The sequence below is a fragment of the Protopterus annectens genome, chromosome 4.part0 (assembly GCF_019279795.1).
Source record: "Protopterus annectens isolate FY-2018-M chromosome 4.part0, PAN1.0, whole genome shotgun sequence".
In the NCBI taxonomy this organism is placed as follows: Eukaryota; Metazoa; Chordata; order Ceratodontiformes; family Protopteridae; genus Protopterus; species Protopterus annectens.
The window spans coordinates 1,936,522,910-1,936,667,088 of NC_056733.1; positions in this window are offsets into that span (position 1 = coordinate 1,936,522,910).

The following is a 144,179-nucleotide window of genomic DNA, read 5'->3' on the forward strand; positions in this document are numbered from 1 at the left end:
TTTTCTTGAATTTGCTTAATCTCAGAAATATACTCCATGACATTTTCCTTCGCTCACATGCTCAGAGACTTCTGTCTAGGAAAACCAGAACAACCTTGCCTATCAGTTCCAGTTTGTTGGTTTTTCTTTGTTTGTGTCTTTTGGCTTTTCCCGGTACCAGAGCAATCAAAGCCTAACTATTCAAAAAGCATTCATTCCAGAAGTCCAACTATGATAAAACAAGCAGATTTCTTTGTCCATTAGAAGTAGGAAAGATCGTGAGGATGCAAACAGCAAAAGGTTTTGATCAAATTGGTCAAGTGAGAGGTGTATGTGCTGAGCCAACATCTTACTTAGAAGAATCTGGGGGAATAGAATACAGAAGAAATCACAGGCATCTTCTTCCTATGTCTGAATTGATATTGCAGCATTGTACCTGTGGTACAGACTAGATCTCAGAGCAACCAAGACGATGCTCCTGTTGAAGGACATGTCTCAGTACTTATTCCCATTCCTGATGATGTCTCAGATGCCCCTGAAATTGAACATGCATTAAAGACAGTCCCTGTTGCTAAACCCAGTCCTAATTTTTATGTCACATGAACAGGTTGCATTTCCAGACCTAGTGTAAACTATGCAGCAACCAGGACATGATTGTTTCACTTGTAATTAATTCTGTATAATTGCATGTCAAATGACTATTTCTGTAAAATTGCATGTTAATGATTATTCTCATTATTACTGTGCATGACTTATTTCTCAGAGAAGGAGGATGTACATCACAGTGTGTGTTGTGACTTTAAGAAGAACTTCAAAGTGAGGGCACATGCGTATAAACAGAGAGCACGTGCAGGCTGCAGTCCCATTTTGAGTCAACAGCCAGAGTTTTAACATGCATGAGTGCAGTAGTCAGTCTGTTTATAAGTTTATTTAAGTTTAAGTTACTACGCCTCAATCCCGATGTGTTTGTATGCAATAAAGCTGTTTGAACTGAACTCACAACTTTTCATCTGTTTTATCCTGGCTGAACGAGTGACAAGGTAGATGCTTCAAATTATGGGGTGGTGGCTGTGCTCAGCCAAGTTTTCTCAGGAGTAAAACACTGAAGTGGGGTTAATAATGCCAGTGTAAATGAAATGCAGAAGAGAGGACTGAGTTGGTATTTCCAGACAGACCCATTTTTCTCAAGCTTTGGTTTTTAAGGGTCACTTGAAAATTGTACTTGAGTCATAAGGGGGAGGGGAGAAATGTGAAGAAACTAAAAACACTTATCTGTGTTAGCATGTCTGGCAGGAGATTTCTTTATATTCTCAGATTAACTTGTATTGTCTGCTGGCTAATTGTGAAAATGTAAATACATTTTTTAAATGTTGCTCTCTCTGCTCATACAAAATGTTCAAAAAATCAGCCACTGTTGTGATACATTTCTAATTGCACATGTTTGTGAGGGACATTCCAAAGTACTGTTGACAATCATCTAAACAGTAGGTGATGACATTAGAATGTTCCTGGTTGCTAGGTGATTATTTGAACAGCTGATTGACAGGAATAAGATTGTTTTTCAAACAGCTGACTGTTATTTTTAAAATAAGACAGCTGAGACTGTTAAGCTGTGCAGTTAGTCAAGTACTGATCTGTTTGTCAAGTGCTGGGCAGTTTGGGAAAAGCAGCTGTTTGTGAAGAGTTGCAGTGAGTTACAGTGCTGTGCAGTGATACCCAAAGAAAAGAGAACTCACCAAAGACTGTAAGCTTGTCTTTGTCTTGCTGTTAAGTTTTTAGATTAGGCCAGGGACAATATTCTCTAGTTAGATTAGGAAAGTTTAATTATTCAGATAGAGTTTTTTCTAGAATGATGGACTTCAATCCTACAGTTTAATTTTACATTTCTGGTGAGTGAATTATGTTGTTTATTGAAAGTTATTGATTTACATTCTTGTAATCAGTTTACTTATTAAACGATTTCATTACTTTACAGTGTGGCTAGAAATCAGTGTGCTTAAACCTGGTGGATACTCCCAGGTCACCTTGAAGGCCTGGTCACTTCTGTTTATAGCTATAATTTATTTTGATATTTTATTTTCATAAATGGACACCCCTTTAGAAGGGCATGAAGACACTCTGATTGGTGGCAGCATTACCATATTATTTTGGGGAAGGGTCACAACTGGAAATCTGTGTCAGGCTTTCCCAGAAGTGTTTGGAGGTGTGAGATTTAAATTTATTGAGTGGGAGTGCATCAGAGGTCTTAAACTAGGACACATTTGTCTGAAGTATGTAATATGGAGTTACATTAGGGTGAACAGAAGTATACGGTCCAGTCCTAGATTATTGAGCATTTTTTTGTTGTGGTCTTAAGGGAAAATTGTGAAATATTACTCCTGTTTAAGTGACAGTCTCACACTGGAGTCATTAGTGGGGATTGAAGCTCCCTAGTTACTGACCCAGGATAATTAGGGACATCACATTTAATTGATATGGTGGGATATTAACTGGATGTCACAAAGGGTAATTCAATATAATTAATTTCTGGAATGTTTATTTAAGCTTGTCCACTGGGGGCATATATTGTTCTAATGACAGCTACTTCTGTGGAGCACAGCGCATTTGCCAACATTGTAAATTTGATATTTAGAATTTCATGTACAGATTTTCATATATAACTCTTTTATGAGTATCCTTAAAGTCATTTTGAAAAAGAGACCACATAGAAATGGGAGATGGTGATGCATCAATGAGGATGGGGTCTTCCAAGTATATTATTTCTCTCATGGTAGAAAACTATATGAGTAATAGGAATGAAGGAAAATTTGTAGTAAAGAGAAGAGGCCGAAGTATCATGTTTTGGGAGTTATCGGATGTAGTATATACAGGAGAAATTGCAGGTGGTTGTCACATTTAGCTTTCATGTATTTGTTGTGTGGACTGTGGAGCAAAAAGCAAAACAGGTGGGGAAGAATCCCTGCTTTGTTCATCTCCTTAAAAAAGTAAAATGCCTGAGAACGATCAATGAACAGAGCTCCAGTAATGCTATGTGAGTGAAAACTTGTTTGACTGGAACTGAAAGCCAAGACACATGCAATTGTGGTAGTGTGTTCTTCCACAAAACCATGAGGCTGGGTGCAAAGTGAGAACAGACAATTCCGATTCAGTATGTTCAGTTCATCTGTGTATAATTAGGATGATGTCACAACAAAGATGATATCAATGCTTACTCCAGATGGGAGATACAAAGAGGGTATTACTCTTTCCTCCAAATGGAGACACCCTGGAGAAGTTTATATTAAGTAAGGAGAGTGAGTGATGCAGTCACATGCATGGGTGATGAGAAGATTAGGCGACCAAAAAGGTACACTTATTTTTCAGATGTTTATATTATCTTGATATACTGCCCATTTGATAACAGATATCTAAATTAAGTGGCCTAGGCATGAGTTAGCATTGTCAAAGGAGACCAAATTGTTGGTGCCAGATGAGAATTTTTGAAACAGGACAATCAAAGTGAATTTCAAAATGTGAAAAGAAAACTATGCTAAGAGAAAAATAAATGCACAGTAAATTATAATGAACTAAGAGGGTGAGACTTTTAGTTTCAGTACAGTTGTCATTATTGTTTTTAGCTGCAAAATAACTTCCCTGTATAATGGTTCTAAGTAAGAAATCTAAAGCCCATAACTGACAGTCCCACAACTATAAAACACAATGGAAATCTGCCAAAGAGAAAAAGCATATTTCAAAATTTGCTGTACTGCCATTACATCTATTTTGCAGAGGTAATTTGTCCACTTGAATCTCCCTACCTTAAGAGGCAACACTCCCATAGGTCCATAGGTGGGTATTAGGCTATCTGCCAGAAGGCATTTATAAGCCTTGCCAGAATTGTGTTGGCTTTTGCCACCCCCTTAGATTAGTTCCCTGTGCCTCTGTCCAGCAGAGACACTGAAGTGATCCCCAGGGTAAACTTTCTATTTCCCATCCACTCATCAAAGTTTCTCTTGAAGAGTGTTAGTGAGGAGCTCTGCCTAATGTAGATTGGAATCTTGTTCCAGAGCATGGGAAGTCTATGGGACAGGAATCTATCCCTCCAGCATGTCCTATTTATTGTTGCGGTGAGGTTTAGATCCCTAGAGCGTGTGGCTTGAGGGGATATGGTTTTCTTTAGGTGGAGCATGTCCATCAATTCTGGGTTGGACATGGCCTTGTATGTCAGGGATAGATCACCTCTGAGTAGGCGGTATGCAACTGACTACAGCTGGAGTTTCTTTAATCAAACTGCATAGGGTATCTGTTTGAGGCCAGCGATCCTCTTGGTGAGGTACTTCTGTGGTCTTTCCAGCTGTTGCAGGTGTCTTGTAAGGTACATCCCAAATGGGGAGTTGTATTCTATGATGGGTCTGATGAGTGATGCATAGAGAGACACAATGACCTCTTTTGATCTGGATACAAACCCTTTTGTGATTAGGTGGGCCACATAGAAGGATTTTTTAACCACTTTGGCAATGTGATTTTCAAAGGAGAGATTACTATCTACTTGGGTCCCCAGATCCCTTATTACTTCTTCCATATTTAGGGGGCTACCACCTATGTGGTAGTTTGTGGGTACTTTGTTTTTTCCACAGGGGATGACTATGCACTTTTTGGCATTTAGCTTGAGGCCATGGTTTTGACACCAGGTATCTGTCTCAGTGAGAGACTTTTGGAGGATGCCTGTGTCAGCCAGAGAGTTAATTATAGCCCCTAGTTTGCAGTCATCTGTGAACTTGGTCAGCCATAGACCTCCTGTGCTTGTCTGTACCTCTGAGAAGTGTATGACAAACAGGAGGGGTCCTAGGACTGAGCCGTGGGGAATGGCACTTGTAGCCAGTTTAGAGTCAGACCTAGCTCCCGCAACTCTTACCATGTGGGTTCTGTCCTTGAGCCAGTTAGCAACCCATCTTGTGATGTAGGGGTTTATGTTTAGGCTGGTGAGCTTGTCCATAATAACAGAATGGGGAATGGTGTCAAAAGCCTTTGCAAGGTTTAGGTAGGCTGTGTGGACCACCTTTCCCTCGTCTAAAGTCTTCTAACTGTCTCAAAGAAGTCCACCAGGTTTAGGAGGCATGATCTGCCCTAAACAATATCAAACAGGGTAGGGTCCAGTGTTTGGAGGTTCCCAATGTCTATTAATGAGATCCATGATGATGCCCTCCATAGCCTTGCAGACCAAGCTAGTCAGGCTTCTAGGGTGATAGTTCCCAGGGTATGTTGTGGCTCCACCTTTGTGGAGTGGAATAACCATTGCTGTGCACCACTCTATGGGCATGTAGCCTGTGGAGAGGCTGAGTCTGAACAGTGTGTTTAGGTGAGGGGTTAGTTAATCTTTGAGCTCATGTAGGAAGCAGCCAGGGATACCGTCCGGTCCCATTGATGCTGTGTTTTTGGCTTTGGAGAGGGCTGTTTTTACCTGAGTGTCTGTGATTTCAGGGGCACTATATTCTTCTGGTATGGTTATGGTCCCTTTTGGGGGTGAGAGGGGGGTGAAGTTTGCAATGAACCTGTCTGCCAGGATGTTGGCGATATTGGTCTGTTCAGGGTATTTTGTGCTACTCTGCACTAACTTCGAGCAGATCGGAGAATTGCCACTTAGATTCTTGTAATAGCTAAAGAATACCTTGTGGTTATATTTGGAGTCCATGGCAATTTTTCTTTCAAAGCTAGCCTTGGATGATTTTATGAGGGATCGTAGTTTCTTGCTGATACTGATCAGGGATGTCTTACCTTCTTGGGATTTTACTCTTTTCTGTACTAGTTTCCTCCTTCTATTGTATAGCTTGTTTATGGCAGGGGTCCACCAGACTGGTTTCCTTTTCTTGGAGGAGTGAGTCTTGGTTTTGCTTGGGATAGCACAATCCGTGCATTCTTGTAGGTGCCTGTAGAGTGCATTAGTAAAGGATTGTGTAGCTTGGGCAGCATTATCCTTTAGCATGGGGGCTTTGAAACTTTCCACCTCGGTCTTAAGTGAAGTGAAGTTTAATTTTAAAAAGTTTTTCATGGTGGTTTCTTTGACCGGGGGTGGGGGCAGACTGTGGATATCCAGAGTGATTAGTTTATGGTCAGATATAACCAGTGAGGGGTTGACCTCCGGTGTGGAACACCAGTCGCCCTTGTTGGTGATGACCAGGTCCAATACGTTGTCACCTCTGGTGGGGGTGTTGACCAGTTGATCCAGGGCATTTGAGTTTATAAATTCTAGGAAATGTTGGGCAAGGGAGTTAGTACTTGAGTAGTTATCCCAGTTAATGTTTGGGTAACTGAAATCACCCAATATCAGGGTGTTTGGTAGGACCTTTATGTTTCCCAGTGTTTCCAGAAATGTGGAATGCGGGTCCTGGGACAGGTGGGTGATCTGTAGCAAGCTACAATTTCAACTGCAGTTTTGCCCTTTGTTAGTTACACGTGGATGATCTCTGAAGTATCGTGCTGTGTCACTAACCTGGAGGTGTGGGTATCCTTAATGAATATGGATACACCCCCACCTTTTGTATTTTGGTCCGGGTTTTGTGGCCTAACTGTATGGTATGAGTTGTAGCCTGGTAGTGCTGGGGTACTCTCTGGAGCCATAAACCAGGTTGTTGTAACTGCACATATATCAATTTTCTACATACTGGGGAGTGCCTTGAGTGTGTGCATTCTGAGGTTTTATCCTTTTGGCATTGAGCAGCATTACCCTCATTTTTTTGTTACTTGTGCTATTTATGGTGGTGAGTATGTCTTTTGAGTCTTGCTTAAAAAAGGCACTATGGGAGTGGCAAGAGCCTTGTATTCAAAAGCCTAAGGGTGACAGGTGCAAGCCATCTCTAGCAAAGCAGTGTGGCTTGTTGAGCATGTCATCCCAGGCTGACAGACACTGGATCCTCTTTGAATGACACCAAAAGTTTAGCCAATTGTTGAAATTGATAATTTTTTCTTTATACCGTGATATCATTCTTGGTGAGGTACAATTCTTCTCAAGGTCAGGGTCATACCAGCCTGTGCTATGTGATCAGAGAGCTCTTCCATGTCTCTTTTCATGTAGTCCAGGGAGGTATGGCTCAGGTCATTCACACCAACACGGACAATGACAAAGTTGTATTTGTACTTGTTCTGGAGTGACCTGAGTGCTTGTGTTATGTGGCGGATCCTGGCACCTGACAGGCAGCTAACAGTAACCTTCTCCTTGTTCAGCCTAATGAGTGGGACTTCAGTGTGCCTGACTATAGAGTCACCTATTACTAGTGTGTTGGGTATGTTATTTTGCCTTAAGGGCTGTGATTGCGTGGCACACTGGTTTTGTGAAGTATATGATTCATGGTTTGTGTTGGGGGGTGGAGGTTGCTTGGGTGTCTGCTTTGGAGGCCTGTCACTTTTGCAGATTTTTATTTAGAGCCTCTGAATATGTTTTAGTCTATTTATGTGTGTTTTTTGCCACTGCTGGTTTCATAGGTCTATGAGAGACTGGTGGTGTGATGCAGGTAGTTCCCTTCTCCTCTTGACTGTCTTGTCCATTCTTGGGTTGAGAGAGCTTAGCCTCCAGTTTGGCTGTATAATTGCATCTCTTTCATGTAGTAGTGTTTGGTGGTAGGAGAAAAGGGTTGTATGTGTACATGAGGCAGTTGTAACATTGCCCCAAAACCAGATTCACCAGTTTGGACTGGAGAGTACACCTGAAACTGCCCTTTGGACATGCCTGGATAAGTACAGTGAACTGTTTTACTGATTGGCTGGTAAGGTCAAATAGAGAGCCTTACCCTTCTCTACAGTATAGGGGGATCTAGTGCTAAGGTTTATTAGTGCTTGCTATGACTTTAGAGCAAGTGCCGGTCTGAGAAGTGAATGGTTTGAGTGTTTAAGTTGAAAGTTTGTCTAGTTCAAAGGGAAAAGTTGAAGAGTAGACTTTGTGGAGCCGGGAATAGTTATAGCCTAGCTAACTGGTGCAACCCGACACGCAAAACTGCACAAATGCGGGTTTTATAGCAGGAAAATGAAAGAGATAGAAATTAGCCCCAAATGGCCAATAAATTACTAATTTCTGGGCAGAAGCCACTCCTCCAGAGACAGACAGGCTACTCAAAGCTCTTCACTCTCACAGGTGAACAGAGAAACTTCCATTTATCCAAGTAAGGTATGGGCAAACACAGAAACTTGTAACACAGCCCTGAATTCAGCACTAACCTGAAAACTGGAATATACTAGCTTAGAAAGGCGGGAAAACAAGTATTTTGTTTGTTTTTTTATAGAAAATAAAGCAGATACAATAAAAAACACTTTAAATGCACAGAAATGGCTATCACACTTGAATGTATAGTCTAATAGTTAAACTGGCAATTTAAACACAAAAATGACTTTGTTAAAATGCAGGCAGTAAAATAAGTACAATATGTAGCTGAAACAAGCTTTTTAAATCACAGAAACTCTAAAAAGTCAGTGTTTTAGGTGGAATTAGATAAAGGCAGCAAGAAAATGCAGAAAAATTATACTTAATCACTCCAAAGTCTCTCTTTTGTCTCTCTGCTGCTGTAGAATTCTGCAGGGCACCAGGCAGGAGCTTGCTGAGCTGTATACATGGGCAAAAACCTCACAAATGCGGGTTTTATAGCAGGGAAGTGAAAGAGATAGAAATTAGCCCAAAATGGCCAATAGACTACTAATTTCTGGGCAGAAACCACTCCTCCAGGAACAAATAGGCTGCTCAGAGCTCCCCTTTCTCACAAGTGAACAGGGAAACTTCCTTCTATCCAAGTAAGGTATGGGCAAACACAGAAATTTGTAACACAGTCCTGAATTCAGCACTAACCTTGAAACTGGACTATACTAACTTAGAAAGGTGGGAAAACAATTATAATTTGTAGTTTTTTATATTTTTTTTCAGAAAATAAAGCAGATACAATAAAAAAAACACTTTAAATGCACATAAATGGCTATCACACTTGAGTGTGTAGCCTACAACAGTCAAACAGGTAATTTAAACACAAAAATGACTTTGTTAAAGTGCAGGCAGTAAAATAAGTACAATATGTAGCTGAAACAATCTTTTTAAACCACAGAAACTCTAAAAAATGTCATTTTAGGCAGAATTAGCTAAGGGCAGCAAGAAAATGCAAGAAAATGATACTTAATCATGCTAAAGTCTCTCTTTTGTCCCTCTACTGCGGTAGAACTCTGCAGGGCACCAGGCAGGAGCTTGCTGAGCTGTATACTCCTGCTTAGTATATACTAACACTATAATCAATGTTTCTTGGAGTAAGGAGAATTCTCCAGAGTACCACATCTTGAAACTTATTATATGGTCTCATATTGGCATTATCCATCCATCATAGCTCATGCATTGTATACAACTCCTATGATAATTCCATGAATGGCCTCCACCATCCACAGCCCTTCCTATGCAAGTAGGAAAAGGAAGTAGGTTGCAAGACCTTTCTTCCTTATCTTACACACAGAGCATGCATATGGAGGGAAAACTTAGAGTTAGCAGTCATCACAATGCATGTCTTTGGGAGGTGGGAAAAAATAGACCATCCATAAAAAACACATGCAAACACAGGGAGGGCAAACAGACTCCACATTGAAGACACTACAGCAGAGAATGGAATCAGAGAACCTCTTTTTTTAGGTGAAAATGCAATTCTCTGTGCCACGTCATTTGCACTATAAGTCTTCCTACTGCAGTGACACACATATAGTCCTCAGAATTACAAAATTAACTCCTCTATGGAGTATTTATTAAGTTATGGAAGGTACAGTTTAAATGAGGGTGTAGTCTAGTTGGAAAAGGGTGTGGGTGATACGGCAGGTGTTTATGGTGGAATCTCACTGTTGACAGTGTATGTATGTATGTATGTATGTGTATATATAGTCACTAGTGGATCATGATTTCCTTTTCAAATAATTTTGCTGCTTCTCATGTCCCTGTATTTGTAAAGGATGTATGTCTGTATCAGAAGTATATTAATTGAATTATTCTGATCTCCCGTTAACATTCATTTCAAGTTTAATTGCATATCAGTTTTGCTCAGAGGAATGAAGGCCGTCAGCCTTGTGAACTAGTCAGTTAAGATCCCTTACTCTTCTTTTATGTTTACTGTCTTTCATAAGCAAGGTAAATAGCTTTTCCCTTTCCATTGTTCCAGAAAAATGTTTTGCTTACAACAGAAACCTGATATTAGAAAGATAGTTTATGAGTAGGTAGGAATGCCAGTGAGTGATACCAGTCAGCTCACCCATCCTGGATTGTACATTTTTCTAGCAAACCAACTTGGTATATAGAGGTTAACCCAGCAGCATATTGGTTGATGTGATAAAATGCTATAGAATAAGCTGAAGATTCTAGGCATGACTAGTAACATGTATAAGATGGTCCCCTTAGCAGGATCATTAATGATAAACTAATGAAAGCAAGTCCAAAAATCCAAGGTAGTACATGGTATTAAACGTAGAAAAGTTTACAACTTAAAATGCTTTTCCTCACCAAAGGTGTGGTAACGTCATCAGAAATGAATACCAAATTAGTGCAAACATTTTAAACTACACTCAATAGGTGAGCACCTTAAAAATGAACCAATCAGTTGAATGTTTCTTTTAAAGAAATAAACCTTATATCACATTAATAACAATGTAATACTCTGTGACACCCACTCAAGTACCTAAAATTAAAACACTTTAGTAAAATGAGTGAGCAAAAACACTACCATAACATATTATTTATATAATACTCCTCTATATATATATATATATATATATATATATATATATATATATATATATATATGTAAATATAAATACCAGCATATTATAATGAATTTAAAAATAAAAATATATATTTACATTTTTAACTAGTGAAATTTTTCACCTAGCTAAACTTTTTAATTTTAACAAACAAGAAATGTTGCAAGCTTCATTTAATCCAGGGTATGCAAAGGCATTTAACAACAATTGCCATTCTAGTTCTCATTCTTCCAATAGTAATGCTGAAGGACCACCTCTAATATCAGGCTGAATGTGGTTGATAGCCCTAAAGCAAAACTTATGACCACCACACAAATTAGAATGCTTAGCCGGTGCATTTTCACATTTATTCTTATCTATGGCATAAATGTGCTCATAGATTCTTTCCCGGAACTTACAATCTATTTTTCCTATGTAAAACGCCGGGCAGTTAATGCACATGGCAATATATATCACTGCCTTGGACTCACAGTAAAATTTATTGTTAAGATTGTATTTCCTATTATTACCTATACAAAAAGAATTACCTGTCTTAATATATCTACACATCCTGCATGCTCTACAGGTAAACATACCTACAAGTCTCCCGCTGACTCTGGGAACTCTGCTCTCAAGTATGTTTTTTAAATTAGACCCTCTTCTATACACTATTTTAGGCAAATTACCTAACTTATGAAGTACTGCGGTGGTGGTGCTGTGGTAGCATTGTCACCTCACAGTAAGACGTTGTCCTGTTCGATTCTCAGCTAGAGCGATTTCTGTGTGGAGACATGCACGAATGGGCATACCTTCGTTGAAGGTTGTGCGTCAGGGATGGCAACTCGACACGTAAAAATCTACTGCCAATCATTAGTGGACCAGAGTTCCGCTTTGGTGACCCCTGACAGGGAAAAGCCAAAAGACACAACAACCTAACTTATGAAGTAGAAAATTATCTCTACTAATAAAGTTCCAGTTTTTATATAAAATAAACCTAAGACTAGCACTATCTTTACTATACGTCATAATAAAGCTCACATTAAAATTCACTTGTAGGTCAACTACAGAGTTAAAGTTTGCACTTTGGTCAGTGCCCATATTTAAAATGTGAGTGTTACTATTGTTAAAGTGCAAGTCTTTACTGTTATTAGAATAGTGACCATTATTAGTGGCCATGCTAGACTCGCATAAATAGTGAGTCAGCTCCTCTCTCTTGTAAAGGAGAGGTCTAAAATGTCCATTAAAGCATTTACACTGGATTTCCTCTATTGAAGAATGAATCAAGTTTATCGGATAATCATGTTTTTGAAACATACTGCTCAAAAAATGGCATTCCTCTAAAAAATCATTGCCTAATGAAGTCATCCTAGCAGTCCTGATAAGTTTACTCTTCACTATAGATCTTTTTTGTGTAAATGGGTGAGCGCTCGTGAAATGCAGGAATGAGTTACAGTACGTAGTTTTCCTAAAGATTTTAGAAGTAATCTTTTATTTTCCAAATCCTTAGTCAGCTTAATATCCAAATAGTCAATAGTAACATTACTGTAATTATATGTAAATTTAAAGAAATCAAATAATTCAAATAATCAACAAATGTGTGGGCTTGTACGTCATTACCTCTAAAAATTATAAAAATATCATCTAGGAATAGAGTATAATATACTAGGTTTGCTTTGTATTCATGTATATTAAAAATAAATGTTCTCTCCCAGTAGGCCATAATTAAATTGGCCAAACTGGTACCACAAGGCGAACCCATGGCAACACCTTGTTTTTGGAGGCAGAAATCCCCATCAAACATAAAATAATTATTTGTAAGAATAATATCAATTAATTCTTCAACAAGACTAATTTTTGTAGTGGGGCATTCTTACTTTTAAGCATATAACTAACCCACTCTACAGCCTCTAAGTGAGGACTGGAAGTGTAGAGATCGACCACACCAATGGTTAGGAAATTATTTTCCTGACTGAACTCTAAATCATTCAGGTTTTGTAAAAAAGACCAAGAATCCTTACACAGTTGGGTCTCAGATTTCAAATATTTTTCTAATATGGTATAAACAACCCTTGCACAAGGGTAAGTTATAGAGGCTCCTCCATCAACGATAGCCTCATAGGTGGATTAAACGTCCTTGTGCACTTTAGGGGTACCAAACATTATTGGTGTTTTAGGAAGAGAAATAGACATGCAATTGTATGTTTCAAGGTCGATTTTAGCCTCAATAAATAAATCATTGAGGTACCCCTTGATACGACAGTAAGCAATATTCATCTCGTTTAGCGATGTCTTTAAATAAGCATTACTGTTCTGAACATCCTTCATTTTGTTATTATAGTCAATAATGTCAGCAAATCCACCACCTTTATCTGGTTTTACTACTCTCACCTGTGAGGAACTTAAGAATTTCAAAGCTTGTGCTTGTTCCTGACTGACATTACTTTTCCAAGATGTTCTACCACTAGTAGATACATACAATTGTGCCATATGTCTAAAATCAAGCTCACACACATTTTCAAACACACTAAGTACAGGGTGAAGTGGAGGATTAAAGGTGCTTGTTATCTAAATAGCCTGTGTGTATATGCAGAATTCCCTAATAAGAGTGTTAGGTTTAACTTCCTAAGAAAACATTTTAGATCAATAATTGTTTTATATAAATAGTATGTTATGGTAGTGTTTTTGCTCACTCATTTTACTAATGTGTTTTAATTTTAGGTACTTGAGTGGGTGTTACAGAGTATTACATTGTTATTAATATGATATAAGGTTTATTTCTTTAAATGCAACACTCCACTGATTGGTTTGTTTTTAACATGTGCTCACCTATTGAGTGTATTTTAAAATGTTTGCACTAATTTGGTATTCATTTCTGATGAAGTTACCACACCTTTGGTGACGAAAAGCGTTTTAAGTTGTAAATAAACTTTTCTACGTTTAATATCGTGTACTACCTTGGATTTTTGGACTTGCTTTCAATAGTTTGTTTTTCATTGTGTTTGCTTTTAACCAGCTCGTTTGTTATAGGATCATTAATGATGTCACAGCTTCAGTGGGGTGGCGTTAGGTTATGTGCAGACAACCAGAAACAATTAACAGGCAGCTTTGGCTTTTGACTCTTAACTATTGGGGAATAAATCGGCTGATTTCCAATTATCTGCAAATGAATGAGCAGGTTCTTAACCCAGGTGAACTTGTGGGTACTCAGGGGTCAGAAGACTGGCCCGAAGACAGTAAGTAATAGGAAAAAAGAGGTAGCTGATGACACAAGACTAGGATCCGATTATTGAGATCAGTGTACAAATATGGAGAACATTACACTCATGAAGTAGAAATGGAATTTAATTGCGGCTGTCAGCCATACATTAATCAAATGTACTGCATATGTTGTAGTAGCAGCAAGGGTTTCAATTAATGGAATACAAATTATTTATTTATTTTATTTTAGATTTGTTGACCAGGCTAGTCCATCTGGGTGTGAGCCTATTTTCAGCGGAGGCCTGGGGAAAAAAGCTCCAATACAAACAAGATTAACATTGACAGGTACAGTGTAGATTTTACATGATGACAAGGAAGTATAATATATATATATATATATATATATATATATATATATATATATATATATATATATTTCTTTTTTTTTTTTTTTTTTGAGGGCAGGAGTGCATCTTTAGTTGTTCATTTCAGTACACTTTTGTATGTATACACATGTATACCCTTACAAAAGAAAAAGCAGTTATCAAATTATCCTTTTATTGTAGGTAGTTGGTAGGTGCTGTTAACTCTTCTGATAAAAGTAAATGGAAACGTGGGAGTGGAGTCTACGTGCTGACTATAACATTTAGGGGATGAAATTTGATGTGAATTTATGTGAGCTTATGTGGTATTAGCCTGGCTTGGTGCAGGGGCAGAGACAGTTGTCAGTGAGGTTGTCTTTGAGCAGGGTTTTGAAATGGTGTAGGTTGATGGCATTTGGGATGCGTTGGGGGAATTGAGTTCCAAAGTTTAAAAATGTGGAGGGAGAAGAGGGCGTCCCGACCTTTGTTGTCACTTTTGGATACTTGGAGGAGAGTTTTGTGTGAGGATCGGAGTTGCCGAGTGTTGGCATATGGTTGGAGTGATTGTTGTAGAGCCGGGGTTCAGTTTGGTTGGTGGGTAAAGAAATGTTGGCTATAGGTTAGTTGCTGTGGGAGTTCTAGCCATTTTATTTGTTGTAGGGCAGAGCAGTGGTGGGACCTATATGGTGAGCCAATAGCTGTTGCAGGCTGATTCTCAAGGTCAGTTTTGTTAAGGTTTGTAAAGATGGGAGAAGTGGAGAGAAGAATAGATGAGAGATGAGTCCTGGCAACGTTCAGTCTAAATTGGGTAGTTAGGAAAGAATTAATTCAGTAGAGAGAGCCTAGTTTGATATGTGTGTTTTTTAATGGTTTGAGAGTGGTGTAGGTTGAATTTTAGTTTATCAGTTGTGACACTTAGTAATTTGGTATGTCAGCTGGTTGTTATGGTTGTGTTGTTGGAGGAGTGGATTTGAAAAGTGGTTGGGGGATTGGGTGTTTTGGTGGGGAGAAAGAGCATTAGTTTTGTCTTGTTTTGGTTCAATATGAGGTTAACTTTAGTTAGCCAGGATTCTACTTCTCAGAAGGATTGTTGTGTTATAATCTGTAGTTGGGTTAGAGAGGAGGCGCAGCATATGAGGGTAGAGTCATCTGCATATTAGATGACTGAAGCGAGAGATGTGGATTTATGGAGTTGATTTGAAAAGATGGGAAAAGTAGGGGGCCTAATATGAAGCCTTGTGGAACTCCTATGTTGACAGGGAGCAGAGAGGATAGTTCCTGTTGCCATCTAACAGCCTGCTGGCATTTGTTTAAATAGCTGTGGAACCAAGCTAGAGAAGAATGACTTGAGATTTAGTATGGCTAGTTCTGACAGCAGTTTCTGGAGTGAAACTGTGTTGAATGTCTTTGAGAGATCTAGAAAGATGGTGAGACATGTTTATTTTGATTTCTGTGTTCATTTATTGTGTTTTTAACACTGAGGAGGGCAGTTGTGGTGCTGTGGTGGGGGCAAAAACCATGTTGTGTGTTTGATAGAAGGATATTGGAGAGAAGGTAGTTTGGAAGCTGGGAGTGAATACATTTTTCTAATATTTTGAAGAGAGGTGAAAGAATGGCAATGGTTCTATAATTAGTAAACTTGGTAGAGTTGCCCTTTTATGCAGTGGAGTGATATAGGAGATTTTCCAGATTAGTGGTACATAGTTCTCGGAGATAGCGTGGTTGATGAGGATAGAAATGGGGTAGGCTATGACTTCAGAGGCAGCTTTGAGGAATTCTGCTGGGAGGCTGTCTGCAGCTAGGCTGGTGGGCTTGAGCTTACTGAGTAGTTTTTTATGGTGTCTGTTGGGACAGGGTTAAAGGAGAAGGTGTCTATGCCCTTGCTGTTGGTTATTGGGATAGTAGTGGTAATGCTTTGGTCATAGTTAATAAGTGAGTGAATTGCGTTTATGAAAAAGGAGTTGAATTGTGTAGCGATGTTATCATTTGATGGGGTGTGGTAGGTTTGGGGGTGGAAGTACTACCAGGTTGCAGGAGTTTTGTTTATGGTGGCCCAGAATTTTTGGGGGTTGTTTTTTTTTTTTTTTTTGTTTTTTTTTGCTGTGCAGTGAGATAGTATGCTTTTTTGTCAGCTTTTATCTGGGATTTGGCTTTATTCCTAATTTGTTTGAAAAGTAGAAGGTTGTCATTGCTTTTGTTAGTTAACCAGTGTTCCCATACCCTGTCCCTTTCTGTTAGTATGTCTTTGCTGTTGTTTGTTAGCCAGGGTGTGTGGTGATGTTTTACTCTAGCTGTTCTGCAGGGGGCTAGGCTGTTTAGGATGTTGAGGAAGGTGTTTTCAAAATTGTTAAACAGTCATCTAGTGGTAGTGTTTTGAGAGGGGACCAGTTAATTTGTTGAAAGTGTGGGTATTAAATTTCTTCTTGTTGCGGATTAGCCTATAGACTAGTTGTCTGGGTGGACTAAGATTGTTTCTGATTAGGTATGTGGGTAGGTGGCCACTTATGGTATTGCGGAGGCATCCTGCTAGAAGGGATGTGTTATATTTATTTGTGAGAATCCAATCCAGGATGGATTGTCTGTTGGAGGTTTTGTCTATTTTTGTGGAGTTTTGTATGAGCTGGGAGGAACCATATAGGTTTATGACATTGGGTGGATTACTGGAATTATAGGTGGACCAGTCAGTGTTGAGGTCACCCATAATGATGGTTTCTTGGTGGAAGGTTATGGATAGCCAGTGAAGTATGTCTGTGCTAGTGTTATCTCCTGGAGAGATATAGATAGCCACTATGATTAGTGTTTTATTTTTGTTGATATTCAGTTTGGAGATGAGCAATTCAGCATTGTTAGATGTAGGAAGTGTAGTGTTGGTAAGTTCTAGGGCTAGATTTGTTTAAACATTATTGCTACACCTCCTCCATGTTTACTTTGATGATCAAATCTATAAAGGTTGTACCCTTGGGGAAGTATTTCATTCTTTTTGACATGTGGGTGAAGCCAAGTTTCAGTCAAAATGGTTATGTCAGGAGAAAGTAAGTCAATTAGTGCATGGAGGTCATGGATTTTGTTTAATATACTTCTTAGATTTATAATGAGGAACAGCAGGGAGTGCCCTATGGGGTGGGGGTATGATGGAGCTGTTTGGGGTGTAAATGGTAGTTTGTTGGTAATCTCGGGGCCTGGGTTGGGGTGGATGTCACCATTGACTTTTAGTTTTGATAATATATTAAATAAAATTTTTATAAGTTTGCTTAGTTGTTTGTGATATCTAAGTAGTGGTTCATTTTTGCAGCTGGTTTGGTGGTATTTAAGAGGGAGGTAGTCTAGTGTTCTGTCATCTGTTCATTTGCATCCTGCAGTGGTTATTACCCCCTGGTTCAACTTTGATTTGAACCAGGTGCTACACTCAGGGTCACTAATTCACAAAAACGACCTATGATATTAGGCATGCCTAGCATATGTAACTAGATAATTCTGCATGAAAATCTAATAAACTTGAGTCACCACTCAACCTTTCAAACTCTTGCATTTACTCAAAGCTTTGCACTTTAAAATTCAGTTGATAATATGGAATGATTACTTCTTTCCAGCACATTTCAAGTTCATACAAATCTTCCAGTAAAGTGCTGCTCCTGTCAGAGTATGTTGAGCTCCTCTTCCCATCACAGAAGGCTTGATGGTGGCTAACATGGACAAGCAAAAGAGAGAGAGAGATAGTCACATAATCAGATGCAAGAGTTTCCAGCATGCACCTCAGGTAGATTTCCTCTTAGTAATGAAAGGGGACTGGGGTAGAATCAGTGATTGCACTCATCCCAAGTGAAACAAATGACCCACAGCGTAAACTACTGGTTGCAACAGTCAGCTGTAAGCAGTGGTAAGAAAAAGCACATGAGTTCAATGAAATACCCAGGGATCTAGGCCCTTAGGAAGAAGAGGAAATAGTTGGAGTTGAAGAATAATAGCAATAGCTCAAACCAACATGTGTGAAGAAGACTATAAAACAGATAGGGGTCTAAGACATGTATGGAAATAAAGTACATAAAGGTGGTGGTGGAATGCAGAAGTCCAGGAGCTCATCAAAAGAAAGAAGGAGTGCAGAAAAATGTTGAAGATAGAAAAGACAGACCAGACTAAAATGGAATACTGGTTGACTAATAAAGCGGCTAAGAGAGCAGTTGCAACAGCATATAACAAAAATATCAGAGGCACTCTATCAGCTTCTGAAAAATGGATCAGTAGATGGAACAAAGAAACTGTATCAGGCTGCAAAACAAGGACAGCAAGATAAAGAAAACATTCTTCACAAACCCTTCATAAGGGATGCCACCACCAGCACGCTCACCTGTTCACAAGATATCAAAGGCAGATATAAGAAGTACTTCCAGCTGCTTCTGAATGAAGAAAATCCCACAGAAGCTGTACTCCCTCAGACACAATATATGATGAGAGATGAAGAGAAGCCCACCCTAGAAGAAGGAAGTACAGCACTTAGGAAAATGAAGTTAAGAATAACAGCATGCTCAGATGAGGTCATAACAGATATGATTAAGATGTTGTATGAGTTAGGGGACAAATGATTCCAGAGCTTATTCATAGCAATATGGAATGATAGGCATATCCCAAATGATTGGAAAACAAGTATACTAGTGCACATCTACAAGAAAGGAGACATTCACAATTCCAGGCAGTTTATAGGTATTAAACTCCTGACACACTGCATGAAATTTCTGGGAGGGTGATTGATAAATGAATTCACTGGGGTGTAGAAAGTAAGACGAGAGATTAGAAGTTCAGGCTCAGATGAGGATGCAGTACTACAGACCCCATTGTATGTTTTTATTTATTTATTTATTTATTTACTGGATTAAATTACATGTTTTAGCCATGGTGGTCACCTTGATTTTTATTTCATTGATTTTATTTGTGCAAGATCGACCTCTGGCTACCTGTGGTATTTCTTTGGTGATTTAATGTTAATGTTTACAGTGAGACAGATAGTTGAGAAGAAGCTGGAGAAGAAGAAAGAGTTCAATTGGGCATTCCTAGACATGGAGAAAGCATATGATAAGGTTCCAAGAATGCGGACGCAGGCAGTCCTGCAATGCTGCAAAGTCCCAGAAATATTACTAGAATTAGTGCAGGCTATGTAAAAGAACACCATAACAAAAATATGAATGGGTTTGGACTCAGAGGGGTTCTAGTGGGAGTAGATTTACATCAGGGTTCAACTCGGAGCCCACTGCTGTTCTTAGTAGTGATGGACTATATTAGCAAGCAGGTCTGTGAGGAAAGATCAACAAGGTTGCTATATGTAGACAAGGTGCCATTACTTGCAGGCTCTTAAGGGCTTCATCAGATGAGTGGAATGGAATGCAGAACTGGAGGCACATAGAATGAAACTGAATACAGATAAGACAGTTGTAAAGGCAGCAAATGAAGGAAATCAGAAGAGGCTGAGAGTTGACATAGAAGGGAAAATAGTGTAACAGGTTATCAGTTTCACATATTTGCGAGGGGTGGTTGAAGAGAAGGGCAGTCTGAATGAGGAGGTCAGAGCTACAATCAGAGGGGCTGCAGCCAACTACCACAGATTGTCAGGGTATTGTCTAACAGAAGAATGCCAAAGAAGCTTCAAAGAAAAACTGTGGTGCAACCAGTACTACTGTATGGTACAGAAAACTAGGCAGTGAAGGCAGAGCGATTGAGGAAACTTGAGGTGATGGAAGTGAAGTGCGTGAGATGGGTGGTAGGATGCACACAGTGGGGCAAATAAAGAAATAACAACACCAAAGCAGAAGCACAAGTAGCTCAATTTGCAAAGAATTTCAAGGAGGAAAGACTACGGTGGTTTGGGCACATGTGCAGGAAAGCAGAAGACAATTTGTTTAACAAAATTTTGGACAGAGAGGATGAAGGTAAGAGGAACCAAGGGCATCCAACAAAGAGATAGATGGATTGCGTGAGAGAAGACCTGTGATAGTCAGGTTTGACTGCTGAAAAAGGTAGGAGGGTAGCATCAAATCAAGAAAGATGGCAACAGTTGACAAGATAACCCGATACCATTAGACAAAATGGGAAAAGTGGTTGATGATGATGATGATAATGATGATCCAGATTTTGTGATTCTAGAGCATAACCCATCCCAGTGAGAAATCCACATTTTTGTTCTACTCTTTGGGCTATATATCCATTGACTGCAGCATGTTTAACTAATTTTACAAGCTATCACAGTGCCTGAAATCATTAATAAAAGCATGAATAAATGTAAAAGCAACAGGTCTGCAGGTTCATCTTCATCCTGTGGACTTGTATAATAGCCTAAAAGCTAAGGTCCTATTTAGTAGTTGATTATTATTCTTCCCCTCCCTAAACAAAACAGAATTCCCAAATCTTGTTAACAAACTTATTTATCCCATGTAATCAGTTTTGGAATATATCCATCTTCAGTGGCATCATACAAGCAAGTATAATTCTGGAATACAGTCTCTAAGATATGGGTGTCCACATGGGCAGCCAGTCTTCATTGTGTCTTATTATTACTTACCCATAGTATACAGTGTGGCTTCTTCAACCAGAGAGCCACTGAAAACTACATGCAAAAAGTATTGTTTGAACATTAACTCTATTAACCACAGTCTGTGTGAAATTACTATATTGCCTTAGATGCAGAAAATACATTCCATAAGATGTTTGTTATTTCTTATAGGTCTTAGGATACTTGAAATGTTCTTCAATGTTTGTTAACCCCCCTTGCCATTACAATATACCAGTTTTGTTTTGGTATCTTGTCTTACATTGTAGTGCACTCCAGGGGATGTACATTTTCCCCAACTATTCAATCTAGTTATAGAGCATTTGGCATTTGTATAAGATCTATATCATGTTGTTCTTGGACAATATCTGGTCGCATACCGGAGTTTTACAACTAATCTCTATACTGATGACTAGTTGCTTATTAGTGCTTGACCTACTATAACTCATTATCACATTTCTGGGGAACACTGCCCAAATTCCAGAACATTTAGGGATACACTGCTAATAATCCAAGTCATTAGCATTATACCATAATGGAGTTACCACCCAACATTGTAGGGAAGTTGTTTTCTTGCATTGTGAGGCGTTTTTTCTACTTTACCTAGGAGTGGCCATATGTAGTACATTGCCTGACACCTTTAAGGTAAATATTGACAGTACAACCAATAGCCTGACTGTACATCAAACAGATTGGAGTGGCATGATATTATTCTTGAAACTGAGAACCACCAGCCTAAATGTGACTATATATGCAAGTTTTCATCATCTCAGGTTTCATAGCAGAAGTACTTACAGTGGGAAATGCCAGCATGAATACTGCAGTCCTTTTAAGTGACACTTATCTTCATTGCAATTCTCAACAACTGTATAATATCAGACAAGCAAGGAAAGTCTGTGTTCACGCATCCCTGCTTTCTGGTATGTACATGCATGTGAGCTTGAATGGTTTGCCACTATCAGTGTAATAAGCAGTATCTGGTTAATTGACATGTTCAGAGTTACATAATTAGGCAATAGAGGCTGATGGAATCAAACCTTGCACAACTGGACCACAAGAAGCAGCTCCTTAACAGCACCTTAACCCTCCAAGTCACCTGCCAGACAGAGCTACTCAGTCATTCCACACAGTAAGGAAGTACATTAGTTTTCTCAATGGCACAGACAGGCATACACTGTCCATGCAATGTGTGTATTTATTATATTATTATTTACTTAGATTGTGCAGTGAGATATCATAGAAATGAATTTAAAAAAATGCAGGTATGGCATAGATACCATGCTTTATTTTATAAGTTTATTTATTTATTAATTTATGTATTTATCTGTCAATTTATTTATTTATCTATTTATTTATTATTATGAGTGATGCTGATGTGTTAGCACTGTATAGAACATCAAAGCATGATGAACAACATTTTCTCATTTCTTGACAGTTTTTTTTTTTAAGAAAGAGGACATTTTCTCTCAGAACACAGTCTCTATTTTTCACTTTTCTGTATATGGGAATTAGAAAAACATGCTAACAAATTGAAAACAGTGTATCTGTTTTATTTGTTTTTGCATTCTATCAGACTTAAGCTAGCAGCAGATGAGTTAAGTATTCAGACTGGGGATGAGACATGAGTTTGAAAAGTGGACCCATATAGTAGAGAAGTTGTCAAGAAATGAAGAGCGAATGTCCACTGCCAATTCACCTATCTACTGGGGATCCTAGAAGAAGTAGTTCTGAAGGTCATGTAATAGCTGGATTAGAGCCAAGAGTCAGTCTCAGGCCAAGGGCGATCAGAATTGTATACAACACCTATCAAGGAGTGCACAGCACAAGGCCTGCAACTGGATGCATTGTTGCATGTAATTCAGTTGACAGGAGTATACAGGAGAAAGGAATAAAACATAAGTGGAAGGTAACTAGCCATGTGTGGCAACTATCTAACAGACAGAACCCCGTGAAAAGGGAAATTGGTATGATTATATCTTGTGGGATAATATAAAGGAGTCAGTGGGGTATAAAGATTGTCAGGCTGACACTGAATAAATATAGGTATAAAAAATGTTTACAGTGAGGTACAAATGACTGGGTCCACAGATGCTTATTGAATTTTCACTCTAAGTGTTATCCTCAGAACCTTTTGCCAAAAAGATTAAGACAGTCTAGAACCCTATAAGCTGCACAGAAAACATTAAGATAAAAACTGTTCAACACATTCATGTTTACACTAGCAGCATTTACTAGATTTGACATTTTAAACTGAAATTTCTATATCTTAATAAGCACAGTAAAATTTATGTTTTATCATGTTTTGCAAACAGCTTAAATACGTCAGTAACCATTCACATTAAACTTATATTTCCAGCAACATCTTTGATTGTCCAGTTGTTAGGCTTTATGTGAAATCAAGCCACTCTGTCCATGTTGCAAGGCTGCCATGATATTTACAGATTCATACAAATTATAAGCATTTGCTTATATAAAAATTATATGAGTGGCACCTATAACAGCCTGATTGAGATGGGTGTCTTGAGACAGTGTAAGTATCATCTCATGCTGTCTGATGATCATCTACTACTCAAACAACAAAAGACAATGGGTAAGAGATGTACATATATAATGTCCTTGGAGGCAGCAATCTCTCAGACAGTAAACTCAAATACTAAATTTATCAACAGTATAGCACACATCAAACTTCAACAAGGCCATCACAATACACAACATACATCATATTTTGAGGTGCTAAAGAACACTTGCCCAAACCTCAAAGTCCTCCAAAATGAAACACAGGCACAAAGCACACTCAGCACATTATGTCTACCAACATAAATAGAACAAGGATTCCCAAAGTCATGGATGCTGAGCCCACAGTTTAGGTATCTACCCCAACCAAACATTTTAGTTATAAGTGACTCCACTGTAAGACATATTGATGTATCTCTTATCAGACTGAGCAAAGAAAGTGATGGTTAATTCCTTGCTGTTGCCAGAATCAAGTCCTTGTACAACATGCATGGTTGTAAGTGACTTCAGATGTACCTTTCTGGGCTATATAAAGAGAGACATAATGGAGCTCTCAAGCTAAGTTCCCATGTATTTATGAGTCTAGCAAGCCTAGCACTGAGCAGCATTCTACCTTCTCCAAGGATGATGCCACAATATGAGCAAATAGTTAAGAAAAAAATTATCAAATTCAACAGTTGGCTAAGTTTTTGGTGTCATTTGAAGGGGATCCAATATTTGTTCACCTGGGATATGATGTGTCAGTTGTGCAACAAATAGAACTTTCACCCTTGGTGCAGAAGGCTGAGAATTCTATTCCTAAACCAGGTAGATCAATGAATGACACTGCAGTCCATCATAAGTAGGGTACTGCATTTCTGAGTGTGTTGCCCTTCAGATGAGATAATAAACTGAGATCCCATTGTCTGAGTTGATGGTAAAGTGGATGAAAAAGATCATATGGAACGTATCAAAAAGAGTAGGGGTTGTTTAATTTAACAAACATGTGTAATACTATTTACAAACTATATATTTATTCAGTGTACAAATTTAAATTCCTTCACGTTACTGTCATACAGTCATAGATATCTTAATTCTGACTATTATGTTAAACCTCTGTCTTCATTATCTTATTTGAACCTCAACTCCTTTTTCAACCACCATCTAATTTTCTTAAAATTACTGCTAGTCTCCATTTACCATCAATCATGATTTCATTCAGCTTTTCATTTTAAATAGTCCACACAACATAAAATAATCTTTAATCAATTTTATTAAAATATTCCTTATTTTATGGTTATAGCATCCATATATAACCACATTTATATTTATTTCATTTACATCCTTTATATTTTTCAAAGATATTTTCTTTACACAATTTTGCAACTATTACACTTTGTAAGAACACATGCTCTGTAGTTTCTTCTTTACCACAATAAATACAAACTCACTGTTGTATGGTATATTTCCCTTTACTGTCAATTTATTAATCACTAACTCTATAAATGTCCTGACATTCTACTTGCTTATTACAAAATGTTCCTCATAATTTACAGCTTTAACTTTTTCATTTAATAGCTCAGCCCTAGGATTAACATAATAACACTGTATCATGATATTTTTATACCACACTTTTCCCTCATTTTGTATTTAATAAATTATTTTCCATAAAATAATTTTTTTCTTGATAACATACCATTACTTCATTTAAATATACTTTTCCTCTTTGAAATTTTACATATCCAAATACCGTTTATGTGTATACTTCAGTAAATTTACTACTAACTTTTTTACTTTTATCATTTATTACAAACAATATTTTACAAATTCAAAGAAGCAGCATAAACAATTTAATTTATTAATTCTAAACCTCAGTCTTCCTTGTCCATGTATAAGACTACTCTATTCACTGGATTCAATCCCATATAAAAGAAAAAAATTACTTGCCATTAATTAATATCTATTTCTTTGCTTAACCATTGAGTCACTAGAATTCTTACTTTATTTTTATTATATGCAGAACAACATATATTCTTAATTTACTTACTAATGTTATACTCTTCCATAACTGTCCACAAAAGTTCATGTTGTACTGTACCAAAAGCTTTATTTAAATGTCCTATTATGGTTTTGGTCTCATCAGTCCTGTGTATAATATCATCCAGAATTTCGCTTCCAATTAATAATATCTGACATCCCTTTCCCTTTGAAGCATATATGCTAATAATACTTTTCATTTTACTTTCTACTCTCTTCTAAATTATTTAAAAAATATTATAATCTGTATTGCTCAATGGCATGGATCTCCAATTATCGATTTTATTTTTACCTTCCATTTTTCCATACAAATTTAAGTATAACACTGCATTAATTTTATACATTAATTTTATACATACAATCATTTTTCAACCATTTATTCATAACTTTTAAGAAGTATTCTTTCTGCCACTATACAAAATTCTTTTAACATTGGTATCCTGTTCATCTGATCCAGGAACTGACTGTAAATTAACTTGTCTAAGAACCTTTTCTAATTCATATAAGAACATTTCATTTTCCAATTCTTTATAGTCTTGTTCTGTCAATTTTTTAACATGACATGCTTTTTTTTTCTATCTTGAAGCATTTTTTACATAATTTATTAAAACATGTATAATTTTGTCATGAGATCTTCTTATCTCTCCTCTGTCATCTTTTATTTCTATCATCATACTATTATTCTTTTTAACTATGCTATTCAATCAAGATTATACCTGTTATATTTACACTCTAAATAATATATTTGCATAAATAATAATTCTTTAATTTTCTCTTGTTTCTTTTCATAAATTCTCCACTCTCTCACATGATATTCTCTACAGCTCCTTTCCAAATCTTTAAAGCATCCACGCACATTGTTTTATAATTTATTGTTCCTGCTTTTCTTACATCTGACTGTGATTCTAAAAAAAAAAACATTGTTTATATTTTCTTTAAAAGTTAGCCATCACTCAAATCATTTTTCATAACAAGCTCTAGTTCAAATTTGATCTTTCCATAAATGTATACTATTTTTCCCATTTTCATCCCATAATTTCTCAATTATTCTTTGTATTCCTTTTCCCAGTCTGATATTTCCTTATTTTCTTGTATTTCTATCTATATGGCTGAGTGATCTAAAAAGCCTGTTACAAGGGTCTCTCGCTTAGCTGCATTTAATCCTTATGATATAACAAAATAATCTGTTTTGCTTTATATATACCTTAATTATGTCAACAAATTATTCTTCCAAATCTTTAAATTGCCACATTTTATAACTTCAAAAATGTTATCATTTCCTCTCTTCTCTTTTCCACCAAAATCACAATTAAAATGTCCCATTAATATTATATTCATATTAATCACTACAAAATCCAAACTTTTATGAAATAAATGTTTCCTTTTTTACTTGTAACATTGGCATACAATGCTATCATTCTATAGACTTGATTATGCCATCTGAGATCTCCAACAGTTAATCTTACCGTCATTGCTAATGTTATGCTCAATATTTTCACTGATTGACTTTCTACAAAGTACAACTATGTCTGAAAAATTCCAAGGTTCCATGTTGTATCTCCTTCCCACAGTTTCTTTGTTTATAATGTTTCTTCTTATATCAAAAATCTGACATTTTCCATTATTATGTCAACACTGACTCACCTCCAGTTACCATACAAGACAAAGTCCTGAAACACTTTAAAAAGTTGAAAATACTGCACTGATGGGTCCTAAAATGTCCCTGGATGCATTTTAAATAGCATGAAACACAATTTAGCCACCTCCCTAGCCACAATGTCCAACCTCAGCCTCATTACAGATTTTCTACCATTTAAAAGGAAAACAGCTACAAAAAACCTCCCCACGCCACCCCTCATAAGGGACTTTCCACAGATCCTGGCAACTACAGATCCATTCATCTGAGCAGCCTCATATGCAGAACCATAAAAATACTTATTATGAAACTGAACAGTAAGGAAATGAGAAACTTCCATATACTAGACTGTCTCAGTTTGGATTTGTCAAGGGCAAGCCATGTTTACTCAACCTGAATGAAGGTAAAATTGTACACATTACATACCTTGACATGGCCAATAATTTTGACATAATCTCCCACTCAGGTATAGTGGAAATGCTAAGTAAACTGGGAGTAATTCCCTACATCACCCACTGGATTGCCAAATGGTTCATTGACAGAGTGCAGTAGATCAAAATAAGGGAAGTTACCTCCACAGAGAGACTAGTTACTAATAGAGCCTTTCAGGTTTTGGTGCTGGTACCTCTACTGTTTGACATCTACTTCTCTGAAGTAAAAGCCAATACCAGAGGTCTCTGTCTGACTAAGCTTGCACATGACTGCAAGCTATGTGCAGTTCTTGAATCCAAAAATAATTTTGCCATCCTGCAGGAAGGTCTGTCCTAAACAGATAACTGGTGCCAAAATAATGGACTGAAACTCAATATCAAGATGTGCATTATTGAATCCTTTGGAAGTTCCCTACACAGGAGAGGTACCGCGTTGACAATATGTTCCTGAAAGCTGACCCAGTTGTTCTTGATTTCATAACTTAAGTAAACAGTGACCTAAATTTTGACCAACATGTGTCCATTGGCATAAGAAAGTCCTTCTATACTGAGCAGCTTATTAGCAAAGGGACTGTGACCATACCTGTCAACCTCTAAACACAAAAAATCTGGACAGAGTCATATGAAATAGGGAGACTATGGCCCAATATCAGGGACAGAACTTAGAAAGTTGCTAGAATAACAGGTTTTGCTTTTGCATATATTTTCTGAAGGATAAAAAGTCTGAAACTTAAATGTATGTCATTATTTAAGAACTTCAGTCCTCAAGGCTTTTCCAGAAAACCTCACTTATAATAAACAGAACAAAAATATAATACTGCCCCTGCCCTACCTGGACCCTAATGTAGATCTGTCTCAGGGGCCAGGCATGTGGGATCAGAAGCAGAGGTGGTGCATACATCACCCTTACAGAATTGCCAGATGTGGTGCATAGGAATGTGCAGACTGTGGACATGCACTTATGCTGGATGGGGAACATGCTGTCCATCCTTGTACAGCAGACTAACCATATGCCAAGATGTCAGCCACTGCAGCCAGTGGTACAATGATGGAACAGTGCTGACAGTCCAGTGGGTGATATCTTGAGTCACACTGTTACCCTGCTGCTGTCCATGGGACTTTGATTCCCTCACCTGCATCCCAACCAAGGTGTTCACCCCCTCGTGTCCTTCACAGACCCTGTCCTTGTCTTGTATGTCTTGTCTGTCTGCAAATGCTTCCTTACCTTCTTACCTTGCCTGCCCGAGACTTGCCTCTTGCCTGTGTCCCTCCCACAACATTTCACTCTCTCCTTTAAAAAAAAAACATAAAAAGGGCACCGCCCCCCCAAAAAAAAATTATATATATATATATATATATATATATATATATATACACATACATACATATATTACATATATATATATATATATATATATATATATATATATATATATATATATGTATATATCATCCCATACATAGCTCTCCATTTCACAGATGTGTCTACTTGACACAAGTCATTTTGTCCAACTGGCTTCACAACACAATTATGTTTCCTGCACATTTCTACCTTCCTTTCACTGTGTTTCCCCTATGTCTGCTCCTCATTTCACTCCTTTCCTATCATCCCCTTCTCTTTAACAAATTACTGTGGAACGGTGAGTGATGCTAAGCAATGTTAAGTGGCAGTAGTAAAAGTGAATATATTTAACACTATAGTACACACTTGTAAAAGTTTTGCAAACACTCTATTTCGAACCGGGTACCATCGGACTTTAACAACAATGCACTAATTCTTCATGCCACAGAGTCAGTTAATGAGCAGCTCTATTCTAAATAATTAATACTAATTGTCAAATATTCCCAATTAAACACATTTGCTTGATGCTGCGCATCACTCAGCATCACGCAGCAACTCAGAGGAAATATGAATCCAATATTATGCAGTTTTTTTAAGTAGTAACTGTAAAATACATGTGGGGACCTGTATAAAGTGTTAAAGTACAACTGGCCTGGGGCTCAAGTTCAGGGCATGCATACTTCTTTTCTACTATTGTGAGATTGCAGCTGACACAAATGAAATTACCATGGAGCTGCACTTTTTGGGAGTTATTTTTGTATAGATTTGCAAAAGGTGCCAGTTGATTAGCATTGCGTTAACCATTTCAGTTGTTTTAATCTGTGTTTGCGATGCTAAGTAGCATGCACCTTTTCAAATGTATTACAAGTTCCACAGTGCGTACTCTTGATAAGCACGATTAGTGGGGAACATGCTGTTTCACGTGTAATGGTTTATGGCCTGTTACAAAGTAACTACTGGAACCTTCACCCTGCTTTCTCTGTCAAATCTTCCCCATTTATTTTCACTAATGCATTGTCTGTGGGCTGGTGTGCACTGCACAGCAGCATTCAGAACTGATAACATATATAAAATGGAAGCCAGTACCATAGGCTTCAACACAAAGGAATATATCACTGTTTTAACACACAGGACCACACAGTCAGTTGAGTATCAACTATTTTCTAGGATACTCAACACAAACTGTTAATTGGTATGTACTCATACCTATATATACAGCTGTTGCTTCATTAACTCTGATGTGGGGTGTGGTCATGATTTAGCTCATTAAGACATGATCACACTTCACATTTTGGGTCCAGATGGTACCAGATTTGAAAATAGCATCAGGTAATTCCTTCATTTGTTTCTTTGCATATGTGTTGGCATTTTTGAATGATGTTGTAGGTTGCACTTTTACAGCAACATGTTTTCTTGCATTTAAGTGTTTATGTGGAATGAGCACCATTAAATGTAAAAAATACAAAATAAATGAATAAGCTCATATATGCCATTGCAGAATGATGCTAGGAAGGTAGTAAAATGAGGAGCAAGCAGGGGGAAAAACAAAGTGAAAGGAAGATAGTAATGTGCAGAAATGGTGTAGGGAAGAACCATAGCTATCCATTTCTTCAACAGTAACAACTGAGCACATGTACACATTTTGCATTGTGAAGCCAATTGGACCAAATTAGCTGTGTCAAGCAGACACATCTGTGAAATGGAGAGCTATGTATGGGACAATATATATATATATATATATATTTTTTTTTTTTTTTTTTTTATAGGGAGCGGTGCCTTTTTTTTAAAGTAGACAGTGGAATGTTGGGGAATGGACATAAGCATGTCTGGGGCAGGCAAGTTGGGAAGGTGAGGAAGCATTTGTAGACTGGCAAGACATACAAGATAAGGACAAGGTCAGTGAAGGACACAAGTGGGTGGTGAACACATTGGGGTGGGAATGGGGGAATCATGATCCTATGCACATCATGTTTGGTGACAGTGAGAATCATGTCCCCACCCAATCGACTGTCATCACTGTCAGCTCATTGTACCAATGGCTACTGTGTCTGTCATCTGTGTCTCCATGTATTATTAAGTATGACAGTGGAGAGCAGTGTCTCCACTCAACATAGCTGTGTACCAATTGTTTGGTGTACAGTCGAGCATGCCAAACCTGGCAGTTCAGCTCAGGTTACAAAATCATCCACCCTGCCTCTGCTCTCAGAGGGAAGCACAGGCCTATTGTCTGGGGTGGAACTTCCTGAGGATGCAGGTAGGGCAGGGGCAGGTAGGGCAGGGGCTTCAGTAGGGGTGCCTCCAGGCTGCAGCCAAGAAGTGCTGGGCCTTGGTGCTGTAGCCAGTGGAGGGAGTGTAGGCATTCCAGGGGGAATTGCCCTACCCTGCAGCTACTTCATCATTCAAGCAGTGCCTGTAAGTGATACACATACATCTGTGGAGTGCCATCAGTCCTACATTCAACAATCCAACATTCAAGGGTATCCCTCCTCCTCATCCTGAGGTCTCATTAATGATTTTTACACTGTTTGCCCGTGTGGGGGATACCGGTAACAGTGGACAAATCCCAGGCCAAACTATTCCATGCATCTAATTTGTAATCCAATCCACCTTGCAACAGCTGGGGACCATAATCATTCACTAGGAGTCCAACAAACATTTTGGACTTCTGTACACCCCATCATAGAGAACAAAATCTCAAAACTTCACCTTGAACACCAGCCATGTGTATTGCAGATGGACACCAATGTACAATGTGTTTTCTTACCAATTACAGTTATAACAGATACTGAGAATGCAGAACATTGCAATCTGCAGCATTTGAAAATGATGCATGCTGCTTAGCATCATGCAAACAGACAACATGTTTGCGTGAAGCTAAATAATCACAATATGTGAAATTATACAGATATTAATATAAAAAACTGCACAACTGACATAATATGACTGTCTCATCCATCAGGACAATGATTATTTTATAGGAAATACTAGGTTGACTACTATCATTTATCATGTGAAGTGGGACACTATTAAAAAGGACAGGATTCTGTGCTATTAGAACCCTGGACCTTAACTATGACAGTCCTACACTCACAGTTGTTCCCACAACAAGAATGAAGATACAACTGTCTAGAATTCATTGCATTGATAGCTATTACAAGGACACATTACAAAAAACAAGGCTGCAGTACTTGTATTTGATCCCAGGACCATGTGAACTTAAAAGTAACACTTAACTCCTTGTACCACAGGAGAAGTTTTTGTATTCATTGCAAGGTTCATACAGGCTGAATATAGGAAAATAAAATGATAACATGCAGAAAAATAAATCAATTTATGATATAGAGTCCAATTTGTTAGTACATAGGGAATATGCCTACATATGTGTGCAATGCAGATCAAAATGCAATGTAGATTCAGAGGAATGCATGGGTGCCTTAAAGCTGTTGTTCATACATACACCACTGTAGCAAGCAGTAACAGTCATTCAGCACAGAAGCAACTTCAACAGGCAATGTACATTCATTTTGAAATAGTAAATGTTGGATGTATACTTAGTTAAATGTTCAACTTGGAAAGTACTTCACTCACTCTTTACAAAGGCTGTTATAATTCTTGCTTTCAAATATACAGCACTGTCCTAACATCCTGTGTTTCTTGGTCAGTCAGAAATCATCTGATCTGTACTGTGGTACAGAGTGTGTGTTAAAACAATTCTGCATTATTGCTTTTACAATGTTTAAGGATATTAAATGGGAATATGTTATGCAGTCAGCAAACAAGTAAAGCCATGTTGGCTAGCATGAACAGCCATTGACTGTTATTTTGTGGGTGGGAGCAAAGGCATCCACCCCTATGTGAGCTTGTGGAATATCCCCCTGAGCACACATGTGGAGCATTTGGGAGATGTGGCACATATGCAATTCATGTTAAATGGCAGGTTCCCAGCACATGTGTGGCAGATGATACACATGCTGTTCAACATGCCTTGGCAGTTTGAGTTGTACACCTCATGGTTAATGTAGACCCTATCCTGTTCCCCATTTCTTGTTGTCATATGTACATGACTCCAATGTAAGGTGCACATTAACTTAGGATAATGCAATACATGATAAAATTGTAGCATTCCTCTGAAAATATATTCAGAACTAATGTTTAAATTTGTCCTGTTGTAGCATACCATGCAGTGATATCTTGAAGATTGTGGATGGTGATGCCTGTAACGCACCAAGCATGACCCCTGCTACTCTGTAAAATGTCTCGGTGACTAGGAATAGCATTTAGACATATACCTTACTTTCCAGTGGGATGGTTTCCTGCACACATCTCTGTGAGTCAATGCTGAGAGAAGGCACTCAGTTCCACCAGTGAATATGTGCCTTGGAAACTTTTCCTCTTCTCTGTGTATGGCTATTGCCAGCAGCAGCAGTGTCTTCAGCCTGTATTACAGACAGATGTATTCAAAAAGCAGAAAGTAATAATCTATTTGTGCCTACTTTGTGTCTGTACGCCAGTATTTTCTAAATCCACAAAATAAAAAAAAAAAGGGAAATGGAGACAACATAAATGCTTTTATATCTTGTTGACTATCTGCACAGGATTGGTTGATTAGCATGGAATTCAGCTGTGCAGTAAGCATCTCTAAAGCACAGAGTAGGATACATGCAATCAGTTAATGATATACTCCATTATAAAAAGGCAAATGAGTAGCTGGGTAAATTGATGTTGATGAGAGTTAGCACATGATTGTAACTCAGATACACATTTCTTTGGATTCACTATATTTCAACAAGGGAGTATTGCACTCCATCAGGTATGTATTCATCTTGTAACCTAAATAATGGATAAACTGGAATGCAGATAATAATAAATGTGAAGCAAATCTGTATGCATTTGTTAAAAACATACTCATTACATGGCCTTGTTTACCAGCAATGTAAGAGGTACAGAGGATGTAGAGTAGGCATAAAGTATAATGCTGTATGCTAACTATGTACACAAGTTCCATGGAAAGATCCTTTGATAATACTTTTAACATTTCCACGTTGTTTGCTTAATAACATTATTCCTGACCCTGGTATTTATTTATTAATTTTATTTGGTGCGAGAGATGTCCTGCTACGGAATTACAGTTTACAATTATGTTGGGTGGGGGGGCATAGCTCAGTTCTGTTAGGGCATAATAAATAACATCTTGCTTATTACACTCTTAGTTTTGTAACCACCCTTGTTATTTACTGCACAATGTTGAATATTTACAGTTGAATCCACTGTTGAGTATTGGGACCCTTCCTTGAATGAATTATCCATACAATTTGTACTTATGTGATCCTTATATGCATTATCATTATTTTGTCTTTCAGTAAATGATATGCACCCTAGATTTAGACCACCATTCTCTGAGGCCGAAAATGAGCTGATTATAGATGCACTCAGACAACACCATGAGGTCCTGCTGTCAAGAGAGTGGGCAAGAATGGCTGAATGTGTAGAACTCTGGGATGACCTTATTCAAAATATCAACAGGGTGGGCCTACAGAGTTGTACCTATAAGCAGGTGCATCACATAGCTACCTAAATGATACATGCAGCCAGGAGGCATGCAGCTGAAGTGGCACATGATTGTGAGATCACCAGTGGTGGGCCTGGAGCAGAGGAACCCCTCAGCACCACCATAGAATTCCTAGCAAATATTGCCACTCAGGAAAGCTCCCAGCAGTCCAAAAGCCAGTGTGTCTTTGACATGGGTGCTACTCCTGCTACTCAACAGGGGATAGCAGAGTATAGATGGATTAATTATTTTAGAGCAGATAGTATTCCAGTGCTTGTCAGAAGACTTTAAAACCTATGTTAAAATTCCGACATGATTGTTTATAATCCGGGCTGTGAGAAAACTTGTTTTTTGTATATGTTCTTTGTACATGTATTAGGATGTATGTTTATGATTGTTTCATATAGTTTTATATTTATATTTTTAGTATTGATTGTTTTTTAGTAATGTAAATCATGTGACTTATTCATGACTTTTTATATCATGTGATTTTTATGGGATCTGTTAGGCTGGTTGTTATTTAATGAAATTTTACAACTATATTTCTATACATTAAGAAAGAGCTTTGGTTGAAAGCTTTGCATTTGTGTTCATAGTTTTGTCAAATAAATTTGCTGACTGTGTATTTCTGGTCTCGTTCTTTGGATATTCAAGAGGAGCATCCAGGTAGGCTGTGTTGGATCATCAGTAGAATACATTTACAGTCGTTCTGTAATAATGTATATATTTTTAATGTGTGGCAGGTTGCTTTTTTGGTGGGGAGTAATTAAAATAGCTGCAGTGTTCAGGTCCTTTAACCACCAAAGAGGAATTCCTGGCACACATCTCCACACAGGACAGCTCCCAGTAATCCTGGAGCCAATATGTTCTGGATGTGGGCACCACTCCCGCATCACATGTGGGGCTGCTAGGTATGCTTTGTTACATCATCATTAAAATAGTGATGTATTCTGTCATAAGTATATATAGTTGTGTCAAGCTGTGTGTTGGCTGAGGGTATTTTAGATAATTATAGTTTTATGCTCATTTACAGGATGTTAGCCATATTCCTGATAACATTTATTTGAGGTACATATCGATGAGTAAAAGTATTAACCCCTGTTGTACATTTAAATGTGTAGTTAAATGTGTGGTGCTGCTGCCATTATGTCTACTTTTTCCAGGACCATCAGGGATTCACTGGGCAAGGGCTGCAGCAGTTGGTAAATCCTATCTGTATACTGTGCATTTATCCATATATACATATATATATATATATATATATATATATATATATATATATATATATCAGTGGTGCTCATGATACAGGACTGCAGCCCCCCAGCTGTACAAAAACAAAAAACAAAATAAAAAAAAAAAATCCCAGAACTCTGTGCATGTATGCTCAGAAACTTGAATCCACACTGCTGTTTAACCAGTCCGGATTCAGAAAGAAGGCAGCATTCTACAGATGCCTGTAACTATATAGACTGGAAGAGGTGTACAGTTTTCTATGTCGGTAAAACTGACCGTAAACTTTGGGAGTGTATCTATGAACATGTGTATGCTATAGGTAAACACAGAATAGAGAATGCATTAGCTAAGCATTGTAGTAAGTACCCCCTCCATTCCTTTAAATTTAGGTTTATAGATCAGGTTACAACACATGACAATTATAGAGGGGGACCATCAAGTCTGTTGCTAGAAGAACGTCAACTTATGTGGCAACTTCGATTAGACTCTTGTCAACACCCAGGGATTATAGGTTCATAGGTTCATATGTTAATACTAGGCTATCTGCCCTAGGGCATTTATAAGCCTAGCCAGAGTGTCTTTGGCTTTGTCCACCATTTTAGATTAGTTGACTGTGCCTCTGTATAGTAGGTCACAGAAGGTAGCCCTTTTAAGGTTAGTTTACTGTACCTCTGTCAAGCAGGGACACAGAAGAGCTCCGAGGGGTAAACTTATGATCTCCCATCCACTCGTCAAGATTTCTCTTGAAGAGGGTCAGTGAGGGGCTCTGCCTAACATGGATTGGGATTTTGTTCCAGAGTGAGGGGAGCCTCTGAGATATGAATCTGTCCCTCCAGCATGTCCTATTTATTTCTGTGCTGAGGTTCAAGTCCCTGGAGCGTGTAGCTCTAAGGGATTTGGATTTCCTGAGGTGGAGCATGTCCATTAATTCTGGGTTGGACATGGCTTTATACGTCAGACACAGATCGCCTCTGAGTAGGTGGTATGCAACTGAGTAGAGCTGGAGTTTCTTTAGTCGAACTGCATAGGGCATTTGTTTTAGTCCCTTGATCCTCTTGGTGAGGTACTTTTGGGATCTTTCCAGTTGCTGCAGGTGTCGGGTAAGGTACATCCCAAATGGGGCATTGTATTCAATTATGGGCCTGATAAGTGATGCGTAGAGGGGCACAATGACCTCTCTTGATCTAGATGTGAACCCTTTCGTGATAAGGTGGGCTACATAGAAGGTCTTTCTAACCACTTTGGCAATGTGATTGTCAAATGAGAGATTGCTATCTACTTGGGTCCCCAAGTCCCTAATTACTTCTTTGGTACTTAATGGATTACCACCTATGTGGTAATTTGTGGGCACTTTATTCATTTAGCTTTAGGCCATGGCTCTGGCACCAGTTATCCATCTCTGTGAGACCCTTTTGGAGGATGCTTGTCAGCCGGAGAGTCGATTAAGGCACCCAGTTTGCACTCATCTGCGAACTTGGTCAGCCATAGTCCACCCGTGTTAGCCTGTACCTCGGAGAAATATATACCGAACAAGAGAGGTCCCAGGACTGAGCCTTGTGGGAAGCCACTTGTAACTGGTTTAGAGTCTGACATGGCACCTGCTATTCTGACCATGTGGGTTCTATCTTGTGACATAGGGGTTGATATTTAAGCTGGTGAGCTTATTTATGATGCCCGAGTGGGTTATTGTATATATTAATGAAATATATTCCCTAGCTTGTGTCCTTAAATTGAAAAGTCTAAGTAGATAAGGGGGACTTTATTTATTTACATTTTGTGTGTAACTTGTGAATATGAACTAGAGAGAAATTGTTAAAGTGAATAACCATGTAAAATAAGTTGTTGTATATATACATACATATATATGTGTTTTAACATACTAATTTTAACATGTATTTTTATTTTTTGATATGTTGTTAATATTTACTCTACTTATTCAAGTAGTATCAGTTATATTTTATCAATTATATGTATTTTTAGTAGGGACTCATAGACTACACTCCTTGGTACCATGCATTGAAAAATGGGCATGCACAGTATGGGTTAACTATAAGTAATTAACACAGCATATCATATGACTGCTGAGGTAGTTATATAAAGTGATTTTTAAATATCTGTAATTGTATCTGAAAAAGTCTGGTAACCTTACCAGATGAAAAGCGCTTTATACGTGAAAGTCTGTTCATATTTTATTAAACCGTTTGTTTAAGCGGGGCTACTGTGAGATGTTTTTGTTTGAACTTAAGAGGTTTGGTTTTATTTTGTGCTTAGACTGGAAGGGTATCAGACTGCAAGGTCTGCAGTCTGTGCATGCTCAGAATGAGCTAGAGGCAGCACATGCATGCATGCTCGGCATTCCCACACTTTTGCATGGGGAACTGGCTTATTTTGAATGGAGGAAACAGGATTATTTTGAATGGAGGAAACAGGACTTTTGCATGGAGGATGGGGCTCTGCATCTGGAGTGAAGTACACCATGTGTGTGTGTGTGTGTGTGTGTGTGTGTGTGTGTGTGTGTGTGTGTGTGTGTGTGTGTGTGTGTGTGTGTCTGTGTAAAATGCCCCAGTTAGCTATAACTGGTGGCTAGAGAGAGTAACTCAGACTCAAACCCTCAATCATGGGTGCAGGAAGCAAGAGCCCGAATTCCCTACCCACCGCCACTTGTGAAAAGCATTTAGATTTTTGCCTCATATTTTTGTTCTGTTCCTCCCTAAACGGTGGTTTTCTGGATTTTGAATTCACTAAATAATGACAGACATTTGAATTTCAGACTTCATATTCTTCAGAAAGTACATGGTAGCACAAAACATTTTATTCTTGCAATTTTCTAAGTTTATAAAATCTATATTTGAAATTTGTCTCTATTTTTGGGGCTGTATTCCCACATTATTGACTTTGTGCAGGTTTTTTTGTTCTAAGAGGCTGAGAGCTATGGTAAGAACTGAATTCACTGAGTATGTTTGGGGTCTGTATTCCCCCATTATTGGCTTTGTCCAGGTGTTTTGTGCTAAGTGATTGAGAGCTATGGTGAGAACTGAATTCACTAAATGATAGCCATTTAAGTTCAGTCTTCCTGTCTTTCAAGAAACTGCTGTTTTGGCATAGAGGTATGTTGCTCTGACTGTAGTGCACAGGGTCCAAGGTTCAAGACTTGGCAGTGAAATGCATGGCTATAACACAGCATTTTATTCTAGCAACTTTCCAAGGTTATACAAACAATGTTTAAAATGTGTCCCTGGGTTTTGGGCTTTTGTCCGCCACCCAATAAATGTTTACTTTTTTCCGGATTTCTTGTGCTGATGTGCTGCAAAGTTGAGAGATACAATTGAGTATTGAGTGGATTTTACATAGAGTTAAGAGCTTCAGGGGGAGAGACATTTAGTGTTGCTTATGCTGCATCTGCTTGCATTAATAACACAACAGGTAGTGTATTTGCTTTTGATGCAGAAGGCTGTGGGTTCTACTCCCACAGTATATAGATGCATTGCTGATAATATACTGTGTTGTACTTTTAAAGGGGGTGGATGCTGCAGTCCTGAGAATGTCCTCTTTGGTGCAGATACTAGTAACTATCAACCTCTTATCAGTTTGCCATCCATTCCCTATTGCATTATTACTAGCTTATCTTTTTTTTTAATGTAACATAGGCAATGTATTCCTCAAGGGCAACAGGAACTTTATTTGTCGATGAAACAATGAAATATAAAGTTGTTTGCTAGCAGCAAACTCTTCATTAGTTACAGATCTCTTTAATGTGTAATTATTTAGATGACCTTTACTTCTGCAGAGATTGTGCATATTTACTGATACTGGTGGATTGTAGAAGTCTGAGTAGACTTTTATGATGGAAATGTTCTGAATTGGGCAGTTTTGTCATTATTGCATGCATTTTGTTTCATTGTTTACTGGAAAAATGTTCAAAACAATACATTTAAAACACCCTCTAACAACTGTACTGTACAAGGGTTGGGAGGGTGGCCTAATGGTTAAGGTGTTTGCCTTACAAACACAAGGTGTAGGGTTTGAGTCTCACAAGGGATAATTGGCTAGGCTTACAATGGCTCACAAGGGCAGTTAGCCTAGTACTAACCTATGAACCTGTTATACAAGGGATATAATTGAATACAATCAGGAAGGTGTATCAAAGAACACATGCATGTTTCATGTGCAAGGGGCCTATGATTTGAAAACAGTCCAAAGTTAATTTTTATCTGACACTGGCCAGATGTATTTTCTTTGAATGTGGGTTTCTATGCTGTTTCAATGAAAGTGAGTTTCAAGGACAGAGAATCTTTAATGCTAAGTCTATTTTCATTTTGAGACTGCATTGCTATGTTTAGCAGATGTCTATTTGTGTTTGCGCTGTAAAATGTAAAATAAAACTTTTAAATGAAATCCAAATCATTGTAGAAGTAAAGCAGTATGCACATTGCAGCGTTTATGGTAAATGGGGCAAAATAGCCAAGTAATGGGACATTGGAATGGCTGCAGGGGGAGGCCCCATGGGACCATGATTTTGTGAGGGGAGAAGGGCGACAAACTCAAAGACAGCCCTGGCTGAGCTATACCTCTCAATTGTCCAGATTTTTACAGAATGAATAGATTTTTGCTTCTTATTTTTGGTTTGTTCCTCATAAAATATGTGTTTTTCTGGCAAATCATTTAGGAATGAAGTCACTAAATAATGACAGACATTGAGTTTCAGACTTCATACTCTTCAGAAAAATCATGCTAAAGCAAGACCTGTTATTCTATCAACTGTCTAAGTTTATACAACAGCAATTTTTAGTACTATTTGTATTCCCCCAATATAATTGGCCTTGTCCAGATTTCCTGCATTAAGAGGTTGAAAGGTACATGCAAGTAAATTGCTTTATAGAATTAGATATATTCAAACCTCTCAACTGTCTCAGACTTTGGCTCAAAATGTTGCTTTCCCCCTAATAATCCATCTGCAAAATTGCAATTCTGGAAGAAAATGTGGAGGGTTTGCAATTAATAAATAATTGCAATGATGAGAGTTATAGATTACTTTTTATTTCAGAAATGCATGTAGATTCTCTTATTTTGTCAGCTGCTCAACTTAACAGTACTAATATTAAAAAGTGTCCCTTCTTTGACAGGTTCCCAGCTGTATTGTGTGGCTATTTTATATTTTTGCATCACATTTTTGGTCCGTTTTTCATAATTGTGTTTTTTTTCTTGCAAATTAGTGGCAAATCATTAAAGATTGAAGTTAGAAAGTAATGACAGACATTTGAGTTTCAGATTTCATACCCTTCAGAAAATTCATACTAATGCAAGACCTACTGTTCTATTATCTTTCTAAGTTTATAAGAGCAATATTTAAAAATTGTCCTTATTTTTGGGCCTTTGTCCCACTTCTATTTATGGCTTTGTCCAAATGTCTTGCTCTGAGGTTGAGAGGTATGACACATGTGTCAGGCAATCACAGTCAGCCAGAGACATTTCAAATTGTGACATACTTGTTGTACCCCACTCCCCCATGTAGTGACTATGGGTGTGTCTAAGCAAGGCAAGGAGCAGTTATGCAGTGTAAGTGTGCAGAGTATCATCCGATCCAAGGTAGACACAAGTACTACAGTGGCTTTTCATCTGTCCTTGATTTTGCATATTGTTCTGTTTTTCTGTCATATTTTTACACTGTTGATTTATGCTTTTTGTTTTTCAGAAATGCATGTTGTTGCAGTGCCTGTTGCTCTGTATTTAAGTAGCAATGCTTTAATGATCATCAGGTAAGCTTGTCTGAGATTGTAAGATGTAAGTAAGCTTTAATAAGCATACTGTTAAAGAATTACCAACATTGAAAGCCTTTTTGTTGTTGCCATGTAGAGAATATTTACATAACTAGATAATATATAAGCCTTAGGTATTGAAATGCATATGAAAGTATTTGTAATAAAGGACAGGATTACAGTATTTTCAGAAGCTCGCTACATTTGTTGGAGACTTGCTGTCATATTTGCAGGCTTTACTAGTAAACTAAATAGAATGCCAATCTATCATGTGTGGTCCATAACCTGTGCTGTAATCCTTTAAACAATTTATCTTGAGCTTATTTCTTGTTTGCTGTTCATGTTTTACTTTGATCATATTTTCCCAATGAAACAAGTAGATAGTTGTTGTCGGGCAGCAGGTCTTTTTTATGTAAGAAACATTTTTACAAGTGGGGGTATCACAGAGATTGCTACTTTCACCATGTTACTTGGTACTTTTATAAAGATGAATATAAATTATAATTAGAACTGCAGTGCAAGGAGAAGTGGTTTGAGTTGAGTGCTGCTTGTTTTTTTATACTTGATTTTGACTGGCATTCCAGTAATGTATTTAAAAAATAATTTATTTTTTCATGCGTCACAACCTTTTTGTTTCCATCTAGATATTAAGTAAGCTGGCATGTAGCCAGTGCACTGAAATATTTTTTTCTTCTACACTTCATTTTGTCTTGATTGGACTCTCACAATGGGGGGTTATATCACATTATCAAAATTCCAAAATGTCAAACAACATAAGCTCGACCTTGGAATATCAAAATGTTGTATATCCGAATGCTCAGAACAGAATACACACACAGCACAAGCACACCAAAATACATAATCCACACATACACACTTCACAGAACCCTACACTAAACCATACATACACTACTAGCTATCCACTTACCTTAACCCAACCTTAATCCTAAGGTCCCTAACTAACGCACACTCACCTTACCCGCACCCTAACCCTAAGGTCCCTAACTAACGCACACTCATCTTACCCGCTCCCTAACCCTAAGGTCCCTATTGAACACTCACCTTACCCGCTCCCTAACCCTAAGGTCCCTAACTATCGCACACTCACCTTACCAGTTCGCTAACCCTAAGGTCCCTAACTATCGAATACTCACCTTACCCGCTCCCTATCCCTAAGGTCACTATCACACACTCACCTTACCTCAGTCCGTTCGCACACTTACCTTAACCCAGTCGGTCACCTTCACACCACAGTCGAGGAAATAGCGAAGCCGCAGAAATGGCCCAATGAATACTTTACCTAGGAAAATATTCTGTGTTCTGCAACTTTGCTATTTCAAGTGTTCGCTGAATTGGGGTCGATATTATAACATTCGAAGTTAAGACTTCGATGTTATAATATAGACCCCTCATAATGATGATTTGGCACCCAGGGCAGTGTATTTAATTAAAGTCCCAGTTTTTGTGGTTTTGAGCATAGCCCCACCCCTTTCTAGTTGGTCACACCCCTCCCCATTGTCCCTGCCAAATCAACTGTCTCCTGCAGCCCCCCCTTTGATTTGAAGTCACCAGCTGCCACTATGTATATATATATATATATATATATATATATATATATATATATATATATATATATATATATATATATTTTTTTTTTCCCTACATATCTGTTATACTGTCCTCACCTGTTGTATGTATTGCAGTACTATCTGTATACCTGTCCACTGCACACATTTGGTAATCATCTTTCGGACCTGTATTTAAGATCATAGTAATTGGCTGGCAGATTACTGAGAAGTCATTAATGATTGCAAACATTAAATAATATTACACAGATCTTGCATTGAAACTGCATACCCTTCAGATATGCCATGGTGAAGCAAAACCTGTTATTCAATCAGCTGTCTAGGTTTCTAGTTTATGTCACATTTGTCCCTATTCTTTAGCCTTTGTACAACCACTGTTTATGGCTTTGTCCACACTTATTATTGTAAGTGGTTGATTGGTTTAAATGCCTGTAATAGTGACAGTAGTGTATATTGCAGCATAGTAGTGCAGGTATTAATGCTGGTCTGTTTTTTTCTTTTTATCACAGGTGAATGTGGAAGTAGTTCTGTGCCACCTGTGCCACCTGATGTCAGTGTCTCTTCAGATTCTAATGATGATGGTGGTGGCTAAAGTGAGACAAAGTTGGGAGTTGCAGATGCTGAATCTAACTCAGAAGTTGACTTCTAGCACCCACACTCAGGATTGCCAGACACAGCCAGTATGCCTAAGTATACCCAGTCCACTGAGGCCACAGATATTGGACAGTTGAGGGGCGGGGACATAGACTGGGGAAGTGTAGCTACCATGGCTTCAGTGCCTGTTGACACTCTCTGTAGCCAAACTGTTGGTTAGGTGCTACACAGATGGGTAGATAAGGGTGCTTATCAGAGGTTTGCTGTCCCTCCACCATCTGATGCAGGTGTCTATTCACATGTCACTTGATGTATGTTTAGGGCTGTAATGGAGGCACAGGCAAGTTCAGATCACTACAGAAGAATGCTCAGGGTTCTAGAAGCAGCACAGTCTGACAGCTTTGACTCCTCCACCATATTGTTGATGCACTGAATCAGTTCAATGACATGTATGAACAGGACGTGTCAGTGAGGGAGTGCAGATTATCTAATCATGGAATGTATGCTGGGAGGGGAACCTTGACCTTGTGGGAGTAGGTCAGCAACTACATCTGCTGAGATCCAACAGGGCTGTGCCCGATCAAACTTCTATAGTGGCAGTACATCCATTGATCCATCAGAAAATGTGCTGTCCACACCCAGACATAACAGGCCATGGGGTCATGGCTCTAGGCATTGCCATAAAGGGAGGACATCCAGCAGATAGTCACCCTCAGGTAGTAGCACACTATCTGATCTTGGTCATTGAGGTGCCAGTGCAACTCCTGGCAGAGCCAGTTCTCATGGTCAGGGACGAAGAAGCACTGTCAGCTCTACCATGCATGGCTCACAGCTGTCTGACATGCAGACACATAGGGCTAGCACTGAACTTGGCTGTGTTCACGCATATGGACACACACACACACACACACACACACACACACACACACACACACACACACACTGATTTTACATTGAGGGCACCTACTGACACATGCTACATTTGTAAGTTCCCTGTTGGTTGCTGCCTTTACTGAATCACATACACACTCAATAACCTTTTGTGTCAGCCTAGGCCTCCTGCACCCCCACAAACTACCTTGTGCAAGTGATGACTGTGCCACATACCTGTTGTCTATCTTTTGGCTTCAAGGATACTCAACGTATGTGACTGATGCACAGGTGACTATCTATATTAATATTTATTTTATATCTTCATTTGTGCAGTAGGCCTAATAATTGTACCTGCCAATTATATTGTACTTAGCCATTTAGACAGTTGCTAGCTTAATAATTCCTCTACTTTCTAGTTGATGCTTTTGTAAGGCTTGTGAAGTCAGTCAATGATATGGGTGTCATTAAAATATGCAACATTCTCTTTAACTTATGTGTGCACATCCAAAGTCAACCCATCAGATTCTGAGCTCTGGACTTTATGTAAGCACTGCAGACAAATCTCAAAGCAGTAATAATAATGTTTTGCATTTTTATGCTCATCACCATAGGTTCTGAGGTTAATAGGCTGTGACAAGGATATTGGCCTGATGGTGTTTAGAAATGTAGCCGATACATCACAATATAATATGCAATGGCAGAGACAATGCATGGCCCTGATTATTACAGAAAGGACCACCCATGTCCAGCATAGAATCAGCAGCGATCCATGGCAGATAACATTTTCACATCAAGTCAGCCAGCCTGTGCTCAAACGGGTTAATGGATTTACTCTGCTTGACATCGATCGGAAGCCTTATGCAGATGACTGACAATCTTTGAGACATGTGTGTGTCTCCCCAGCATGTCCTATGTATGTCATACTGTACATTGACGTGTCTAGAACAGGCGGCTGTGGCCCCATATGACTTAAGGATGTGCAGCATATTCAGCCCATTTGTCCAAAGACAGCCATGTAATGCATACTTATTCTTCCTCAAAGCTATATATATGATATTGCATAAACTGAGATCTACCTCATTCTGCCCACAGAAGACACTTGTTGGAGACCCTTTGATGTTTTGTTACTCATAGATGTCTGAGGTCTGTCAACTTCCTGCAGGTGTCTGGACAATACTTATCAAAGGGAGGATTATAGAAATTAAGAGGGCTGATGATGGCTGAGTATAGGGTATTGATAAAATGAATTGTTCTCAATGTAATGCCTTTGCTAATCGGATATAAAATGTAGAATGCCTTCCTCCCCTCAGTATACACATTTCGCAGTAAACATGTGTTCCAAGGTATATTGATGCAGAATTTGGGAATACTGTACTCTGACTTATTTTTAAATAAGCAAGAACATTTATTAACACAGGGTATGGTGATGCATGTCTGTGCAGTTGTTATAACACCCATGGCTTTGTCAGCAGTCATTAGCAGCAGAAAGATGTTTTGCCACACATCCTCTGCTTTTTTGGGCCTTTTGATTAGTATATGGCAAACAAGAGGGGAGTTAGCACTGACATGTGTTACCACACAGGTAAAAGGTCTGCTGCTTGAAGTGAGGTATTTCACTTTGAGTATTGTAGATCTGTGATGCGATTTGCAACCCACCTGTTAACAGAAGGTGTGATATTCACCTTGGTTAGTTTCTCATTCAGACCAAATGCTGGATTGTGTTGAAGTGCGTGACCAAGTCAAGATACAATGAGTGCACATACTTGTCTATGTCTCTGCTCACAGTCTTGATTTCTCACAGGTTTTGTAGGCACAAGCTACCTTTGAGAACAGCTAACAGGAACAGATTTACTGTTTGGAGGTCACCTATTTCCTTTTGTCTGAGATGCATGCAGATTGTTTCCACTGCCTTAAAGTGAAGGTTGAATACAGTTATTGGACTATAATTCCAGTTGTATGTTCCCTGTCCTTCATTGTGTGGATGGTTAATGGTCATTATATCCATTTCAGTGTGTACAACATCAGTACTCAGACCGTGGTTGAATATGGTGCCTAGTGGAGTAGCTCAATGTTGCAGTAAATGAAGAACACAGCCTGGAATGTCATCTGCTCCAGTGGAGTCTGTGCTCCTAGTATTGGAGAGATCAGTAATAACTTGCTCTTTGTAGATATCACAGATTGGTGGTGATGATTCATAAATGTAGTAAGTGTGGTGCTATGAGGGAGGGCACTTTACAGCCACCTGTGTCTACTAGCAGGTTTGGAATTTACAGTGGGTCAGCATGTCCAATATCATCTAGAACTGTATATATATATATATATATATATATATATATATATATATATATATATATATATATAAATGAAGACAGGCTTATGGTTATCCCTGGATATGTGTCATCAATTATTATCATAGCTGCTATATAAGGCTTTTTCAGGACGTTTCATTGGTTTGGATGCACTGAGGTGAGTGGCCATCCAGAATTGTTTTGTACATGCTGTATTTGTAAATTACAGCTTCGATCACTTACTGTAGAATGTAGTAATGGCAGACATATACCAGTAAGGATTGTTTTTACCAGCAGATCTCTTATTGAGCATATCAGGCAAGGCTGGGTGTATACATTTCTGCAGATGCATAGACAGGGCATCAGGGTGTAACTAATTACAGCTTTCAATGTCCTTTGTGGAAAACTGAGCTTGGAAATTGACTATACCATCCCTTATTTGGGTGTAGTTACCTTGGATGATGTTTTTGAACCTGAGTCCTCTTTAGGAAGTTCATTAGATATTCCAAATTCTACACATACTGTTTTATGGTTAGATTAACTGTGAAGGCACTATACATTTGCCATTACATTGTTCACTTATTTAGTTGAGGAACAGGTCTGACATATTACAGACCCTTGTGGGATGGTGCACTATTTCTTCCATGACATTTCAGTTTGCAAAGTCCACTTTTGTTTAAGCAAGTGAGTTTGTCCTCCTGTAATTATCCACATGAGGCATTATATGCACTGGGTAAAAAAATCATGTCAACTAGTCTTGTAGGGGAAACAGAGGGAAACTGATTGGTGAGGATGGGAAGTTTGAACCTGGTATCTGCATATATAATACTAAAAGAAGGGGTATATGTGATCTGAGTGGTATTTTCAGGAGAGTAACCTATGGTGTGTACATTTGGAAGTCCTTCTTAAAGTGGACTATAGTTCTGTAATTGATTAGTGGTTTAATTGCTGCTTTTTATGTAACGGAAGGTATAACAGTTAGCTGGAGCTGTTGAGGATCTGCTCTGCTACACAGCAGCAGCTGATTGTATTGGAAAATAAGTATATTGCCATTTCTGTACATATGAGAGCAAAGTGTTCAGGCATCTGCTCATAAACCACAACTGAGTAGGTGATACAAAGAAACACTGTTGAAGCTCACACTGAGTCCAGAAACACTAACCTTAAAATAGATACTCCTACTGTACACTCTTGACACAAGTGTATAGGTGGGACCTCTCTAAAAACAGATGTCATCCTAATGTTCTTAATCATTCGGCTACTACCATGATGGGTTGCCACAGCACATCATCAGCTTCCAGTTCCACCTTTCCTCTGCATCTTGTTCTGTCATACCAACCACCTGCATGTCCTTGGTCATCACAACTATGAACCTTATCTTAGACCTTCCTGTTTTCCTCTTACCTACCAGTGCCATGCTTAGCATCTGTCTCCAAATACACCCAACATCCTTCCTAAGCACATGCCCAAAGCAACTCAATTTCACCTCTCTGGCCTTGTCTACAAGCCGTACAACATGAGCTGACACTTTAATATAATGATTATTAATCCTGCCCATCCTCAGAACACCCAATGCAAATCCTATCATCGGGAACTCTGCCAGATCCTGTTAGGATTCCTGTATTTTTGTCAATGCCAGCATCTCCAAACCATATAACATAGCTGTTTTTATTACATTCTTGTAGACCTTCCTTTTCAGTGTTATTGGTACCAGTCTGTCCTAAATCACTCTTCTACACCCATTCCACCCTGCATGCACTGCCTTCTTCACCTCCCTTTCACACTCACCATTATTGTAAACTTTTGCTCCCAAGTATTCAAAATCATACACCTTTGCCAACTATACTTCCTGCAGTCTTACCATTCCTTCCCGTCATTCACAGACATATATTCTGTCTTAGTCTCATTCATTCACTCATAGCTCTACCTCCATAGGGTCTCCTAAACATGTTCTCCACTGTCAATACAGATCATAATATCATCTGCAAACATAATAGTCCATGGGGTTCCCTGTATGATCTCCTGTGTCAGCCTGTCTGTAGAATAGTTTGTGTGTTGTACCTTTAAGAAGCATTTCAAGGTCAGCATGTGCATATACATAGCAAGCACGTTCTAGCTTCAGTACCATTTTGAGAGTGCAGCCAGAGAGTGAGCAGGTATGAGTGTAATAGCTAGTTTGTTTATAAGTTTATCTAAGTTTAAGTTATTAAGCCTCAATCCTGATGTGTTTGTACATAAGTAAAGCTGCTTGAACAGAACCTATGAAGATTAATCTATTTTATTCTGACTGGATAAGTGACATGGTGTCAGAAGTGGGATCCCAGAGACTGCTTTTCAGAGCTATGACGTGCAGAGTTAACAGTGAAAGTAAACTAAAAGAATGGAGTGAAAAAAGGTCCAGAAATGAACCAAAGGTAATAAAAACTTGCATGAAAGATTTATTTTATTAAAAAGATAAAACAGAGCCTTACAAGGGCACAAACCACATTATTTAACAAGCGAGAGGCACAAAAGGTTTATTAGTTAAATGAAATGTTTAAAATTAAGATATTAGATGAAAACAATTATAAGAAAAGCACATAAGGGTTTGGAATTACCTTGGAATTGCAAAACGTGGGGGGTGGAGCCTAGATGGCTAACTAAGAGCAGTGAATTTTGAGAGTTCCATAAACTAGTATAACATAGGAATTTTTATTATTTTCATGTTTAAAACAATATAAATATATAGATTAACTACTAAACTACATAAATATCAATTTTGGTGGACATATACAAACATTTTCCTTCCAAGTAACTTGGAGATATATTGTGTCACTGAATATGAACAACTCAAGGAATTCTCATCCAGATGCTGCTTTGAAAAAAGTACTGCAATTGATGACATCTACCTTATAGGAACTATCTATGAAAATGGATGGCTTTAAAAATGACTTAGAAAACCTCAAATTAAATTTTAAATAACAGACATACTCTTAAGGAACTATTACATCAACACCATACAAAAATAACAAATATAGAGGCTTCTCTAAATTACATTGAAGGGAGACAAAGAGGAAGAATTCCAAAAAGAATTTCTGCTTAAACAGAATACATGGCTGCTTAACAAAATAGATGACCTAGAAAACAGGGAAAGGAAAAACAACATAAGGATCTTTGGTCTGCCTGAAAACATTGAAGGAGAAGACATTATTTCATTTTTAACAACCTGGATTCCTGAATTTTTAGACTTGAAAAAGGGACTTTCATTTGGGACTGAAAGGGCACACAGAGCACTGAGGAAACCTGCTTCTAACCAAACAAATACTCCACCTAGATCCATAGTTATAAAATTTCTTTCATTTCTGGACAAGGAACTGATATTAAAATCTGCTTGGAGAAAATCACCCTTAAAATACAATCAAAGCCTGATAAGGTTTGACAATAATTATTCTTCCAGAATACTAGAACAAAGGAAAAAAGTCTAGCCAATAATAAAACTGTTGAAACAAAACATTAAAGCACAGCTGGCCTTTCCAGCCAAGATAAAATACATTTTGCCAGTGAGATGAGAACCTTTAATGACTTAGAAGGAGCTACTATATTCATCAAAAACAACAACATAGTGTCTAGCCCAGAAGAAATGGAATGGATGGCTCCTACTCTTAAAAGAATAAAAGAAACAAATCCTTGGACTGATGCTAGAAAGAAGAAACAAAAAACTGATTCCAAGATACCTGCCCCAAAAAAATAACTCTTACAACTACATCTCTCAAAGTATCAACTGATATGGTACATCACCTGTCATCTGTTTTTATTTTTTAAAAAGGAAGGATTCTTAAACCACTGTGAAACAGAAGTGATTTATTCAGAATGTTCAAAGAGTCCAAACAAAGGTAGGTCAAGATGGTTACTATTTACATTATATATAAGCCAAACAAAGCAACATATAATACAAACATAGAAGCTTCTATTCCCCAATTTGAACTCTTGAATAATTATTTTGTTCATTTTTCATTGATTTTACTTATAATAATTTAAGTAATTAATTAACTAATTCAACAAGGTGCCATTCATCTGAGTTCAGACTCAAATGTAACAAATTAACATTATATACAATAGCAGTAACAGTAGAGTGTTTTGAAGAAAAGAGAAGATGCTGTCATGGAGACTAATGCCTTCTTCAGTTAAAGTATGATTTAGAAATGTCATGTATATCTTGGTTGGATAATAGTAGCAAGCTCTTAGTACAAATGTCATCATTATTCTGTATAAACATTCTTAATATCAATTATGATGGGTATCATAACTTCAAGTGCTGTTTGATCAATCCTGATGTGGTCTGCATGGATGCAGCTGTGTCTGGTGGCTAGTGCAGATGTCATTATTATTCTGTCTAAACATAATTAATATCAATTATGGTGGGTATCATGGCTTCAATTGCTGTTTGTTTGGGCCTGACATGGTGTATGTGGATGCGGCTGTTGTGTGTTGCCATTTCCATCTCCCAGGGGCTGTGGGTTGCGGCTTGTGGTCGAGGTTTGCTGGTGCTTGTGTGGTGGGAGTGGACATTTGGTGTTTTGGCCTGGGCCCAGGGGAGGGGGGTGGATGGAACTGTGGTTTGGGATATTTTGTTGGAGAATGGTTTGTTTGTATGTCTGCTGAGTGAGAGGTGGGGGGCTGGAGGAGTGTGTTCTCTTGTTGTGGTGGCTTGTTGGGGTTTTTTTTTTTTTTTTTATCTGTTTGCTCTCTGTTCTTTTCCTGGCTGTTGCCTCGCTGGAAGGGAGGGGATTTAGGCTTGAAGTTGCAGTGAATTGAAGCTTTACTTCAGGTGCATCATGAGCCTCTGGTATGTAGTACACAGACACATTAACAGAAACAGATGCTCCCAGGTTGCTATGGTAATGGAGAAAGAGTGATGATAATAACTTATCGTTTTTTCACTTACCCGGTGAGGTGGGGGGTAAGCCCCATCGGGGCTCTCGCTTCTGGCTCCAAGTGCCCGGGCGTCTGGGTGCGACCCGCTCCGGGAACAGTGTCAGGTGGGGAGTTTTATTGGAGCGGTACACCTGTCAAAGAGTAACACAGGTGTCCTAAGGCGACTCAGGGAGGACAGAAACCTCCCGTGGAGCAGAAGGGCAAAAGCACGCTTCATCTCGATTTTCAGTATGAATACAGACCGTGAAAGCGGGGCCCTCACGATCCTTCTGGCTTTTTGGGTTTTAAGCAGGAGGTGTCAGAAAAGTTACTGCAGGGATAACTGGGTTGTGGTGGCCAAGCTTTCATAGCAACGTCGCTTTTTGATCCTTCGATGACAGCGCTTCCTATCATTGTGAAGCATAATTCACCAAGCGTTGTATTGTTCACCCACTAATGAAAATAAATCACCTAGCACTAAATGCCTCTAAAACCAAATTAATGGTATTCACTCCCTCTAAAGTCACCTCCATCAATACAAACACTTTCTATATCACTAGTAATAACAACACATCTCTTGAACTGGTGCCTGAGACTAAATTACTCGGGGTCCAAATTGATAGTAAGCTTAAATTCAACTCCCACCTACAACTAAATATAAAAAAAACCCATCAAAAATTAGGCATGCTCTATCGACAAAATCGTTACCTCACACCCTCCACCAAAATCACTCTATCTACCTCATTTCTTATCCCTTCCCTTCTCTACAGAGCCCCACTCTTATCTAATCTACAATCTTCCCTTAAAACACAACTTTCCTCATGTTACTACAAAATCGCCAAATTCGCTACTTGCCACAAATCATCTAGCCACCACTGTTCTTCTCTCCACAAACTAAAATGGCTAGAACTTTCCAATCATCTCACCTACACTCAACTGACTCTAGCACATAAACTAATTTTCAACCCCCTTCTCTGTCCATCCATTTCCTCTGCCTTTAAAATGCACCTACCCAACAGAGTACTAAGATTTAACAACCAAAATCTAATTGAATTACATAAACCTACTCGCCCCCCCAGGTAAAAATCTCCTATCCTATGGCCTAGCATGTCTCTGGAACTCCCTACCCCCATCCATTCGTATCATCTCTAACCACTTCACTTTCAAAAAATCTCTTCACTCTCACCTAATATCCCAGTGGGAATGCTCCTGTTCTCATCCATCATAATATAAACTAGCAAACTCTTTTTTCCCTCCCTTCTGCTAACTTCCTCTACTGCCTCTCCTAACTCATACTTTCTCTACTTGTTCTAACCAAACTTTTTTATAAATTGTATTATGTGTCATACTTTCAAGCTTAGTCAAGATTTAGGACCTCTCAGTACTTATATAGAAATGTTTTCGTTACCAGTATTATATCTTCTGAAACTTTCATCACCTGTCTGTACTACTTGAAACATTATGCTTTAAACTGCATCACTTGAAAATATTGTAATATAACCTAAAACCTACTTGTAACCTTGTTTCTCAAGCCATACTACATGAAATGTCTTGCTCTAATTTGTTCACTTGTAAACATTGTAATCTAATGTAAAACCTATTGTAACCTTCTTACTGGAGCTTTTCTCCCCAGGACTCCATTGAAAATGGGTTCATCTTGGCCCAATGGACTATCCTGGTAAACCAACTGCAAATAAATAAATAAATAAATAAAATAATGCTTAACGGCTCTGAGGAGCCTCTGAGATGATTCTTGGCAATGATGTTTTTGGTTTAAAAAAAAAAAAATATATATATATATATATATATATATATATATATATATATATATAAGGTCTGTTTTAAACCACATGTACACATATTGATGGTCTCCCAACACTTCATTTTAGCTCATTAAGCTTATTCTTAATAAAAAAGAACACACACAAAAGTTATGTAATGTATGATTTTAGTAAATCTATTCATAATATATATAATAATCATATAAGATGAAGCAGTCTGCTGAATTTAGATATTAAAGACAGGTTTTAATAACATTGGCTTGTGTATAATAGCACTACTGTCTTAACTTGTCATAAATGACATACCCTACATTGAACATCAACGGGAAGCATGATGATTTTCTTATATAAGTAAATATGCATAACAAGTCATGTAATTGCTTTAACTTGAATTGTAGTTTTTGAAACCCATCTTGACCATATATAATACTTAAGTGGTTACCAAGGTAACTAATGTTTTATACAGGACATCAAACTGACAAAGCTCTTCAAGAGAAACAATAGAAGCCTTAACTTGAAATGTCACAGAATGTAACAATCATATTCTGAACAAATAGTATTAAATTGACAATAGACAGTTTAATAACATGGGATTGTGTATAATAACACTACTGTTTTAACTTATCATAAATGACATACACTATATTGAGCATTGAGGGGAAGCAAGATAATTTTCTCATATAAGTAAATGTGTATAATAAGTCATATAATTGCTTTAACCTGAATTGTGGTTTTGTAAACCATCTTGACCATACATAATACTTAAGCTGTTACCAAGGTAACTGTTTTATAGATGACATCAAACTGACAAAGTTGTTCAAGGGAAACAGTAGAAGCCTGAACTAGGAATATCACAGAATGTAAGAATCACATTCTGAACAAATAGCATTAAATTGACAATAATCACTCAGTTTAACCTTTGCTGATTATACAGAATAGAATGTTGGCATTTAAATCTAAAAACATTCAGTATATGTCATCAAATGACAATTTATGAATATAGAAAGGGAACTTGTAATCATTAATCACAATAAGTGAATTTGTTGTTTTTAACCTATAATTTCACTCATTTTATAATAAGAAATGACAGATATGAAAATCCTTATGTGTAGGAAATGGGGGGAAGAGGGGTGCACTGATAATTAACATGCACTAACTTCATCAATGTTCACATAAAACAAACATGATGCTTAAAGTAAGTTAGCAACAAACAAAGTGATTGCTTAAATGCTGGCAAACAAATATAATTTCTAATACATCCATTAAAACACATTGTATTATAAACATTAGGTATACATATTTTTACCATCTATTTATATTAAGTAATAAGTTTTGAGAGACTTCATCAATTAGGGTGAATATGTTAAATAGCTGTGTGCTATAATATTTTACTGAGGTTTTATATGTGATATATCCTACTTTAACATGACTGAATTGCTTGTCATCTATCTTTCATGTAAATATTAATTGCTTATACAATAAGTAGACATTTAAATTGTATTAGAATTCTATCTAATCTACAGTAGTACTATAGCTGTTCAAAATAATATAAATATTGCTTATTCCTATTACAAATATTCTCCATATGATAATTCAATTTATGGAGCTCAGATGTTCTGGATTGTCACGGTATAGTGATAATCTGATGGACTTAGGTTTATCCATCAGATTAGGAATGTTTTTCATTCCATAGCTAGTGCAGATCTTAGTTTTGTTAACATTTATTAATTTAAATTTGTTATTTCACAAAAACATTTTTGGTAAGCCTAACCAAAACATTACTTTATTGGTAAACACGCAAAGTATAAAACTGATAATTTCCTTTAAAAGCTCAAACATATGTTTTATAGTTATCAGAGGAAAATAAAAGATACACAAACTACTGAAGTGAACACACAACGAATGAGGAGCCACCAAGCTGGACAAACAATTATTTAAGTTGTGCACCAAACCATTATTTTATTACTTAAAATAAAAGACAAAGAATCCACATAAATTCATGTAAGCGCTTTCGTTTAAGCTTTGTTAAACTTCATCAGACAATTTAAAAATGGTGACATCACTTCCTTTTATGCAGTCGAACTTATTTCAATTAGAACATAATTAATCAATAAATTAGTTCATGCTGCTGTTTCTAGTATGCTTAATTTATGTGGATTCTTTGTCTTTTATTTTAAGTAATAAAATAGTGGTTTGGTGCACGACTTAAAGATTCCTTTGTCTAGCTTGGTGGCTCCTTGTTTGTTGTGTGTTCACTTCAGTAGTTTGTGTATCTTTTATTCTTGTTGGTATGGCTTCAGGATACAAAACAGAGGGTGCCGTACAGCTGGATGATGAAACAGGAAGGACCGAAGGGTCGATTGGAAGGTTAACTGCACTTATCATGCAACTATCCCAAAGAGTGGATAGTTGATATGAGCGAATCAATGTTTCTGGGTCTAGTTCTGTTAATAATGGTGCTAATGTGCTCAGAGATAGCACCATATTTGATTTCAATGCTACGCCGTTCTGTTTGGGAAATTCCAATCCCCCTGCTCAAAATGCTGCTGTTGGATCCAACCAGCGTCCTCAAACGGAAGTCCACGGACACCAGGGAATATGCACACATGGTTCAGGGCAGAATCCAGGCAATAACAATGGATATAGAAGGGAAGTACCTGTCCATAACGAATGGGTGGAATTAGCTTTCACTTTTTCAAGTGAAAAGACACAAGGTACAAATACTATAGAACAGAAATTAAATGACTTTGATATTAAATTACTTAAATGCAGAAAATTGCAGCTAGAAAATGCATATCTTAAAGAATGCATTAAGCTGAACATAATTCCAAAGGGCTTGCACTTTTGGCGCTATCCCACGGGCTTAATTTACAACTCGCCCTTACACATGGAATTAATGCAGCTTTTTGACAAAAATGAAAAACAACTGTTAAACATTATGATGAAATATAACCAAATGGACATAGAAACTTTTATGAATGAACCTAGCGCATTAGATAGGGACATCAGAGAAGACATTACATATGAAAATACAAAGTATGAAATGTTACGAATTTATAATAGTATCGATCAACAGATTTTGAAACTAAAAGCTGGCAAAATGCATAAATTAGAAAAGGATTTGAACCAGTATGCCAATGGAAAAGCATACCCTAAGCACCCTGGAAGCCAAAGGAAATATAGGCACAACAATAATACAGACAATACCAACACTGAATACATTGGGACAAGAGAAACTGTTCAGCAAGCTGATTTTGTATATGACCAAGAATTTCCTGAGCTCAGAAGATCAGAGAGACTAAAAAATAAAATTCTCCACTTTTACAATCAAGCAGAGGGTTTTCAAGGAGCCAGGACAAAAAACAAGCAATGGAGGACTTAAATAATACTCTTACCCTTACAGTTGATCCATTTGTTGTAGAACAATCTAATATGTTATATGAACATGATAAACATGTTGTAGTAAACACTAGAGAGGATTTTAAGGTTTTTAACTTTTTTGAAATTCATGTGGATGAACAAGTTGCAAATATTTTAGCTAAGGGGTATACCTTTGTTCCATCCAGGTCCTTTGATTTTACTGGTAATATGATTGACATCAAAATGTTTTTCAGGAAAATAAATTGTGGCTTACTATATCAAGATGTGTTATACAATGTAAACAACAAATTTAACATCAGCAGTATTTACAATCCACCTTTACACCCGAAATTAATGATGTATGAGAAGATGTGTGAACATGAATTAAAGTGTCTAGCTATGTTCAATAAAAAGAAAAAACACATACAAAATTTAAATGGAGATGAACAAGGTATTTTGAAAGAACTAGTTAATGAGAAAGTAAGAATTACGAAACCAGACAAAGGAGGGGAAGCTGTTATTATGAGCCAAGAAATGTATAATTATAAACTAAATGACATACTGATTTCAGATACGTATATAGAAATGTCATTGAAAGAGCTAAATATTGCATATAAAAAGATTCATGGACAAATAAATGACATTTTCTTAGAAGAACGCATCAATGTAGATCTATATGATTATCTTAATATCACAACTCCCAGAATACAGATGTTCTTTGGCACCTCTAAGATCAATAAAAACATAGAGGACCTCCCCCATGCGACATTAGCTGATGGAAGAGATTCCATCACTTTAGCATGTGCAAAGATCCTTAGGAAAGAAATACACATTTGTAAAGATTCCTGGACTTTTTTAGAGCACAGGAATGAGGTTGAGTTTGGTCATAATGATATTCTAGTCACTATAGATGTATGTGACTTATACACTGTGATACCACAAATTATAGGACTAGAATGGGTAAATGAAATGTTATTGCATCATCATATGACACAAGAGTTAATAAATTTGATCATGGAACTTTTAGAGATAGTATTAAGCAACAATTTTATAACTTTTGACAAGAAATATTTTTTACAGAAAAAAGGGATAGCTATGGGGTCACCATGTGGAGGTGCCTATGCAAATTTAGTAATGGTTTCTGGGAAAAGAATTATGTATTTAACAGTAAATTTAATACTTTCATTAAATCGTATCACAGGTTTCAGGATGATATAAGTATTATTTGGAATGGTACATCAGATATGCTAAAATAATTCTTAAAATATATTAATACTACAAACTTCCTGAAATTTACATGGGATATTAATAATGAATACATGAATTATTTGGATGTACACCTTGTGAAGGATAGTTTTAACCAAGCTTATACAGCATTGATTCATAGAAAAGAGTCTTATTCTAATTGCTTCTTGCATTATAGTAGTTGCCTTCCAGAACATCAAAAAAAGTTTGTGGTTAAAGGACAATTAGTGAGAGCAGCCCGGATGGTGACCAAGTTTGATTAATTTGAAGAAGAAGTAAATTTTTTACTTGACATGTTCCTTAATAGGTGTTATCCAGAAGTATTAGTTGATACTCTTATACAGGAAGTTACCAATAAGAGATTGAAAGGTCATTTTAAACCTATTTTAAATACACCAGCTTTAGTACATAATTCAAGTAATTTAAGTGATATTAGTGAAGTTTTTCAAAACAATGATGGAACAAGCAAATCAAAGAAAGAGACTAACTATTCAAAAGAGTTAGTGCTCAGTTTTTCTCAAGAACATAATCTTATCAGAGACATACTAGTTGATAATTGGACCATACTACTTGAAGACCCTCATTGCAGAAACCAGATCAGTGACAAACTCACAATAGTCTATAGGAAAGGTAGAAGCTAAAAGGAAATTTTAAAACATATAAAAGATTCACCTAATTGCACAAATATAGGCATGACTAAATTTGGGTCTTGTCGTTGGTGTTATAAAATTAAAACAAGACAGGAAGTTCTATCTACATGGCAAATATAATTGTAAATCAAAAGATGTTGTTTACCTGGCTATATGCAATTAATGCCCAACTTTTTATATAGGAAAAACAGAAAGACATTTAGCTCAAAGAATTTATGAGCATGAATATGCTACAAAGAAAAATAAATCTAACAATGCACTGGCAAAGCACATCAGTGAGTATAGTAATCATCAGTTTTTTTTTCATAATGATAGAGCAGGTGAAAATAGAAGATAAGAGACCTTGGGGCCTGTATTTAGAACTTAAAGAATTGCAATGGCAAATAAGAACACAAGCACATATGTGGCCTGGAATAAATGAGCACAGCTAAATTACCCCAGTACTGAAACTGAAAGCACTACAAAGAAACAAAATTGTATAAAAGTTAAATTGTACTCAATAGTGCTTATAGAAATGAGGTAACATGCAGATCAAATAATTTACATTCGATTTATGCTTTTATAATGCTTTTATAATGTTTTTAAAGGTTTAATGTATAATAATATATATCATAGAACAGTTTGATCATATGATACTAACACATACAGAGATTTGCAATAATAATTTATTATCCATTTATTTATTTATTCACAGATTTGGTACCCAAACTAGAATAGATAAAATATTTGCTGCCCATGACTTACACTCTAAAATCATTAATTTCTCAATCATTCCCTGCCCCTTTTCAGACCACAGTTTGATACTAAAACTTCAAAATGGATACAAACCATTAATCTTTAACTCCAGAATTCCAGCATATATAACTAAAATTAAAGAGTTCAAACACTGATTATTGTCTGAATTACAGTTTTTCATAGATATTAATTACAACACACAGATAAATAAAATAATGATATGGGACTTGTTAAAAGCGTACATATATGGTAAAATCTTAACTTGGCATAAAAAAATCAGAGAATGTGATTTTGAATTATTAGATCTACAATCCAAACTTTTGTGAGTAAAAGCTGAAAAAAATCAAAATAATTTAGAGATGAAAAAGAAAGTAGAAGTATTAAACAATAAATACAATGAAATTCTAACACATAAACTAGTTTAGCTTTAGAAAAACTAAAAATTAATACATTGGCCATTTCTCCCAAATATCTATATAATTTATCCACAAGAATCAAAATGCAATCAAAAGCTAATAACATTATAAGTATCTTCCATGAAAAGAAAGGGAAAATATTTCAGATATAGGTGACATGCTTGATGCCTATAGCAATCACTATATGGAACATTTTCAAAAAGAAAATATACATATTGATCAATTAAATCTAGGTGAAAAATGTTCTAATATAAAAAAATACCAGAAAAATTAAAACTAGATCTGCAAGCACCCATATCATACAAAGAAATTACAGATACAATAAAGAGGGTAAAAATAATAAAGCTCAAGGTATAGATGGTATAATTATGGAAATATATAAACTTTTTCCTTCAAAAATACTATCCCTCTTCCATAAAACTATATTAGAAATTCAGTCACATCCCTTAATCACACCAAATCTTAACGAAAACAAATCCCCAAACCTCTGTACCTCATTTAGACCTATATCATTATTAAATAAAGACTAAGATATTTATGACAGTATTAACTAACAGAATGAAAATACCACTATCCAAAACAATAACTAATGATCAAACTGGATTTATATATCATAAACACACACATGACAATATTAAAAGAATAATTTCTCTTATAGATTATATTAATAAAGAAAATAAAGAAACCCTCATAATTGGCTTAGATATAGAGAAAGCCTTTGATTCCCCAAATTGGGATTATTTATTCAAAATTCTGTTGTTATTTAAATTCCCTCTTTCTTTTGTTCATCTACTAAAGAATATATATACAAATAATTTAGGGTATGTTAAGCTAGGTCCATTCACCTCTGAATCTATACATATAACAAAGGGTACAAAACAAGGATGTCCCATGTCACTGATTCTATTTGCTTTGGCTATTGAAATATTGGCAGATTGAATACATAACACAAAAATTAAAGGAGTAGATGTTTATGAATAATACAATTCTAAAGTAATGCTCTTTGCTGATGACATACTATTAACATTATCTAATACAAAAGAGACATTAGAAGAATTAGATATTTTAACTGACACATTTTACAGGACTTCAGGACTCCATTTCACTAAATCAAAATCAAAATTTTTATTTTTAAATAAAAAAAAGAATTGCAGAGGAAGGGGAATCACATTATAGGGAAACAAGAATCTACCTTAAAATATCTAAGAATTGAGTTATGCAAGGATAATAATGAATTAGTCTCAGAAAACTACAATAATATCATTGATACAATTAAAATCTCTGTGGAAAAGTGGAAAAAAATAATATTAACATTTGAAGATAGACTGCAGTTAATAAAAATGGTTTTACCCCCCCCAAGATTCTATGAACTTCTGCAAGTTCGAACCTCATATGGTCATGACCATAAGTTCAAATTTGTAGAAGTTCAAGCGTTTCAATGGAAATCTCTGTAAGGAGAAGTTTCCATTTTGTTCAATGTGGTGTGATCTCAGAGTTGGTATATTTAAGTAGCGGGGGGTGTGGGGGGTGCAGGGGTGCTTTCCCCTTCTTACAACAGGTTATTTTGTTTTTTGTTTTTTTATCCATAGTCGAAGTTTTTTAACATCGAACAGGATGGTTCAAACATTCCATGTTCAAAATTATTAGACATGTAATATAGACCCTTCATCTATATATAGCTTTGGCAATACAACTGTTACAAGAAAGGAATATACTCAAAGAAATAAACCCATGCCTAATAAAATTTTTATGGTATCCCAAAAGAAACAGAATAGCTGTAATGCATTATATCAGACCATGGAAACAGGGAGGATTAAACTTTCCTGATATAGAAACATATATAAAAACATCAATATCTAAGACAATCTCAGACTGGATAAGCCCAAATTTTTCTGCAAATTGGAAAGAATTACTACCTGCAATATCAATGAATTAATTTGATGTACAAAAAAATTCAAATAGATAAAAACAATTTGCCATGGCACATATTGTGTATTAGTATGTAATATAGCATAACTAAGCCCACTAAAACTCGTATGATTAATTATTACATTGACTCATTTAGGAAAATTATTAATGCAAATATAGATTTAAAAATCTGGTTTGATATTTTAACACCATTCATAGTTACAAAGAGCTGTCCACATAAAATATACAGAGAAATAATTAATTCCTGGGAATGGAAAGGATTTGTTTGTTGGTTTCAATGCATCAAAGAACTAAAAATTCTGGATATGCAAACAATAGAAACAACATACAAAATTCCACAACAAGATTAGCTAACTATGCAAGGCATTCTGAAGTATTAGCAAGATTTATGCAGAATAATTAGTAATTCTTCATTTAAAGAAATACCTAAACTTATGAAATACCTATATGAAATCATATATAATGATTATGACATGGGAAATAGTATTTCAAAGTTTTACAAGATATTGATAAATTATAAAACACCCAAATCTTCATACTGGTATTATTTAACTAAAGGATACTCGTTACAACTAACTAAAAAATTTAAATCAAATAATTTATTATCAGTAAAACATACATCCTTTACACAATATTGGAAATTTTTAAATTGGAAATGCTTGCACAGAGCATTCTTAAATAAAGCAAGGTGACTGCATGTTTTTGGCAAAGTATTGTGTTTTGGCATAACTACTATTTTGCACTGTCTTAAGGCATAACTAGAGTTATTCAAAGTATTTCATAGTGTGTGCTTATTAGTGTGAATTTATTCTAAAGAGTATATGTGTGTGTAAGTGTTAGAAAAATATTTATTAGTAATATGCATGCTTAGTGCATTTGAGGTTTAAAAAGGGTTAATACATTTATTCTGTTCCCACTGCATAAATCTGCAGAAGCTACATTCCAATCCTGCTATGTCATATGTGCAGCTATGATCTGCTTATGCTTTGGAAATTAACAGGAAAGCATTTGATTTCTGCTAATGTCATGTAAATAATAATAGATGTTTCATTTCTACTAATGTCATGAGATTTAAACAAAGAGTTATTGATTTTCTGCTTATGCTATGACAAAAGTACATAACTGCTGAAGCTATTGATAATGAAAACAAAGGCTGCTTGAAAATATAAACCGTAGTCAGCATTACTTGTACCTAAGCTAGAAATTTACCTTGAAATGTAACACATATATATTAGAACTGCACAATTGAAGAATAGAAAGTTTGTAGTGGGCTAAAAATAAACCCTCAAGGCCAGGTTGTTTTTCTCAAATGTTTTTCATAAATCCAGTTATGTCAGCAGGAAATTCAAGCAACATTTTCTATGTAACACATAGTGAGTTTTAAATCTGGACATGTCAGCAGGAAATCTAAGTAACATTTTCTATAGAATAATACAGAAAGCTGTGTCTAACTACGTCAAGCATAGAAAAGTAACATTTCATATAACTGTATAAAAGAAGCATACTGCCTACTAGTAATGTAGGCAAAATCCTGTATCTGCATGTTTTGTCTCCTTGCTGCAAGTAATAAAGGGTGCCATACCTGAACCTTACGTGAATTGGTCTTTGAAGTTTTTTCCTTTGACAGATTGGTCCTTCGGACCGGAACCCTCACTTCACCTCGGATCAGACGGGCCAGGTGGTTGAAACCATACGGGGAAGAAACCAAATCGGTTCTTCTTATTTGAAAAGCCCTCCGACTGAATTGTCGTACAAAAGAGGCCAGTCACTTTCTGATCTGTGACTGAAGGACGGGTCTCCACGAACCAGGTGATCAATCACATAGGCTCAGGTAAGGTGAATCTACTTTTTTCTATTTTCTGTTTTAGATCAGGGACTAAATTTGTATTGTTTCTGTCAAGACTGTATTTTACCAGTCAGGGACAGAAAAGATTACTGTCTTGTCATAGATCAGGAGAAACAGAATAGGTAGGCAGTCATTCTGAAGAGACTATATCAAAATCTGTGGTACCACGTTAAAAATAAGAGAAGTTACGTAACGATCAAAAAAGGGTAGAACAAAATGGGTAATAATTGCACAAAAAGACCCCAAAATCCACCATTAACCGAAGACGCAAAATACATGCAGTCGCTGCGTGCTGACAATATTAAATACTATTCAAAATGGGTTAATAAGTATGAATTTGATGGAAAATTAGAAAAATCCTTGCTTATCAAACTTGAAAACAGCTCAAAACCGATTCCAAAGGTCGGGTAAAAAAGCAATGCCAATTAGGAATTCCTCAGGCACACAGGTGGATTGAGGAAGTAAACCATAGGGAACAAAAGAACAACAATTCAAAAACAATGTTTTAAGATAAGGAGGACAATAACTTAGTGATAGCATCGGCCCCTCCACCTTGCTTACCAGAATATGAAGCAAGTGAACAGGTTAGTCCACCCCCACGATATCCTGTTGTCACTGAAAATAGAGACATTGCAAAAGTAAAACCATTTATTAGAGATCCCATTGGGACCAGGTCTCGAATACGGGCAGGTAACTCAAATGAAGGCATTGAGTTATATCAAATGGTTAAGAATTCACGATCTATGAGTGAAGAAGAAATATGTCCACTTATAGAAGTACCCAATCCTCAGGCAGGACAAGACGGTCAGGACCCAACTATTTTAGTGTATAGACCTTGGACTTCGGAAGATATTCGGAAAGCCACTGAGGGAATTCCCCATCCAAAAGTTAAGATTAGAAAGTTCTCAGAAGATTTACAAGGAATGAGGCTGAGTTATAACTAAAATGGAGAAGAGGTAGAAAAAGTAGTTTGACAAATTGTGGGGCCATATTGGCACATGATTAGTTGCAACTGGAATCCCCAAGACACTGCACACAGACCCCTCCCACATAGCAGTGCAGAGCTAGACAACAGAGTAAAAGGTCTTACAGACCGCATCTCTAAAAAATGGAAGCCTACGGCAGACTGGACTTGCATTAACCAATGCATCCAACAAGAAGGTGAAACTATTGACAGATATTATGTCAGATTATTAGAATGTTTTAATAACCACTGTGGAATGCAGATTCTTGAAGATCAAGCACAAGATTCCCCATATGAACAACAGTTAAAAAATGCATTTTTAAAAGGCAGTATTGCACCCATAAGCAGTTTTATTACAAAACACATGGTAGATCATCATACAAGCAGGTTACAGTCATTACTTGAATATGCTAGGCATGTCGAAAGGCATTTTAATAGCAAAAAGAAAAAGAAAGCTCAAGTATATTCTGTAGAATATGGAGCAGAAGTTTATGTAGTACAGTCCGGGAAAAAGGGCAAGAAAAATGCACAGGGAAACAAACAATCTGATCAGTGATCAGAGGACTTTGAAGGGCAAAAGAAAAGGGGTGAATGTTTCAAATGCGGTAAAAAGGGACACTTGGCAAGGGATTGCAGGAAAAACAAGAAGGCAACCACGGAAGACAAGGAGGGTGAGGACTTACTATATGGTAGTCAGGAATCACTAGAAGGGGATAGTGGAGGAAGGACAAATGAGAATGTGATAGAGGGAGTAGAGGATGTGACAGAAGAAATAGAGGAAGTGCAGGAAATTACTGGCAATGAAGAAAATGAAATATTAGACCTAGCTTTATTGAGCCTGGAGCTCTATTTAGCAGACACAAAACCAGAAGTTACACTCTTGGTAGAAGGGAGGGAAGTCAAATTCTTGTGTGACTCAGGGGCATCACGAACCCTGATACATCCCTCCAAACTGCCAGAAAACACAGAGTCACCTGATTACATACTGGTAAAAGCAGCTAATGGACAGCTGTACCGGGAGCCCTTCGCCCGTAACATTTCAATAACTGATCCTGTTTCAGGATTGACTCAGAAAAGCAAAATTGTTGTTTCTGCAAAATGCCCAGTAAACCTCTTGGGCAGAGACCTTATGCAACTATTTGGTATAGCAGTAGTCCCAACCATGCAGGGTATGGAAGCACAGCGACAAATTGATACCTTTGCAGTGCAATTGGAGGGTGAAATGTTTTATTGGTACAGCCAGGACTTGGTTATGACTGGTCCAGGGACTGTGACCGAAGAATTAATGAATGTAGCCATCAGCAAGTTCCCCTCCCTTGACATTGATAAACAACACCTGTTGCACTGTACCCTATATTATTGTAACACACCAGGACCTGATAAGGAATATGAGCAAGAATGTTTAAAAATCATGCAAACAGATTGATATTACATAACCTGTACTGGGACACAGAAGGGAACAGTGTAGCCAGCTGTTCATTGCCCCAGGAGTTCTTTGCACTCTATAAATCTAATCGATTACCACATGTTAGCTTAACCAAGGACAAAAACATAGAATGGGCAGACCTAGGAGAAAAAGTCACGAGATGGGAGAAACAGACAGAATTAGAACTGTCAGAGCAGGAAATACAAATACAGAAGCTGAATTGGATAGCTCAGACCCACCCAGCCGTACACTTGCAGTCTAGCAAGGACAGCTGATTAGCACTCCTATTAAAGGAGAAAGAGAATGCCTTACAGAATATACCAGAAACTCTCTGGTCAACAAGAAAATCAGATGTAGGACTTATTCGTACATTGGGACCGGTTACTATCATGCCAAAATCAGCATTTAGACCACAGAAAAGACAGTATCCCTTAAGAAAAGATGCAGAGGCAGGAATCAAACCTATCATAGCAGCTTTACTTAAGGAAGAGGTGATGGTGGAATCTCCCGATTCACCATGTAACACACCCTTATTTCCTGTTAAAAAAGCAAATGGAGAATGGCGTATGGTCCAAGATTTACAAGCTGTAAATGACGCAGTAATACCAAGGGCACCTACAGTGCCAGACCCACACACACCGTTGAATGATTTAAAACCTCAACAGAAATATTTTTCTGTGGTAGATATCAGCAATGCGTTCTTTTCTATACCGATACACCCTGACAGCCAGTATTGGTTTGCATTCACATTTCAGGGGAAAAGGTATACATATACGCAACTACCACAGGGATATTGTGAAAGTCCAACAATATTCTCACAAGAAATGGCAAGCAACTTGGCAGGATTTACCCCACCAAGAGGCAGTCAGATTTTACTTTATGTTGATGACATCTTTCTGGCGGCCCCCACCCAGCAAGATTGCAAAGAAGATACCATAGCGCTATTACGATTTTTAGCCGCTGAAGGACATAAGGTAAGCAAAAATAAACTGCAGCTTTGGAAAAAACAAATCAAATACCTAGGATATGTGATATCCAAGGAAGGTAGAACATTAGATGAGGACAGAAAAGTAGCAATTTTGCAAGCACCAAAACCCACTACCAAGAAGGAAATTATGTCCTTCCTGGGTACAACTAATTTTTGCCGGAGTTGGATTCCAAACTATGCCTTGGAATCTGTACCTCTGACTGACCTGATATATAAAAAGCCTATGGCAGCACAGGATTTGTTACAATGGACACCAGAGGCAGAATCTGCTTTCTGCAAACTGAAACAGTTAATAGCACTCTCATTAGTTCTGGGATTACCAAACTACCATAAATGTTTTTTCCAAACTGTAGATTGTAAGCAAGGTTATCTGACATCAGTGTTAACACAACAGCATGGGGACAAGCAATGCCCCATTGCTTACTATTCCTCACAGCTAGACCCAGTGGCACGGTCCTTACCTTACTGTGTACAGGCAGTAGTTGCAGCTACAATGGCAGTACAGGCTTCGGCCTCAGTAGTTTTATTCCACCTTCTCACTTTGAGAGTGCCTCATGCAGTCGCGATTATTTTACTGCAAGAGAAGGTAGCATATCTTTCCCCTGCTAGGCATCTTTCCTGTATGACTATATTGTTGAGCCAACCTCACATGACAAGTGAACGATGCACGACTTTGAACCCTTCTACCTTGCTCCCAACCCCTGCAGACAGCACACCACACCGCTGCCTGCAGGTGATTGAGCAAAAGACACTACCTAGAAAAGATCTCATGGATGCCCCCTTGGATGATGTCGAGGTGACATACTACATGGATGGTTCGTGCAAAAGGGGTCCTGCAGGACAGAACCTAGCAGTATATGCAGTAGTTTCTGACACTGAGATTATAGAAGCAAAACCTTTACCACACAACTTATCTGCACAGGCAGCAGAATTGATTGCCTTGACACGGGCATGTACCTTAGCAAACGGTAAAAGTGTAAACATTTTTACTGACAGCCAGTAAGCTTTTTCTACTGGACATGTTTTTGCACAACAGTGGAAAAACCGAGGAATGATAACATCTACTGGCAAACCTATCAATCATGCACAGTTTATTTTAGATCTTTTAGAATCTATTCAGTTACCTCAGAAAGTAGCTATTTGTAAATGCACAGCTCACACCAAGCAACAAGATAGGATTTCAGAAGGTAATGCGAGAGCTGATACAGCTGCAAAACAAGCAGCTTCAGAAGTATTTCTTTTAAATGAGGAACTACAACCCTCTGAGATTTTAGACTTAGAAATGTTAAAGACAATGCAGACACTCACTACGCAAGCTGAAAAACAAAGATGGGTAAAACGAGGAGCAGTTCTCAGAAAGGGGCTGTACATCTCTAAAGAAGGGAAACCGATACTATCATCTAATTTGTTTAGATATGCAGCTTTGTTGAGCCATGGGCAATGCCATGTCTCAACAGGGGGGATGGTACAGCTGGTGAACCAGGTGTTCACAACGTACGGATTTAAAAACTACTCTAAAAAATTTTGTTTGATGTGCCAAATCTGTAACAAACATCATGCACAAGGGGCATTAAAGCCCAAGCAAGGGAGTTTCCCTACACCACCATATCCATTTCACACTATCTGTATGGATTTCATAGAATTGAACAAATGTGAAAATAAGAAGTATTGTCTTGTCATTGTAGATATGTTTTCCAGATGGGTGGAAGCCTTTCCAACCAAAAATCCAGATGCAGCCACAGTAGCAAAAGTTCTTGTCAAAGAAATCATCCCTAGATTCGGCATTCCGGAAAGGATCTACAGTGACAACGGTACACACTTTGTAAACCAAACCATACAGCAATTAAGTAAGCATTTTGGTATTTCTTTAAAAAAATCATTGTGCATACCATCCACAATCTGCAGGGCTAGTTGAGAGGCATAATGGAATATTAAAGAATAAATTAAGAAAATTAATAGCTGAGACAGGAAAGAACTGGGTGTATCATCTGCCCCTGGAACTGTTGAGCATGAGAACTGTTCCGACTGCAAAAGGATTAACTCCTTTTGAAAAACTGTTTGGAAGGGCTTATTATACACCTCAGTGGAAACTTCTCATGCCCGCAGACCAGGAAGCTGACTATACACTAGCTGAATATATGAGAAATTTGTTGAATTCTAAACATCCATTGCAGTCAAATTCTGTTTCAGATAAAGAACAAACCGAAACATCAGAAGTGGCAGTGATCCCAGGGGACTGGGTGTGGATAAAGGCCATAAAAAAGAAAAATTGGATGTCACCAAGGTGGGAAGGTCCATACCAGGTGCTTCTTTCGACACCTACTGCAGTCAAAATTGCAGAGCGAGCCTTGTGGATCCACCTGACTCACTGCAAACTAGTTAAGGACTTTGAACTGGACGAAAATCTTACCTCTCCATCGGGGCCCTCAGCACAAAGTCTGGCTACAAAGGGGGGTCAGATCAATAGGACTGATTCATCTCAACCCCAGTGAAGAAACTATCGGTGCTGAAGGTCCTATTAGGGCAGAGAGCAAGATCACATGTCAAAAGCAAAAATGATAGAATCCAGAAAAATCCAAATAAAACTACTCGGAAGAGTCTGAGAAAACAGGAATGCAGAACAACCATTTCCTCAGAAGTATTGCATAATCATCCTGTTAACTGTACTAGTGACAATAATCATTTGTTGTGGCCATTCCTTTTCCCAGCCACACAAACTGAACTCAATAAACGTGGAGAGTTGCACGTAGAGTGGCACTCAAATTTCAACATTTACCAGGCAATCAAATATGTGTATGCTGAGACCTTCAATGTTTCAAATTGCTGGATTTGCACAGCTTTGCCAACAGCATATGGGGGGGGGGGGTTATTGTTAACTTCAGTCCCCCTAGGAGCCAACAAGACCTGGGAAAATTTAGTCTATGATACATCGGATGTTACATCACAAGATAAAGTAGCATTGCACTTGTCTGTTCGACAGAAGGGGACTGTGTGTTTTTACAAAAATGATACAGTCAGGTGGGTTGGAGCAATTGCAGTGCGACTATTCCCTATAGATGCTACAATAAAACTGATAACACAGGTTTCTATTGCAACACAACCTATGATTCATTTTTTGAACTGATGCATAGGACAACTGATGAAGTAAGACATAATACTGACCTCTATAAACAACTGATTATAGTTGACAAAAAAATGTTTCATCCAGAACCAGGACATAGTAAAGTTACTACCAAAGTAGAGGACTGTTATTTTGTATGTGATAGGAAAGCATACAAGTGGTTACCTGAGAATTGGTCCGGCAGTTGTTATTTGGGGTACCTGATTCCGGCCATACGACACACAGCAGTTTTGCCTCAGGGGAAAATTCGAAATGTTCAATGAGAACTCAAGAAGCCTGTCAATCCAGTGGGGCAGATCAATGCAGGCTGGAAAAACCATCACGCTGTGGGCATAGGGAAAAATGGACTGTCGCATATGGACTTGGGTGATACCATCATCTCGTGGGCAGGTATACTACCAGCATATGGAGCAACAAAATCATTCTGGGAACTGAAAAAACTGTCTAAACTTCTCGAAATAATGAGCAATGCAACCTTTTCCGCTCTAGAATTGGTGACTGATGAACTAAGTGCCATGAGAACTGTAGTGCTTCAAAACCGCATGGCTCTCGACTTCACCCTAGCGGCGAGAGGAGGTACTTGCACTTTAATCCAGGAGGAGTGCTGTTCATATATTCCTGACCACAAACATGAGATAGACAATCACCTTGAGGTAATTCAGCAAGTGTCGGCTATGACCAAACCAGGACCAAATCCATTGACAGACTTTTTCCAGAGATTGTTTGGGGGGTGGGGCAGTATCCTGATAAACATCCTGATTGCCATCTGTGTAGGAATGATCCTACTGGTGGTATGTGTTTGGTGCTGCATCCCCTGCATGAAAAGACTAATTAAAGACTTTATAGACATATCAGTTTCAGAAACTTTATACCAAGGTGCTGAACTTGAAGAATTGTTGAAAAATTGAAAATGCTTTCATAAGTTTAAACTGAATGACTCTCTTAACTGCAAATCCTGAGTAGGAAGAGGTTAGGGGAAGAAAAAATATTTATGCTTATTTTGAAAGTGGAATAAAAGTATCAAAAGGGGGAAATGTTAGAAAAATATGTATTAGTAATATCCATGCTTAGTGCATTTGAGGTTTAAAAAGGGTTAATACATTTATTCTGTTCACACTGCATAAATCTGCAGAAGCTACATTCCAATCCTGTTATGTCATATGCGCAGCTATGATCTGCTTATGCTTTGGAAATTAACAGGAAAGCATTTGATTTCTGCTAATGTCATGAAAATAATAATAGATGTTTCATTTCTACTAATGTCATGAGATTTAAACAAAGTTATTGATTTTCTGCTTATGCTATGAGAAAAGTACATAACTGCTTAAGCTATTGATAATGAAAACAAAGGCTGCTTGAAAATATAAACCATAGTCAGCATTACTTGTACCTAAGCTAGAAATGTACCTTGAAATGTAACATATATATTAAAACTGCACAATTGAAGAATAGAAAGTTTGTAGTGGGCTAAAAATAAAGCCCCAAGGCCAGGTTGTTTTTCTCAAATGTTTTTCATAAATCCAGTCATGTCAGCAGGAAATCCAAGTAACATTTTCTATGTAACACACAGTGAGTTTTAAATCTGGACATGTCAGCAGGAAATCTAAGTAACATGTTCTATAGAATAATACAGAAAGCTGTGTCTAACTACGTCAACCATAGAAAAGTAACATTTCATATAACTGTATAAAAGAAGCATACTGCCTACTAGTAATTTAGGCAAAATCCTGTATCTGCATGTTTTGTCTCCTTGCTGCAAGTAATAAAAGGTGCTATACCTGAACCTTACATGAATTGGTCTTTGAAGTTTTTTCCTTTGACAGTAAGGCACAACTATTTCATGAAATGCAGTCAAAATACAGCCATTTCAAAAAGTTTCTTGTGCTGGGTGTGTCTATTCACAAAGTGCCACCATTATGGAGTGTTTTGTGCACTGTAAATGTTATTTAGCAAAGTACAGCCATTTTCAGAAAGTTTCAGTGTGCTGTGTACTATTTATTCACAAAGTACAGTTATTTGAAATGTTTCTTATTCTGAACTTCTTCTGCCCAGTTTATCTACACAGTGCAGTTATTTTGAAATGTTTCTTACACTGATAAGAGGTAATTTCTTACATACAGTTATTTCAAGAATATTCCAGGGCCTGAGGGTCTTATTTTGGAAAGTTCAGTTATTCAGAGGCTTGTTGGGCTATTGGGCATAGTTACAAATACTGGCATACATTTCTGGCATATGTGCATGTGTGTGTATTCATGCATAATTGCAAAAGCATTCACTGCTATGTGTTAATATGGCAGACAGATTTCAAAACCATCACCACTTGTATTTGATCAGAATATTGCAGAGAACTGGAGAATATTTGAACAAGAGTACAATGTTTTTATACAAGCAGCTTATTCTGACAAAGATGCATGTACCAGGGCATTCATTTTACTAAATCTATCTGGGTCAGAGGCTACTGAAAGAGAGTGTTCATTTGCTTATGCACCAGCAGAATATGAGAGAGTAGGTGAAAACCATCAAATTGCTGTACAGGCTGAATCAAGGGAAGACCCCAAGTGTTTGAAACACAAGTTCAGGGAAATGTGTAACCCCCAGACAAATATTACATTAGAGAGGCATTTGTTTTGCACAAGAGATCAGAAACCAGGAGAAACTTTGACAGCTTACATTACTGACCTGAGAAACAAAGCTAAAATATGTTGGTTTGGTGACTTAAAAGATGAGTTAATAAAGGACAGGCTTGTGTGTGGTATTAATAGTGCAGCAGTGAGAAAGATTTTGCTACATGATAGTGATTTAATGCTGAGCAAAGCTACTGAGATTTGTCAAATCCATGAAGTTACAGAAAGGCATGCAAATATGCTTGCTAGTGATAACAGGATGGTTTCAGCAGGCTTAAGAGCAAATGTAGATAGCATGCAACATGTGGCTAGCAGAAGCAGGCCTATGCACATGGTACCTGCTACCCCTGCAGGCTAACCAGGTAAAATCCATAGTTTTCCAGCAAGTTCTAAGAAAAGGACATGCTCAGTGCAGTACAAGGGTGAGTCAGCAAAACCGAAATCCAGCTTTATTGTTAATTGTTGCAATTGTGGTGCCAATCATGAGTCTAAAAGAGAAAAATGCTTAGCATTTGGTCAGCAATGCCACAAGTGTAAAAAATGGAACCATTTTCAGAAGTTTTGCAAATCAAGTAAACCTCACACAGTTATAAAGGGTCACTCAAAAAAGCAAGTCGATCATATAGAGAGCTGTAATTCTACTTGCTAGTAGATAGTGTATCAGTAATTTGTGAAAAGGATGGTGCAGTGAATTTGTTGGCAAAGAGGGAAGTGTTTTGTACTATACAGATCAATGGTAAATCCACCGAGCTTAAAGTGGACACTGGCTCAAAGTGTAATGCTATGTCAGCAGACACATTTGCTAAGATGAGAACTGGTGAACAACTCAATGTGGCTAGCTGAGCAAAACATGTTGCTTATGGAAGTGAAGAAATTCAAACTGAAGACTCAGTGCTTTCATGTTATTTGGCTAGGATCTGTTACAACTTGTTTTTCTATGTAGTCTAAAGACCTGTGCAGTCATTACTGGTTCTCAGACAGTTTGAGAATGAATTCCCCTTCCTATACCAAAGAAGTTCATCATATAAGCACATATTCTAGTTCCAGTTTTACAGAAGTTATTTTCTCAGAGTATGCTGATGTGTTTAATGACAAGTTGAGCAAACTTTGAGTTGTGTATATTATGAAGTTAGATCCAGAGGTCAGTCTAGTGGTCAGACTGGCAAGAAAGTTTCCGATAGCTATGCAAGATAAAGGTAAAGCTCAATCAAAAATGATGCAGTAAGGTGTGATTTCTCCAGTCACAGAACCGATTGAATGGGTGTGGTCCATGGTAGCAGCCCACAAAAAAGGCACAGATGAAATCAGAATATGTATTGACCCAAGAGATTTGAACAAAGCATTAAAGATACATCATCTAATGTGTACAGTTGAGGAAGTCACAGCCCTAATACTAAATGCTGCTATTTTTTTCTGTCTTGGATGCAAAAAGTTCATTTTGGCAAGTAATGCTTAATCGCAAATCCTCATTACTGACTACTTTCAGTACCCTGTTTGGCAGATACAGATTCCTCAAGATGCCATTTAGAGTAAATTCTGCAAGTGAAGTCTTTCAGCATGCAATGGAGCAAATTTTTTCAGGTTATCCTTGTGCCATAATAGTAGATGATTTATTGGTTGGAGGCAATGATGAAGCAGAGCATGACAGAAACCTTAAGAGAGTTCTAGACAGAGCATGTAAAGTGAATGTAAAGCTCAATCCTCTAAATTGCAAATTCAGACTACCAGAAGTTAAATATATAGGTCATTTATTTAATAGCAAAGGCTTGTGACCAGACTTGTCCAAGTAAGCAGCCATTCTTGAGATGCCAGCTCCAGGTAATGTTCAAGCTCTACAATATTTTTTTGACATGGTCAACTATTTAGACAAGTTTATATCAGACTTCAGTGAGTCGACAGCACCTTTAAGAGAGCTGATGTACAAAAATGTTATATGGTCTTGGTTGTAACAGCACCAGAAAGCATTTGAAGACCTTAAGCAAAAAATTACCACCCCACCTACATTAAGATACTATAATGTCAATAAACCAGTAACTCTTTCCTGTGATGCTTCAAAGTTTGGTCTTGGTGCAGTTATTCTTCAAGAGGGCAGACCAGTAGCCTATGCACCTAGATTTCTTACCCAAACTGAAATGCAATATGCTCAAATTGAGAAAGAACTTTTGGCAATAGTATGTGCATGTTCAAGGTTTCATGATTATATCTATGGTCAAGCTATTCAGATTGAAACTGATCACCAGCCTCTAGTTACAATTTTAAAGAAGCCTATGCATTCAGCTCCAGTGAGATTTCAAAGAATGATGCTCAGATTATAAAAGTACAACTTCAAAATGGTCTATACAAAAAGAAAACGGCTTTATCTGGCTGATACTTTGTACAGATTACCCAGAAATACAACAGAACAGCTTCATGCAGAAAATTTTGACTTTGATGTCATAGAAGTGTATAATTTTTCTACCACAAGACTTAATAAGCTGAGAGATCATACAAAGACTGATGCAGTTTTGCAAAAGTTCAACCACTACATTAATAATGGATGGCCATCAAAGCAATCTAGTGTACCACCTGAAGTGCAAACTTATTTTCCTTACAGAGATGAGATGTTGATGGAAGATGGCATTATTTTCAAAGGTCCTAAAATTGTTGTTCCTACTTCCTTACAACATGAATATATTCAGATTTTGCTTCATGGTCACTCAGGTTCTGAATCAACCAAAAGAAGGGCGAGAAGACTAGAATTTTGGCCTTCTCTAGCAAAAGACATTGATAGAGTACTTTCTTCTTGTTCAGTATGCAATAATACTAAACCACATTTGCAAAAAGAATGACTTCAGCTAAGTCAAGTTCCTGAACTACCATGGTCAGCAGTAGCTACTGATACAATTAGCATTACTTAGTGTTAGTAGACTCTTATTCAAACTGGTTTGAGATTGATTTATTACCTAATCTAACATCCACTGCTGTTATTACCATGTTGAAACATCATTTCTCAGTCCATGGTAGTCCACACAGTGGGCCGGATTCACGAAGGCTTGCACAGAGTCTAAGAGTAGAGTAAGACTCCATGCAGCCAACATGTTTGCCGAGCGATCCAGGAACAGCCGGCAGGGGCATGCAAGAGAGCTCCTAAAACTCCTCTTACACGGACAGGGCTAGGTTATGCAAATTACCTCATTTGCTGCTGAAAGTTATGCAAATGAGGTAAATTTGCGATCCAGGAATCCCTAACCTGTCCGAGTAAGAGTAGTGTTATTTGCAGAAATGTACTCCATTGTCAACTGAGTACTGTTCTGCAAATAGCAAAATGGAGCCGTGACAGCTCCAAATAAAGGATGCATCCAGTTGAGGAAGCATGCCAATGGCCAAATATACGGCCATTGGCAATTCTACCCATTGCAAAAAAAAAAATAATACATTTTTTTTACCTCGATCTCCAAAGTTTAAGCGTAGCACAACGTCGTGCAAGAGTGCTGTGCTATAAAAACCAAAAAAATAAATAAATAAAAGCCAAAAATAAGCATTTTATTATAAATATACATCTGCCATGCAAGTGAATGGCAGGCTGAAGACAGCATGGCTACTGAGTAGAGGTTGCTAAGGGAGGAAGCTCAGTCTAAGAGATGTAACCAAGCATTAGTAGGCAATCCTATGCAAATGAGGGTAAGGATAGTGAATCCCAATTTCACATGGCATATGAGCAAAGTCCATGGAGTGTAAGAGTAGGATAAGGGGAGTATCAGAGTAGAAGATAGGTGACATCATGAGGGGGGGTATGTATGAAAGAATGTAAGCTCATTGGAGCAGAGTGGCATCTGTTTGCTGTCAGTTACCCATCACTGGAAGAGGCGTGTCAACAGGTATCCTAGCTAAAGGCAAGAAATTGAAGGTGTATGCCGTGGATAACACTAAAGTTTCTTGTAGAAGTGCCTGCAACATGTATGCATGTGTGTGCGCGCCTGTAAAACCGAGTAAGACTGTGTGCGTGCGTGTGTGCCTGTGTGCGCACGTTTAAGCTGGAGTAAGCAAGTGTAAGGTTGTTGAAACCTGTGTAAGCGTATTTGCACCTGTGTGCACGCGTTTAAGCTGGAGTCAGCAAGTGTTAGGCCGTGTAAGCATTTGTGCGTGCGTTGTCAGCTGGTGTGCACGTGTTTGCGCTTGTTTGCGTGGCACTGTCCCCTGTTGAAACAGAAAGGGAAAAGGAAGCATAACAAATAGTAGGAAGTTAACCAAGGAGAACTAGCAGAGCTAGCAGGTGAAAACAATCAGAATCAGCCAGTTACACAGGCAGTACACTAGCCCAGCCCAGACCAGCACTTAAAACTCTGCAAACAACTTTCCACTATGTTTTTCTCAGAGACACTGCAACACTGCAGTAAGCTAATAGAAGTGAAAACTGAAAAAGCTTTACTGAAACAAAGAAGTGTTAGGGGCTGCCATTGCTGTTATAAGGCGACATATGCAACATGCCGAGGGCGGTGACAATGCGAATGCTGCTGAGCTACCCACAGTGAGGAGACAGAGAAGAGTGTACAGGCCCAGGGTAACCTACCAGGGGCTACATGAGCTGGAGATAGTGGAGCGCTTTAGAGTGGAGAGAGACCTCCTGCAGCAAATTGTTGAGCTGTGCAGGCCACACCTCACACACAGAACCAACAGAGGGTAACCCATCCCAGTGGAAACCAAGGTATGTGTTGGCCTAAGAATACTAGCAACAGGTACCTTTCAGAGACCAACTAGTGATATGATGGGGATTTCACAGGCATCAGCATCCAGGGTACTGCACCAGTTCCTGAATGCCATGTCAGCACATGTCGGTGATCATATATATTTCCCCAATTCTCATGAGGTATTGGCCAGCAATATGCATCTTTTCCAGAAAATAGCAGAATACCCTGAGGTAGGGGGTGCAATAGACTGCACGCACATACGCATCAAAGCACCAGCCGGTGAGTGGGGTAGGGTCTACTTTAACCGCAAGGGCTTCCCCTCCATCAACTGCCAGGTCGTGTGTGATGCCCAGGGCATAATAATGAATGTGTGTGCTGGCTGCCCTGGAAGCTACCACGATTCCCATATCTGCTATCTGACACAGCTGTACCAGACATTTGCCAATGGGGACATCCCCCATGGTCACCTAGTGGAGGATGCTGGATATGCACTGGAACTGTGGCTGATAGACACCCATCAGAAATGCACACACACCTGAACAGGAACCCCATAATGAGGCACACGCACAAACACGAAATGTAATCGAGCATGTGTTTGGGCTGCTCAAATCATGGTTCCGGTGCCTGGACACATCTGGTGGAGCCTTGCAGTACTCACCAACTACATGTACCCAAATAGTCATGGTATGTGCTATGCTACATAATATGATCCTGTGAAAACAGCTGCAGCAGGAGCAGCATAGGGCCGGGCCAAACAGCCCCTCACCATTGCCAAGGCCATCACAGGCAGAGCGTGACTCGGAGGAGGAACAACCTGAGCCTGCCTCAGTAGGCAGAAGGAGTCATGCCCAGTATGCTTTGGCCTTGGCAAAGAGGCAACGCATAGCATATACACTGGCTCAGAAGGAACCCTGGAAATGATACCTCTCTCCGACTCGCACATATAGTAAAAGTGATGCCTAACTTGACACTACCTGCTTTCAAACATGTATAGGGAGTGTAATATGTGCATCCGACATAGGCAGCCCTGCAGCAGCACCTGAGGCATGATTGCCATGTGTTAAGCAATATAAAGCAGTGCTAAACAGCTTTTACCACTATTTAGTATATGTAAACAAAATTGCACACACTAAGTAGCACAACTTTGGGCAATGTTGAGCAATATTGGGCAGCGTTCAGCAATATTGGTTAACATTGAGCAATGTTGGGCAAGTGTGGTCAAAGTTGTGCATAGTTGAGCAAAAGCAGGTAAACATGGTCATATTTGCTTTACTGTTCCTTAAGCAGTCTGGTCTGCCCAGTATGAAAATATGAAGCAGTGACAGTCCTCGTACCCAGGATACTGTGCATTATAGTCACAGTACTAAACCACTAAACCATGACAGTATTTCACTGGTCAGCCTGTATGAATAAATGTTGATAAGTCTATACAAGTGACACATGGAAACCCCGCAGACACAGCATAATCCCTGTAGAGTTATGAAACAAAGGTGAGCCCTGCAGTAAAAATACAACTCGATTTACAACACACATATAGTATAAATGTTAATATTGGGCATGTTCACACACGTCAACAAATGTAGTGGACTTCACACAGCAACATACTGAAAGTTCACACTGGGCATGCTCACACACTTGAATAAATGAGGCAAATGTCAAGCAACAACATACCGAAAGGCCAAACCGGGCATGCTCACACACTTAGGCCATGTCTGAGTACAGCAGTGGGCCACACATATCTGGCAGTTGCATGTGGTAACCCAGGAACCTCTCCCAATTCACCAGTCCTGACTTGTGCATACAGTGATATGACAACAGACACATATATAATATATTGGAACCCTGTCATAATCAAATATGTACTACAGATACTTAGGTTGTTCATAGAAAGTTGAAAAGCAAAGAAAAAAAACCCCGAAATCAGTATCATCAATTAACAATGTGCATTCCAAACACTATCCAATCCAGGTCATGGAAAGATTATCTGCGAAGGAGCCCATACAGAACCATGACACTTCCTTCAGCTATGCCATAAATAGCAATGTACACTCAAATATGTCCTGAGTCAGGGCCAACTGTAAATGACTGACAATGCCAACATCCAGTCAGACAGGCCCATACATACATACTCACCTCCCACTGACAAAAGGCCCTATCATCAAACCAGGAGATATCACATGTAGAATGGGTAAACAGCTCCTTCCAAAGCTGATAACATGGCATCAATTGGATTACATTGTGCCCCTATATGTGTCATAAGTGAACTGCAGAACAAACAGACCCTGCACCTGAACAGTCTGTTGAGCCTCACCCTCTCCACAGGATATGAAACTGTTGAATGGGTTACAGCAACATATGGTACACTACACAAGTGTTGGTGCACAACAGACCATGGGAACTATAGTCTTATAAGCCGATGAAGTCTGATCTGCAAGGCCATGGAGTCCATCATGATTGAAGTCAGAAACAGAGGTATTGGAAGCCTATAAACACACCAAACCCTACCAACTTTGGACTGTTCATGGGCAGATCATGTTTCCAAACCTGCTAGACTATTTGCAAGGCAGCCACCAAGGACATACATCAATGAAATGAGCTACACACGTCCCACATACACTTTGAATAGGCCTTTTCTAACATCCCAGACACATGTCGTATCCACAAAATCACCAACTCCTTAGCGCAATGCTTTCTGGAATTCATAAACTCCAATGCCCTAGATCAATTTATCCACACCCCCACCAGGGGCACCAATATCCTAGACCTAGTCATTACCAACATGAGTGACCGGTGTTCCACACCTGAAGTCAACTCTTGGTTGGTCCAATCCGACCATAAGCTAATCACCCTTGATATCCACATCCCACTTCTACCCCCCATTAAGGAAACCACAGTAAAAAATTCCTCCAAACCCAACTTCATGCTTCTTAAGACAGAAGTAGTGAACTTCATGACACCCATGCAGATGGACAATACAGTTACAACTGCTGAATCCTACACAAATGCACTTTATAAGCACTTACATGAGTGCATGGATCGTGCTATCCCAAACAGAACCAAGACGCTAGTCTCCAAAAAAATGAAGCCAATCTGGTGGTCCCCTGCCATAAACAAACTGTACAACAGAAGGAAGAAACTGTGGCAAAAGAGAGTAAAATCCCATGAGTGGAGGAGCTCCCTGGTCAGCCTCAGTAAGAAGCTGAGATCCCTTATAAGATCCTCCAAAGCTAGCTACGAAAATAAAATCGCCACTAATTCCAAGGACAACCACAAAGCATTCTATAGCTATGTCAAGAATCTCAATGGCAACACCCAGATCTGCTCTGAGTTACAGCACATAGGCACGAAAATTACAGAACCAACTGATATTGCCAACATCCTGGCAGATAGGTTCAGTGTTACCTTTACCCCCCTTGACCCCCTAAAGGGCCCACATCTATACAGGAAGAATGCAGAGTCCTTGTAATCACAACTACGCAGGTGAAAGCTGCACTCTCTAAAGCCAAAAACACAGCATCCATGGGACCGGACAAAATCCCAGGCTGCGTTTTACATGAACTTCAGAATGAACTGGCTCCTCACTTAAGCACCATGTTCAATAATAGCCTAGAATTAGGCTTTGTGCCTACTGAATGGCGCACAGCAACAGTTATCCCACTCCACAAAGGGGGAGCCACCACTGATCCTGGGAACTATAGACCTATTAGCCTGATGAGCCTGGTCTGCAAGGCCACGGAACGTATCATCATGGAACTCATAAACAAAGACATTGGTAACCTCCAAACTCTGGATCCCACCCAGTTCAGGTTTGTGAAAGGCAGATCATGCCTCCTGATCCTGATTGACTTCTTTGAGGCAGTCACCAAAGCCGTAGATGAAGGTAAGGTAGTTCACACAGCCTATCTTGACCTCACCAAGGCTTTCAACACCATCCCCCATTCTGGAATTATAGCTAAACTCAATAAACTAGGCATAAATTCCTACATCATAAGATGGGTTGCCAACTGGCTCACTGACAGAACCCGCACTGTAAAAGTTGCAGACTCCAAATCTGACCTCAAACCAGTGATAAGTGGAGTACCACAGGGTTCCGTCCTGGGACTGCTCCTGTTTGGTATCAACTTCTCTGAAGTACAGGCTAACACAGAAGGCCTCTGGCTAATGAAGTTCGCAGATGACTGCAAACTAGGAGCCATAGTCAAGTCCCCAAATGATGTGAACATCCTACAGAAGGGCCTCTCTGAGACAGATGCCTGGTGTCAGAGCCATGGCCTCAAGCTCAATGCCAAAAAGTGCAGTGTCATCTCCTTTGGTAAAAACTCTGTACCCATGAACTACCACATAGGCAGCAATCTACTTAACACCGAATGCGTGATAAGAGATCTTGGGACTCAGGTGAACAGTAGTCTCTCCTTTGATAGTCACATCACCACAGTAGTCAGGTAGCCCTTCTACATGGCACACCTCATCATAAAAGGGTTCTCATCCAGGAAAAAAGAGGTCATCGTTCCCCTCTACTCGACACTCATTAGACTCATTATAGAGTACAACGCCCCTTTTGGAATGTACCTCACAAGACATCTTCAGCAGATGGAAAGGCCACAGAAGTACCTCACAAAGAGGATTACTGGAGTTAAACAAATGCCCTACACTGACTGTCTCAAAAAACTCCAGCTTTACTCCATAGCATATCGACTACTCCGAGGTGATCTCTGCCTAACATATAAAGCTGTGTCAAACCCAGAGCTGTTGGACATGCCACACCTAAAGAAATCCCAATCCCTCTGAGCTACACACTCTAGGGACCTAAACCTTGTCACCACAATAAACAGGACATGCTGGAGGGATAGATTCCTATCCCAGAGACTTCCCATATTCTGGAACAGGCTACCCATCTATGTCAAGCAAAGTTTTTCATTAGCACTCTTCAATTAAAATCTTGATGAGTGGATGGGAAATAGGAAATACACCCCAGGGATCACTTCTGTGTCTCTGCTCGACAGTGGCACAGGAAAATAACTTTCTTGGGTGGCATAAGCCAGGGAACCTTGTTGGCTAGGCTTACATAGGCCCTTGGGCCGATAGCCTAGTACCTACCTATGAACCTATGCATAAATATGTATTGTCATCGGATGGATTGGCCAACTGGGCCACAGATAGATCACACAAGGTAAGAATCGTGGAGTCCTGTTCAAGCTGGTAACACCTGCTGCCCCCATGTCTCAGTCCTGGGATTGCATAAAACTAAGTGCACACACATTACCATGTCTAGTCTGATGATGTCAGCATCCCACAAATATAGCAGTGGAAATGAAAACTCCCAGTAAAGCATATAGCGTGTCGTGTTAATGCGTATCTCTCCAGTATCATAACATAGTTAGGTAGGGGTCTGACTCCTGGAATTGCTGAGTATGTGTGTGTTTGTGTGTGTGGGGGTATGTGTCTGTGTGATTTCCTTTGAGAGTATTGTCCTTTTTGGAGACTAGGCAAACACCTTAAAAGTGTTATATTCCTGTTTGGCAAGTTTGATGATGTCAGCATCCTACAAATATAGCAGTGGAAATGAAAACTCCCAGTAAAGCATATAGCGAGTCATGTTAATGTGTATCTCTCTAGTATCATAACATATTTAGGTAGGGGTTTGAATCCTGCAATTGCTGAGTGTGAGTGTGTGTGGGGGGTTGTGTATGTTTCTGTGTGATTTCCGTTGAGAGTATTGCCCTTTTAGTAGACTAGGGAAACACCTTAAAAGTGTTACATTTCTGTTTGGCAAGTCTGATGATGTCAGCATCCTACAAATATAGCAGTGGAAATGAAAACTCCCAGTAAAGCATATAGCTCGTCGTGTTAATGCGTATCTCTCTAGTATCATAACATAGGTAGGGGTTCGAATCCTGCAATTGCTGAGTGTGTGTGTGTGTGTGTGTGTGTGTGTGTGTGTGTGTGTGTGTGTGTGTGTGTGTGTGTGTGTGATACTGTTTGTCAATGTGTTGTGTGTTTAGCTTTTACTACTGTATGACATATCAGTATAACAACAGTATGTGCATTGCACACTTCAGGTATCTGTGTGCCAAATACATATATGTACATGTGACCTCAATTAGTTCATAGGTGTGAAGCCTGCTTTCTACATGAATACATCTGTTACCTATGACAGATTGTGCTGCTGCTTCTCAGACCTTTGGTCACATATGTATGTTTGTGACAAGGCCAGCCACTGTAGTGATCTGTGGCCTAGTTCATCTGTGTCACACACACCCATGACAGTTTCTATAGAATAGTGTGAGTGAGGATTCATGCCTTGGGTATATTTCAGACATGTTCAAACACAACAAAGTCTGTCAATAATGGACATTCATTATAGATGTACAACAACTTTGTGGATATGCATACAGACCCCTTATTGGTTATGTGATACACCGAGGGACTTCAGAATACCTATGGAAATGTGAATACCAAAGGACAGATGACATAACACTTGGTTGTATGTACACATTGGTACCCGTTCTACATGTTTGGGGCTACTACCTATGTGGTACTGTCGGGATACTATGTTTAATAAATGTGGATGACTATGCTATATTTGGCGTACAGATTTACAGCATGGGTTGGACAACAGGTATCTGTCTGTATGATACCCTTGTGGAGGATAAGTGTCTCATCCGGAGAATGCATTGTAGGCCACTGTATGCATTTCCAGATGTGGATGGACATATCCCTAGTGTGTTTGCTTGTACCTAAGAGAGCTGTATGCCAAACAGGAGTGGTCCCAGGAATGGGTGGAGGTCAAGACCACTGTTTACTGCTATAGTATAGTATCGGACGGATCCAAATGCTACTGAGTTTCCTACATCTGTGTGTCAGTTGTCAAGACATCATCTAACAATTGGTTATAGTCAGGCTGTTGAGGATGTGTACACTACCAGAATGCAAAGCAATGACAGATAGTAATACTATCACCCACAGCATAGTGTCAAACCATGTCATACACACATGTGTACCCAAGTTAAAACATATGTGTATTAAAATGCATACTGGCCACCAATAGAAACAATGAAGTCTTGACACTGTGTAATACAGGGCATGTCACCCTTCCCATGTGTCCACTATGCACGTACATGCAGACAGTGCACCTCCACCATGTTCACAAATGTACACTTGCAAATCTGTACTGCACACATCACACACGTACTGTCCACTCACCAACACATGCTGCCAAAACTACACACATCAGCCAAGTGGCACATGGGCAGACAATACATTTTTGGAACTAACACTGTTGTAAACAATACTACATTGGTAATCATAGCTTTAATGCATCATGCCTGCTCAGATATTCCTACAGGGATATCATTACACTGTGCTGTTGACAACATGCTAACATTGCTACACTGCTATAAAGTCACCCTGTGCATCAGCACCATGTTAGCCTGTTCCTGCATCAATGTTACAGATGACAGGAGGTGGCACAGTTTCATCATATGCACAGGGTGTGTGGTTGGTTTGCCAGAGCCCGACATTGACCCATCCAATCGACATGTATGTGTGTGTGTATGTGTGTGTGTGTGTGTGTGTGTGTGTGTGTGTGTGTGTGTGTGTGTGTGTGTGTGTGTGTGTGTGTGTGAGGGACAACAGTATAGCATGGGTCTGCCCAACTGTGGGTTGACAGCACTTAATACAACAGTACTATTTATTTAATGCAAGGGTACAACAACATTTCAAAGTAAGTGACACAGACACACTCCTAGTATTATACCTTTATTAATTATGTTAAACACTCTTTTCTACAGGCTCTCTCCTTTATTTGATATTACAGTGCATACGGAAGAACTATTCAAGACATATTATACCTTTATTTATAGGTTACAACACTCTTTTTCAGGCTTGCTCACTTATTTTATATGACAGTACATGCAGAGATAGTATTCCAGACTTATTTTACCTTTATTAATGGGTTACTACACTCTATTTCTGGCTCTCTGACTTATGTTATATAACAGTACATGCAGAGAAATTATTCAGGGCATTTTATAGCTTTATTATTGGGCCACAACACATTTTTCATGCTCTCTCACATATATTATATAACAATACATGCAGAATAATTACTAACCTGCCTGGTGGCACAGCCTTAGCAGCCTATCTGCATAGGCTTACTGAGTCACAGCATGGACACCTGCAGCTGTGAAGTAAATGAAGGGATACTGAGACATACCTATCCATTATATAGACTATATTAGCATGTCTTACATACTGCATTCCATGGCTACCTACTCAGTAGTGGGGCATCTTGCATATGATGGGCCTCCTGGATCCATTGGTTCAGTAGGTCCTGCTTCCATCTCTTCAGGTCTGCATGGTGGTGACGGACCTGCTCACCAGTCTAAGGGACGCCTGTGGCACTGGTGAGATCATGAGCCAAACGGTTCCAAGCCTCTGCCTTATACTCCATCCCTTGGAACTGGTCCTGCAGGAGTCGAGACTCATGATGATGGACAAGGAGCCAAACCATGTATTTAGACTCCTCGATGACCCAGCGTTGCACTCGAAAGCAAGTACCCTCTCCAGCACCAGACATTCTAACTGCTGATGGGAGCTACAATCAGTTATGCAGAGTATTCCCGCCTATGGAGCTTAAATATGCCGCATTTCCCGCACTTTTTTGTGATTGGCCGTTTTTGAAAATTCTCGGCTGACTGCTGACCTGCTTAGCAATGGTTAATATAACATTTATAAGTATATGTATGTTAACAGCGGATTTTTATCCTAAGCTGGCATGGCTTAGTGGTTCAGTACTTTGATTATGGTGCACAGTGTCCTGGGTTCGAACCTTGTCATTGCTTTTTATTTTACTACTGTCCAGACAGGCTAGGGGGTGTGGCTGTGTTTAGGCAACTTTGCTCTACGTTGCTCCACGTTGCTCTATGTTGCTCCACATTGCTCCACATTGCCCTACGGTGTGCTGATTAGCACGGTGCGCAGCTCTGCACAAACTTATTGCACTGGGTAAAACGTTGCTTAGCTGTGGGCAACTAGATTGCGCTGGGTAAAGCGCTGCTTAGCTGTGGGCAACTAGATTGTGCTGGGTAAAGTGCTGCTTAGCTACGGGCATTTATATGTCAAGATCCTTCTTACATTTCTAGATATACATTTTGTTCGCTGATACATAGGCCATTTCAATGCTTTTTAGTAATATTTTAGTCATATATGTCAGGAATTATTTCATATGCTAATTTAAAACATAAAATAGAGAGGGGAGTGGTAGGACTCGAACCGTGAATGCCTCCTCTTTCTACGAAGGCTCTACCACTACGCTATTGCTATTTGGATTGATTTGCATAAACATTTGTTATTATGCTCTTCAATGTCGACATTGCTAACTGCAGCTAAGCTATGGGCACACCCGTGCAAACACGAGCAAATACGGGCAGCTATATCGGGAATTATAAAAAAAAAAAAAAACATTTTACATTTTATAACTCTACTGGGGGTTTACAATGTGAGGGAGTGTAGTGCTGGGTATGTTGACATTTGAGCGGACTCGCTCATGTGTGTTGACATTTCACAATTCAGACACTTGCAGGGGTGTGGACCTTAGGACTGCTCGGCAGTCAAACACACCCCCTGCCTTCCTGCACGGTCTGTGTTAGACTTGGAGTGGAGTCAGCGTGCCCTCATGAATATGCATGGCATGCTGACATCATACCGTTAAACTGCAGTTTCCGAGTAAGACTTATTTAGTCTTACACAGAGGTTTTGTGAATCCGGGGAAGTGTTATTTCTGACAATGGTACCCAATTTATCAGTCAGTTGTTTCAGAAATTTGCAAAAGAATGGGACTTTGTACATGTTACTACTAGTCCAGAGTATCCACAGACAAATGGACTAGCTGAACGTGCAGTACAGAGTGCAAGCAATTGCTGGATAAATTAAAGCATGATAATACTGATGTCTTTTTGAATTTACTTAATCTCAGAAACATACCATGTGATTATATACTTGGCTCACATGCTCAGAAATTTCTATCTAGGCAAACCAGAACAACATTTCCTATTAGTTGCAGATTGTTGAGACCTGAAGCTAAGAACAGGACAATTAAAGCTCAACTTTTCAGAAAGTGTTCTTTCCAGAAGTCAAGTTATGACAAATTGAGCAGATTTCTTCATCCATTGAAAGAAACAAAGACAGTGAGGATGCAAAAGATGAAAGGTTTTGACCATATTGGTCAGGTAACAGGTATATGTACAGAGTTGAGATCCTACTTTGTAGAATCTGAGGGTGTGGAGTACAGAAAAAATCTCAGGCATCTTCTTCCTGTACCAGAATTGGTATCTCAGCATTATTCCTGTGATACAGACTCTAGATTTTAGAGCAATCCAGACAATGTCCCTGCTGCAGAACGTGTCTTATCTTCTACTTCCATCCCTGATGATGTTCCTGATGTCCACAAAGTTGCACATTCAGCCGAGACAGTCCCAGTTCAGTTATATTTCCAGACCTAGTATGGAATACACAGCAGACTGGAGATAATTGTCTTTATGTATTTAGTTCTATATAATTGCATGACAAAGACTTATTTGTATCAACTGAATGTCAATCAATGCCATCTTATTTCTCAAAGAGGGAGGATGCAGAATAGTGTGTGTGTGTGTGTGTGTGTGTGTGTGTGTGTGTGTGTGTGTGTGTGTGTGTGTGTGTGTGTGTGTGTGTGTATGTGTGTAGTACCTTTAAGAAGCATCTCAAGGTCAGAACGTGCATATAAATAGCAATCATGTGCTAGCTTCAGTGCCATTTTGAGAGTGCAGCCAGAGAGTGAGCACATATGAGTGTAATAACTAGTCTGTTTTTAAGTTTATCTAAGTTAAAGTTATTAAGCCTCAATCCTGATATGTTTGTACATAATAAAGCTGCTTGAACAGAACCCACGAAGGCTCATCTATTTTATTCTGAATGGATGAGCGATACTATCCATTACCACTGCAAAGAGATGTTATGATCTTTGTGCGTGGCATAAAAGGAATGTCACTATGGTCTGTCTTATATTGCATGAGGTTACATCTACCTGTCTGCCAGGCCAGTGTGTGCCCATGGCCTGTTGTGAGTAATATGTATCCAATAATCTGATATATCTGATGACATCAGCAGTGTCTGTTGAAGACATGAAGACAGTGTACCACATACTATGGTAAAATGCTCTCTATAATGTCCACCAACAGCACACACACACACCAGGTTGACTAAAGTGAGATTAGAAACCCTATTTCCTTAAGTTCACAGACTACAGCACACATTACTTAATGCAATAGCCACTATACAAGTCTGGTTTTAACAGGACTGCAGCTGCTTTTATATTAGATTACATCAGCAGGCCCTGTGGGGGACAAGAGGTTCCAGGGCTGCTACAAATGGATGATTTTGCAAGCAAAAAAACAATACAAATCCATTCCAATTTCCAAGGAAGTGTTGGATACACACTCCCACTCTTCAGAGAAACACACACACCAGGTAAACTACAGTGAGATTAGAAACCCTACCAATCTAAGTTTAGAGATGAGAGAACACATTATTTTATGCACACACCAACAAGTCTGATTTAACAGGACTGCAGTTGATTTTATAGTAGATGATATCAGCAGGCCCTGTGGGTAGCAAGAGATTGAAGGACTGCTACACATGAATGTTGTTTTAAGAATAACAGCAATGCAAAACCATGCCATTTTCCAAGGCAGTGTTGGATACACACTCCCACTTTTCTTTATGGAGACACTCTCACACACACACACACACACACACACACACACACACACACACACACACACACACACACACACACACACACACACACACAGATACACATACACGCAGACACTTAAACACACACACACTCTCACACACACACACACACACACACACACACACACACACACACACACACACACACACACACACACCAAGTTGATTGCAGTGAGATTAAAACCCCTCCCTAAGTTTACAGACTAGAGGACACAGTAGTTAACACATGCACCATGGCACAAGTCTGATTTTAACAGAACTGCAGTTGATCTTATAGTAGATGACATAAGCAAGCCCTGTGGGAAACAAGAGGATGTGAGGCTGCTACAAATGGATGATTTTGTGAGCAGAAAAAAAATGCACAAACAATGCCATTTTCCAAGGCAGTGTTAGATCCCCTACCTATTTATATTTATTGACTAGAGAACACAGCACTTAATACAAGCAGCATGGTGCAAGTCTGACTTTAACAGGGCTGCAGATGATCTTATAGTAGATGATATCAGCAGGCCCTATGGGGGCAAGATGTTGGTGGACTGCTAGACATGGATGTTTTTGCAAGCACAAAAACAAAACAAAAAACATGCCATTTTACAAGGTGGTGTTGATGCACACTCCCACTATTCTTTATAGACACACACACACACACACAAAACTATAGTGAGAACTGAGACCCTATCTATCTAAGTTCACAAACTAAAGATCAGTTTTTAATGCTAGCACCACTACAAAAGTCTTATTTTAACACAACTGAATCTGAACTTATAGTTGATGACATCATCAAAGGGTGTAGGGAACACCAGATTGGGAGGTTTGCATAGGCACATCGTTCCTTACTGTCATCTGATGACAGTACACTAACAGTAGTATATAACTGTGTAACAGCATGAGTCCCTTATTGAGCATATTTGTATGTTTGCCTTTGGCAGTGCAAGCCTGTGAACACAACTATATGTCCATGTCCCTGAAGTACCACACAACATTATATGGTTTACCTTTACAATGTTGCAAATAACATGTGCGACTCATCATATATCCAACTCTAAAGGTCGGAAACTGCAATTTCGAATGCTGAAAGCACCGAAAGTGCTAAACAATGAATTTGACATTCTGGGAATGTTGAATGTTTTCAAAACGCCCAATATTTCTGGATGTCTCCAAACATTGTTATGCAGGGGGGGCAAGGCTTGCTGCACCCCCCACAGCCCCTGCTAATTTCATATACTAACTCCAAGATTGCACTACAGTTAGGGAAGGCATACATGTTAAGATCCCCACTGTAGTGCAATCTCCACTCAGAATGCTGAATCCACATGAGTGAATGCACATTGGCATTCACTCATTTGTGATTTTAGCAATTCATAATTAGTTAAACTTTTGAAATCGTACTTTCGCACATCTGACCATCGCAGATGTGCACTTCAACCTTATGAAGGTAAACCCATTATATATTACACCTTTGTTTTGTGTTACATGTATGGGTTATAGAATTAAAGAGATACCATGGGTGTACTGATTGTTGTTTAGATTGGCTGTGAGAAACCACAAGGATGGTTATTAACTTTCTGTACAAATAATTATATCGGCCCTCAGTTTGCAATGTTTCCACATCTGGGAAATATAGAACAATAAAACACAAATGTATGCATGTGATGTAATAGTTAGCATACCTCTTAGCCTCTTAGAGCAAGAAATCTGGACAAAGCCATAATTAATATGGTCATGTTGAAATATTGCCCTTACAAACCTACAGTGTTGATGGAATAACAGGTTTTGTATTAGCATGCATTTTCTGAACGGTATGACATCCACAAATGAATAGTTTCTGACTTCATTCTCAATTATTTAGCAATAATTTTGTATAAACCCACATTTTATGGTTAACAGACTACAAATATTGTGTAAAATTATGGACATTTTTCATAAATTTGGATAGTTGAGAGCTATAGTATTTAGGCATAGCAAAAATGCAATGATTATTGAATTAAGTGCATACATGATATTCTTTCACTTATTTGTGCGTAGGTAAGCAGTACACAAATGTGAGATGCATTGCTAACATCCAGCCTTCCTGTTATGTAATGTACACGTCCTATTGCAGCCTACTCCTCTCAGGAGTCCAGGCTGTGATTTCACAATTTCTATTGTCAATAATTGAATGTATCTAGTGTCTGCTATTGCCAGTCTGATATAACTCTTATCTGCATATTTCCTTTTTCTGCAGTTTTGCTCTTCGTGCAAACTATTTAAGCATTACTAAAACTGTAAAACAAACCAAAATCATGTACCCGACTATAGCTAATCAAAAACCAAAACTACTTAAAACCACTGGACTAAAAGCAAGGAATTAAACTGTTTTAGTGTATTAAAACATTTTATTACATGCTTTCATCAATTCAGTCTTCATCAGAAAAACCTACATCTACCTACAGGGACCTGAGTCCTCCTGTGACTGTGGCACTGAGTCTGCAACATAAAATGGGTGTTTGGACATCCAATCTTACATTAGAGCTCATTGCACAAAAGTCTAGGTCATAAAAATGTGCTAGCAAATGTCTTTCTGAGCTATCTCATTAATTTTAAAAGTTATGTTGCAGCTAGATTCCTTTTAAAAATAACCAGTGGGCCAAGTAGGCACATGAGCACTACTTTACATTATCAGTTTGGGAACAAGGATATGTTTTGAATATAATAAATGAATCTTCTGAGAAGGGTGCATACTTAGTACTCCAACTCTAACTATACTTACTTATTACTCTAACTCTAACTCTTCTTACTTATTACTCTAACTCTAACTATACTTACTTATTACTCTAACTCTAACTCTTCTTACTTAGTACTCTAACTATACTTAGTAACTCTAAAACTCTGTGTAAAAGTGAGAAAAAAATAATAAGCAATGCATTTCCTTTCATCATGTAACACAAGCACAACTTTGAGAGAGACAGACAGATTCAGACAGACAGGGAAACAGACATAGATCAGAGAATGAAAAGCAGAAATATCATGGTATAAGCAATTGGTAAAGTAATGAAAAAAAAAAGTAATAGAACTACAGACAGACACATACTATGACACATGGCCAAGGCAAGGGTTTATGCTATTACCAGGCAGCAATAAAATGTGATTAAGCAAGAGGAGGCAGTTTAATCTTTACATGTAGCTTTCTTGAGATAATCCTCATTATGAGTACTTTTAAAGATGGCCTTTAGGTAAACCTGCCGTACACTGCCTGTTTAAATTCAGATTCTCAGAAATGGGATAATTTAGTCTAGTTATCCGTTATCCAGATGCATGAGCTTTTTCTGAGCCAATGAGGGTATTATTCATGAATGCCTTAGAAAATGTTGTCAAAGGACACATCCAACTAAATGATAAATAACTTCTTGGTCCAATCAGTCATTGATAACTTCTTCTGCCTGGCCACCACTTAAAGTAAAGTATGCTTAGCTTAGTTTGATGAATGATGACTCATTCCCAGAGAATGTGTTGAGAAAGTGTTGAGAATAGTCTAAACAAAGATGTAATGAAGAATGTAATAAAAAAACCTAGTGAGTTATAAATCATCCATGCTATGAAGACAATATCAGATTTTTTAAAACAGATCTTCCATGCTAAGTAGACTGTATTAATTATTTTAAAGCAATCAGTTGTTATGTGGTATGAACCAGTGGAACTTTAAAGATAAAAAAAAAAAAGAAAATGTTTTTAGAAATGTTCTATTTTTGTGTGCTCCGTTTTTTTCAAGATGCATTGATCCTTTCAGTTTTTCAACTTGCTCATGAGATTACTACAAAACTTCACCATTTCCCATAAGAAACATTGAATTCTTGTAGCAGTGGCTCCTAAAAATGCAAATGTGAAAGTATACGAGAAGATTAATGTTTTTTACAAGGCAAAATTATTTTAGGTACATATATGGTTTTATGTGGCCTTATTTGATAGGGAACGTCAATTACATAAATGGATGGAAATGTTATGACTTAGGCTGTAATCTTACTTTAAGTTGGGATAGTTTTGCTTGGCAGGAAATGTAAGTATAAACAGTCCAAAAGTTTCCACAATGATAGATAGCTGATAATACATAACTTAAAAAAATTTAGAATATGTAACAAAATTCAAGCACTGACACTTTTCCTGTACAAATTGATGTAGCAACCAAAAGCACAATGCATTTCAAAGATTTAAAATTGAAATTCAAATAATATAGGCCTTCCAAGAAACACATTCAAAGTGCAGTCATTTCTCTGTACTGAACACATTAGTCATCAACAATTTTAATCAAAGCGGAAAAGTGTTTTGACAGGAGATGACACAATAGATTTGAAAAACCTCTACTAAGCATATTTTATCAATGTATATCTAAGTCTGAAAACATTGTGTCTCAATAGCTCTGAAGAAGTCTCTGTGTGAGTTGAAAGTGCTTACTTCATTAAATTATTTTTGTTTTTCTGTGTTTTGTGTAGTATATCTATTATTGGTTCGAAATCAGTGGGTTGACATCCTTTCAGAGATACAGAGTTACAGAGTTTGTTCAGTTTCTAAGTTTGTTGTGCTTTTCACATTTTAATCCTTTCAGAGAGGTTTTATTTTGGTTGGTGGTTGAATGTAAAAGATTCCATTGCACCTATGAAAAAAAATTGTAGGAGCACTTCATTTATATTTATACAAGGAAAAAAACATTATAGAAATATCACAAAAGTTACAGTATCTCAAAAGAGAACTTCATATAACAGATAAACTACTTAAAGATGTATTCTCCCACTATTTCTCCCATAACCATTTTTTTCAATTTCCTGAATATTAAAGAGCAGCCCCAAAGTTTGCTATATAATAGTTCATCACATTTGGTAAGCCAAAGAATCAAAACAGCACTGACAGTAATTCTATCATATTCTTACCTCTGTCGTTTATGTATGTTAGGATATGTACCATACATTAATATATCTCCTTAGCTGAGATTTAATAAAAGAAAGAGAAGATATAACAGCATTCCAAAATTGTTGTATAATTTTATAAGAAATAACAGCATGTTCCATGATTTCCTCACAATGAAATAAATGTCAAAGTATCTGCTCTTAAATTCTATAATTCATTAACCTTTTAACTGCTAGTTTACTCAGCATCAGTCTCTATAGAAAATCCTATACTTCATATATTTTAGCAAATCTAAGCTGATTTTCTGATTGTTCACAAAACAGTGATAGTGATAGCATTCTGTGGTCTAATATAATTAAAAGCATCAATTATGAATTCATACCACAATTTTCTGTGTGATAAAACATTCTGCAAAGAAATTTTCTGTTTTGAATTATATTGTTTAGCATTATCAATTGCTACAATTGTATGTTTTTTTATTTATTATTAAGGCAGAATCCCAAACAGTAATATATTGCACCCATAACATCCTCCTATTATATTAGTATCTTCAAGTGAGACTTTCTGTAATACCCAATAGAAATGCAACAATGGAAGAAACACAACATGGTTAAAAAAATCTAGTCCACCACCACTTGGTTTTCAATACACTATACCTCACTTTATGGGATTTAGTTTGCCATCTCCATAATAAAAATATGTCTAGCAGCTGTTTTTCTCTTTCTTTAGGAATGGGCTATACATTACCCTCATAGCCTAGTTTACTAAGGATAATTGAATGTAACAAGTGTACTTTTTTTCTGGTATGACAAAGAAAATGCTTAACAACTACTAGCAATATTGTTGGCCATATTCAATAACCAATTCTATTGATGTAAGCAGATAGTCTAATATAGCCCATATCTGTCTGCTATCTTTGTGAAGGATATTACAAAAAAATGGAAGATTCTCCAAACCCTTTACATTTTGCAACATTAAAGGATAATCCTACAATTTGCAAAGTATGTTCTAAAGCTTGAAATAATGCAAATAATTTTCCTTCATTGTTAGTAACAATGTTTAAATCATCAGCATAAGAAATAAATAATGATAAGGTGTTATATTCACTGAAGAGCTTAAATGCTGGCCATAACACTCAGTAAGGGCAGTATTCCAAATTACCCCAGTATAGACTGGAATTTTTCAATACAGATGTGTGTTAACTAATTATCTAACCACCAAAGTTCTATAAATACACTGCAAGACAGATATAAAGTTCTCAGTATAATGTTTTGTCTCATGTCCTCAGATAAACGGTTAATCATTAAAGAAAATAACACAGTATGCAAGAGATGTAAATACACAACTTCCTTGTAGGAAAAAAAATCTCTCATACAAATGAGGTTGTCAGGAATACCCACACTACATTCCTCACAAACACTGCTTACCACACACACAGATTGTCTTTTGCTGGGATGCTTAAAAGAAAACTTTCCAAATCTCAAATACCTCCAAAGCCATCTAATTGCAGTGTTACTCCTCAGTAATCTCTAAAGCACTCATCAAAAGCAATACCAAACATCTCACATAAGCCATAAGCCAACACCCAATGGTCCACCAAAAATAAAATCCCACAAGCCAAAAATGTGCTTCATCTAATACTGTTGTCATTGCGGATTCCATTATGTGACAGACAGATACCTCACTAACCAGGATAGACAAGAAGATAATGGTTAGCTGCCTATCTGGAGCCAGGATCCACAATATCATTCATGCACTCAAGTTATTGCACACCTGGTACAATATGATTCTATCATAGGTCCATGTGGGTGTAAATCACCTGAGACATACATCACTGGACTATATGAAAAGCGACGTAATGTATCTTTCATAATATGTGTCACAGATAGGTATGAGCATCCTGCCTTCACGAAGGCTGATGCCACATGAACATAAAATAGTTGATTTTAATAACTGACTTAGCTTCTGGTTTCACTCCAGGGGGGATCCAATATCTGTCAGCATGGGAGGATATGGTCAACAGATGACATTGTCTTGCCAAGAATGAGCTGTTCCTATAACCACTAGGCTTTTGGATATTGGCTAGAACTTTAGCCACCTCTTATAGCCTTTTTTAGGCAATGATAAAAAGGCAAAACTATCAACACAGTGAAAAAGTCTACAAGTAACATTAAGGTGTTGCTACTCAATGCTCATATCTTAAAAAAAAAAAAAAACTCTCACCCAAGTGCTTTTCACTCTTCAGAATGTAGATATTTGTGTCATGACAGAGACTTGGTTTAAATCCATACAGATTCCTCCAAAAGTGCAAGGCTACAGTGCCTTCAAAAACATTTATACCAACAGCAGCACAGTCTGGGGCCAAATGTGGAGGTGTCTCAATCTATTTAGCAATGAACATACCTCCAGATTGGTTAAACACCATTTCATGGCTAGGTAAAGGCCACCATTTATACCCCTAGATCCCCTCACAATCTTTTCCTAAACTTACTAGAGTCACTCACCATCCTACCAGGTTTAGTACCAAAATGTGGAAAATCAAAAAATTTTCCACATTTTGATCAAATTTGTTTTCGGAATTTGGTAATACAGAATTACCAAAATGTTGGACGTGGTAACCACAGAATCGACATTTGAAGACCGGAAGTTCCAATGTCGAAAGTAAGTGTTACTGGTGATGTTTTTACAGGGGGCAAGCCCCCCTGCACCCCCCAAACCCCCTGCATATTATATATTCCAACTCCAAGACTGCACTACAGTGAGGAAAAGGGCAAATTTCCTGATCCCCACTGTTGTGCAATCTGTTATCAGAACATCAAATGCACATTAGCAAATGTAACTACCGTTCGCTAAGTGCATTCAAACATTTTCAGAATGACATTATGAAACTGGAAAAAACACATTCTACCTTCCCAGTTTCAGTGTCGTTCCACATTCTGATAGTAAACCATCCCACCATATACCCTGTTCATGGGTGACTTTAACTACCCCTCTATAGTCTGTGAAATATACACTGTCTCAAACTCTGAAACTCATAGGTACAATGCTTCTTGGACTTTATTAACACAAACACCCTGGAACAAATAGTGCACATTCCAACCAGAGGATCAAACATACTGGATCTGGAACTCACCAGCATGGGAAATCATTGCAACCTCCCCCTTTCTATGTCACATCCTCATTTGTGAGGTCAGATCCCAAAGCCGTCTCGTCTGAAGTAAAAATCAACCCAGAAAATCAAGCTAAACCAGTAACAGGAACTATTCAGAGATGAGCTACATCCTATTAAGTAACAGTTTGTCAAAATTCAGGGTTTGCTGAAACCCCAAGACCACAGTTAACTATGCAGAATTATTCACTGAGTTCCTATACAAACATGTTAATGGCTGCATAGATGTTACCGCACCTACCAGTAATAAACCCAAAACAAACACTAAAAATAAACTCTACTGGTAGATGCCTCATCTAAAGAGGGTATAGGGTATATAATAACAGAAGAAAACTCACAGCCAAAATCAAGAAGAGCAACTCCCTAAAAAGCAAGTGCCTTCTTATACAACTAAACAAGAAACTAAGAGATCTCATGAACTATGGACAGTCAGAAGGCCTTCTTTAGCTATGTCTGCAACCTTAGAGATAACACCCAGCACTGTGCTGAACTGATGGTGAATGGCACCATCTTCAACAATCAGGCTGGCATAGCAAATTTACTGGCTGATAAATTCAGCTCAAACTTCACTCCTTCACTCCTCTCGGCTCTACCAGGTGAAATCCCCTCCAACATCCTTCCTCAGCTATTAGTAGGGACTAGTTGCTGGCATCACTTGCTAATGCCAAGAACGCTGCCTCCATAGATCCATCAACACCGCTGTTTGCCTACTGAACAGTCTAAAATATGACCTATCAGAACCACTTGAGGCACTCTTCAACTACAGCCTTGAAACAGACTGCATTCCAAGTGAATGGAGGAATGCAATAGTCATTACCCTCCACAAGGGCAGACCATCAACCAACCTAGGGTACTATAGACCAATCTGTACAACAAGCCTAATATGCAAAGCCATGGAACAAATTGTCATGCAAATAATAAACAAGAACATTGGCAACCTACAGACACTGGACCCATTCCAGTTTGGCTTTGTTAAGGGAAGGACATGTCTACATAACCTGGTAGACTTCTTTGAGAGGGTTACCAAGGTGATGTACAAGGGTAAAATAGTGCATTCTGCAGATCTTTACTTGGCTAAAGCATTAGATACAATACTTCACTCAAGCATTGTTGACAAGCTCTCTGAGTTAGCTATAAATACTAATGTAACTCACTGGATTGTCAGCTGGCTCACAGATAGGACACAAGCAGTCAGGATCAGTGTGACCAACTCCACCAAGGGACCATTCACCAGCAGAGTACCCCAGGGCTCCTTGCTGGACTTGGTCCTGTTTGGTATCTATTTCTCAGAAGTCAAGGTTAATGTGTAAGGCCTCTGTCTCACCAAGTTTGCAGATGACTGTATATTGGGAGCAATTATAAATCCCCCCAAGACACCAAAATCTTGCAAGTGGGTTGAACACAGACAATTGACTAGTGCCAAAGCCATGGCCTATTACTAAATATTAAAAATGCATTATAATGTCCTTCGAGAAACTGTCTACTCCATCAATAAAACACGCATAAGTGTCAACCCAGTAGTAAGGGATCTGGGAACAGATATGAACAGCAATCTGGATTTTGAACAACACATAACTAAGATAATAAGAAAATTATTCTGTGTCATCCAAATTATAGGTAAAGGTATGTCATACAGCTCCAGAAAAGCTATTGCACCAGCCCACTCAGTCCTTATCAGACATATCAATAAACAGAGTGTCCCCGCTAAGAATTGCAAATGTTGGAATGCTCACAAAGGTTTCTCTTCATGAGAATTTAGAGCATGAATACCCTGTCCTACACTGATCATCCAAAGTCTCTGGCTCTGTGTTCAGTCTCCTACAGGCTGTTGTAAGTGGATCTTTGCCTGGCTTACAGGGCTTCTTCAGACCACCCTTGATGGATCTTCTACACATGCACAAAACAAACAGCACCAGAAATAATGGACCCAGGGAACTAAACTTCACTATTGACATAAACAGAACATGCTGGAGAGACAGATATGTGTCCCTAAGGATCTTCAGACTATGGAACAGGCTCCCCATCCATGTAAGACAGAGTTCTTCCTTGGTGGCATGCAAATGAAGCTTAGACAATTGAATGTGAAACTGTAAATTTACCCCTGGTCTAGCCCCCATGTCCCTTATGGACAAAAGCAGTCAATAAAAAAAGTATTATCCTAACACACCCCTACACATATCCTTAGTTACCTCCCTTCTTACATGCCTCCCTATCATATAGATTACCATGATACTTGGGACCCAAATGCTTTGGGGTGCATGGCTAGGTTGGTAAAGGCCTTAGTGGTCATTAGCCTAATAAAGTACAGTTGTGTACACTTACCATAAATGTAGATGTTCAAGTGTATTCACTTTTGCAGTTTCTTGCCGTGTGGTGTCCGAAGCAGAAGTAGTTCGCAAGTGCCGGTCGGCCGACGCATGAAATTTTCATTTTCGAGTTTCAGACCTGAAATCTTCTAAAAGATAAGTACCCCATTGGGGAATCCTTTTTTCTTGCTCTAACTGATGTCAGAAAAAAATGAATAATTGTCTTGCCTGTGGAAAGCAAATGTCTCATAGAGATTTTTATTCTTATTGCGTCACCTGTTTAGGCCCAGATCACGATGTCCCTCGCTGTCAATTTTGTACCTTGTTCAACACTTGAAACTATCCGTCGTTGGGCAATTTTTGTAGCTAAATACTTTTGCTCTCGATCTCCATACTCTGAAATGACGTTGGTAAGCCATCCAACCACAAAATTCCCAAAAAAGTATGGATAAAGACAGAGACAGACCGCATAGGTCCAAAACTTATAACGATGCTACAGTTAACCTAGTTGCCAGTCTGTTGGTACTCAGTGAGGCACTTTCACAGCCCCTGATAACCGCTTCTACAGATTCACAGGCCTCTTCTGAGACCCATTCGGAGTCTGGTATGCCGCAAGTTGCTTCTTCGACTATGGAACCTGTGGTTGTCTCTACCTTGGATGGGTCTGGAGCCGTTGTGCAGGCACTGGCTTCTGAGGGTGCATTCAGGCCAACTGATTTTCATATTAAACCGACAGCTTCATTTCAAGCCAAAATACTGAATTTCTTAGGCCTAGAGTTTGCACTACGCCTAGGAAACCGATGACCAAAGCACATTCTCAGACCCACAGGCCTCAAAAACAAATGATTAGAATGGCTGAAGACCTTATTACCTTAATTAGGGGAAGCCAGCCTTCCCCCTCAAAGAGACCTAGAACTGATTTTCCTTCTGATTCTTCTGATCAGGAATCTGATATCTCTGTTCCTTCTGACTACCAGGACATACCCTTATCGACCTATGAGGATTCTGATGCAGATGATTACATTCTCTCTGCTTCCCCTCCAGAAGATTTTTCTTTTGTTGAAACCCTGCATGCCCTTCGGGAGCATTTCCACTGGAAAAGCCAGGACTACTCTCAGTCCAAAAAGAGACTCAGGGAATTTTTAAACCTGCCTCATCACAGGTCTCTGTCTATCCCTCCTGTTCTGGAGATTGTAGATGATGTTTTCTTGGAATTCAGCCTTACCATGGATACTTTGCCTCTACCTCCCAAGAAACCTGACAGGTACTATAGAGTACCTGACTCTCACAAATTCCTTTTCAAGAATCCTACTGTGGATCCAGAGACCATTTCCCAAGGACTAAAAGGCATTAACGCTACTACTGCCAAGAATCCTACCCCTTCTGACAGGGATTCTAGGGCTTTAGACAGATGGGGTAAGAAGGTGTACACCTCTGCTACTCTGGCCATTAGGGCTTTAAATTTCCAGTTTCATATGTTAAAGTATCAGCAGCATATTATGGGGTTAATTAAATAGAAAATTATGTCTATTCCTAACTGTGCAGAACACAGAGATTTACAAGAGTTAATGCATTCTGCTGACCAAATTGGTAAACGTACTTTGCAGTGTGGTTTTGATGCTTTAGAAGCATCTTGTAGGGCTGCTGTTACAGGGTCTGTTCTTAAAAGGCATGCTTGGCTTAAGGAACAAAACTTGCCAGATCAAGTCAAAGCAAAATTACTGGATGCACCCTTAAACCAAGAGGGCCTATTTGGCAATAAAGTAGAAGAAGTTCTCAAAAGGATGGAGGAGAAAGCTAAATTTATGCAAACTGTTAAAGATTTTTTACAAGTACAACTACCTAGATTCAGTAGGCATTGGCCTTCAAAGAACTGGTCCTTTCCAGTCCCTTCCAGGCCTTCTCAGTCCAAACACAGGGGCAGCAGACCCCTAAGACTTCAGTCTCAGGTTATGCACAGATCTAAGCAGTGGGGTTCTCCCACGTCCAAAACAGGGAGTAGTAAGCCACCCCCTATGGTAAACTTGCACAATGACTTATCCTTAACTCCCACAAGCCTTGCTCAAGTACTTGCACCTTTAGGAGGAAAACTCACCCTGCATGCAAAAAACTGAAAATAAAAAAGTGTCCAAACGAGTCCGAGGTACAAAAGAGTAACGCAATTTATTTAACAAACGTAAACAATTAAAAGTGCAATTAGACAAATTGTCTCCATATGACTAAATATTTTAAAAACAGCAATGAAAAATGCATAATAAATATACACAAGACAAATGAAACATATACTAATATCAAAGTCAAATTGTGTGCAGTTAGATCAAGCAAGTAGTAAATAATAGGGCACCTCAACTTTGCTGGAATTAAATAGAAGGTGAACTAGCAAAGGTTTATGTACACACTACCCATCAATTAATCAAGCAGTGTTCTGTGCAAAAAAGTAACCCTATGAGAGATTAACAATACTGTGGTGCTAAAGAGTATGTAGTAGCCGCTTTATGATTGCGACTTTATGCATCTTTTCTTGACGCTTAAGGGTGGGAACACCTTGCATTAAGATTTTGGTGACTAATGCAACGTTGCCCGTTGGACAAAGTAATTTCAATATTTAAGGTATAGACCTGCATATGTGCTTGGTGAACTCTTTAGCACCACAGTATTGTTAATCTCTCATAGGTTTACTTTTTGCACAGAACACTGCTTGATTAATTGATGGGTAGTGTGTACATAAACATTTGCTAGTTCACCTTCTATTTAATTCCAGCAAAGTTGAGGTGCCCTATTATTTACTACTTGCTTGATCTAACTGCACACAATTTGACTTTGATATTAATATATGTTTCATTTGTCTTGTGTATATTTATTATGCATTTTTCATTGCTGTTTTTAAAATATTTAGTCATATGGAGACAATTTGTCTAATTGCACTTTTAATTGTTTAATTAGTGTGACATCTATAGTACGTCACCTTTTAAAAATGTTGAGCCTGCGCTCTTTTATGCTGAAGAAGCTCCTGTTGTACCAGGAGCGAAAACGCTTGTTTACGTTTGTTAAATAAATTGCGTTACTCTTTTGTACCTCGGACTCGTTTGGACACTTTTTTTGTTTCACCAGTTTTAGTTTTTTCTAGTTGCTCAGTATGTCTTCCGGTGCACCATCGAGTCCGGGTTCACCTAACATCTTCGGCACTAACAGTGCAGATAATTTGAAGGATCAAGCAAATACCCAGGCGCTTTTGATAGCGCTTTCTCAACAGCTGGATGCCATGAATTCCCGTTTGGACCATTTTGAGAGCGTTAGTGTTTATCAAGCTCGGACTAACGGCTCTGGATTGCCTAACGGCTCTGGATTGCTTGATGGTAACAGTTTGTTGTCTGGAACTAGTTTTGGGGATATTCCACCTGGCCAGCCACAACGTACGATGCAGACCGGCCTGCCTGTTTCAGTTGGGACAAGAAGCACTCCTCTGGCAGAGCCGCTTAACATCGAAGGAGGTTTTAATTCCTTTAATACTGGTTATAGCAGCATTAATAGGAACTGTGGTCTCAACGCTGGTGGGTTAATTAATGCAGCTGTTCCTGCCAATATCGTAGAAGGGGCTGGTGAAGCCGGTTCACTTATTGGGATGCCCTCCATGTCCGAATGGGCGAAAAACTTGGCTGCCTTTTCTTTTGGCAGCCCCACAGGTTCGGGCTCTTCGGTGACGGATTCCTCCAGTCCAGGTAACTCTTCTGACAGTATTTCTGACAATTTGAAAGTTTTGGATAACACACTATTAAAAATTAAAAAACTTCAATTGGAAGTTTCTTACTTCCAGCAGTGTTTAAAGGAAGGTGTCATTCCCAAGGGACTTCATAGTTCATTTACCCCTACGGGACTTTTCACTGACACTACTTTCATTACAGAATTAGAGGCCCTTTTTAACAAACAAGGGGCTGAACTTTTAGAGTTAATGATCAAGAATTACTCTAAACACATCAATGTTTTACTTGACGATGCTTCAAAACTTGATGATAGCATCAAAGCTGACAATAATTTTTATAGATACAAGTATGATTATCAACGGACTTTTACTAGTATTGATGCTGTGCTGGATAAATTGAAAGCTAATAAGCTTAAAAAACTGTTGAGAGACAGGCAGGCCTATCAGACAAGCTCTGCTTATTTAAACTTGGTAAAAAAGTCTAATAGACCTGGTAACCATACTTTGAACGTTGTGCATGCCTTGGATAACCCTGGTGGGGAGGGCGTTGCACATGCTATCACTGAAACAGTTTCGGGCAGTGACGGGGATGCAGATGCAGTTGCACAAGGCCCTAGGAGAAGCAACAGGTTAAAATCATTTAACAAGAAGCACAACAACAATTATCAAAAGCCTTTTTTAGGGAAGGGCAGCAACCGCCACCAGAGGAACAAGAACTGGAACTAGTTGAACCCCCCCCTGAGCTGGCTACTTCCTCACCGGATGTGCTAATTGAGGTTGAGCGAACTCCGTCAGTTTTGTCCAACATTAAAGGTGACTTTTTCATCTATAACTTCTCCGACGTCATCGTTGAAGGCGAATTAATTGAATTATTGGCTAAGGGCTTGAATTTTGTACCTGATTACAAATTCAGGCTAGCCAAAACACTGTTGGACTTAAAACTTTTTGTGCGTAAGCTCAACTTGAATGTCTTTTTTAACAATGACTTACCTAGTGTTGCATCTAAGTTGAAGTTAACCAGTTCCTTTAACCCTCCCTTACATCCAAGTCTTTTCACATTTGAGAAAGCATGTGAATTGGACTTCAGGCAGTTACATGCAATAGGGAGAGATGAAGGGGATAGTAAAAATACTTCTTTTGACCAGCTCATGGCCTTGAATAAAATATGCAGTTCGGCTGTGAGAGTCATTAAACCAGACAAGGGTGGGGGCCTGGTCATTTTTAACAGAACTGATTATTCTGCTAGAATGTCACAGGTACTAGATTCACCAGCCTATGAGACGTCCTCGCTCAATGAATTAACGGGCACCTATAACAGAATTAAAGGTTATTTTAGGGACCTATACCTTGAGGGCAGGATTAACATTGATACGTACAACTTTATTGACATTTCCTTCCCCAGGGTACCTGTTATGTTTGGGATCCCTAAAATTCACAAAAGCCTTTCTGATCCACCTATGCATGCTTTAGTGGATGGTAGATGCTCCCTCACGCATCCCTGTGCCCGTCTTATTGATAGTATCATTAGTAAATATTTGAAAACTATCCCCCAAATTTGTAAGGACTCATGGTCCTTCTTGAATTTGATTAACGAGGTTCAGTTCGATAGCAGCCTCAATTTCTTGACCATTGATGTGGTCGATCTCTATACATCAATACCACACGAGGAGGCTATTGAATGGATTGAACTCATGCTCCGGGAATGTGGAGCATCTAATAATGACATTTACTTGGTTACAGTCTTATTAGATATAGTGTTATCTTCCAATTTTTTCATATTTGATGGCCAGTACTACCTTCAAAAGAAAGGCATAGCAATGGGTTCCCCATGCGGCAGCAGTGTTGCTAACATGTTCGTCGCATACTGGGAGCATAAGTTCTTGTTCAACCATCCAACCTTTACGGTATGTTCTAAGATCTACACCCGCTTCCTTAACGACGTGTTTGTCTTATTTAAAGGGAGTGAAGCTGACGCCTCTACCTTACTTGCATACATGAACTCATCGACAAACTTCTTGAAGTTCACTCACCATTTCTCGACTTGCGAGATTGACTACCTAGACGTCCAGTTGGTTAAAGACACTACTAACAACAGTTACTGCTCATCTGTTTATAGGAAGGCAACTTATTGCAATTCTTTTTTGCATTTTTCTAGTTGCCATCCTTGGAGGCAGAAGCGTTCCATTGTCAAAGGCCAACTGGTTAGGGCTGCCCGCATGTGCAGTACTTGGGATACCTTTGAAAAAGAATGTTCACTGTTAACCGACATGTTTCTCAATCGGGGCTACCCTGAACAGCTTATTTATGACCTAATAGGTGAAGTTTCAACCAAACGGTTGAACGGTATTTATTTGCCACTGTTATCCTTAAAAGAACAGGTTGACGTTTCTGAAAGTGGCTGTGTTCCATCTAGCCCTTTAGAGAGTTTAACTATGATTACGGATAACTATGTTTCGAGTCCCAACACTGGTACTGAGTTGCATCTCCCTATTGGGTTTATTTCTCCGTTTAACTTGTACTCTGACGCATTGTGCTCAGTCATCCGTAAGAACTGGTATTTATTACCAATGCTGGATTACATGAAAGATTGGGCATTGTGCCGGCATGCCGGCATTTACATTTAAAAGAGGCCACAATCTCAAAGATATGCTGCAGAGAAATAGTTCAGCTGACCTGATGGTCAGACATAAGGGGACAGTTACTTGTGGTTGTTGTAAATGGTGTACACATTTATGCGTAGGCTCTTTTCTTCTAATTGGTAAGAGAAAATACACCATTAACCACAAGATTAACTGCAATACTAAATCTATCGTCTATGTGGCTCTCTGTGAATGTTGCCAAGCATTTTATGTTGGTAAAACGGACCGACGATTCAGGGACTGTGTTTACCAACATTTATATGCCATCAAAAACAAGAGGAGTGATAATGCCCTTTCTAAACACATCTTGAACAACCATGGTCACAGCTTTAAATTTATGGGTATAGACAATGTAAAGTGTGACATCAGGGGTGGTCCGCAATCCCTAATTTTGGAGACCCGCGAGTTAGAGTGGCAACTACTATTAGATGCCTTCTCTTACCCGGGTCTCAATGATAACTGCAATATCGCTTCTATTTTAAAATATAGAAGCTATCTCAGGTAATTGCTGGTACGTATAGCCCCTTACACTGGTTGCACGTACCAGTTTCGGATAAATGTAGTAGCCGCTTTATGACTGCGACTTTATGCCTCTTTTCTTGACGCTTAAGGGTGGGAACACCTTGCATTAAGATTTTGGTTTTTGCACAGAACACTGCTTGATTAATTGATGGGTAGTGTGTACATAAACCTTTGCTAGTTCACCTTCTATTTAATTCCAGCAAAGTTGAGGTGTCCTATTATTTACTACTTGCTTGATCTAACTGCACACAATTTGACTTTGATATTAGTATATGTTTCATTTGTCTTGTGTATATTTATTATGCATTTTTCATTGCTGTTTTTAAAATATTTAGTCATATGGAGACAATTTGTCTAATTGCACTTTTAATTGTTTAATTAGTGTGACATCTATAGTACGTCACCTTTTAAAAATGTTGAGCCTGCGCTCTTTTATGTTGAAGAAGCTCCTGTTGTACCAGGAGCGAAAACGCTTGTTTACGTTTGTTAAATAAATTGCGTTACTCTTTTGTACCTCGGACTCGTTTGGACACTTTTTTTGTTTCACCAGTTTTAGTTTTTTCTATTTGCTCAAAAAACTGAAAATACATTACCCAAGACAAATGGGTTTTAAGCATTGTTTCCGTAGGATACAGACTCCACTTCCACTCACTCACAACCCCAAGTGGATGGCCAGACCTCCCCCCAAACCAGTGGGCGGAGGCCCAAAAGCAAGTACTTTTTCTCCTCAGCATCAAGGCTATTCAACCTGTCCCAGCAGAACAAAGGGGACAAGGCTTTTATTCAAGATTGTTCATGGTTCCCAGAAAAGAAAACTCCTGGCATCCTATCCTGAATGTATCTATTCCCAACACCTTTCTGGTGGTTCCAAAATTCAAAATGCTAACTCTCCAACAGCTGCATCCTATGGTAGCTAAGGATGCCTGTCTGGCAACCCTAGACTTAAAAGAAGCTTACCTGCACATCCCCATAAGGGAATCTTGCAGGAAATACCTTCACATTAGTGCAGGCTCTATGCACTATCAGTTCTCTGCACTTCCCTTTGGTTTATCTACTGTGCCCAGGGTATTCACAAAGTGCCTAGCTCCAGCCATTGCTTTTTGCAGGCAGAGAAGTATTCAGATTTACCCATACTTGGACGATTGCCTGATTCAGGTGAAAAGTCAGGACTTGCCACTACAGCACCTGGCATTGTAAAGAGACTTCTAACTTCACTGGGGTACACCATCAACGAAAAGAAATCACACCTAGTACCCTGCCAACAGATTGTATTCCAGGGAGCAAGCTTGAACACAACTTCCCAGATGGCATTCCTTACTCCAGAGAAACAAATTTATTTGACAACATACTTCAACCTACTGGCCACAAAAACCCAGATATCTGCAAGGACAATACTGCAAGCTCTGGGGTTCATGGTCTCTTGCATTCTGTTAATTCCATATGCAAGACAGCATATGAGGAAACTTCAATGGTATCTAAAAAGTCTATATTGTCAACATTCTCAGAACCTGGAAACAATAATTCCTATCATTCCATGTCTAAGGGCAGAGTTCCTTTGGTGGGCAGAGGCCTGCAACCATAACAAGGGACTCTGTTTCACTCTACCCCCTGCCACCCAAACCTTAACAACAGATGCATTGGACTATGCATGGGGGGGGGGCTCACATGGCAGGGCAGTACATTCAGGGTAAATGGAACCCAAAGCAGATGCACCTGCATATCAATCAAAAAGAAATGTTAGCTGTACAGAATGCTCTGACAGCCTTCAAAGGCCTTATTCTTCCAGGACAACTATTGGTAAGGACAGACAACACCACAGTTATGTGGTACATAAACAAGCAGGGGGGAACACATTCCTACCCACTATGCAGACTAGCCATGGCTCTGTGGAACACAGCCTTGAGCAACCAAATGCACCTACAAGCTCAATTCCTGCCAGGCAAACTAAATTCACTGGCAGATAACTTAAGCAGAAATCTCCCGGACCCTCACAAATAGAAACTGGAACCCAAAATATTCAAGCTTTTGGGGAACAGATGGGAGACACCAGAGGTGGACCTGTTTGCTTCCCCTTCAGAACTATCAATTGAACAAATACTGCACCAGAAATCCCCCTAGCCAAGCTTAAAAGGTGGCTGCCCTGTCCTTTTCCTGTGAAAGCCTCTCAGTCTATGCCTTTCATCCTCTGCCTCTCCTTTTGAAGGTTATACTAAAGATCAAACAGGATAAGCCAAGGACAATCCTGATTGCACCAGACTGGCCATGCCAGCACTGGTATCCTCTTTTGCTCAGTCTGATAGTGCTACAACCATGGCACCTGCCTCCGACCCCTTCCCTGATGTCCCAGCAGGGGGGGCCAAATTCTGCACCCCCAGATTCAGACCCTGAACCTTGCAGCCTGGCTAATCCCCTGAACTCACCTCTAGCAACCCTCAGTAAGCAGGTGCTGGATGTCATTCTTGAGGCAAGGAGGCCTAGTACTAGAAAATCCTATTCTGAAAAGTGGAAAATATACTGTTCCTGGAGCCATTCTCAAGGGATGAGCACAGCTGTGCTCAACTTACCTCATATACTAGATTACTTGACAGAAATGCTCCACAAGGGCCTATCCTTTTCTTCAATTAAAATTCATCCCTCTGCCATCTCAGCTCATTATAATACTGAGTCACCCCTCTTCTCTCTTCCTCTGTTAAAATAGTTCCTTAGAGGGGCCAAAAATTTAAGAACCCCCAGGAGAGCTCCCACTCCAGCCTGGGACCTTAACTTTGTATTGGAAAAACTTGCACTTCCCCCCTTTGAACCAGCTACTACAGCAGAGTTGAAATTCCTCTCATGGAAAACAGCTTTACTTCTAGCCATCACTTCAGCAAGAAGAGTGTCTGAACTGCAGGCCCTTATGGCAGTGGAACCCTTCATTATCTTCCATGCGGACACGGTTTCCCTCAGGACTAACCCATCTTTTATGCCAAAGGTGGGGTGTAGTGTGGCTTTAAACCAGTCCATTTATTTGCCTAATTTTTTTCCCTAATCCTCAAAATAAAGGGGAACGGATACTGCATACTCTAGACATGCGCAGACAGCTTAGACTCTATTTGGACAGGACTAAGCCTTTCCGAAAATCTGACCAGCTGCTAGTCATCTTTGATGCAGGGGCAGAGAGGAAGGCCATTTCAAAGCAAATCATATCTAAATGGATAGCACACTGCATCCATTTCTGCTACAAGCACCATGGAAAACCTATCCCACAGGGGATAAGAACACATTGCACTAGGACTGCATCTTCCTCTACTGCATTTCTCAGAGAAGTCCATACCAGGGACATCCTGGAAGCTGCAACCTGAAGCTCTGTACACACTTTCACCAAGCATTACCACTTTCCTATCTTTTCTAAATCCAGAACTGGATTTGCCACAGCAGTCTTACAGGGCCTGATTGCCAGGCCTAATGCTTCTTAAACGACTTCCACCCTTCCTTAGCTTTGGGAATCAACCCAAATGTGAAGACTGCAACAGTGAATCACAAAGAACATAGTACAGTTGTGTACACTTACCATAAATGTTGATGTTCGAGTGTATTCACTGTTGCAGTCCTGGTTACCCTCCCTCTAGCCCCCTGATTGTCTTTGCTTTCACCTATCCTTTTTGCTTTGGCATATCTTATACTATGTGTATTTGCTTTTTGCTGGGGGTGTTCCACACCATATAATTGCTTCCTATTTTGGGGGCATCTGACATCTGGGGCAAGAAAAACTGATGTAATGGCATCGGCTGCATGTTTTATACCCCTGACGACCTGACGTCATGGAAGAAATGACAGCATCCGATGGAGAAATCCCAAGACTCTGGTATTCAGGCCGGCTGAGGGTTACCTGCAGGTAGATAACCCAGATGTGATGACTGCAACAATAAAACATGAAGAACTTCAATCTATGACCCTATAAACCTATTACAACTGTCTTTTCTGTACTCAGTTTTATCCTGTATACCTTCAGTTTTGCATTCCAGTCACATAGATTGTGTGTCAACTGTAATCATTTGGTCAGGTTCCCCCATCTCATACTATCATGGAGACATACATAACACCTTTGCTACCCTCAAAATGATGACAATAAAGTCAGATTACTTAGTGAGATAAGACATGTTCAAGGACAAAACAGCTTTGATGTTGTTGTAATGTGACTCTACAGATAAAATTTATGAAAGTGATTCTCAATTACTTGTAAAAGTAGGAATTTCATTTCTGCATTTGGAATTATAAATTCTATGAATGGCTTGATGTGGAACATAGCAAGACTATACCATGCTTTGCTTTCCAAAAGAAGAATTTAACCTGTTTAATAAAACTTCTGGTAAAATATGCAGAATAGTTATGCAGTGCTCTGCTGATGAAGCTTTGTGTATAGCTTTGTCAGCACACTAAGGAAATATCTTCAACAGTAATATAACTTTTCTTACATTTGTTTCAGATCAAAGTGTTCATTCTGTAGTATGGTCAGTGACATATAAAGTAATATAAAAATAAATAAAAATAAACAAAACTGTGTGATATCAAACAGCCTATTACATAAGAAAAAGTCTGACAATGGGGACAAAACTGTTTCACCCCACCTGTCTGATGGGTGCAGTGAAGCAGCGGTAGTGTTGTCGCCTCACAGCAAGAAGTTCTCTAGTTTGATTTTCTAGTTTAATTTTCGGCTGGAGTGCTTTTTGTGTGGAGTCTGCATGTCCTCCCTGTACTTGTGTGAGTTTCTTCCAGGTGCTCTGGTTTTCTCCCATGTTACAAAGACATGCATCAGGAGTGTTTCTCCCTGGGCCTCCACTGAAAATTGGTTTCGTTCCAAGTCAGACAAATATAAAATAAATAAATGTTATCCATCACCCTACAAGTAATTTATCAGAATGCCCTCAGTACACGTCATTGCTGCTAGTTGTATATCACACAAATGAGTATGGCTTATAAATTACAAATTGTGGTTCCTTTAAAGCATAAGTGGAAAGTAAATGCATTGCTCATTTAATAGTAGCTTAATAAGAAAATGCTTACTTATTTAATTTTATATATTTATCTGCATTGTGTCAGATAAATATGAAAACTCTATGCAAAGCTAGTTACTGCTTTATGTAAAGAATGGTATAACAGTGTGTCTTGTGTTTTCCAAAGGTCATCCTGTCCTCTGAAAGCCTAAGGTTAATTAATTACTTTAATATTTGTAAAATGTTATAAAAAACAACAGATAGCATGAATAATTACTTGAGACGTATTTAAGATAAATCTTTATATACAGACTGTTATCTCTGTATGTCAGTGATTTGACAAAGCGCTGTAGTAGAAATTGATGAAGATAACATGAGACAAGAACTTTACAAAAAGAGAAGGTTATACTGATATTTTGCCTGTTAGTTGCTGTATTAGTCTTCATTAACTGCATGACAGAAGGAAACAAATTGAAGAAGGTAGAGTGAAACAATCAATTTCATGAATATTGTGCATTCCATGGACTCTTCATCATGAAGTGAAATGGTTTATGAGCCATTGCAGGCTGGTGGAAATATACCAGTATATGAGCAGCAGCAGTCATGTCCAATATACACAGACACACACACATACACACACACACACACACACACACACACACACACACACACACACACACACACACACACACACAAACACTTTCAAGCAAATTCAGTCTTTGGCAGTTGCACTAAGACTTGCCATGTGTACAGATTAACCATGGAAAATGGGGTAATCTCCTGCTGCTCTTCATTTCAGAAAAAAATAATTTAATAGGAAATGCAAAATATGGGGGGGGATAGTCAAAATTCTGTATTACAGAGAAATGGCATAGAATATAGATAAAGCTTCTGCAATAGGTTAGGTAAAGCATGGGGACAAATTATTGGGAATATTAATTATTAGTTACACACACACACACACACACACGCACACACACACACACACACACACACACACACACACACACACACACACACACACACACACACACACACACACACACAACATGAACACAAACTCATGTGGAAACACAAAATCACATGTACAAACTTCAAAATAATGTTTACATGCATCAAGAATATTGCTTGAATGAAATCCCAAGTTTTTGACCTAAGCAAGATGGGCTTTTTGTGTATCATCTCCACATGTTTTAATAATATTTGTAGTTTTAGAACTCTTGACTACACCTTCTCAATCTTGTATTACAAATAGGTTTGTAGCTGTCTACATGATACACTACACACACATCCTCACACACACACACACACACACACACACACACACACACACACACACACACACACACACACACATATATATGTTGATTTAGTGAAACAAAAAAAAGCTTTGAACTCAAGTGATTATTGCCAGCATTTTGAAAAAAGCATAAAGAAAAAATGATAACATCAAAAACAAAAATGATTTCAAAAGGAAACAAGCATTTTGAAAATCAGCGTAAAGAAAAAATGATAACATCAAAAACAAAAATGATTGCAAAAGGAAACAAGCACAAGCAGTTTCCTTTTGTGTTCCGATCATCAAAATCCCACCACACATTCAGACATAATTTACTGAAAAATGTCAGTGTTACATTAACAGATTTTGTAAGGAAAGGTGAAAAGTAAGGACTAGGGTAAGGGATTACAGTTAGGAATCTCAAGCATATGTAAGGTGGGCAGGGGTACTTTGACCACTGCCCACTTTACTAATGCCTACTATCCCTAACATTAATCTTGCCACTAAGCCTAACCCTGTACACTACGCCCAATAAACATTTATGTAACACTATTATTACACACGTCACTCAGGTATACACTCCCCACACACACACGATGACATGTATCAACACACATGCGCAAAAGTAAATCTATACTCTTACTTGGCTGTTACTCTAACCTTAACCTGCATACTGTCACACAAGCACATCTACTCTATAACGCTGAGAGAATCATAATATCTGAAATTTTAGCATTAATTTGACAAGTCGACAGTTGCATTACTGGCATATAGTGATGTTCTGTTCATCCAAAATCCTCCAATATTGGTAAAAGGAACACTTGTAAACATTTCACAGTATTTACTCTGTCAATGAGCAATATATATATATATATATATATATATATATATATATCTATATAGAGAGAGAGAGAGAGAAAGGGAGTGTGTGTGTGTGTGTGTGTGTGTGTGTATGCCACTATGGAAACTGCCTTGAATATGCCGTGCCAGGAACCAGTGAAAAAAGTACCACCTACTGTGCTGATTATTTCTTTAATTTTCCTCACAAACTTCAGAGGTGCACTGAAGGTCAATATAGCTTGCCTAGGGCAAACAAAATATGTAGGGGCAACAAGTTGGAATGCATTACTATGTTACTTATTTCACTTTTTTTCCTATTTGAAATCAGATGCATATACCGTTGGCTATCAAACAGGTATAGAGGAAAAGATATGTGTTGCATATGTAGAGATGACAGGAATAGGTTGAAATATGTTACTGTGCTATATTTGTTCTTTGACTTTCATCTTAGTTTGACTTCAGACAGGTACACAGAAGCCGTCTGTCTTTGATGTTAGAACTGATGAGGCATGCTGTATAGATTTATTTTATTTTTATTTTATTTTTATTTTACATTTGTTGACCGGGCTAGTCTAGCTGGATATATGTCCATTTTCAGTAGAGGCCCGGGGAGAAAAGCTCCACACAATTCAAATAAAGTTCACATCTACAGAAATACATATTTAGAATGCATATACATTTTCTTGAACAGAGAAGGCTGCAAATTTACAAGTACATAACGAGGTTACACATATTTGAATAGACTTAGTATAGTTAATAAGAAGTTACATTTAAGTGTTACTAAAGAGTACTAGTTAAGAGAAGAGAAGAAAGCAATAGTGTCGATGTAGGTAAGAAAGGAAGATAAGGAAAATGAAATGGAGAAGCAGTTAGGTAATAAATCTAGAAGTAATATGAGTCACTTTAATGAATCCCGTACTAGCTAGGACTGTGAAGGAGAGGAAGCATAGTAGTATTTAATATGAAATAGATTTAGAGAAAAGAGGCAAAATAAGTTAGAGAGAAGAAGTAGATTCAGAGATGAGAATCTTGAATCATTCAGGTAAAAATGGATAAGTTGGTCAGTCCGGTTTAGAACAGGGGCACATCCAGTGTGTTTTTAGGAAGAGCTTAAGCTTATTTTTAAACAGAGTAATAGAGGGAAGTGTGGTAAGTTCAGAGGGAAGTAGGTTCCAGGTTTTTCCAACAGAAATAGAAAACAGAGAGTCTCCAGCTCTATTATTTGATTTGTTGATGTATACAAGAGATTTTTGTGATGATCTTAGGGACTTAAGGTTAACATAGGGGTGAATAAGATTAGATAGGATGGGTGTTTTGTCAGGTTGATAAAGTATTTTGTGGACGATGGCCAGTTGATTATATTTCAGATGCTGGTGAAATTCAAGCCACCCAAGATGCTTTAGATTAATACAGTGATGTGTTCTATATGGATTACCTGTGGCAAATCTGGCTATGCTATTATAGGAGTTTTCTAGTTTCTTAAGGTTATTTTTTGACAGATTGATAAATATGGGTGAGGCATAAAGAAGGGTGGAGATAAGATGTGTGTGGGCAATGGTTATTCTAGTTGCAGGAGTGAGGAAGGATTTAATCCTATAAAGAGAGCCTATTTTTTATTGGTAGTTTTCAGAATGTTGTTGATATGGGCATCAAAGTTTAGGTTATTATCTATGGTGATACCTAGCAGTTTGGTAGTTTGATCTTGGGATATAAGTGTACCGTCATGGGATGATACAGAGAAGTCTATTGGTGGAGATTTACTGGTAGGTGTAAAAAGGAGAAGTTTAGTTTTTTTAGGGTTTAATAAGAGACAGCGTTTTGTAAACCATAGTTCTACAGAGTTAAATGTGTCTTGAGATAGGGAGTGAAGTTCAGATACAGATGAGACAGAGCATATAAGAATAGAGTTATCTGCATATTGGATGCATGTAGCTTGGGGAATTACTTGGTGAAGGTCATTGATGAATATAGAGAACAGGAGAGGGCCCAGTATGGAGCCTTGAGGAACTCCAATGTTAACAGGTAGCTGGGTGGAAAGAACGTTGTTCCAGAGTACAGCTTGATGTCTGTTATTTAAGTAGGAATGGAACCATTTTATAGCTAGTGTGTTAAGAGACAGAGATTTGAGAATGTTTATGAGTATAGTGCGATTTACCATGTCAAAAGCTTTGGACAGGTCTATGAAAAGTGCAGAGGAGAGCATGTTAAGGTTTCGGTTGTTATTGATAGTGTCAATAAAGGAAAGGAGGGCAGTAGTTGTGCAATGGGAAGGTCGGAACCCACGTTGGGTGTTGGAAAGCAGGTTATTATGGAGATGGTGGTCTAGCAATTGCCTATGGATACATCTTTCCATGATTTTAGATAGAGGAGAAAGTAGGGCTATGGGTCGATAGTTAGAGAGTTCAGTGGAGTCTCCTCCTTTGTGAAGGGGAATAATATGAGAGACTTTCCAGAGTTTGGGGATATATCCTTCAGTGATGGTTCTATTGATGAGGATGGAGATGGGGTAAGCAATAGATTTGGCTGCTATCTGTAGGTATTCTGAGGGTAGTTGGTGGGCAGAAGGAGTACATGATTTCAGTTTTTGGATAAGGGTGAGAATAAATGCTGTGGGGACAGGTTGGAAGAGAAAAGGAGGAGGTGGGTTAGAGTCAGAATTGGATGTTATGTCTTGAGGAGAGAGCTGGCAGGCAAAAGCTTGAATTGCTTTGATAAAGAAGGTGTTAAAGGTATTTGCAGTTTGTTTAGGATTGTCTTTGTCAGTGCCTTGTGGGTTAGGTGTGATAGATTGACTTGGATGTAATAACTGATTAATACTTGACAAAAACTTTTGGGGTTTATTATGGTGGGTCTGCTGAAATTGTAAATAATAGTTTTTTTATCAAACACTATGGCTTTTTTTGTTTCATTTCTCAGTTGTTTGTAGTTTTGGATGTCAGTATGGTTTTTAGTTAAGCGTGATTTATTCCAGTATTTATTTCTGAGATGGATTTTTTGTTTGGTTTCCCTAGTAAGCCATGGAGCAGATTTAGTTCTTATCCTGATAGAGCGGGTAGGAGCATGATGGTTGAGTATGTTTAGGAAATTAATATTAAAGTAATCAACAGCTTCATCAAGAGAAAGGTATTTTAATGGGGACCAATTACATGCTTTAAGTTCACTAAGGAATATATCTAAGTTGAGTTTTTTCTTGGTTCTAATTGCCCTATATATGGGTTGAAAGGGTGGATTGGTTTTGAGTCTGATAATGTAGGTTAATGAGTGGTCGCTTATGTCGTCAGGGAGGGTTCCGGTTTCATAAGTCTGAGGTTGATTATTAATAAGTATCCAATCTAAGGTGCTTTCTTTCTTGCTATTTTTGTTTATTCTAGTAGGGGAGGCAATAGTTTGGGTGAACCCATAAAGATTAATATGGCTAGTGGGGCAGTTGGTATTGCAAGAATTCCAATCTATGTTAAAATGGCCTAGGATTATGGTTTCTTGGGGGAGGTTTAGAGATAACCAACAAAGTATGTTTTCAATGGTAGTGATGTTATTACCTGGAGGAACATAGATACAAATAATATAGATAGATTTAACTGGGTTTAGCTGAAACTTGGTAATAAGTATTTCAGCATTAGAGTCTTGGGAAGGTTTGTGGTTAAAGATGGTTATTTGAAGATCAGATTTGAATAGAACAGCTACTCCACCACCTTTCTTGGTTACACGGTCAAGGCGTATGATGTTATAACCAGGTGGTAAAATTTCATTGTCTTTTGTTATTGGTTTTAACCAGGTTTCTGTTAGATATATAATGTCAAATGAGTAGAGTTCCAAGAGAGCATGGAGTTGTGTTATTTTATTATTAATGCACCGTGTGTTAAGGTGAGCTATTAAGAGTGAGTTTGGAGGTATTATAAGTGGGTGAATGGCAGAGGGGTTTGGGTTATTGAGTTGAATGGTATTTGAGGTGTTTGGGCCAGGGTTTGGGTGAATGTCTCCGTCTTTTAGGGAGTGGAGTAGTGTTAGATATTGATTATTAGTAAGTTTACTGAGAAGAAATGGATATCTTCTGGAGTTAGGGGAGTTATATCTAATGTGTACTCTCCTATGGTATTTAGGTAATAGATAGTTGGGTATGGATGTAACGTTGAAATGGTCAGTGTGAGAGGGTAGTGAAAAAGAGGTAGATCGTTTAGTAGGATGTAACAAGTTTGTGTATACAGGGTGCTCATAGGAGGTTAATAGGTAGACAAGAGTTAATGGAGGTAGAAGTGTGAGTATGAGTAACATTTGTAAGTAGATTAAGGTGTAGGGTTTATTCATAGACATGGTAGATAAAAATTATATCTATATATGCAGTGGTAAAATTGGTGAGGTCAGGAAGGGTAAAGAGAGAGATTGGCGAGATGGGGAGTGGTTTTAAAAAGGCGGGAACATGTGAGATTGTGTGATGGAAGAGAAACCGTGATTGGTGGAAATTGAGAGGGGGTGTGGTTTGATAGGTATAAGGTTAGAACCTCTGGGGGTGGGTGGGAATTGGGGTAGGGTAGGGGAGCGGAGTGAGCCCGCAGGGTGAACGGAGCGGGTTAGAGCATGTAAAGATGAGCTCCTGGAGACAATCAGAAAGCTACCGATTGTGGAGGAGCTCTAGGTAGTTCCAGGTGAGTGTAGAGTTGTAGTACTATAAACAATTAACAAGAGATAGTAGAGAAGGGAAAGGGAATATAGTAAACAGGGGGGTAGTAATAGAAAAGAGGATAAAATGAGGAGAAGATAAGAAGTAAAGAGGGATATTATACTAGTGAAGAGAGAATGGAGTGTAAGAAGCCAAGTTAAGGGTGCCACCTGGTGGACAACAGCTTGAATTACAGTTAGTTGGCTAAGTAGAAATAGAGAGGAAGAGGTGAGTCGATTAATAGAACCAAGGGGAGAAGGGTTAAAAAATAGGGTGAGAGTTAGAACCGGCTGCTGGGAACCTGGCTCAGGAGGGAGACTTAAAACATACACTACTTGGTTTTATATAATACAGAACAATTCTGTCCACAGTTTTATCAAGGGGTCAAACGTACTTTCTTAAGTTCCTTAGTAGGGAGGGATTTATAGCACAGGACAAAGGATTCTTGGGGGTGCAGATGAGATGGAAGTCTTTAGAGACCAGGCAAGTTGATTCCCAAGTTCTTAAAGCAGAGAGGAGGTTGAGAGCTGTGAAGGTTAGAGAAGGAAAATTAACAGTTAGGTGAAATGGTCAGCAGTAAATTCAGAGTACAGCTTACACAGTTAAGGGAAATGCAGACAATTACATAGTTAAAAAGCACCTTTAACACATACAATTACTTAAAGGGACCATTGTAAACAGTAATTCAACAGTAGCTAGGTCTAACAAACAACAAGCATTGGTCTTGTGTCAAGTGTTTCGTGTATCTACAAACTATTATAGAGAGACACAGTCAACTTGTCTGACAGAGTCAGACAGCCCACATATATAATTGCATTAAAAGCAAGCCAAGTATTCCTACTGAGTAACTCAGAAAAAGTATAGTAGACAGTATTAGGTGTGTCTTAAGAGGATGATGACAATAATAAAACAGTAAAATCAGCAGACGTGCAGGTGAAGCATATCCAATTCAAGTCCGTCCAGATGTCGCATTAAACAGCCGGCTCACACTTCAAGAGCGAAGCGGCAGCCATACAGTTACAACACACGCCAGCCAGCAATGCCTTCACCACAATCAAAAAGCAAGTGGCAGCTATACAGATAAAAGTATACGCCGGCCAATAATGCCTTCACACTAAATTGAAAGCGAAGCAACAGCTATACAGATTAGAAATAAACGCCAGCTTATAATGCCTTCCCACAATTAAGAAGCATAATGGTGGCTAGGATAGTTTAAAATGTAAGCTAACTAATAATGCCTTCACCACATTTAAAAAGCAAGTGGCAGCAATACAAGTAAAATATACTCCAGCTAGTATTGCCTTCTCCACAAATAGAAAGCGAAGCGGCAGCTATTCAGATCAAAGTAGACGCCAGCTAATCTAATAAAGCCTTCACTACAAATTGAAAGCAAAGCGTCAGTTAAACAAATTAAAATACACGCCAGCTGATAATGCCTTCACCACAATTATAAGCAAAGTGGTAGCTAACCTAGTTAAGATGTACGCTAGGTAATAATGCCTTGATCACACTTATAAAGTGAAGTGGTAGCTATAAAGTTAAAAGCATGCCAACTAATAATGCCTTTACCACTTTTTAAAAATAAAAGAACGAAGTGGCAGCAAATAATGCTTTCACCGCAGTTGAATAGCAAAACAATCTAAGATGAGGAAATTACATGTAACGTTTTGTTATAACATTTTAACATCTTATTTTGATGTTTTAATGCTCTCATGGGTAAGTTAGTTAGGTGTAGTTCTCGGGAGCCAGCATGGGACTCTCCCACTAATGCTGCGCTGCTAGAACTACTGCGTACATAGAAATGAAGGCTGGTGTGGTAGTAACCCACGAGGAGGCACTATGTTTGGTGAATCGACTAGTGTGCTGACAATAGTCAAGATGCTAATTAGAGCGACTTTACCATCTAATGCAAAATACACATAGGCTACTATTCAATAATAACTAAGATAAATAACGGAGAAATAAGCAGTATTCATCAGTTGAGAAAGACAAGAGTAGCAGATTATACATTACAATTACCCGCTGAGTATTTAGGATGATATTAGACCTTTTTAACGTCTAATTCAGCAAAGCATAGGCTAACATTTAATGGCTACTTTGGCAACAAGTGAGACATAAGCAGCATTTAACAGTTGAAACAAACAAAAAAAAAAACTTACATTGCAATGTCCTGCTGGGACAGGGACACACAGCAGCCAGGGCAGGATGCGGATATTAAAGATGGCGCCACGCAAAGTTACCCTACTATAAGCTTTTGGGGAGGAAGTGAGGTGAGAAGAGGAGGGGTTAGGGTAGATATATAACAGTAGCAACTTGAAATTTATGACTGTATTCATTTGTCCTTTCACTTTCATCCCAATTTAACACAATGCAGGTACAGTGAAAATCAGTCTTTTTTGGGGGTGGGGGTGGGAAGAAGGCAGCCAGCCCATATATGATTTATCTGCCCTTACAAGAATTTTATTCACAATTTTATGGATACATGATATTCAGTTTTGTGGAAACTATTGTGTCATCAACCTCAAGCGCTGCACAGACATAACCTATTTCTTCTTTGAAAGAAAAAAAAATCAGCTTCTTTCCTAAGTCATTACTTATTTATTTGCTATTTTATTTTATTGTATTTATTTATTTTTGTTCAAATTGCCATTCGACCAAAAGTCATGGAAAAACTATAAAATTCACCTCAGAGCATTTAGAAACCCATAGCTTCTGAGGGCTTTATGGCCCCTAGAACCTCTGCATAATTCAATTTTCTCCACAGTTATATGACAGTACTGCCTTGGCCAGTTAGGATGTATTGCAATGTTGTAGGGGAAAATGACAAGACAAAGTAAGAGAAGACACAACAAAAGTACTTTGGATAGTATGAAAAGGCAAGGATGGAAGGAAAATGGGAAAACTGGGTTGTATGCTAGTGTGATAGTAGGCAATGGGATGGGGATTGCCTTGAAACATTTTGTCTAAGGCTGTCCATGCAGTTACTGTATAAGGCATTTAAAAACTGGTGCTTTTGGGTGTGACTTGCTAAAAGGGAAAATGGATGCGGCTACCCGGAGGCAAGGGGTGTGTTATCATTAAACAGGGGGTATTGCTTATTTTTCAGGAAATAGAAGGATGCAAACATGGTAACCCTGATCTTTACAGCTGTAACATGCTGTTACTTTGTTGATGCCTCCAACACTAGCTTATTCAACAGTGCCTGTAGCATTTTCATTCCTTTACACGTCACACTAACTTTTATTCAATAGTGAAGTGTTTCTTACTTGAACAGTCTTGTGAGTCTGCAGTTCTGCATTCCTAATTATTTCCTTTATACTATGGTGTAGGAGACAAAGTTCAGCAACCAACATGACTATGTAATAACACTTTTAATAATGACAAAATAATAAAATAATAAAACTTCAAAGATAAAACAGCAGCCAGTAGAATCATAAAACAACGGGTATGCAATTCCACGGTTTCCCAACCGCTTCATCAGACCTAACACAACAGACACTACTAAACTATGTAAAAGGAAATTAACCAATCCATTACATCTAAAAGCATGTGATATTCACGACCATTAACATGACATCTGACAATCACATTATTCCTTTGTAATGAATACAATAAATCTAAATACACATCTAATATAAACAAGTTTTAAACTATGATCTACATAAATACTGATGGTACTTAAAATACTTTTATACATAAAAACACAACAAATGCAGAAATGCTGATGACGTACTTTCACTACAGCTCTTACTTACATCTCCATCCTGGTCAAAAAATGACTACGTTTTCAGTAGTCACATGATGTATATAATAACATAGCCTTTTGTAAAAGAAATAAAAAATAAAATCATCAGGTATCCATCTCTTAGCAGTTTAACTTTCCTATCTAAACAAAAACTAAAGCTCATGCTTGCTCATAACCTTTATTATGTTTCAATGGGGGAGTGGCCATGATTGCAGTACAGGTTTTAAAGAACCATGCCCATTAATTCCTGGAAATCTGTCAGCTCTCAATTCTAGTTCTATCCCTATTCTTTGACTTCAGTTTTGTTTTTAATGTCGCCTTCTTTAATGTCTGCACATATCAATTCCAACACAAAAAAATTTAAAGTTATGGTTATTACTAAAGTCTTTCACATGTTGCGCTAAGGCATTATTAAGTTTACAGTTCCAAATGTCACTCAAGTGCCCAAGAATCCTATCCTTTAAATATCTAGTAGTTTTGCCTCTATAAAAGGCATAGCACCTCTCAAAGAGTGCATAATAAATCAAATTTTTACTCATGCAATCAGCATATAATAACAATTATATGGAATGATACAAGGTTGGATGCTCAAAATTATAACTAGAATATATATGTTTACAAGCCCTACATCTTCTGCAAGGAAAAGTACCCTTGCATTGAGAAAATTATAAATCAGTATTTCTACAGTTACCTCTTTAGCATAACTGCCTCTTCAAAGAATAGTTATCACTAAAAGAGAAACTTGCTCTTTCACCGAGCATTTCTCTCAATTCAGTAATCATAAGCAGTATACCCCAGTTCTTTTTCACTATATCACATATAAGACTATATGTAAGTGGAAACCTGACCTCCCTTCTATTTTGATGTCCAAAATTCATATCAAAGCACTTACCTGTTGTTTTATTATTTTAACGGCTGCTGTTTTATCTTTGAAGTTTTATTATTTTATTTTTATTAAAAGTGTTATTACATAGTCATGTTGGTTGCTGAACTTTGACTCCTACACCTAGCTGTTTTTTGTGGTTACAGCAAACTTTACTCAGTAGTTAGCATTTACATTTTCCTTTATACTTTGCCCTTCCCCTGGTTTTTGGTAATTCTCTGGCATCATACTATTCGTTCTCACTGTTTCCTTCTTTGTATATAGTGCTTAGCTACCCATCTAGTATTGTAAGGCTATACAGCTATTGCCTGTTTAGTTTCCAGATGTATTAGCCTCTGCTTCTATTATATTTAATTACAGCATATTTTTTCTCTGCAGTGCATTAACTGATCAACAATGCTTTACTTAATTGAAATGTTACAAACAGCTTTGCTGTAATTTTATTGACTATTGCATTCCTTTCCTTAAGTTTAACATTTTAACACTGTTTACATATGCTTCACTAGCACGGTGACATCAATTCACCATTGATTTATTCATGGCATGCTGGTTGAGTACATTTGTGGCACAACATTGTCATTTTCAATAGTAATGCCACATATTAGCTTATTGTTATTTGAGAGGTTGTTTTGGCACCAAAAGCTGTATTTATGATGCATCATTCCTTCTCTATTACATTCCAAATATTACATTCTTTTTGCCATATTGCAACTGTCCCTTACCCCCCCTTACTGCACTCAAAACTACTCTCATAGCTCTATTACACCTTGCACACTTGACTCTCACTTTGTTACTCTCTCACCTCATTCCTTCAGTGTACCTAACGTGCTCCTTTTTAAAGGCTTTATTTTCATTTTTACCGTTCTACTTCTTTTTCTCCCATTTTACCCTACCTAATTCAGCTAATGGTCAGATAACACAAGCAACTACTGCATACAAAGTAATTTGTATTATGTCTGTATAAATATCCCATATTGGTAGTTTACATATATGTATTCAAGAATTTATTAAGCAAAATAATTCACAGGAATCTGTTAAGCAAAATAATTCACATTATTACCCTAAAATGTTTTTAGTAATAACCTTAGCATCTTTCTCAAAAAAAAAGCTACAATATATTTTTTTTACTATTCTTATACCATTAATTCTCCTGCATTCTGGTGACTTTCAACTTAATCATGCCCAAAGTTCCATCAGTTCACCAGCGACTCACACATAAAAATCTTGCATCAGCAACACCTATGGACTGCCCAGCATCCATCTAAATTGACTGACATTACTGAATCATGGTGAAAAGATTCATTACACATACCTTTGTAATTTTCTTGCAAATGATACCATATTTTCAGACAACAGAGCCAGTAGCCTAGAAGGCAGTGCATTGCTGCTCATCAGAAATGTTACCAAAGACCCCCTGCATGCACACATTTAGCTGGTGGTCTCCTTGATAGTAACGTCAAAATATATACTGCGGCACTTTACATCCCCCTATAGCTTGACTTGTATGAGTTGTAAATATTATTTTTGTCTATTTCAAACATCAAAACCATCTGCATTTCAGTGATATACGCTCACTGGTTAGGTCCACACAAATCACAGTTACACAGGCTTACTTCTACTTTCAGTTTTACTCGACTAGTAACATAGGGCAGCAGACCAATTCATTGAGTGCTTATCAGTACCTTGTTTAATGTTCTGCTAATTACCATTTCTGATAAATTAGATAAGCTGCAAGTTCTATCCAATGTTCTTAGTGACCACTGTCCTCTATACCTATCTTGCTCTCTAAAACACAAGAAAACTCCACCCTCGATAGCATTTTCCATGCCTTTTCCAGATGAAAGCTCTTACACTCTACCTACTGAACAAACTTAAAAGCATCTTCTACAGCTGTAATGGTCCCATTTCCATACTATCCACCTTGTACAGTCTTGTTATTCCAGTGCTGGACAGGCTTCAACCAACAAAGAAACTCTGAAAACAGGGCTCTTCTAATCCCAGAATCACTGACATACATCACAAGTGCATCTCATTACTAGGAACGTTCCTCATTTTGAAACTTATAATGTCCATGTTTTTCATTTTTCATTTTTCCACATTGAAAAGGTCTGTCAGACATTCAGTTTTAATATTTTCTAACTGATATACATGATAAATAATATTGAATCAGCCTGGGATGATGTGATCAACAAACCACACTGGTTCACCAGGGATGGTCTCCATCTGCCCTCTGTACGATTTCAATTACTGGCAAAGACATTACCCACCCCTATAGTACCTTTTTAGGCAATGTCATCTTAATAAACCTATCAACATAACAAAGTAAGAAAAGGAAAATATGAATGCATCACTGATCAATGCTAAAACCTAAACAAGAAACTGCACTCCTTACAAGTCCTTCTCAACCTGGAGGGCATAGATGTCTGTGCAGTGAATAAGATGTGGCTTAATATGGTGGAGATCACTCCAGCCTTGCAATTAGGCCAGCTAATGTGCAGCAAGGGAAAAAAGGGGAAGGTGTCTCAACCATCATCCAGAAGAAACCTACATCAAAGCTGGCAAAGCAGCATGATGGACTAAAGCTTCTTCATGTCCAAATAACCATCAGGAAGGTCATGCGCCATATGTTGGATAGCTATAGAAATGCCCCAGTGACCCAAGAATGTCACAATGCCTATCCACAGGAACTAGCATCATGCAGTATTAAACCCAGTACCATTTTCCTAGGTGATCTAAACTATCCAGCTATAGATGGTGAAACCTACACGACCTCTAGTGCACAAGCACAGAGATTCCAGGACTTTATCAATAAAAACATACTGGAACAATTAGCCCCATATCCAGTAGGAGGAACAACAAATTGGATCTTGTCCTTATTAATATGGAAGCAGCTTTCACCATTCCATCTGCATTTTTTTGTACTTGTTAGGTCTGACCATAAAGCCACCTCCTTAAAAATAAACATGAAACCAGAGAACCCTTCTACCCAATGTACTTTTAGATGTTTTTTTTTTTTTTGCTTTTTGTTTTTTTTTTAAGACAAACTACCTACTTCTAAGTGATACATTGGCAAACTTCAAATGTCCAAAAACCCAGTTAACACCACCGATGATGCAAAAAACACCACACTATACCAGCATGTAAACAGCTGCATAGATACAACAGTACACTGTAGAAACAAGAGCATGGTGAATCCCATTAATAAACCTCCATGCCGGAACCAAAACATTAACAACCTTTACAATAAATGGAATAGAATTTTGTCCAAAGGTAAGATGAATAACTCATGGAATGATAGTCCCTTGTCAATGAAATAAATGAACACCTTAAGAGTGTTATAAAATTGATCAAAGCCAAGTTTGAGGCTAAAATAGCCACCCAAGCCAAAGAAATTCATGAGGCCTTTTATAGTAATTGCAGAAGCATAACTCAGCATGCACTGAGCTGTTAATGAACAATGTTACCTACAATGAGGCTGAAGATATAGTGAAACTCCTGACCAATAAATTCAGGTCAATCTTTACCTCTGTCTTCCATCTGTTATACAAGTTATACCTGAAATCAACTCACTCCAGCTATCATACAAGACTAAGTCCTAAAAACACAAAAAAGCTATAAATACTGCATTGATGGGGGTCTAACAATATCCCTGGAGGCATCTTAAATAGTATAAAGCATGATTTAGCCACCTCCCTAATGATACTGTGAAACCTCAGCCTCCATACAAGTTTTGAACCAAGTGAACAGAAAACAGCTACATCATTTTTCTTGCATAGGGGGGGGGGGGCACAAACCTACATAATTACAGACCAATACATCTGACCAGCTTCATATGCAAAACCATAGATAGACTTATCGTGAAACTAATTAGTAAGGTCACAGGGAAACTCCAAATGCTGGACATACCTCAGTTTGGATTCATCAAGGGCAGATCATGTTCTCTCAACCTGGTGGGCCTTCTTGAAAAGGTCACCAAGCAATGGATGAAGGTAAAATGGTACACTTTACAAACCCTGACCTGACCAAAGCCTCTGACACAATCCCCTACTCAGGAATAGTAAAATGCTAAATAAACTGACAACAAACCCATTCATCACCCACTGGATTGCCAACTGGCTCTTAAATATGGCACAGGAAAAAATATGGGAGATACTACCGCAAATAGACCAGTCACCAGTGCATCCACTAGGGTTCTGTGCTGGGAACTCTTCTGTTTGGCATCTACGTCTCTTAAGTAAAAGCCAGTGCCAAAGGGTTCTGGCTAAATAAGTTTGCAGATGACTGTAAGCTGTGAGCAGTCATTGAATCCCTAAATGGCTTTGCTATCCTGCAGAAAGGTTTAGCCCAAACATATAACGTGTGCCAGAATCATGGAGTGAAGCTAAATGCCAGGAAATGCATTATTGTATCCTTTGGGATGTTTTCTACTCCAGATAACTACCACATTGGCAATACACCCTTAAGAGCTGACCCAGTTGTTCATGATTTGGTAACTTATGTTGACAGTGACTTACCTTTCAATCAACATGTGTCTACATCACAAGAAAATCCTTTTAAATAGATCATTTTATAAACAAAGGGACTGGGTCTAGATCTAGAGATGTAATAGTCACCATTTACTCAGACCACATTAGGAAAATCATAGAGTATAATGCCCCCTTTGGTATGGATCTGTCCAGACACATGCAACAATATGATCCTAAGAGCTGATCCATTTGTTAGTGATTTGGTAACTTATGTGGACACTGACCTAACTTTCAACTAACATGTATCCACATCATAAAACAGTCCTTTTAAATAGTGCAGCTTATAATCAAAGAGATTGGGTCTAGATCTACAGTTGTCATAGTCACCATTTGCTCAGACCACATCAGGCCAGTCATTATGTATAATGTCTCCTTTGGCAAGGAACTGTCCAGACACATGCAGTGACTGGAATGCCCACAGAGATATCCTACTAAAAGGATGCAAGGCCTACATATTATGTCCTACATGTATCAACTTAAAGTCCTGTCTCTATAGTTGGTATCCAGCAGACTACTAAGAAGTGACCTGTGTCTGGCATACAAGCCATCCTCTGACCCATACCTGATAAATTTGCTGCACATCAATAGGTTAAATGTCAAAAGAAATATCCAGTCAAGGGATCTAAACCTCATCTGTAACAACAGCAGGATGGTTTGGGTGGACAGGTCTATCTTACTGAAGATACCACTACTCTGGAAGAGAATCACCATCCACATAAAACAAGGCTTATTTCATATCCATATTCAAACACAGCTCAGATCTGTGGATGGGTAATAGAAATAATAAAGGACAGAAGCAGCTACTAAATGCTTTTTTGCATGCATGGGTCCCCGTCAAAATATCTATAGTATGATCCCAGTTATTCTCACTAGGGGTAATGTACAATTATTGACCATAAGATGAGTAAGACTAGTCTAACACCAAACTGAATATGTTAATTTAAGCACCAAAAAAGAAACTGGCTAGGTTTAAAATGACTCACCAAGGCAGCTAGCCTAGTACTTACCTATGAACCTATGAAATTATATTAAGTTATCAAAAGAACTTTTATAAGTATAAAGTAACACATTTTAACCAGCCTGTGTACTTCCTAGCTGAAGCTGTTAGTAACCCATTACTATGTGTTCCACAGTTTGCCCATGTGTTCCACATTATGAAAGGCAGTGTTCTACATTCTGGAGGTGTAAGGTTGAAAGCTATGATTACTGATAATATCAGGCAGGTTTTTAGAGTCAGCGATAATACATGGTATGAATGGAAAAAGGCACTTTGAATTCAGACAAATATTAAACTTATACCAAACTAAAACATGATACCAGAATAGCAACTAATCAGGCCAATGATTATTACTGCAGAAAACTTCAAACTGCTAATCTAGGTTATCCCAATGGATTCTAGAAGGAAATTATGAACATATCATGTCACAATGTCTACTCCCACCTATCACACCTTGTTCACAATATTTCTAATCCTGCTACCACTAATAATGCTATTTCAGCAATGTCCTGGCAACTAGTCCCTCACTGCCCATATGTATAGTGCTCCAATAGTTATTTCAAGACAATTAAAAATTAGAAAGTTCAAAAACATCTTGATCAAATTCACTGTGCTTGCAGCCTCATGTTTCACAACAATCACCATAGCATTCTGAGACTAGGTAGCATTTCTGTTTAATCTAACTCTTATCACTAAAGTTTTCCCATGGATATTTAATCATGTCCTAATTTTTACCTGTTTCTATGATCTCCACACCTAGCTCTACAGCTGAAAGTTTACCTATTTTAAATCTGTCTTATTATGAAACTACTTGAGAAACTCATTTATGATAAGACACAACTACATTAAGCAAAACAACACTCTCTGTGATTGACAACATGACTTTTTTAACAATCTGCATTACCATTACAGCTATTTATTTATTTATTTACTTATTTAGTTAGTTGGTTATTGCATTTATTAGCAGTGATAGTATATCTGGGCATAGATCCTTTTTAGTGGAGGCATGAGGAGTAAATCTCCAAAGATAAAATATAAAAAAAAAAACAAAGATACAAAATCAAAATACAAAATATAAAACACAGTGATAGAACTACAGAAATGTACATATTATGTTGAGAAGAAAGTTTGGCATAATGTTTAAGGTTTTCATCTCCCAGGTACAAAGTACAGCATATGATTCTGACTCCTTTTTATTGGCTAGACTTATAATAGTCTGCAGACTGATAGCCTAGTATTCACCTATGAATCTATAACATTTCTAAACTGTCTGTAATAAAACTTCTCAGAGGTAGGTTTGCATAATGGTTCAGGTATTCACCTTATATCTACAAGATACTGGTATTCACCTTGCAGCCACAATCTACTGGGTTTGATTCTGACTTGAAGTTATTCACTAGGCTTAAAATGGCCCTTCAAGGCAGTTAACTTAGTATTTACCTATGGATCTATGATTAAACAAAATAATTTGACATAATTAGTATAAATAATTGGAAAAACGCAAACAAGAAAACAAAATATGTATAGTACAGGATACTGAGGGTATTAATAATAATATATAGCAAGAGCTTTCAAAAGGAGAGGATTGAAAAATAACACATGGAGTGGAAGAGAGAGAGAGAGATAAATGTGCAGAATAATTGAGAGAAAACTGAATTGAGCAGAAGACAGAAAGAGATGGCAGTAGGAGGTGATGATGAAAAGGTGAAATGTGGGTCTATATTAGATCCGTGAAAGACCTATTGAGCAAATGCATAATCATCGACACCTGTTATGTGAACCGCGAATACACTGAAAGCCCTAAACTGCGAAATTCAAAATCTCGAACCGTCATAGTTGTCCAAACCCGCCGCGCGCTACATACTACCTACCCAAACAAAATAAATAAACCACATACATACACTAACCAAAACCCTACTTCTAACCCTACACTAAACCTTACATACATTACTATCTATGCACTTACCTTAACCTGCACCCTAACCTTATGGTCCGTAACTATCACACACTTATCTTAAGGAGCTATACCCAAACAAAATAAATAACCCACAAACATACACTTAACAAAACCCTACTTCTAACCCTACACTAAACCTTACATATGTTACTATCTATGCACTTACCTTAACCCGCACCCTGACCCTAAGGTCCGTAACTATTGCACACTTACCTTACAGAGCTATACCACAGAAGGGCCAACCATGATGATTCAACATTTTGGATTTTGCACTTCAGGACGATCGATGTCTCTGCGGTTCGATGTATACGTGTCTACGTTTCCGTATTCGGGTAAGTGGACCTTTGCAATTTTAAAAGAGAACCGTGAAATGGACTATGGTGGAAGCATTGGATGGGGAAAGAAGAGGGATGGATGGAAGTGAATGAGAATGGGGTATTGCTCATATTAAGATTATTCTTTTGTGATAAGAGTACAGCTAGATGTCCATCACGCACAGTTTTGCTTGCAGTTTTAAGTATTTATTGTCTTTTACTTGCTGAATAGTAGAGGGGATGAGATTCAATCTGTTTCCAGCAAAGAAAGTGAATAGAGAATCGCCTTGTAGGTTATTGGACTTTGGATGGGAGCGATAAAAGTTTATCAGTGGAGCATAAAGTTCTACCTGGTATATAGTGTTGATTTATATTCTTTAGAATTGCTCGGTTTTCTGATTTGTAAATGAGCATTTATACAGTGGCTTGTTGTGATAAAGTAAGCAGGGGAGAAAACTTTATCTGTTCAGTGATAAGACTGGTAGGACAAACTGGCAGTAAATGTGGCTACTTTATTATAGCAAAATTTAAACAAGTTAACTTGGGTGGCATGAAGGATGGTGATTATACAGCTGGACAGAGAATTCTTAGTAAGCGAAAGGTCATGGCTATGTTTTTTTGTATGTTGTCAACCAGATTGGGTTTCAATCTGTAAAATCTGCTTAGTTTTTGATGTTTTCTTTTTCATTACTTTTTTTATGTGGAACTCAGACTTCATGTTTTCATCAATGATGAGCCAGTGGAGCTTGGTTTGTGTTACTATTTCTGTTTTAGTGCCAGTAGTAAAAGTTATGGTGACTTCATTTGTTTGTTGTGAGATATATTAAGTGGAGAATAGAACTGAGATCTAAAATCAATTACCTTTTATTATGGACCAATAAAATCTCACATGATCTCTTTGTAGGCTAGCCCCACTCCTGGCTGTTGAATATTCCCTGCTGGTAGCGTTTGCACGTGCAACCCTCCTGCCAGTGTAACCCCCCCAGCTTTGGTGTCCTGCTGTCTACCTAAGGTCCAGAGATAGTCCAGACTTTTGTAAAGTATCCGATACCTCCTCCTGAGCTTGAAAAGAGCCTTGTCTTCCCTATGCTGTACTGCCTTGGGAAGCAGGAATAGTTATTTGGAAGTATGTACAAAATACTCAGGACTGCAAGAAACTCCTGTCTTATTTTGTTTAAGTGAATGCTCCCTGTAGGACAATCAGCAGCCATAGTCTCTTATTATATTACCTCCTGCCAGTTTTAACCCCCTCTCCAAATTGTCTCTTATAGTTACATTCCCTATACCCTCCTTAGCCTCTCTGCTAAAACTCACCCCCTGCTTTTAATTCTATTTATTCTTCTCTCATCTCCTGTCCCCTAATCTGTCTAAACCCCCCCCCCCTTTGGGTAAACTCTATTCACATTACCAAGAATGACCATTAGAGGACAGTAGTACAACTTTATTACCCATTAGTTACTTTGCTTCCATAATTTAGCCCTTAAATCATATTTTGTCTCCTTGTTACCTCTGATACCCCCTGTACCTATTCTTTTGCCTCTGAAATAACCCTTAGTCAGCTCTCCTTTCCCTCTGCTATTTTAGTCCCTGACCTCCTAGATATGTTACATTGGACTTACCTCCCAACGTACTGATTATTTTCCCTCTAAACCTGTCTTCTTAGTTTGAACTCACTCTGTTCACCCTGCTGGCTCACTCTGCTCCACTGACCTACCCCCAATTCCTACCCACCCCAGTGGCCCTTAACTTACACTTCCTAAACCACACTCTCTCTCCCATCCTACCAATCAAATGCTCCAACCACCTACTCCACTTAGCTACACCTCTCCTCTTCCAACTCTCTCAAGTGTCTCTACTTAAAGTGCTCTTCCATATCTTACACCATTACCAGTTCCCTCTCTTTAAAGTCTCTCCCACACTTACTATTTCTTTTATTATCTTATCCCAGTCTAACCTCCATTGTATTTATATAAGTAACCATAACAAATGCAGAGTACAACTAAAGTTATCCTAACCAACTAAATACTCATAACCACACTTATACCTGCCCTCACCTCAGCCTATCTCCTAACCTATTTTGAAAAGGTGAATTACTACCACCTTAACTACTCTCTAAAACAAACAGCCATTCACAACATTACCCTCACCCATATTCACATAAACATTACCTCCACTCCCTGCTACCTACTAGCCAACTTCCATTGACTCACACACATTAGGTATGATAACCTCTTAGTAAGGAAAGTGAAATATCAAACTAGCTATATAGATAATCCAGTTTCTAGGCTAAAGAACCCCACCTTAAAAGACAGTGACATCCAGCCAAACCCTGACCCAACCAATGCCTCCACAGTAAATATTCACTGCACCACACCCTCAACCTTTCAACCCAGACCAGACTCTCCAACTCTTTACTAATAGGACATCTCAATATCTGCAGTATTAACAACAAAGTAGCCCATTTCCATGCCTTCCTTGATATTCATTCCTTTGACATTTTTTGCCTTACAGAAACTTGGTTAAAACCTGGAACTAAGGATAATGAAATAATCCTCCAGGCTATAACTTATTGAGACAAGACCGCATAAAATGTAAGGGTGGGGGAGTAGCACTTCTATTTAAAAATTAGCTACAGCTCTCCTCCATAACTTATAACCCACCTCAGGACAGTAAGGCTGAAGTCCTCATCTCCAGACTTCAACTCAACCCTAGCAAATCCCTTTACATCATCTGTATCTACCTACCCCCGGCAATAACAGCAATACAATAGAAGATATTCCTAGCTGGGTGCCCTCAACTTATCCACAAGAAACAATTATACTAGGTGACTTCAATACTGACTGGAAAACTGTCGATACTAAAAACCCTTCCTCACATATTACTCTTCATGCCTTTAGTCAAACAATCACCTCCACAACCAGAATTAACAAACCAACCAAAAAAGAGAGCACCTTAGACTGGATACTTATTAATAAACATCCACAAACATATACTGTAGGAACCTTACCTGATGATGTAAGTGATCATACTCTGACTTACATTATAAGGCAAAAGAATGATATTTCTAATACCCCTACTTACAGGATCTCACAAACCAAGAAACACTTTAACCCTGTACTATTCCGAAATGAACTAAATGCCTGTGACTGGAATCCTTTAAAAATTCTCCCACTTGAAGAGGTTGTTAAATATTTTAACTTTAAATTTTTAGCAATCCTCGATGAGCACACACCTAAATGATCTATTAGAATGAAGTCCAAACCAGCCCACTGGCTTTCAAAAAAAAAAACAGACAGAAAATTCTACTTAGGAACAAATCTTGGGCTAAGTGGAGAACTACCAAAACTACCCCTGAACAACAAACTTTTAGACAGTTGAGAAATATAACAAAAAAGCAATTGTCACTGACAAAAAGAACTACTATTGTAAACAACAGCAATAATCCACAGAAATTCTGGACTAGCATAAATAGACTTCTTCACCCTGGCCACTCTAGTACACCATCCCCTCTAGGTGCTGATCATAATGCCCCACATCAAACTGCCAACACCTTCAACACCTACTTCACAGAGACCATACAATCTCTAGCCAGTCAGCTTTCCACTGACAACTCAAGTCTCCCTACCACTATACCTGGATCTTTACCAGCATTCCAATTTCAACCCATCTCTACCACTCTCATCTACAAAATTATCCTAAAACTTAAGCCTTGTACTCCTTCAGCAGACCAGTTACCTTCTAAATACTTGCAAAAAGCAGCCAAAGTAGTTGCCTTTCCTATATCCATCCTTATAAACAGTACCATTAATGAGGGAACCATCCCAGACATCTGGAAAATCTCCAACATTATCTCCCTACATAAAGGTGGTAAATCTAACGATTACTCCAACTACAGGCCTATAGCTCTACTATCACCCTTAGCAAAAGTTATGGAAAAATGCATTTGCCATCAGCTATTAGACCACTTAACTAAACACAACATATTGGCTAACTGCCAGCATGGCTTTAGGCCATTTCATAGTACCACCACCGCTCTCCTATCTTTCACCGAGTCCATTAATAGAAACCGTAATAACAACATCCTCTCTTCTGCATTTTTCATCAATATTTCAAAAGCTTTTGACATGGTAAACCACCCCCTGCTTATAAATACACTTGAATGTCTTTCTCTAGACAACCAAGCTGTTCTATGTTTTAAGTCCTACCTCAACAATAGGCAACAAACAGTTCTCTGGAAGAACAAACTATCATCCCACCTGCCAGTCAGCCTTGGGGACCCTCAGGGCTCCATTCTAGGACTTCTTCTTTTCTCATTATTCATCAATGACCTTCATGTAGCAATACCTCAAGCCACCTGCATACAATATGCCGATGATTCTATGCTTATATGTTCTGCCAACTCCACTTCAGAACTACATTAACTGACTCAGAAGGTATTCAACTCAGTAGAGGCTTGGTTCTTGAAATGCTGCCTCCTTCTGAACGCCAAAAAACTAAGCTCTTACTCTTTACACCTACCAGTAGGTCCCCCCCTATAGATTTCTCAGTCAGGTCCATCAACGGCACCCTTATATCCCCCAACTCTACCACCAAACTGTTAGGAGTCACAATCGACGATAACCTCAACTTCGATAGCCATATAAATAACGCCATACAAACAGTAAACAGAAAAATGGGCTCCTTATATAGAATCAACCCCTTCTTAACTCCAACAGCTAGAACCACTATTGCCTACTCTCATTTAATCTCAACTCTTCTTTACATCTCACCTATATATATATATATATATACTAACCTAAAAAAATAATCTTCTCAAACTAGCCAACTCCTACAACAACATTGCTAGCCACTGGTAATGCATTTCAAACTCACCACTGTCAGAATCTAAAGCAGCTAGATTGGCTTGAACTACAAAACATTCTGATATTTTCCCAACTTACCATTGCCCATAAGATATTTTACCAACCAAAAAATACTCCTATACTCTCTAACCTTATTACCCCCTATACTAATCTCAATTCCCTACGCTCTTCTAGCAAACTGCTTGCTAGCATAAGCAAGTCCAATAACTTGGCAGGTGACTCCCTTTTCTCCAACATTGCTGGAAAAAACTGGAACCTTCTACCAACTGATCTAACTCTACTACCTTCACTGTCACTCTTTAAGCAAAAGCTCAAAAGACATCTTAAAACACACTGGTTATGCCCTTGCAGTAACCCTGACTAATTTTTAGCCTTCCCTACTTCTATCTCCACACTGCCTCTTGTTACCTAATTTTATACTGCTTACCCCTCTGTAAGCAGAAACTGCCACTAGTAAGATTAATATAACTTCCAATATTTATTTAATCTATCAAGAAACTTTAAATTACCTCAGATATCATGTTGTAAAATGACTTATATTATCCTTTATATCTATCCTTCTTAGTGTAAGTACTTCTCATAAAGATTCCTTTTTTGTATTTTAATTTCCTTTCTACTTTCTTTGTTATATAACTGTATATGATATTTTTCTGCTACTTTTGGAGCTTTTCTCCCCTGGCCTCTACTGAAAATGGATATATATCCAGTTAGACTAGCCCGGTTAACAAATGTAAAATAAAATAAATAAATACAAATAAATAAACATTGCTTCTTAGCTCCTGCCAGAGAAGCCACTGGCAATGGTGTCCTACTTGCTCAAAATAAATATGGCCTACCATTATTTGCAACCACTGAAAACAAAAACATGACTACTCTGCAGACCCTATAAAATAAAACTTGCCATTTCATTACAAATTCCCCTCAGAATGAACACCAGCACATCACTTTTATCAAAGTAAAATGGCTCCCCATACAGCTCAGAGCTAAACTTATACTTGGTCCCTACTTTTCAAACTACTTCAACGATACAACCTATCTCCTCTTGTAATGGAACTCATTGTAGCCAACCCAACCTACAGCCTCAGAAGACAACCTGCCAGTGGACTTCACTCTAAACCCCTGCCACAAAACACAGATCATAGATTTTCTGTCCTAGACCCTAAACTGTGTCAATCTTTCCCTTATGACTTCAATTACCATACACGTTTCTGACTGGACAATGCAAATGCCAGGAAACTAGGGACATTACATAAATATTATATTTTCCTGTTGGTTAATAACTTTCTTTTTGATAACCTACTACTCTACACTGTTTAAGTTGATACCGTACTAACTATTTACATACTTGTCAGTTCACAGGCACTGTTTTTCCTAACAATCAACAGTTTTTTCATATATTATTTACTGTTCTTTTGCAGTCATGCCTATGTGTTACTAGTCACATAACTGTTCAGTTATGCTTCCACAGATATTTGTTGCTTGTTTTTTGTTGTTACAGTACCTATTCTGTTATGCTTACATTGATATTTGCTGTTTGCTTCTTTTCACTGTTGACTGTTACGCTCTACCCAGGCAACTAAAATGTAATTAATTAATTAATTAATTAATTAATTAATTAATTAATTAATTAAAATAAGGAGATAATGTTTTCACTATACAATTGGAGAGACATTAAATGGAGGGACATCAGGCAACTAGAATGAGTCCAGAGAAAAACACGATAAACATCCATGGGATGGATGAGAAAGAATGGGACAAGCAATTACCCGAGCAGAGACTGTTCTTTCTAAACAACAAGACAGAAAAGGGCAGAGCACACTGGTGCAGAAGACCATGCCAGAAGATGTGAGCAGCTCATTCTTTAACGGAAGAACACATGTTGTGAGTGAGCATGGGTGGCAGACTTTTGCAGACTATATTTTTTGGCTCTTAAAATTATGCCTTCAGGGTTGCTGACTCATAGAATGGGCTGCTAGAATGAGTTTTGCAGAGAGAAGCTACAGATGCATTTAAGAGTGCTTGGGACAGATAAAGAAAGAGTAAAGGGGAATGTATGGATAGAGGGAGGTGACACCACATTAAATGCATTTAAAAGGAGGACTATAACCATATGATTGTCAGGGCCATTTTTGAATACATTAAAAAAATAGCAATAGCAGTGTATAAATGTATTCCTTTCAGATTTAAATTATCACCAAGTAGAAATAGGATAACAATAGGATATCAGTTGTCAATCAGATCAATAAAGTGGTATCTGTTTGTGTGCTCTGAATTGTAAACTGACTTGTTGTCCAAATTAATTTTCTCTGTCACTTGCATATTGAGTGCTTAGTTAAATTCCAGCAACATGTGACCTTGTACCTGATGATTTACATAAGAGAATGAATTAATCAGTCACTGACAAACTTCGGTAAGAATGTCTCTATAAGTGTTTTTCTGACTGTATTATTTCTACTGCTGTAATGACGAAAAGATATAATGGAAGCACATAAAACCATCAATGTCACTGGCTGATTGGAAGATAGCAGAAATATATCTAGTGATCTATTATTTTTTCTGCTGTTGAACATTTTAACTTTTGGCATCTCCAAAGCCCACAAAGGCAAGATGGACTTCCTCTAAGACCCATATTAGCTAGTGGTGGCTCCCTTACTAAACCTCTCGCTAATAACCAGTCAAAACAGAAGACAAGCTAAACTCTCTGGTCATTAGTGAAAAGCCCTTCATGCTCAGCACCCCTGATTTAAAACAAAACATTTCTAAACTCTTAGGGAAACAAGAATGGTTACTTGTGACCACAGATGTGAAGTCTTTATTCAGTATTCTGCCTACCATTACAGCACCAGTTCGATCTGAGAAGTCCTGCTTAATTCTATTAAAAAAAATAATCTATGGCATCTGCATTCTTTTTGAGCTAGAAAAACATATTAGCTCCAGACAGCAACAAAGTCCAGCTAATAACAAAAAATAAAATGAAGCCAACTGTCACCAAGAAAAATCACAATATTTAATACAAAGTTAAGGACTTTTGTAGCCAAATGTCACGAGACTTCATCAGAGCAAATCACAGTACTCATCCATTTATATACATATATGCACATATCACATGATTATGATGTACCAGTGACAAAATCTTTATGATCATTTTAATCATTTGCATTTCCATTTCATAACATTATATAAAACTTAATAGTTCTAACTAATAAGCACATAAAATGACTTATAATACCGCTTAATTTTTTGTTGTGTCTTTTGGCTTTTCCTGGTTAGGGTTCGCCACAGCGGAACTCCAGTCCGCTAATTACTGACAGATAGATTTTTACGTGCTGAGTTGCCAGCCCTGACACACAACCTTCAATGAAGGTAAGCCCATTCATGCATGTCTCCATGCAGACGATGCTCTAGCTGAGAATCGAACTGGACAGCATCTTATTGTGAGGCGACAACGCTACCGCAGCACCACCACCGCAGCTTATAATACCGCTTAATAATATCAAATATATAATAAATAACATTACATAAACAGTTAATAAATACCCGAGTCTGGCTACTCATAGCCTAAAGACACTACCTATTCTAACCTACCCATTAAGACCTGGGGCATGGTTTGCTTGCATTCTTAATTGTCATAAAAGCTTTTTGTAATCACTAAGATTTTCCCAATGTCCAACCCTCTTATTTATTGTTATTCTTTCCATAAAACCAAAAGAAAAATGTAAAAAGCAGCAATGTTATGCATTGGCCTAATATTTACAAACAGGCAGATAGGATTAGTATGGGAGCAGCTGTGGTCCATGGTTTTGTCATTGATGTGCTCAGCTGTTAAGAAACCCCATCATTTTAAACTTGGAACTTCAACAGCATGTTATCAGCAACCACAGGTTTGATGATGACATTTCATTATCTAGAATGGTAGCCTACAGTTTTCAAATCCCACCTCAACAATTTTAGGGAAATACTGCGGTATAGAATATAGAATAATAACCCTCTTGGTACAGACCCTGTCAGAACCCTTCCACAGGGTAACTGTTACCAGTAAGCATGGAACATGCATGCACTCAAATAAAAAACAAATGTCATCCTAATGCTGGAAAATAGTCTGACTCTCTTATAGGTCTTGCAGATTGTGAACACACATTGAAACAATTAAAGGCTGACTTTACTAATAGATCATGCAAGACAACATTCATAACTAAAAGTACTTCAGCGAGTCAAATTAGCTGAGAAGGGCCAAAATAACCTGAAATTGTTTATACCACTCAAAAGAGAACTGAATAACATAATTTGAGATGACTGGTATAAATCTGGTACAAGAGGAGCCAATAACATTGGGCAGGCTTTGGCTGTTACTCATTCATGTGCCATAAAAATGTGGTCAATAATTGAAAATTCATATTGTGAAATAATGCCATTAGAAGCATATTTTGAGAAAAAAAACATTCTAAAAGCATAATAGTCATTAGAACCAGTGGGCAACTGCTACAAAGGTCCACTGAAAATGGCATTTCAATAAAAACTAATAGAAATTATTCAGAGATCTTTGTACATGAAGAGATACTCATAATGCATTCCTGTCTTGTTCCCTTTACCATTTTTAAAAACAATTTCCACAGCACTGGGAACAATAAATCCAATGGATCAATGATCAGGAGTGACTGTACAAACATAAATGTAATATACATGGTATCATACTCTTACTGCAAACATGTTTATATAGGAAAGATAAAAAAGCTCTCAAAGAAAATATGAACATCTTCATGTGATCATGAGCCAGAAACAGTATCCTTTTGAGAAAATAAAACAAAACAAACAAAAAAACTACCTTCCAGACACAATTGGTATGTTGGCAATGTTAGAAAAATGATATTTATGGACCTAATGTGTAGGAATGGCATTAGGATAGGAAACACACACACACACACACACACACACACACACACACACACACACACACACACACACACACACACACACACACACACACACACACACACACACACTTTTTTTAGAATGTTAGAGGTTTTCTTCTTTTGCTTAAGCCTACATTTTCTAATGTTGGAAGTGTACACTTGTTAAAGAAGAGAAAACATTCTGGAAATTGATGCACACTTCCAAAAGTCTAGGAATCTATTGCATGGAAATTCACTTATAATGTTGTAATGTGATAGACTATCTGTCCAATACCCCACACCCATGGTAGCTAAAACACAGAAACATTAGATTCCCCTAATACACTACTAATGTTTTCGGACTTGCTTTAGTACTAGCTCAACTTATTAAGAATTTCCTACATAAACCTTAGAAAACAATAAAGAAAAACTTCCTTTGCCCCCATTTTTCCCTCAAGAGTTCCTTACCATAGTAGCCATTGATATAGGTTCATAGGTGTTTACTAGGCTAATGGCCACAAGGGCCTTTTTAAGTCTAGCCATGCATGCCAAATCTCTGAAAAGTTCTGATACTCTTGATAAGTGTAAACAGGGGCCTGAGAGATGAACCATTTACAGGTTGCCTGTGTCCATTAGAGACATAGGTGCCAAACAAGTGATGACTTTCCTGTTCCCTATCTAAATGTCCAAGATGCACTTGAACTGGGTTAGGGAGGAACTCTGCTTCACATGGATGGGGAGCCTGTTCCAGAGATGGGGGAATCTCTGGGATACATACCTGTCTCTCCAGCAGATCCCATTTATATCACAGGCAAGGTTTAAGTCTTTAAAATGGGTAATTCTGATGTTGTTTCATTTGTGGATATGCAGGAGGTCCATCAGATTGGGGTCTGACAATGCCCTGTATGTCAGGCATAGATGTCCCCTCAAATGCTGGTAGGAGACAGAATAGATTTGGTCTGCATAGGACATTTTACTTAATTACCAGTATTCTTTTAGTGAGGAACCTCTGTGGATATTCCAATTGTTGGATATCGCTGGTTAGGTACATAGCAAAGGGGGCACTGAACTCAATGATAGGTCTGAGGAATGTCGAATACAGTGGAACAATGACTTCCTTGGACTTGTTTATAAGTTGTGCAACATATAATGATTTCCTCACTACTGTAGACATGTGATGGTCAAAGGCTAGACTCCTTTCTATTTGTGTCCCTAAGTCCCAGACTACTAGGTCAACTCTAAGGGGTATTTTGTCAATATGATAGTTACCAAGGGTGAATGACTTCCCAAACGATACTATTATGCATTTCTTGGCATTTAGTTTTAGTCCATGGATCTGACACCAGCTTGTCTGTGTCAGCCCACCCTGGAGAATATTTGTGTCAGTTTGGAATTCAATGACAGCTTCTAATTAGCAATTCTCTGCAAATTAAGTCAGCCAGAGTCTGCTGACATTGGCTTTGACTTCAGAAAAATAAATGCCAAAAAAGTACGGTCCAAAGACTGATCCCTGAGGGACTCCACTTCTGACTGGCCTCTTTGAAGAGATGGACTCATCAGTTCTGGGTCCTCTGTGTGAGCCAGTTGTCTATCCACTGGGTGACATACGAGTTTTTACCTAGCCTCTTCAGTTTGTCAACAATGTCCAAATCAGTTATTGTGTCAAATGCCTTGGCCAGATCTTGGTAGGCAGTGTGAAACATTTTACTCTCATCCATTGCTTTGGTGACCTTTTTAAAGACATCCACCAGCTTGAGTAGGCAAGATTGGCCCTTGACATATACAAACTAGGTTGGGTCCAGTGCCTGGATGTTTACTTTATCACTATTGATCATTTCCATGATAATTCTTCCCATGGCTTTACATATAAAACTAGTGAGACTTATGGGTCTGTAGTTTCCAGAGTCTCTAGATGGTCCACCTTTGTGCAGAGGGATGACTTGCTGTTCTCCATTCATGAGGCATGAAGCCTGTTTGGAGGCTATAGTTTAATAGCAATTCCAGAGGCCCTGCCAGGTCATGTTTCATGCCATTTAGAAGGCATCAGGGATATTGTCTGGGCCCATTTATGCAGTGTTCTTGGACTTAGAGAAACCATTAAGTATTTATTCCCTAGTGATAGCAGGGGGAGTTATATTTGATGGTATTTCCTGAGGGAAGGTTGAGGGGGAGAGAGGGGTAAAGTTGGACCTGAATTTATTGTCCAGTAGGTTTGCTATATCTTTTGGCTCAGTATAGCTGGCTACATTTACAATGAGCTCTGTATACAATTGTCTTGCCTTTGGAGTTGCAGACATTGCTAAAGAATACCTTGTGGTTGTCCTTGGCCTGAGACACCAAATTTACCTCAAATTTGGCTGTGGTAGACTTTATTTGTCTTCTGGTGTGTTTGTTCAGTTTGATGAGTGCTTTTATCCTGCTGAGCACTGCACCTCCTAATCTTTGCTATGATTTTCTTCCTTCTGTTATACAACCTATTGATTTTGTGATTCCACCAGGGTAGCTTATTTTTTGAGTTAGTTCTGTACTTCCTCCTGGTGAGTACAGCTACCTCTTTGCAGCTATTAACATGCTTGTACAGAGTTTCTTTGAACAGTTCTGCATAGGCAGCAGTGTTCTTAGGGTTTATGGGGCTTGAAAGTTTGCCAGGTTATCACTTAATAACAGGAGGTTAGCCTTAGCTTAATTCCTGAATATTCCATGTTTAGTCGGGGGTCCAGGTTTTATTTTTACTTCAAAGGAGACCATTTTGTGGTCTGACCTTACCAGGGAATACATTATAATAGCGAGTGTGCAGCACTCGCCATATTAGTCAGGACCAGATCCAGTATGGTTTCACCCCTGGTTGGTGTATTGACTATCTGGTTCAGGGAGCTTGTGTTTACAAAATCCAGGAATCTTTGTGCCTGTACATTTGGTGTCATATTGGATTCACAGTTAATAGCGGGGTAATTGCCCATTAATATGGTATTGGCTTGAATGCTGAGTGTTTCTAATAAGTTTTCCTGGGTTACAGAGGAGGACCTATAGCTTACAAGGAAGTAGTATTGGATTGTGCTTATGGTGATTTGAACATGGAGCAGCTTAAGTGCATTGTCCTGTTTGATTAGCCTTGAGCTATATTTATTTTTGATGTTAATAGAGACACCCTCCACCATTAGTCCCTGGCTGTGTAGTAGCTGGTCTAAATGTGTGGAAGGCATTATAACCTTGCACTGTTGGTGTGATCTTCGCGGCTTTAAACCATATGACCGCACAGACATTAGCATTGTTTAGGGTGAAGAGAGCTTCTAGTGAGTGGAGTTTTTTGTTTAGAGTCCTAGCACTGAGCAGTAATACCTTTATATTTTCTTGGTTTTGACTTGCTATATCAGAAGTAATTTCAGTTTGGCATTGCCAAAAAAGGCACTAAGGGGGAAGACAATGTTTTATCTAATACTGAAAAGCCTAGAGGGAAGAGGTGCAGACCATCCCTGACAAAACAGCGTGGTCTGTTGACCATCTCCTTCCAAGCTGACAAATATTGCAAACCCTTTAGAATGACGCCAGAAACTAAGCCAAATAAGTCAACCATCTGTTGTTCATATTGTGGCACCATACTTGGAAAAGGTAAAATGCTTCTCAATGATAGGCTCATACCAGCTCACATAATGTGGCGGATCCTGGCCCCTTATAAGCAACTGACAGTGACTTTCTCTTACTTAGCCTGGTGATATGGATATCAGTGTGTCTCGCAATGGAATCTCCAATGACCGGAGTGTTGGACTGTATGGTGGTTTGCCTTATGGGCTTAAAGGTAGAGGCTTCATGAGATATGGCTCTATGTGTTGGTATGGGTGTTGTTTTGAAAGAGTGTCCTTATGTGTCCTTATACACAAAATAAACTCAAAATTTGACATCATCAATCAATGCATTGTTGAAAAAAATAGTATACTAGCAACTAGGACGTCTTTACAATGTACCATTCTTTCCAATAAAACACTCATCCATAACAA